This window comes from Pelecanus crispus, chromosome 22 (genome assembly GCF_030463565.1).
Source record: "Pelecanus crispus isolate bPelCri1 chromosome 22, bPelCri1.pri, whole genome shotgun sequence".
Taxonomy (NCBI): domain Eukaryota; kingdom Metazoa; phylum Chordata; class Aves; order Pelecaniformes; family Pelecanidae; genus Pelecanus; species Pelecanus crispus.
Window position 1 is genome coordinate 4,276,925 of NC_134664.1, and position 119,974 is coordinate 4,396,898.

The 119,974-nt window shown below is 51.8% G+C and overlaps 7 protein-coding genes across 7 annotated transcripts; 5 read left to right on the forward strand and 2 right to left on the reverse strand.

Moving 5' to 3' along the window:
* Window positions 1-6,933: 6,933 nt before the first annotated feature.
* Window positions 6,934-7,464, reverse strand: LOC104030497 (uncharacterized). Its single transcript, XM_009482220.2, has one exon. The coding sequence runs from the start codon at window positions 7,462-7,464 to the stop codon at window positions 6,934-6,936; it is 531 nt and encodes a 176-aa protein (XP_009480495.2).
* A 23,719-nt stretch (window positions 7,465-31,183) lies between these two features.
* On the forward strand, window positions 31,184-33,348 carry LOC104030498 (uncharacterized). The gene is made up of 3 exons (XM_009482221.2): window positions 31,184-31,281; window positions 31,819-31,966; window positions 32,320-33,348. The coding sequence occupies exons 2-3, from the start codon at window positions 31,829-31,831 to the stop codon at window positions 33,346-33,348; spliced, it is 1,167 nt and encodes a 388-aa protein (XP_009480496.1). The 5' UTR covers window positions 31,184-31,281; window positions 31,819-31,828.
* A 5,138-nt stretch (window positions 33,349-38,486) lies between these two features.
* Window positions 38,487-49,737, forward strand: TCHH (trichohyalin). Its single transcript, XM_075724620.1, has 7 exons — window positions 38,487-38,624; window positions 39,115-40,058; window positions 40,236-40,288; window positions 41,552-42,330; window positions 44,491-47,510; window positions 47,871-48,474; window positions 48,718-49,737. Exons 1-7 carry the CDS (start codon window positions 38,487-38,489, stop codon window positions 49,735-49,737), a joined length of 6,558 nt encoding a protein of 2,185 aa, XP_075580735.1.
* Window positions 49,738-52,997: 3,260 nt separating this feature from the next.
* On the forward strand, window positions 52,998-54,923 carry S100A11 (S100 calcium binding protein A11). Its single transcript, XM_075724307.1, has 3 exons — window positions 52,998-53,059; window positions 54,195-54,332; window positions 54,619-54,923. Exons 1-3 carry the CDS (start codon window positions 53,057-53,059, stop codon window positions 54,763-54,765), a joined length of 288 nt encoding a protein of 95 aa, XP_075580422.1. The 5' UTR covers window positions 52,998-53,056; the 3' UTR covers window positions 54,766-54,923.
* A 68-nt stretch (window positions 54,924-54,991) lies between these two features.
* On the reverse strand, window positions 54,992-76,287 carry COPA (coat protein complex I subunit alpha). The gene is made up of 33 exons (XM_075724308.1): window positions 76,248-76,287; window positions 75,941-76,054; window positions 75,393-75,466; window positions 75,004-75,084; window positions 74,627-74,703; window positions 74,044-74,153; window positions 69,946-70,055; window positions 69,271-69,370; window positions 68,544-68,679; window positions 68,020-68,102; window positions 67,298-67,448; window positions 66,810-66,876; window positions 66,629-66,704; window positions 64,493-64,575; window positions 63,376-63,515; window positions 62,373-62,458; window positions 61,808-61,946; window positions 61,303-61,465; window positions 61,058-61,204; window positions 60,578-60,767; window positions 60,360-60,455; window positions 59,896-59,984; window positions 59,531-59,654; window positions 59,157-59,246; window positions 58,961-59,070; window positions 58,691-58,768; window positions 58,417-58,485; window positions 58,055-58,191; window positions 57,278-57,464; window positions 57,083-57,193; window positions 56,702-56,863; window positions 56,407-56,601; window positions 54,992-56,080 (listed from the first exon to the last, which is right to left on the reverse strand). Exons 1-33 carry the CDS (start codon window positions 76,285-76,287, stop codon window positions 56,021-56,023), a joined length of 3,675 nt encoding a protein of 1,224 aa, XP_075580423.1. The 3' UTR covers window positions 54,992-56,020.
* A 189-nt stretch (window positions 76,288-76,476) lies between these two features.
* Window positions 76,477-89,747, forward strand: NCSTN (nicastrin). Its single transcript, XM_075724621.1, has 17 exons — window positions 76,477-76,603; window positions 76,862-76,966; window positions 78,441-78,564; window positions 79,093-79,211; window positions 80,277-80,422; window positions 80,611-80,761; window positions 81,241-81,350; window positions 82,174-82,326; window positions 83,733-83,837; window positions 84,011-84,088; window positions 84,234-84,403; window positions 85,630-85,732; window positions 86,009-86,104; window positions 86,623-86,710; window positions 86,848-86,999; window positions 87,332-87,544; window positions 89,074-89,747. Exons 1-17 carry the CDS (start codon window positions 76,477-76,479, stop codon window positions 89,194-89,196), a joined length of 2,163 nt encoding a protein of 720 aa, XP_075580736.1. The 3' UTR covers window positions 89,197-89,747.
* A 15,462-nt stretch (window positions 89,748-105,209) lies between these two features.
* NHLH1 (nescient helix-loop-helix 1) lies at window positions 105,210-105,614 on the forward strand. Its single transcript, XM_009486139.2, has one exon. It carries the CDS (start codon window positions 105,210-105,212, stop codon window positions 105,612-105,614), a length of 405 nt encoding a protein of 134 aa, XP_009484414.2.
* The last annotated feature ends 14,360 nt before the right edge of the window (window positions 105,615-119,974 follow it).

Below are 119,974 nucleotides of genomic sequence, written 5' to 3' on the forward strand. Positions count from 1 at the left end.
TAGTGAGGCTTCAAGCGGTGTTGTAGGCAGGTGCGTTCAGCTTTCCAGTGGCCTGAACTTCTGCCCTCTCCCAATCATCCCCCTGGCTTTTATAGGCCCAGAGAGAGACCAAAGAGCATGATGGCACGCAAGAGTCAGGGTTCATTAAGCTAAATATTCAAACTTAACCCAAATGCAGTTAGGGACCTAGAGCTCATTGTCCAGAGGCGCGCGCTGCCTCCTGGTTTTCATGCCTTCCTCCCCAGCTCCCTGTACTCAAAAGCCATCTCCCACCTTGCATTTAGGGGTTTTGCCTATCAATAATAGGATTTGAGGTTTGTGCAGAACCTGCTGCTAAGGGGCTCTGCTCAATGGCAATAAGACTTTCTGAATCATGACTCCATAGTGCTGAATATCTTATGCAATTTAAAAAATCCATTGGGTTAGAGGAAGTAGAAAAATTTTTGCAAAAGAGCCATCACCTCTCAACTATCTGCTTAGCTGAATTGGTAGTAATCAGTGCTTTCCTCAGAGAGCTCACCTTGGATTTTCTAGGATGTGTAAAAGAACAGCTCAAGCTGAGATTATTTATGGAAAATATATAGATAATTGAATCAAATCCAGACATGTTTTGAAATAGATTAACCTCAGGCGTGGCTTCCATCTGTTAGACAGGATAAAGGAGGAAGCATACACAGTGCTGTCTCAATTACACCCTGGAACATGTTTCACCACACGGTGTTGTTGCGTATGTATTTGGTACTTATCTCTAATTATTTTAGGCTGATAATTGTATCTGGGATTTATTTCACTGTGAAAACCAACAATAAAAATTACTTTGAATACCAAGTTGTGGAGATTTTTAATACCTTCTGCTTAAAAAGATGAAAAGGAGCCTCAGCTTGCAACAGGCAGTCATTTTTTAGGCTCACAGCTGGGCAAATCAGGACCCAGAAACTCGGGGGCTCGCAGGGCACCCTGGCTCCACTGCTCCTCTGCAGGTGCCCAGGCTGGAGAACTGGCAAGAGTCCCCCCGCTGTCAGCCCATGGGCTGGCCAATGGCACTGAAACACCTCTGAGCAAGACACCCCATCCCAGAGCATGGCCCACAGCACGGGCTCACACCGCGCTGTCCCCATTTGAGCACATTCACAGCCACTCTGCGACCTTCGGCAAACACCAGGCATGGGCGCATCTACAAGGCAGGTTGCAAGCACAAGCAAACAAGTTTTTCCCACACTTCAGAGGAGCCAGGAGCGATGTAATCTCACTAGTTTGGCCCTGTACGTGTTAGATACATCCAACCTCATCGTCTGATCACAGAATCACACCGAGACACGCAGCTTCTGGTTTGCAGAGCAAGCTTATGTCTATCTGCCAGGCACCAACACCATATCACTCAACAGTTTCTGTATTTCTAGTTTTCCTCCTCTACTCTGCCATACAGCTGACTGGAAAATCAATTAGCTGAGCCAGGATGTCCTGCTGAGAAACCAAAACATTCTGAATCCTCTTTCTGTTTCTTTTAAAAGAGAAACTGTTTGTTCTGAGCAAGCAAAAGCTTCCTCTCAGTGTTAAAGGCTTCCAAAAACTGTTTTCCTCCTAGCAGTTATAGTACAGTTTAAACTCTAAAACCATGGTTAATTGTTTTGATAGACCCAGAAGAATATACTTCAGAATATTCTATCTTGCAGAAAACTGAGTTTCCGCAGTTTAGGATGAAAACAACTCGTAGGATTGCCCCTGAGAGGGGAAGCACATTGATACTGAGCCAGTTTTGGCACCAAGGCAGCAGCTCTGCCTAAAGGACCCTGAATTTAAATGGTCTTTCAAGAAATTGTGATCCTTCTGTGTCCTGTTTGCTCTGGACATTTCTGGTCTACCTGGTTAATAATAGCTGGAGGTTTCTGGATCTATCTGAAATAAGATACAGACAAATAATTCCTTGGGAAATCCGGAAGGCAAATGTGCGTGGGTCCCTGTGTAAGTGTGCCTTATATACAAGTGTATGTTTAAAAGTAATTCTTTGGCTAATAAAACAAAAACAATAGAATGAATGACACTAGTAAAGTGAAAATAAATATCAGGAGCAAGTAATGAGGTTACTTATAATTTTATTGTAGCATGTTCCAAGTTAAATATCAGAAGAAAATGGCCCCACATTTTTTTAATAGTAGAGGATGAGAAAATCCAAGTTAATGAATTACATCTCTTTGTAAACTAATTTCTGCTTGCAAACAGAAGAGGCACACTGCAAATTTCTAGCTATTCTGGCAGAGCCAGCAGGCAGGAGGAGAGCTTGGAAGTAAGCATTTGCATCTTCCGTCGTAGTTTGTGGCCATTGCTGTTAGTGCTACTTCTGCTTTGGGCACTGCTGCTGCTGTTGTTGCTGCGGGATGCTCTTCACGGGACACTTAGCTTGCCCTTTTGGGGGCTGGCATTGCTCCACACACTTTGGAGGACACTTTTCCTGGCATTTTGAAGGTATTTGCTGCTGCTGTTTCTGCTGGTGGGAAGACATCTGTACTAAGCCTGGAAGAAAACCAAGGTGCCATTTCAGTTATTTTAAGCCCTACACACTTCTCCCTTCTGGATATTGCAGTTTTAGTCAGTTCTTCAGCTTTGACATCAAACCAATAGTGAAGAGACTTTAAAAGTTTATCCTACCAGCAAAAGCACATAAAACAACCTTGGAAATCCCTGAGGATGCTGCTGTTCAGACCAAATTTATGTTGGTGACTCCAGTTTGCTGTAAGTGCCCCATATTGCTTTTCCAGGCTCCCACTACAGTTAGCTGCTATGGAGATCAGCCGTTCTGCTGAGGCCTCAGGGCATGACTGTATATAAGCATAAATGAATACAAGAGGCAAGCACCAGCCTAATAAAGTTGGGATCCAAGAAGGTAAATGGCTACAGAGGTGGAAGGAAGAGAAACAATGAGAGGAGTTTTCCTTCTTTCCCTCTGCTCGCTATTTTCTGAACACTTCAACTTTGACAAGCTAAGAAGCAACACAGATTTTAATGAAAGCATACTTAGTTCAACAAAAACCTCAGAGCAGTATTTAAAACTAGTCAGAGAGAAGCAGAAAGCTGGTGACATTTCAGTATTGCAAATGGTTTTGAAAGAGACAAATCATTTGATATCAATCCTTTCTGGCAACAGCCATGTCTCTGCTTAGTTCATTGAGACCCTCAGAGCAGGAGCCATGTCTCTAGCCATTAAATGCAAATGAACTGTCTTCCTGCTCAGTGAGGATATGATTTTATACAAAAAGAGTGAAACTCAGAGCCCTGGATATCCAGGGGACTGCAGCTACCAGCCCATGGCTGCTTGACAGATGCAAAACGACCTGCCAGCAGATGCCATCCTTTGGTAGCTGATACTCAATACTCAGTGGTTACCCACAAGGATTCTTATCAGTTGGGAAAAAATTATGAGGGTTGACAAGGGTTTGCTGTTCCAAAGACTCAGCAAGCCACTGTCTGCAGCCTCAGAAAGTCTCAACATAATATGGCTTTCACCAGTACAGAGATGAAATTGCCAGGGAGACGAGCCAAAACTGTTACTAGAGAAACAAAATAAAAAAAAAAAAAAAAAAATCACCCTGTCTCCCAAGAACAGAGCACCAGAAACCCCCACATATACAGTTCAATGCACACAGAAGGACTCACCTGGTGTCCTCTGCTGTTGAAGGAATGGAAGAAGAAGCCACTCAGATTAATGGAGCCTCCCAAATGGCAGGCTTTTATACGCTTTCCGAAGTCAGCCCCAGGAGCTGATGACAACAGATTAACTTGATGACCAGAATCTTTCACAACCAGAACTTGCTCCACTGACACCTGGACTTCAGTCAAGGTCTGTGAGAGATGCTTCCTCTTCCAGGTGTGGGGGATTTGTTGTTTTTAATGCAAGGCACACCCAATCTGCTAATAACTGGCTAATTTATTAATAATTCATCTTGTCCCGACCCTGGGCAAAGATCCCACAACTGAACTCAGATTTGAGACATGGCTCAGATCCGCTCCAGAGTTAGCAGAACATGTTTGCATAAAGTCTAGGTGTTTCCTGATAGTTTTGTCTGTGATCACCAGGACAGATCTCCAGCTGGCATAAATCTGAGTGGGGTGGAGGAGCTCTGTGTGCTGCCTCCCAGCTTCTGGGAAGGGCAGCAGCTCTGTGTTTGGCAGTTTGTGTTTTGGGGTTTTGTTTCTATCCTTCTCTATTTTCCATCCCCAAAAGGGGGATGAAACATTTTATATTGCCAAGAAATTAGAAAGCTTTTCCCTTTTTTTTTTTTTTGCACTTTCACATAGCTTTTTGCTGAAGCAACTAAAACTTTTTTTTTTTTTTTTTTTTTTACAAACACTGGGTTTGGCTTGCTGAAGTTGTGGCAGAATTTCTTTTTTCTGGGGATGGATACATGTTTCAGAAAAATGTCAATCCCCTTGAAATGTTTCCAAGGAAGGAACAGAGAGAATGTTTCAAGTGAAATATTGTCTTTAACTCTAGTGGAAAAGGTAGTTCAAGCCTCCCTTGAGCATTCCTCAATGCTATGCCCTGTGGGGTCATGTTCAGCCCTATGAATTACAGTCCAGTCTCCATTACAGATGTGTGATACCTGGAGAGATGATGGACATGGCTTCCACTGGGTGTAGGAGAGCAGAAGGTGCCAATGGAAAAAATATCATCCTACATCTTAACATCCCTCCCTCATGCCTGATTTACCGGGGGTCTTAATGACCCCGAGGCTGACATGGACCAAAGGTCACCAATTTGTTGTAAATATACAGGAAAATCTTAGCGATGCTCAGAACTAACCACGGGTGCATAGGAGAGCAGTGTGTCAGGGCTTTTGCAACACATTTTCCTACAGGCACAGGAAGCATGGTGAGCACAAACCAACAGGTCTCTTCTGCCACTTCCTCTCGGGTTTTCAGAGCTGCGTGCTCCCATCTGTGATTACTGTGCCTGGTGCAATGCTCACAGCAGAAAGGGAGAGAAGAAAAAATTTTAAATTACTAACGCAGCTGATAGAGCTGGATGAAGATGCTTGGAAATCAGTCATAGGTGACTAACCTATGGGATGGATCTCATTAGTAGCTGCATATGACTTCCTGACTAAGATTTTTTCCATGCCTGAAAGCAGGCACGGATGCTACAAATGTGGCAGCGGCAAGCAGTTATTAGCAAGGCAGAGTTCATTGCTGAATCCCCAAGGGTTTGCATTCAACAGCAGGAATTAGAGATGCACGTTCCTAGTCTCCCTCTCCACTTCCGTGCTGTTGAATATCAGGTCCACCTACCCCTGCTTTGTCTACCTGAACTGAAAGGTGTGTTCAGGTGTAGAATTTGTTTGTCTTACTGAGACATGTTTTGCCTATCATTATTCCTGTTTGATGGTGTCACCTTTTGGTGTTGACAGAAAAAACACAAAAAGGAATCTACTGTCAAACTCTCTACACCTGCACACAAGGTTTCATTAAAAGCTGATTTGGTAATAGTGTTTACACACACCTAAATATAACTCTTTTCTTTTCTAGATTAGATGTTCTCCACCCTTGCTGTAATGATATGGTGGGTGGATAGCAATTCTCTACATCCCAGACATGGAAATTGTGTGGCCATGATGGAGACAGAGGTAAGCAAGTCACATGCACAGTATGGAAGACAATGGGAGCATTATCTCTGAAACGCAGCATTTAAATGAGTATAACATCCCCCCAGACAATGGGCCTGCTTCAGTTTCAAAATTATGATTCCAAATAAAGAAGATGCATTTACAAGGGAGTTAAAATGCTATTGTACCTGCCAGATGTTAATGAACCTGAAATGCCAACGGCTCTATCAGTCAGGGATGTGACTTCTCATTGCAGATGGGGAACAGATAGGTAACAAAAGTGAGACCTGCCCAAAACCACACAAAATATCTGCAGCAAACCTGGGAACAAAATTGCAATCTTGCAGGGCTCGGACCTGTTCCTGAACCACAAAAAGATTCATCTCCTGAAGCCAAATCCCCTACTTGCTATATTTAGCCAGTGAGAATCATGGGAAGAATTCATCAAAAATAGCATTTTCATCTCCATCAGAATGTTTTTAAGAAATAATTAAAATCCCAGCAAGAACATTTTAATTCCTTCTTTCTTGGATTTGGGGCTTTCTTCCACTTTAATTAGCCTTTTAACAGTTTCTAAGACTTGCCTCCAAAATCCAGAGACATAAAGATCAAAATTCTATCATTAATAAAGACAAAAATTAAATTTCTATCATTATTTTCAAGTAGGACAAAGTTAATTTTTTTTATATCAGTCAGAAAAGTATTGAGTGGATGATGGTTTTTTTATGGTATTAGAAGACATTGCTCCATGTTATAATGCATGCTCTCTCTGTTTACAGCACTGCATTGCAGCTACAAATCCTCCACAACCATAACAGCTTTCAGAAGGAAAACTAAAGGAAGATGTTCTTGGGTCTGAAGATGTGGAAACGCAGAGATGAAAGAAAAACAAAAGACACATTATGCCATTGATGGTCAGTTTTTATTGCTGCACATAGACATTAAAAGACAAGAGGACATACATTAAAAGACAAAATGAGAATTAAAGAATAGAAAGGGAGACATCTTCCAACATTAACTGCCTACATCCCAGCCATTGCTAAATAACTTCCCAAGATGCCTAGCAGTATAATATTGGCCAACGGCAGTTACCAAGAAAAAGGTGCTGAGATAACAGTAGCAGAAGTATCATAGGAAGCAAAGATACAGGTTGGAAACATTCAGAAAAATATTTTCCAAGACAAAGAGAGCATGGGGTAACCAGGTCAGGAGAGGTCTTGGTACGTCGCAGGTGGGTCTGTAACCTGTTTTTCATTCCGTGGACGCTCATGAGCCGATGGATATTGCAATGCACCAAAGCATCAGGGCTGCATGCAAGGCTCGTGTGCTAAGGCAATCAGCATGGGTGGGAGCAGACCGTGCTGCATGGCTCCAGGCACACCGTCTCGCACGAATCAACGCACTTGGTGGCACACACCTCCACGCATGGGGGTGGGCAGGGCTCCACGCACTTGGTGCAGCACTGAGTGACGCAGGGCTCCGCGCACTGGGTGGTGCACTGGGTTGGGCACTGAGTGGCACATGGCTTTATGCAGACGTCGATGCACTTAGGGGGGCAGACCTCCACGCACTGGGTGCTGCAGGGCTCCACGCACTGGGTGCTGCAGGGCTCCACGCACTGGGTGCTGCAGGACGTGGTGCACTGGGTGGCACAAGGCTCCACGCACTGGGTGGTGCAGGATGTGGTGCACTGGGTGGCACAGGGTGTTGGGCAGACCTCCACGCATGGTGTGGAGCACGGCTTCACACAGACGCTGCCGCAGGGTTCTACACACACCGTCTTGCAGGGCTCCACGCACTTGGTGCATTTCTGCACGCAAATGGGAGGAGGCAGGCAGGGCTGTTTGCACTGCTCGTAGCAAGACATCCTTCCGAGGTGCTGGTAAAGCTAAAGACAAAGAGAAAAAGAGAGATACAAAATCAGGGCACTCGCGCTTTCTTCTCGAGCCACAAATCACAACCTGAGCTCTTGAAACATGTGTAGCAGTTAGCTGTTGGACTGAGAAAAGGACTGTTAGAAAAAATTGCATGTATGAATGATTTCTGGATTCAGAAATATGCAACTAACACTGCCAGATTATTCCTTCCTTTCTTGGGAACGTGCAAGCATCACTGTTAGAAAGACTAGAGCCATAAACCCTGAATTTTATAGAATTGCCTACAGTTAAACTTTGTAGAAGCCATAACATGAAAATACTTCATTTCCTTATTTTCTTAATTAAATCAGCAGACATTCCAGGGCCCATGTTTTGTTTATCGCTTCTTCAGTTCCTCACGTGCACCACAGAGCACATCCCCCTTTGTGTAGATGTTGAGCTGCTAATGTCCAAGGATAAAGCCCAAAGACCACAAATTCAGACGCTATCCCAAATTCTTCAGCTGTATATCACATTACGTCATTGGAGTTGTATCAAAATTAATGGGCTCATCCTTCCATAAGAGAAGGGTTGGCCCAGAGGCTTCAGCTCCTATTTCCAATTCATTTCCTCATCTTGAATTCTCCCAGATGTCTTCTGCATCTTTGCCCTCAGGTATTCTGCAGCTTCCTTCTTCCAGATAATGCTTCTTCCCACCCATCTCTTTTGAAGTCCCAAGACTTACTCTGCAGCATCCACCAATTTATTTAATTTCCAGACTTAATGAGGTATGAAAAAATTAATGAAGATAGACTACATAATGAAGATGACAGACAGTCACCGTTTCTGAAGAGGTGACAGGACATTTGCAAGCTATGTAAGAAAGAGCAAACTAAATAAGAGTCCAACATCCTCTCCCCCATTCCAGGACAAATCCTGGAACAGAAACACCAGAAGCAAAGGTGTCCTGTGATCAGTAATATAGTCTCTTGACCAGAACAACCAAGTAACACAGCCATTGCATTATTCCCTGATAAATCCAAGAAAGACTTACCAGTTCACCAATGCAGCTGAGTGAGGGAGAAGTCAAATGAACTGGTGTGAGCATCAAAGTGCAAACCTTTTTATATGGCTTGCATGGCGTCATCTCCGGAAACAAGGGAGCCCAGGGGTATGGACACCTGACCACTAACTACCTGAACAGGCTCCACCCATACATGCTTTACATATTTGTTTACATCCTAATTTTTTCCAGAAAAATACATGTGATCCTGAGCAAATTCTGCTTCCACCTAATACCCAAGTCATGTGGTTCCCAACGGGAATGACACAGTAATTAAAAAAATCAGGTACTGGATTAATTGCTTTTCAAAAAAGATTTAATGCATTTGGATATGTTCATCTCCTTATTTTCATAAATGTCTGAATGATACCTTAGGTTTTTTTCAATGCAGTAAGAATGGATAGCTATTATTAGGGAAGACGGACAATTGATCTGTTTTACTATGAGAAACATCATGTCCCAATTCTCATGGTAAGAAACAGCTAATCCTACAGTGGGCCATCAGCACTTCCACAACCTGTTGAGGTTATCTGTTTCTCTAATACCTGTTTAACCATTAAAAACACCCAAGCCATTCCTCTCCACCCTCTATCAACAACATTCATGCTTGGCAATGCCAATGGGGACACAACTCCAGTTACCTTGAGGACCTTTTCAAGCCATTCAGGGCAAAGTAAAGGGGCACTCATTTTAAAGGCATTTTTCACTGCCTGAGCAGTGTAAAGAGCTTCAGCTTAAGTGGGATTTTGGCCCAGGACTCCATATTAGCACATTGAAGCCTTTTGCTGATCATACCTCGCTCAGCTCTGCAGCACAGAAAATCTTTATTTCTCTGAGATATTCCAATCATGGAGGTGGAATGTGATCATCAGACTACATCTAAGTGACCAAATTCCCCAGTGAGATCACTTACACAAATGCTGAAGCGGGGAGGGGGGAAACACGGCCCATTCAGCATGAGCACTGCATCCTGTTTACACTGGAAACCAGGAGTCCCGCTGGACAATTGCAGGCATTGGCACTGGTTGTTTTCTAGTGTTTACATGGGGGAAACGGGAATTCCTGTCCTAGGCCCATGTGAGCTAATGGATTTGCACTGCTCTTGACATCCTCCCAGCCATCTCATGGTTCATTCAGTCTTTCCACTTCTCTTCCTTTGCTGGACAGACTCGGTGCATCATGTGTGGTTTCTCCCTCCGAGACTCATAGTGCTGCACTGGTGGCTTTTATAGATGAAAGGACTTGTACAGTGTTGTTTGGTTGTATTAGACATCTGCTTCAGGGTGAGGAGAAACACCCACGACTGCATCAAATAGACCCTGCAAACTGTAAAATGAACAGAGAGCAACTAGCCTAGGTTTAGGTGTCTAATATTTTGACAGCTAAATCTCTCCCCATCCTCTCCTCCGAGAGCTAACGCTGATGGGTGATGCTGAGAAAGCAATTGCCCTCCAGTACTTTTAGGTCCCCTCACAGCAGCAGCCGTCAACATTTATCTTGCTGAGGAGCTTCTCATAGTCTGGTTTGTACAGTTCTTTACGCTTTCCAAGGGCTCCCGGCTCACATCTAAAACCAATGCTGAGGACCGGTCCTACACCTCTCTTTCTGTAGTGGGTTATTGTATACCCTATTGTTATATTTGATTAGCAAGAAATTGTAACTTCTAAGAGAAATAGATATTTTAGGAGATATAAATTGATTTGCATTTGTAATATGTGGGAACATTAGAGGGCTGGATTATTATTCTTAATTGACACTTATTTGTGGATCTCTATTATATTTATGAGCAATTTGGTCATTTGACTAGTCACATTAACATCAGTGAGTCAGGACCCCACAGCAACATCCTTTCGTGGCCATCGTCCTTTGGCAAAAGAGCCGAAAGAAGTGATTTTTCTCCAAATCTGACACTTCTGGGATCTATTTAATTAAATAGCACATGTTAAGGTCTCTTGCAGAACCAGAGGCTGGTGTGATGGGTAGCACTTGTACGAAAAGAGCACGACAGAGCGCAAACCTGAACCAGAAGAGCTTTCTGGAGCCCGGAGGAGACAGACTCCCCAACCCCTACGTTTGCCTGGTGCTGCAGAAGAGGAGCCCCCTGAGTACTGTATTCTGGTGCTCAGGAGTACATTTCTGAAAAAATCAGTAAAGAACATGGTCAACACTTTTGGCTCCTAATAATCCAACACAGACTTCATATTTCACCACCAAGAGCTACCAAAGATGGAGGCACATCAAGATTGGAGCCATTTCCCTGCAGCTATAAAAAATTTGCCTGCAGGCATGAAACACCACATGGTCACGGAGACATGATTGTTAACATAAATACAAAATTTCAGGACATACAGATGTCATGATTTTTGATGGAAACACTTCAAACTGAAATTTTTCCCTGTGCAATTGTTTGGATATGCACCATTTTGGGCTGTTCACTAGATTTCTGCTAGAAAAAAAAAGCTATTTCATAAACTGCTGAACACTTTGCTTTAAAAATATGACACCTCTGGATTTCGTTGCATCCCTTGGTTTACCTAAAAGCTTCCTAAGTAAGCTTTCTTCCTGTGTGGCATCCAGCACTTGTTGGCATCAGGGATTTCATCTTGTTATGTGCAGCATCCCATAGAGTGCACTACCCACATTTCCGTGAGCAAAGCATTTTCATAGAAATCAAAGATTATCCCCATATTCTCAGCATGGCAAGGCCTTCCCAGCCCACTCTCCTGCACTTTGTTGCAATTAAATGTTGAAGTCTGGGGCTTTATTACACCCAACTTTCCCCTCTCATCATTCCCTACCACAACTACCTGGGGAAGATGCGAGGGTGTGATCCAGCACCGAGGGCAGCTTCCAGGTGGGGCTGGTCTCTAGGCTGCTGGGCTATCACTCTGGCTTTGGAAATCGCCTCATAGCTGAGATGCCAGGAGGCTGAGTATAGAATGCAATTAGCCTCACATGAAAACAAGCGGCTTGTCTAGTCCATGCCCTAGGGACTATTTGATCAAGTAATTAGATCATTACTTCTGGGGCTGAGAGGAACCCAAATACGGCACTATCCACCTCTTTTCCTGTTTACTCAGGAAGGTGAGTGCTCTGTGAAGAATGATAAGTAAGCATCTGAATGCAATTAAAGCTGAAAAAGAGGAACTAGCTGTGGTTATGAAAAAAAAAAAAAAACCAACCAACTTCATCTGGTTTATCTTTTGCCTTCTGATTATTGCAGATATTTGCTTTGATTTCCCAATATTTTAGAATGGGAATCCAGCTTTCCTTAGGGTTTTTTGCATTGCTGAATAAAACTGTGTCTTGATCTCTGGGGAATACATTTTAGAGCTCAGACAACATTACCTGACAGAGTAAGAACAGTGGGCCTGCTACATTTGCTTATGCTGAACAGCAATTTTCTCCCAAACTGTTATAACAGTTTCATAGATGTAGTACAAACGTTCAGGGTAGAAGGATGTCTGCTGCTCTTCCTACGGCACAATCTTGTGATGTTCACCTGGAAATGAAGTGTCTGCTCTCTGCTAATGGTCTCAGCCTTTTAAAATCTAAGTTTCTATGTTCATATGAAGGATTAAATATAATGCAAGAATCATGCCATCAGAAGGATGCTACAGAGAAAGTTTAAGGGAAAATCTTATCTGAATGCCATTTTTTCCACCTGCAGTTCCTTATTTCCCAGAAGATTATTCCATTTGATTTGGGAGCAGGAGCAAAGGAAATCGTTGCTTGCGCAGAACCTTTTAATGAATTTTAAAGGAGTTTTGGAGTCAAATCAGACCTCTACAGAGAGGTGATTAGGAAGTCTCAATTGGTTTGGTATTCGTATTGTGTAACATTTGTGTTACACATTAGGTAATGCCTAGACCACTTGCCAAAGTCCAGTGCTGTACAACCAGTGGCAAGAGCCAGGGTCTGCCACAACCTGTTGAGAGAGGAAGATGAAACAGAAGAGCTGTGAGGGTGGAACAATTTGTGCGAGGCCGGATCTCCCCAGCCCGTGTGCAATGCCACATCCATTGGGTATGATTTATCATGTCCCACTATTGGTTGGATTCCTCTACCAGAAAAAGTGAGACAGGGATAATTGCAGGTTAGTCACCAGCCACGTGCCCTGGGGCATCTTTAAAGAAGGAGCCAGTAGGTGCTTGCAGACAGAGCTGCACCCACGTCTGCTGCTTCAGCAACCGGGCTGGCTTCCCCCGCAGTCTGCCTCCCCATCTCTCATCCCTTCAGCAGTTGCTGCTAAGCCCGATCCCACTCTGCACCATCTCTGCTCTGGAAACCTGCAAAGCACTACTACCCTTAGCATGAGTAACAGGGTGACCGAGCCCCTGAGGATGTTGCTCACTCCTGGGCAAGCAATTTGCAAACAAATTTGGTGCTAAGGAGGAAGCACTGGGATCTTGTTAGCAGATATTCATGGAGGGTTACCAAAATTGTCCAAGACACCTTGCTAATACTAATGACATTTCTTGAAAATTCAGTGGTGAGTGAACCTGTGTCGATCTCCCTAAGTGTTGAGGCTTGCCCAATTGCCACCAGAGACAAGGAAATAGAAGTCAATTGCAAAAGGCTGAGATAGGACCTCTTACACACGGGTGACAAAGTCACGAGGCACAGTCTCCCAGACCTGCTCATCTTCCCCTTGTTAGTGGCTTATTTACCCACTGCTGGTAATGGAACATTTCATTTCTGCCTGCAGAATGCAGATACAGCTGGCCCCACTCCAGCTTCGGAGGAACACTTGAGCAAATGATTGGGTTTTCAAAGTCTTTTCAAAACCATGGGAGAGTGGTGCTTCCTCATGATGTACAGCATCCCCTTCCCCAGCAATGATCTGGAATACCCCAGATGAGTCCCAGGGCTCAAACTTATTGCCTTAGACCTTCCCATGCATTCTAGAAGGAGCTGCCACCCTACAGATATCTGGCTTTCAGGAAGAAACTGAAAGGAGAAAGTGTGAGTCTGGGGGAATGCAAAAGTGAAGGAAACACTTGCAGACAGCTGATGCCAAGATCTTTTTTTTTTTTATTGCTTCATACAAGAAAAGGAGAAGATGGCAAGAAAGAACAAACGGGGAAATTCCTCCATCCACATCAGTGCAAAGAAGAATTACAGAATCTCTCTCCCAGGCAATATTCCTGGGGGCACACAATCAATTAGTTACATGTTACAAGGAAAGGCATTGTGCTTGAGTAAATATAGCAGAAATGATGCAGAACATAAGGAAAACCGTTTGAGGATTTATTCTTCCTAGGACAGGAAGGGCACTAGGAAAGCAAAGACGTGAGGAAGACGGCAAGTGCAGGGATCCGCAAACCATTTTCATTCCTTGGCCTTTGGAGACTCCACAGGGCAATGGCACTGCAGAGTGGGGTCCCCTTGTGGCTCCCACCACAGGATCCCCCACATGCAGCCCCTCAAGGAGCCACGCATTTACGACAGCAGACATCAGCACATGTGATGGAGTAGTGCCGGCCACAGCCACAGGTGCATACACCCAGGCACTGGGGCACGGTTTGCGTAACGCAGGTGGTGGGACAGGAATCCACGCACTTTGTAACAGCCTGAACGCCCCCACAGCACGGATCCACACATGTGGTGGTGCACTTGGTCACTTCCTCGCAGCAGGGATCCACGCAAGTGGTGGTGCACTTGGTCACTTCCTCGCAGCATGGGTCCACGCATGTGGTGGTGCACTTGGTCACTTCCTTGCAACATGGGTCCACGCACGTGCTGGTGCACTTGGTCACTTCCTCGCAGCATGGGTCCACGCATGTGCTGGTGCACTTGGTCACTTCCTTGCAGCACGGATCCACACACGTGGTGGTGCATTCACTAACACCTCCACAGCACGGATCCACACATGTGGTGGTGCATTTGGTCACTTCCTTGCAGCAGGGATCCACACATGTGGTGGTGCACTTGGTCACCTCCCTACAGCAGGGATCCACACATCTGGTGGTGCACTTGGTCACTCCACCACAACAGGGATCCACGCATCTGGTGGTGCACCTGGTCACTTGCCCATAGCATGGCTCCACACACTTAGTAGTGCATCTGGTCACATGTCCACAGCAGGGAGCCACACACCGGGTGGCACACTTCTTTCCTCCTCCATAGCAGGGATCCACACGCCTGGTGATGCACTTGGTCACCTCTCTACAGCATGGATCCACACACTTGGTGGTGCACTTGGTCACCTCTCTACAGCATGGATCCACACACTTGGTGGTGCACTTGGTCACTCTGTCACAGCATGGATCCACACACCTGGTGGTGCACTTGGTCACTCTGTCACAGCATGGATCCACACATCTAGTGGTGCATCTGTTGACACCTCCACAGCATGGGTCTACGCACCTGGTGGTGCACTTGGTCACCTCTCTACAGCATGGGTCCACACACTTAGTGGCACACTTGGTCACCTCTCTACAGCATGGGTCCACACACCTGGTGTTGCACCTGGTCACTTCACTACAGCATGGATCTATGCACCTGGTGGTGCACTTGGTCACTCTGTCACAGCAGGGATCCACACATTTAGTGGTGCATCTGGTGACACCTCCACAACATGGATCTATGCACCTGGTGGTGCATTTGGTCACTTCCCCACAACATGGATCAACACATGTGGTGGTGCATTTGGTCACAGGTCCACAGCATGGATCCACACATCTGGTGGTGCACTTGGTCACTTCCTTGCAGCATGGGTCCACGCATGTGGTGGCACATCTGGTCACAGGTCCACAGCAGGGATCCACACACGTGGTAGTGCACTTGGTCACTTCCTTGCAACATGGGTCCACACATGTGGTGGTGCACTTGGTCACTTCCTTGCAACACGGATCCACGCATGTGGTGGTGCACTTGGTCACTTCCTTGCAACACGGATCCACGCATGTGGTGGTGCACTTGGTCACTTCCTTGCAACACGGATCCACGCATGTGGTGGTGCACTTGGTCACTTCCTTGCAGCACGGATCCACACAGGTAGTGGTGCACTTGGACACCTCACTACAGCATGGATCTACACATCTGGTGGTGCACTTGCTCGCTTCCTTGCAACATGGGTCCACGCATGTGGTGGTGCACTTGGTCACTTCCTTGCAGCACGGATCCACACAGGTGGTGGTGCACTTGGACACCTCACTACAGCATGGATCTACACATCTGGTGGTGCACTTGGTCGCTTCCTTGCAACATGAATCTTCACATGTGGTGGTGCACTCGGTCACTTTGCAGCAGCATGGGTCCGCACATGTGGTGGTGCACTTGGTCACTTCCTCACAGCACGGAGGCACACACGTGGTGACTCCGAGGCAGCATGGATCCACACACCTGGCAGTCTGTGTCACACCAAGATTACCCAGGTTCACGTAAGTGGTGGTGCCCTGAGGAATCCCAGCATAGCAGCAGGGATCCGCACATGGAGGCAAACGCTGGATGTTACAGACGGCACCACAGGGATCCACATATTTTTTCACGGGAAAACTCCTCACCAAGATGGTAGGAGGTGCAAGGCAGAGCTGTCTCAGTTGGCAGTCATTTTGGCAACGCATCTTTGAGGGAGGAGTAATGCCTGAAAGCAGGAAAGGAATATACTTTGTGGAAAATAGAAACATTCAGCTTTCACAAGACAATTTTATACACAGAGTTAAACTGTACTTTTTCCAGTGGAATGCTGAACAATATACCGGGAAAACAGCCTGAATTCCATAGCAGGGCATTAACTCCACATGAAAGCATTTTAGACCACTTTGTAGCTACTGGCTGCATGTACATTTCAAACAACTTCTTCTCAAAACATGAAAGAAAAGTGTTGTTATTTGGACTCGGCTAGATTATATTGCAGGATCTGAAGTCATGGCAGCGCCACCTGTCCACAGCCTCTCTTGGTTTGGGATTAACTCTTTGACATTACTTCCCTATTTCCACCCAAAAAGGAGACTACTAGGCTTCTGATAGCGCCCTGTCCACATGCAGGTCTTCAGCTAGAGGACATGAGTGGAGGCTTCATGCCAGAAAATTTCCAGAAGGAAAAGATCTGACAGTCACAGTGCAGCTGCTTTCCTACCTCTCCCACAGAAGTCCTCCTAGGTCTTCCAATCTAGACTTCCTTCCAGGCATTGCTTACCCTTGCAGCCTGCAAGTCTCCACTTCTTATCTTCCCTCCCACTTTTTTCCTTTGAAGTCCTAGCCTTGCCTTTTGATCTCTCCCAAACCCAATAATTTCCTGGTTAAAACAGGGTAGCAGTGTCATTGGGGAAAGAGAGAGGTTAGCCCACTCTCTACTACCCTGAGACGCATCTTGATGGAGAAAACACAGCAATTGCGAAACATACAGCAAATAAAGACTGGTAGAAGATGGAATGAATATTTACCCTTAGCTCAGCTGCTTGATAAGTACCATACACAAGTCTCACTAAGCAGAAGCACTCGTAAGTCTTCTAACTTGCTTCTGCAGATAATATTTAAAAATTAAATAACCCCAACCACTACACTACTTCCCAGTAAGCTGAGAGAGACTTACCCAATTCACCACCAGCAACTAGCAAACGAAACCAAAATGGCTTGAGAAACACTACAATATGAATCCTTTTATATGATTTCAGTGTCCATGTCTCCGGAAGTGAGACACCTCAGGGGTATGGAAATAAAATTTTTTAATAATCCAGACCTGCTCCACCTCCAATCCTCAAATTACTTGCTTACATTATAATTTTTAATGAAACCTAGCTACTGAGGTGGTACATGCGACACTATGACTGCTGCCTGCAAGCCTGAATTCCTGATCCACCTATTTCCTATGGGGGATGGGGAACAAAGAACTGATGATACAGCCTGGAAACAATCCCCCTTGGGATTAAACTTTGTTTGGATAAAAGTTAATTTGGTACATTTTCTTGCCCCTTCCCCCGAGACAGCCATACAGACCAGGATTACAGATGGGATAGGACCCTGTAAGCGGCTTTGTTCTGCTCTACTGTGCAAGTTTGACTGCTCTTACTAGCACACAATATCCCTCCTGAGAATTTTTCTCGATAATCCGGTCAGAATTTCCCCTGTTGCAACTTGCAGTCATTGCCTCTCACCCTGTCTCTGGGCACCTCTGAGAAGAGCCTCTCAATTAGATATCTTTTTAGACAGCTGAAAGGGGCCCCAGGATCTCCCCTAAGTCCTTTCCTTTCCGGGGTGAGCAGGTCCTTCAGCCTCTCCCCATCCATCATCTTCTCAAGGCTCCTGGACCATCTTGGTAGTCTCCACTGGACTCACTCCAGTTTGTTGGAGACTTTCTTGCACCATGGGCCCCAAATTGGACACAGCATCCAGATGTGGTCTCACATGGGCCAGACAGAGGGGACCACTCACCCCCCTGTAACTGCTGGGGTACACTGGAGAGTGCAGCCCAGCACATGGGAGCACCCAAGTTTTCTGGGCAGCTTCATAACATCTCTGCTCCTCAACCAAGTGCAGTATGCCAGCATAACCAAAATTTGTTACGATTTTGGCAATTAGGCAGCCAGGGAAGGCTTCACACTGTGTTAAGATCTTCAATGTCACTTAGGCTCCTTCCAGGACTTCTCCTGCGGTGGCCAATCTCTATGCAGTAATGCTCCAGGGTGATGAACCATCTGTGTTTGGTGCTCCAACCACAGTGTCTGCGGTAGTGGCCCTTTTTGGTTTGCTGTGCACATTTCTATCATATAGCAGGATAAACCGAGACTGACATATGCCATTCACAAAAGATAGTGAACAGTGCATGACTGCCACAGCATGGAGTCGCCACTTTCTGCCTACCACAATTGCGGTCAAGTAAAGATGTTCTTGTCTGAAAATCCCTCGTTAGAAGAGAGAGCCAACAAGTGCATTGCCTGTGAGAGATCAAAGACTGAAACTTCCTTCTCTGCTCGCACCAAACTAGCCTTAAGTCACTTGGTGACACAAGCATCGAACCAGTATTACTTGCAAGCAGAGACGAGGGCATACATCATCCAGAGACAAAGGTGTGTTCTTGTGTCTACACACTATTCTCCCTTTAAACATGCATGTCCATGCTGCTGAGCACAGTGGTGTCCAATGTAGTGGCTTTTGGTTATTTAAGTCGAAATTAATAAATCTGAGATTTGTGACCACTTGGGTTGCCAGTACGCTGCTGACCACAGAAATTTGAATTAACCCTTAACATAATTCAGCTGACTTTGGTAAACCAGTGGGCTGAAGGAAAAAGGGTGGTAGTCACTGCTCCTATCGCCCGTCTGCTCTTCAGGGGTGTACCTGCATAAGGATAAAGGCAACATCATGGCGATGGAGTAGCATTATGTTGAGTCAGGGCTTTAGGAGAAAATGCAAAACATCATGAGACCAGTGATGATATAAGAGTTTCCAGAAGCACGTCAGGATACTACCACCAGCAGCACCACTTCTGAACAGGACGGTGGCAGTCACAGAAAGAGGTCAGATGTGGCTAAAAATAAAAGAATCCCCCAGATCCCACATCCCATCCTGTCTGTAATGGCCCACGTGATGTGTTGGGCTGGAGGATGTTTTACCGCCACAGAAAAACTGACCCATGACTGGCTGACTATTTGAGAGCAAGCTGAGAGTCCATTCATTTCCCAAATTCTTCTCTGACGTCAGCCCCACTGAAAGGACATGTGAATTCACAAGCCATCTTTGCTCACTTGAGCTTATGCTACAGCTGCGGAAATAGCCGGTTTTCATTTAAAATAATTAGTCAAATAATCCATCACAGGGCAGAGGCGGAGCAGGTCCGGGTTAGCAAGGGGTAGCTTGTCGGTGTGCCTGGGGCACCTCATCTCCGGAGGCCAGGCTCTTGAATATACAAGGCAGATCCCAGGTTAAAGTTGCCGTGTCTGCTCGCCGTCTTTATTTGCTGATACTGAGCTGGGTAAGTATCTTTGGGATTGTACAGATCTAAGCCTATTGCTGGTGTTAATTTTCTACTATGTGCTGAAATAGATTACTGCTACCAGCTGCATAAGGGAAATTGTTTATTTGCTCTCACGCGTCCTTGGTGATAAGGGTTTGAAAGAGTAATAATCTTCTTCTTTCACACTTACTTTGCTGTAATTCCCATGGATGCTTTGCAAAATTCTTCCTGTTGTCTCAGCACTGGATTTAGAGGGATAAAACACCATCTTGCTCACTGAACGCCTACACGGCAGGCAGGAGCCAAAACTGCTGTGCATGTAGTTATCGTCTGAGCGGTGAAGTGACTGCAGCATCGCGTACGGCAGCGGCCAAGGTCCCAGGTAAGAGTGCCTAGCCTCACGGTAAACCTGAACAGCTACATCTTTCTTTTACCTGTCTAGCCTGTTGCTGCTTTTAGCGATGGGAAAGGTAGGACAGTGATAGCTGCACCTCTTGCAGCTGCTGCAAGATGGGTATTCTCGTGCAAGGGAGCTTCAGGACAAGGAGAAAATGTCTGGAAAAGAGAGGGGATTGACTTGGAGCTTATAAATCTGCTGAAAATGTTAACCAAATCCACTGCTATCTGCACAAGAAAATGCTGCTAGGGTGAAATTGTTTGGCTGAAAACAGATTTTAATAAGAACAGCTGAGTTTGGAAGTTTGTACAGAAAAACAGAATGACCAAACTTCTTCTCATAAGGAGTGGCTGCAGAATTTGGGGGTGGGGGAACCACAACACAGCAAATTTTCTCTCTATTCCTTATTTCATGACCAAATTGTGGAACAAACAGCAACCACCTTGCTGAAGAATTCACCAGCCAAGAAAAAGAAATGTCTGATGCTTTGGGTTAGGAGACACCAAATTGCTCTTTTTCTTTCAGGCTTGCCTGCAGTGCAGAAAGATGTCTTCCCAGTGCAAGCTGCCCTGCCTGCCCCCTTCTGCCTGCACGGGGGAGGCTGCACACACCAACCCTTGCCCATCGCATTGTGCCACGGTGGACCTGGATGCCTGCCCTGTGCAGGACATGCATCCCTGTCCTGAGCAGACTTTCCAGGTGGACCCCTGCCCGTGTCAGGGTGCAGCCACCTGCCTGGATGCTTGCCCTCAGGTTGGGCCCACCTGCCCACCTCCTGCTGTCCCCATGCCCGGGGACGCCTGCTGCCCCGAGCACACAGCTGCCTGGGACTCCTGCACACCTCTGTGTGTGGGTGCCTGCGTGTGCCCGGCAGCAATCCCCTGTGACCCCCCTCAAAGCAAGGGAGGGACCAGCTTCCCGTTCCAGCCCACAGCCTCACCAGTGGAGCCCTGCACCCCTGAGACTGGGACCTGCGTGGAAACCTTCCCCCTCCAGCATGAAATCTCCCCATTGGATCTCTGCATCCCTGAGACAGCTGGGACCTGCGTGGAGACCTTCCCTGTGCAGCATCCAGCCTCAGCAATGGATTCCTGCACCCTTGAGACAGTTGGGACCTGTGTGAAGACCTTCCCCCTCCAGCATGAAATGTCCCCAGTGGATCCCTGCACCCCTGAGACAGCTGGGACTTGCACGGAGACCTTCCCCCTCCAGCAAGCAGTCTCGCCAGTGGAGCCTTGCGTCCCTGAGACAGTTGGGACCTGCATGGAAAACATCCCCTTGCAGCACCCAATCTCAACAGTGGAGCCCTGCACCCTCGAGGTGCTCGAGACCTGCACAGAGGAGCCCTGTTGTGCTCAGGGTGTGATCATTGGTGATCCCTGCCCTGATCAGTGCTCAGTTACATGCGTGGATCCCTGCACGTCCCAAAGCGCGATTTGTACAGAGCCATGCGTGTCCCAGAGCATCGCAGAACCCACGGGGACATGTACACCCCAGAGCACCGCGGAGCTGTGTGCACCCCAGGGCACCACAGGATCTGCAGACACCAGCTCTACCAAGGGCACGGCCAAGGGTGCCGGTGCCCGCCCGTCCCCACGAGCACCTTTCCGCCTGAACACCCGCACCGCTGCCATCGTGGAGCGGTGCCTTTCCAGGTGTCAAAACTGGCTGCGAGGCAAAAAATAAGAGTGGCATGAGGGGGCACACAGTAAAGAAGAGGCTTCCCTGCATAAATGAGACCTTCTCTGGCGAGTCTCTTGGTTTCTTATATGTAAAAGGAAGAGAGAAAATTGCTTCATGTTGAATAAAAAATACTTTTCAATCACCTGTTAATTATGGCTCTTATTTTTATTGCCTAATGTTAACTGCAATAATAATGGCAAAAGCGCAATGCAAGTATTAATTGCATTCAGAGACCCGTTTCATCATCTTCAACCTTTTTACTTCTCACATACAAATAACTACTTTCATAGTCTGTCTTAAATTCAGTTATGATTTTGCCTTTGGGTTTTCTATCCTCTTTTTTAATGGTCTTTGCGATTGCAATTATTATGAGAATATTGAGAAAAGGAGCTCAAAGGCATCATTTATCATAGCTTGAGAAAGGACTTTTAAGGAGATACAAAATAACAGACAGCATTTAGGGTGAAGAAAGAGCAAGCACTGAATAGAAAGAAGTTGCAGAAAACACCAGGAGAAGAGTAATGCTGAGAAATGGGAGTTTTGTTGCACAATGTCCAGTTGAAGACTTGGTAACACTCTGTATAATTAAGTTTTCATCACGTAACAGCTTTCCCCAGAACTGGAGTTATATCTCTATATATTAGCAGCAACCTGATGAAGTAGATGGATAAAGCTTTTAAAAAGTTATAGAAAGACCAGGGGGAGAAGGGTATGCCAATTATTTCTGCAGTTGCCTGCCATGTAATTGATACTCATCTGACATTTCTTGCCCAGCAGCCCTATCAGACTCGGAGCTAGCATCCAGGGCTCCTGGTGGCACTTGGCCACAAGCTGCTGTTTGCTGATACAGCAGTTTGCTGCTGCTGCAAGAGCTCAATCCAGCTCAGGATAGCCTGGAAAAATGGTGAGAACCAGCCTAAGCATCCATAAATACCCGCTCAATGAAAGCCATTTTTACTGGATTATGGCACTTTGTTTGCTGGGTCTTTAACCTCCTCTGTTAGAAAGGATTTTTCTGCCTCCATACGCACATCAAATAAAATACCTCTATGTGTTAGCGCGCTCTGTGTATTTGCAAAGAGATGAAACAAGTCCTTATAGTGTAGCAATAATCACAGCTTATTGGATTGAGGGAATAAATCTTGATGAATCTGAATAGTTTGTCAGCTGTTTCCATTTTTTTCCCAGTAAATAAATCAACAGATATCATTCTCAAAACACTATGCCAGATTACCATGCCTGAAACTACATATATCATGCATTATGTTGTAATAAGACTCTTCTGTGAGTTAGATTAGATCTGCAGTATTAGACTTTGGAAACACCTATAAATCAAACATTAGTGAGGATAGCCTATAGTAACATAAAAATGACAACTAAAGATGAACCAGCTAAGATGATAAGCAGAGGAATACTGTTTACTGTAGTGCTAAATATGCCCTTGCAAAGTCAGATAAGCTCAGCACATTGCTACAAGACGCTCTTTTGACACCATATTACTGGGCTGTCTTTTACAAATTGTTGTGCTCTCCCATATAATCTCAGTTACAAAAAAACCTTCCCATTACACACTTGCATCGCCCTGGCTGGTGCTTCCCCTCGCAACTGCAACACTTATGGTTAAGCCAACACAGTGTGCTCCATCCCAGCACATCTGACAGCCAGACACCCCTCTACTGATGCTCAGTTTGTTGGCATCATCCTGGGTGCTTCCGAGCGCTTACCAACAACCATAAAACAAAGCCTGGAGACCAAGCCACTTCCTCCAGCACTGCAGCAGCTCAGTAGGTGAGGAAGTGAGTTTCCTTTCCTCAAGTGTCATTAAGCTGGAGGTGTTCATCAAGACCAAGGTGAAGATTTCTTTAGTTCTTTAAAGGACCCCACAGTCCACCCAAGGCCATAAGTATGTCATGGTTTATACGTAAACTAAACCTGGAAAAACTTGTCCTTTTTATTGGGGGCATCGACTGTAGTTTCAGCAAGTGTTTCTTCACTCAAGCAATCTGGGCCAGAGCTGGTCTTTGTGGCTGGGCTGCAGTGCCCTGATCCCAGTCCCAGGCCCGCAGTGCTGGTGGTAAAGCAGCAGAGCAGGAAGAGGACCAGATCCAGCTCGATCTTTTCAATGGTCCGTGTTATTTGGGTAAGTACGGTGTTTGCATCTCAAAACGCATGAACAGCCTGTTCATTGTCTTCCCCCAGCTCTTCATTCCTTTGACGGTTCTCATGTTCCCCTCGCCATGGTCTCCTCCCCTCACTCATCTGTCATTATTCCTGCCTTGTGACACCTCATCATCATCAGGGTGGAGTGTAATTGGTACAGCTGGAAAAGAGGCATCAGGTGTGATTGTGGCATTCCTAACATATCAGCTAGTAATTTATCCCTTTCCTACAGAGAGGAAGGAAAGGACAAAATACCATCCAACCTGCGTTTGGCCAAACTTTGTTTGCAAACAAAAGTCAAGGACCTCATTTCTCAGGCATGGCCAACATGGCTGAGAGCTTGCATACAGACATCTGAGCTGGTCCTGAGATGAAGGACCATAAGCAGTACTCCAAGGCTGGTACTGCTTATTTCATGAAGCCAGGTGAGTCATTTTAGGAAGCTGATCCTTCAGAGCAGGTCAACTGCTGTATGTCTGCACTCGTGAGCGGTGCCAGTCTGGAGTCCACATTCTCCTGGCGTGAGTCACCAGCTCCAGAGGGTCTTTCAGGCACAGAGGAGACCGAGAAGTCCAGTTAAAACTAACATCTCCCACCCTTTACTAAAAGCAGAGAGGTCAGCACCCCTTAGCACATCCAAGTAACTATTCAAAACACACACAACCTAGACTTTAACATTTAACAAAATGTTAACATTTAACAAAAATAATGAGTTCAGCCATTGCCACATTGGCTCTGAATTCCCTATTTCTTCATCCCATTTTTTTCCCCTCTGATTTTCAGGCTCCCATCCAGCATCTTTCTGGGTTCAGGACCAGGTGACTTTTGCCTGTAGGCTGCGGCTGGCTCCGTTCTGAGCAGGGCACAGCTCTAAACTTCAGCACAAACGTACACCCGGGCCAGAAGTTTCTGAGAATGGCTGGGAGCCTGCCAAAGCCCAGCACACCTTCCCCTGTGCTCACCTTTCCAGTGTAAACAAACAGAAATGTTGCTCTGAAACAACACAGGCCACAGGCAGAACTGGTAGAGCCTGGTTTCCACTGTCTGTCCTGCATCCAACAGCCCAATGAAGGGAGAACTGATTAATCCTTTCTACTACAGCAGCATTAACCAAGTCTCTACTGATTTTCATGAAACTAGTAGAGATTTAGCATTTGCTTGAACCATGCCACTGTGACAAATTTGCTTGCAAATAATAGGTTAGGATATTAAAATTGGGAGCATAGAAGCTTTACTTCTTGGGAAAGCCAGGCTAAAGAAAGATGAACCCCTATGAAAAAAATAAAGCAGGTGATTTCCCTGTCTGTACATCTCTGGAAAAAAGGACACGAGTGGGCAGGGCAGGCAGGAGTTGCATTCCTGCAAGCGCACAGGTAGCATAGTGCAGGACAAGGTGCATCAGCCTGCTTGCTGCCTGGCTTTTCCTCCCTGCTGCCACCCCACAAGCCTTGCGCAAGCAGCTTCCAGACCTGCACTGTTCGCCTCGTTGAGTGCTGCCATACCGCCGCCAGATACACATCTCCGCCAGGCAAGCTCCATCTTGCCCTAAAGCACCCACTCCGGTCCTTGGCTGCCAGCCTGACACAAGAGCTTGTTCCTCCCCAGCGGCACCTTGCCCAGCCAGATCCACCACACTGCCAGTCTGGCTTTGGTGGGCTTTCTATCAGGTTGTGTTTCCCAACATGTCCTCTCTGCCCCCTTCCGCCCTCTGCTCTAGACGACACTCCCATTGTTGCAGCACAGCCACCCCTCAGCACTTCTTAGTTGCGTTATCTCCGCCTGCCCTCAATGCTCCTGTGGTCACTCCTTGGTGGCCAGAGCTACTTTTCAGGACAGCAGACAGCAGTTTTCCACCCCAACCAGGGAAGACACTAAACCTGAGACTTTAAACCATTGCCCAAAATTGCAGCTTCCTCCGAAAACAGGCTAGCAAAAGGAACTGAAATTCTCCCAGTGATGTGCTGGGCAGTGAGGAAGCTAACGGGGAAAGGCACCAAAGTCATCCCCACCACGAAGGGGAGCACCCAAAATGAGTGCAGCCCATGACTCACTTCCACCGCAGCCACAAGAGGCAACTCAGGTCTCCACCAAACCCTTGGCTTTCAAGTGGAGCGAGCCAGCAGAGACCACAACTGAGCCAACTACGCTGTCCCATCCCAGCCCATTTCCTCCGCTGACAGCCCTGGGATGAGGCAGCGAGCTCCACCGGCGCACGGGTGACAGGAGCGAACTGCTGCTGCCTCCATCCCCAGCCACGGTCCCCGTACATGGCAGGAGCAATGGCTCCGAGCCCAGAATCATACAGTAGGGGAAGAAAATCAAAGAGGAGCGCTCGCGGCCAGGCTGCTACACCTGCCCAGCCTCTGTGCACTACCACAAAAAGCTGGTTCTTGGTCAGGGCTCTGCCCAGAAGCTGATTTTCCAAAGCTAAGCCCCGTGGCTGGCTCAAGGAACGCATGTGAGCGAGGTATGGGCGCGGGCAGCAGACCTGATGGGAGGGATGGCGTCCCAGCTGCCCACACCAAACGCGCACAGGTGTGTCTGTGCATGCACATGCTTGGCTTGGGCACCCACAGCAAGCATGCACACGTGTGACCGTGCATGCACACACGCAGCGTCCTCTGGTGGTGCACGGCACGGAAAGGCAGGAGCTTGGAGAAGTTGAAAGGCCAGGAACATACAGGCAGTGCCAAAGTTCATTTTCTGTTGATAGATTAAAAAGCAGGACTTGGAGTCTCCTGGGCTGGAGGTAACAAGTAGTAGCTGTGTGATTAATTTTGTCTTGATCATCTGTCAGTTAACAGCATTCCCAAACATCTGGGTTGAAGGACTCACTGGGGGTCCTCCTCCTTGCAGTGAAAAGCAGGTACCTTCAGAGAGAGGTGAAATAATTCTTCATAGCACTAAGTGTGGGATAATCTCATCTCATCTTCCTCCCTGCCCTATTTCCACGTTAGTTTTATTCTTAATCTCTAATTGCTAAAGATTTGCTTAAAATGAGATGCAGAATTTCATATGTGCTCTCTATGCGCTGGCTAGCTACATGCCATCATTTCTGTTCGTTTTCCAGACCTAGAGCTGTTTAAATAAACTTGCAAGTTCCTTTTGCACCTTCAGAAAAAATAATTTACTCAATGATATCTTCTATGTTTTGAATTAAAACAGCTGGCTGGATAAGTTTTGAGGAAATGAAGCACTGAAAAATCCTGCCTTCACAAGGAGGATCAATGGGTGAGAGGAACAAGATAATCTGAGATACCTGTGTCCCTTTGTGAGTTCTGGGGTACAAGTGCAAAGGAAGGGTTTAATTAACTTCTCCATAAGTATAGTTAATGTATGTATTAAAACTATCTCAAAACAAGAAAAGTATCCTCAAAAGCCTTGTTTCAGCTAAGGGATTAATTCCTAATTTTAATTGTGGGATTATTCAAATGCAGAAAGAGTCTTTTAGATATTAAAGGCATTTCTAGCTGGCTTTCAGTGCATTACCACAGGGAGTCTTAGAATCCAATTATCTCTGAAGAAATATGTTAAATATGCTCATTAACATGTAAAAAAGTGGAAACAAGTATTAGAGAAAAGCTGATGTATTACACTTCTTAATGTCACAATGAATTAGCAATAAAGAAGGTTGCAACAGAAATAACTTGCTGAAATGCCTAGGCAGCATAGGAAAATAAAGCATTTTATTCCAATTAGCTTAATTCCCGATAATGACACAGATATAGCGATAAAACTCTCTGTATGATGGGCTCCAGCCCTGGGAAAGTTTAGGAATCTTGCTTCGTGCATGGAACAAGGCAAGAAAAGGGAGTTAAGCCTGAACCTCAGTGTAAACTGCCCTCAGCTCTCAGCAGGCAAAAGAAAGGAGGAAACAAGAGGAGGAAGAGGCAAAAGGAGGCGTGTTAGGAAGGCAATGCCAACAGATAAAACCTCTGGGTCCCACGGCTGCACAGAGTGCGGGCACTAACCAGGAATTTGCTTTTTCTTTTAACCTCCCAAAGCAAGCCCCATCCATTCGAGCCCCAAAGCCTTCCAGCCCTCCAAAACCCATATGTAAATGCTTTCTCACATTAAACCTTCAGTGCAGCACTTTTCCCTCCTTCATCAGTGCTAACCTACACTTCTGCTCTTCCCTGCTGAGCAGGAACAGAGTCATGCAGGAATAAACAGTAATTTTCTGCCTTATTTTTTGTTGAGAAACCTGACCACTCTGACCTAACTCCCACCCCCTTGAGCCCCTGACCTTAAACACCCCCAAGTCCTAACACCAGCTCAACACCAGACCCTGCCATTACTGCCTGACACGCTCACCACTCCCCCCTGCCTGCCAGCAACGCTTTTTCTGTGCCCCCTTCCCTCCCAACGCCTCTTTCATCTGCTTCTTCCTTTCCTCCCCATTAACCAAGTGTTGAGCAATTTTCCAGATCCACAAGGTCTTCAAGCAGAAGAGAAGAAAATAAACCTGGGCTGTCTGAGGAGGCAGCAGTTTTCTAGTTATATTTTAAAAAAAAATAATTTCAGGCGAGATTGGTTTACCTGAAGTTTTACACACTAAAATACAGCAGGAGAAATTTAACCATGACCAAAGTTGTAGATCTTCGGCAATCACCATGGTGGTAATAACAACTACTAAATTATTTTAAAGCTCTTGTGTAACCATACTTAGATTTTCCACACCTTTCTTTCTTTTCTGCACATCTGACATGAAACTTGCTCCAAATGACCATGCCAAAGTCCCAGTGCTGCCATGAGCCAGATGTCACCTCCAGCTTCACCCAGCCCTGGTGCACATCACTCCTGCAAACCCATCGCAGCTGCGCAGCCCGCAGCCGCCCCTCGTGTGAATGCACAGACCAGCGTGCTTAGAATATCCTTTTGCCCAAGAAACAGAAAGAAAGGTGGACTGGACAGATGTGGATAAAATTAAGCAATCAAACTTCTTAAAGGAAGCAACCAGAGAGCATTTTACCAGCAGCCTAAGCTTAAGTACACACTGCCTATCCAGAGAAGCTGGTTTGCCCAGTGCCCCAATGCAGACGTGAGCTCAGAAAACAGAGCTCCTTCAGCAAATACACCTCAAACGTTTGCGAGTATTAGTGGAGTTTGCCAAGTAAACAAAGCGCTGCAGACTTGTTCCCTCCACCACCACACCATGCACCTTACCTCCATGTCTCCATGGTAAATCCACCTTGGAAAGCCAGCCCCAATTAACGTGCATTTTGGCTGCTTTGAACACAGACTCCCAAAGTATTTATTCTTCTCTCAAGTGTGGGTGGCATGACAGGGGAAGGAGTGATCCATCATGCTAAAGTGAGATGCTGCCCCTCCTGCCCCAAAATTTGAGCTGTGGCGCTAACGATGCCTTTCCAGCACCAGCACAGCTTGAAGGGCTTGGGGAGCCCAGGAATCTCTAACCACGTGGGACACAGCCTTAGAGGCTGCTAGCCCCTTTTGATACTGGGTAAAACCAGAGAAATTGGAGCTCAAGCTTTATCTCAGCCAAAGGCATCATGAGCTAATTGTATTAAGCAGTTTGGCTGTACTGGAGGAGCAGGTTTTGGGGTAAAGAGCAGCACAAATGTTGCTTTTCTGTGGTAGAGGAACTCCTAGGAAGATCAGCTTCTTTCCAGACCTTTTCAGAGAGCAACCCCTCCCAGCCCCATCCCAATCCTGTCCAACCCCCCCAGCATCATTACAAACCAGGTGTGAGCCTGTGCAAAGCCTCCCCTCCTGTTTCACAGATCTCAAGGCAGTGCTGCTGAGGTTTCATGTGATTTCGTTAGCACAAGTCTCAGAAGCACCTGCCCTCCACTCCCTGGATTCAACGTGATTTATTGCAAGCTCTGCTAAATGTGATGTTTTTCTCTTTTCTGGTCTGCAGCACTTTTAATTCCTTCACATATCATTTGACCCTCTAACCTTTTCTGCTTCATAAAGCATGTATGAAATCCTGTACAACATAAACCTGGTTGTCTACAAGAGGAGAAACCACCCTGCTCAGGGTCCAGGTGGTTTGACTAGAAATAACTTCAGCAAGAACACCCTAAACACTTCTGCCTCTCCAAGGTGCCCCTAGTGATTGTCCCCTCCCCTCGCTGCAGCTTGATGAGAAGGTTAGCAGCAAACATGCCACGTGTTGGAGGAAAGTGGTGAGTTTCCATGCAGGCATGATAGAAAGGTTGATAGATTGATAGACAGAAACAAAAGGGAGATCATAGCTCCTCTCTGGGCACTGCCTGCTCAGGCTGACAGAAAAGCTGCTTGATGGCACCTGGGATTAAAACTGCAGTGTGGTAGAAACCTCCAGCTTAAAGAAGGGGCATGGTTTCAGACAGAAGCAGCCAGAGAAAAAGCAGCCCTGAGCTCAGGAGGATTCAGCACACAACCAAAGGACAGGACAACCTGCAAAGCCCTCCTGATCCTGCAGCTTCCCATATTTATCCCCTCCCAGCCCTTCCCAGTACACCTGCAAGGATTTCATGGAAATGAAGTAGCATTTTCCTGAAAGTGCTTTTTTTAATACAAAACTGGATGTGTTTTATTTTCTGTGCACAAAGCACCTTGTACTTCAAAAGCTATGTGGATTTCTGATATTTTTTCCCAGCCTTTCTTATTCACCATGTATTGGCCAAGGAAAGGACTTGAAAAAATAGAAAGCTATAATGAGGACACCTAAAAGTCTTACTCAAAGTGCCCAGGAAACAACTTTCACAGCACACTGCATTTGGAGCACCTGGGGGGCAATAAGACAATGTAGGGAGATATAAAATTTATTTTCTTGAGCGAACAGCAATAACCACATTTAGGCCTGTGGGGCTCCCAGTTAACCCACTGGGCACTAATATGGTGGCCTCATCCACAGGACACAGGGTTGCATTGGGGACTGGTGCTGGACACAGCAGCAGGAGTTTAAGTCCCTTCCTTGCTGTGTGCCTCAGTTTCCCCTTCTGGTAAATGGGTGACTGCAGCCCACCGTGCCCACAGTGCCCAGCTGCTCGCTGGCTCTGGGGCGCGCTATGTCACCCCTCTGTCCTACTCCAAGTGCCACTTGGTGGCAGTGTTTGAAAAGATTTCTTTGCTCGATGCCTACCTCCCCATCGGGATCCAGGAGAGGGAGTTTCTGGAAGGAATCACATTAATCTTGGCATCACAATATCTTCATTTTTTTCCTTTGTTTTCTTTTCTCTTTATTCACCATGCAAGCACTCCCAGGCAGTCTCCTTCCCTGCGTGTCAGTCACTGGTGATCTCCTTCTCACAAAACACATTTTCAAACACAAGAGTTGTGTTGCTTGGGCATTACCTTAAACTAAATCCTCCAGTGGTAAAAATAGCCTTTTCTGCTAAATTCCTCTGAAGTGTGTCTGCAGGTGGGGCAAGCTTAAGAAGGATCATGCATTAACTCAGGAGAAAAGCATCAGAGGAGAAGTTAATGACAAAGAGACAAATGAAGACAGGGGCATGACAACGTAATTGGGTGAGAGATGTTTCAGATCACCCTGCTGAAGGGGAGTCTCCTCTGGAAGATGCGGGCTGCGATCCTGAACTCTATATAAGACGGCCGAGAGCTGATCTGCACCAGACTGCGCTCCTGAGGCTCAGCACTCCCGCTTCTCACCCAGGTAAGCCTGGACGGACTTTTCACCCTCTCTGACTTTGCTACCAGCAGGAAAGCATGAGCTTCTGGCCATGAGGATGTCCCTGGAGCTGCCACTACTGAACTCTCCTAAAGGAAAGGAAAAAAAAAAAAGAGAGATCAGGAATTACATTATTCCATGTTTCATTAGAGATGACCTCCATTCACAGCTCTGCTCTGCTCCAGAGAAAGCCAAATGGGATTTTTTTCTCGCCTCTTACTGTGTGCCCCATGCCTTTCAGCTCTCACTGTCCCTCACCTCTCCAGCCGTCACCTGCTGGTCCTCACACCCAGTCATCTCTGCAGCTGAGTTTCATTTTTCAGATTTGTTTTCCTGTGAGATCCTTCTTGCTCCCTCTTTCCCTTCCCTTATACAGTTTCATTTTATCTGTGCCCTTCTCTGGCTCTTCTTTCTCTCTCTGCCTGTCCAGTTGTGTTGTTTAAGAGTAACTTATCTGAAAACCAAGCAAACAAACAAAAAAAGCCCCTTTTTGTCTGTGTTTTTCTCACATGCTGCCTCAGTTTTGCAGGGAGATGGCCCAGCTCCAGGAAAACATCAATGGCATCATTGCTGCTTTCTATATGTGCGCCAGAAGCGACGGCCACTGCAGCCCCCTGAGCGGAGAGGAGCTGAGGCAGCTCATTGAGCAGGAGTTTGCGGATGCAATGGAGGTGAGGATCTGGCCCCACAGCTGGCGCCTGCTGCAGGTGTGCCTTCTGGCTGCAGGGCTGGGATCGGGAGTGCGGCGGGGTCCCTAAAGCCATGCACTCCCGTGCAGGTGTACAGGACACCTGGCTCCCTGGGAATGGCACAGGTGCCTTCAAAGACCAGGATCTGCAGGGCAGAGGAGAGGCTGTTCATTCTCCCAATGCCAGCAGCTTGTACAGTTTGGTGCGGGGAGCAACATGAGCAATGGTAGTGGGGGCCATGGGGCTGGATTTCTGCCCTGAGGCTGCTCAAGTGCTCCTAGAGAGATGGTGCAAATGTTTCATGGGCTTTGCCAACACTATTTGTCTCTTTACAGAACCCCCAGGACCCCAAAACCGTCCAGAAGGTGCTGTGCTTCCTGGATGATGACAGCAACTGCAGAGTTGACTTCAGTGAGTTGCTTAGCCTGGTTTTCCGTGTGGCCAAGGCTTGTTACAAGCCACTCCAGCAGCACCAGGCACCAGAATATGGTCAAGAGCCAACAGTGCAAGAGAAGACAGGTGGGGAGCAGCCACCAGGGCCGCGCACGGTGGAGAGGGTCTCCCATAACCAGCAGGTCCCCGAGCAGGGTGTGAACAATCAGGTCCAGGACACTGAGACACTGGACCCAGACAACCTTCAAATCCAGGAGGGTGAGACACGGGAGCAGGACGAGGACACCCATCAAACCCAGGAGGGTGAGACATCAAAGCAGGACCAGGACACCCATCAAACCCATGAGGGTGAGCCACCAGAGCAGGACCAGAACACCCATCAAACCCAAGAGGGTGAGACATCAAAGCAGGACCAGGACACCCAACAGGATGACGGGACTGAAGCACCAGAAGGGCATCCAGAAAGAGGTGAGATCCTGGACACTGCAACCCCAGAGCAGGACAGAAATACCCATAAGGCTGAAGAGACTGAGATACCAAAACAGGACCCAAAAACCCACCAGGCCCAAGAAACTGAGGGGCAAGGACAGGGTTCAAACCATCATCAGAGCCCAGAGACGGAGTCAGCAGAGCAGGACCTGAATTGTCCCTCTGAGACACGAGGAGGAGACCCAAACAAGACAACCCAGATCTGTGAGGCCCCTCAGCAGGACCCCAACCCCAGCAAGACCCAGAAGCTGCTGCCCCCACAGCAGGATGCAAGCCCCCATTGGGATCCCAAGCCCCAGGGAATGTGCCATGACCCAGCTTGCCATCAGCTCCCTGAATCCAAGGTGCTGGAGCAGGAGCACAGTGTGGCAGAAGTTCCGTCTTGTCCGGCACAACAGCACCAAGATGCTCATCACCAAAGACAACCCACTGTAGAGCAACAGCTCCTGCAGTCTCTGTATCAGTGGCCACTACAGCAGTAAAGGCTGAAGCAAGCCCCTGCCTAAGTGAGGCTGTTGCCCCCTGCGAGGAGGTACCTTTTGTCCAGTCCCACTCTGGTTTTTGCTTTTCTATTTGTCATGTCTTGTCCAATTCCTTATTAACCCTGGGCTTCACACCCCTAGTTTGTACTGAGCTATGCATGACTCGAGACCTTCCCTCTCACTCTGTGTTACACTGCCTCTGCCTGTGTAAGCAAAGCAATAAAACCGAAGGCAAAACAGCACGGTGTCCCAGTGTGTTGCTGCAAGCGTGCCCTCAGCCTGGCTCTGAGCAAACAGCCAGGTTGACATGATGTGGTGCAGAGGACCTGAGCGTCCGTCCCTTGCATGACATATGGCCAGATTGCTCCAGGGTGCAGACGGAGGGATGGCTGCAGAGAGGCAGGTGTGTCTTGGGGGTGGATAGCCTAAAGGAGCTGCTACTCAGCTGCCTTTGCAATTTAGCCGAGGTGAATCGATTGCTCCCCACGGGCAGGGATGTGACATCCCTGCAAGAGATATCTTCAGAGGGGGTAGAAGTCTGGATTAATACAACAGCATGACCAACCTGAACAGATTCCTCACAGCATCCATCTGCTCCGGGCATTTTTCATGTCTGCTGTGAAAAGAATAAACAGCTGCTTAACACTGAATGGGAGGGATTTGTCCTATTTAACCTCACTTATTAATAATCTCAGAAGCAAGGGGAATGTGGAGCATGCTATGAAGATCAAAAATCCCTATTAGCTATGGAAGTCTCCAAAGGAAGAAATGGAGATGTATTAAACACAGGAAAAATGATGATTCGGGTACATCCAGTCCCAGCAACAACTGGGAGGCCAGAGATAAAAAGCTGACATGCGAACCATGCACAAACACAGCCAATCTCAAACAGATTCGGTTCAGGCAGTTTGGGGTACCAGGTCCTTGGGCACTTGTCCAGACATGCACATAGGAATGTGGATAACTCTGAGGGCATGAGCAGTCCGGTGAAGTCAGTGGGATTTATTAGGGGGTTCAGACGTGCTGGACCACCAGGCAGGCCCAGGACTCGGCATCCCGCAGGCAGGGTGATGCTCAGCCTGTTTTTCACCATGCTATCTTTCACTTGCAACCTATCAGCAAAATCAGCACATGATAAATGCACCCGCACCTCCTGCTCTGTGGCCGGTGACAAGCAGCACGCAGAGACCTCACTGGAAAATAAAACGTCATTCCTCTGGGACACCCCAGAATTTCACAATTTGCTAAGCGCTGAATCAGAAAAACCAGCATTTCAAAACTATCCCCAGAATGTACATCACAAAAATTATTTGGTTTAAATGTGCTGATGTCAAAATTAAATGTATTAGACGCAAAGCACACCAGTCAGCTCTGCTACTGATAAAACATGTTAGCAAAAATAAGTTCTGACCTACCTCAATGGCAGCTGTGGACATGCAGTGGGACAGTCAAGACTTAAATCTCATCGCCTATCTGTCAAAACCCCATTCCCTCTGACATATTCCTCAAAACATTTCATTTTCCAGATAACTCCATTTTTCTTGTAAAATAGGTCTCAGTTAGAGGTTTGTCCAATAGCTCTTTGCTTCTTATTAGCTCTGCCTTAGGGTCTAAAGTCACCAGACCCAACCACCCCCTGTAGTCTGTCTGTCCATCAGCTGCCACCTTTTGCAGCATCAATAAAAAAAAATTACCTCCCACTTCAGGCAGGCACCAAGCCCTGTTAGGGACATGTTAATTATATGCTCTATTCTGAATAACACTACTTTTGCCATCAGGGGTGCCGTATTTGACATTAAGAGGGGTTTTTTGGTTCATTTTAAGGAAAACATGAAAATAATCCCACCGACACAAATATCTGCTTAAGAGTCCTGCAAGCCTGGGAGGTGTTGGAAGAGAAAAGGTCTTTTGTACACCACACAAGGAGCCCAGTTCCTCTGAGATTAAATGCAATAGAAGTTTGGTCACCCTATATAAACGGTGACAGGGATGGGCACAGAATTGTTTAAGAAGCAGTAGGATGGAGCCCACCCTCTTGGTGGCTTTTAAAAACCTACCCAAGTCCTGTCTTACGAAAGCATCTTTGGGGAAAACATAGACCTTGGAGAAAAGGGGGTTTCAGCGCTGCCAAGAATGTAGTTTGAAACTCATTGCTTTGTCCTGGGAATGGCAGCAAAACACGGGAAAGCAGGCGAGCGGACCCGTGTGCACATGGCCGGAACGCGACGTACCTTTTCCTGCATCAATACCTGAACTCTGCACGGTGGCTCATGCAGCACCCAACCATCCGCAGTGTCCCAGCCCCTGCGGGGGGATTACAGACTGTTACAGGACACCAAGCCGCACTGTAATAGTCTAATTTTAATAATAACTCCAATCTACCATAAAATTACAGTTTCCCAAGGGTATTATTATCCCACAGGTGGGGTATAATTTGCACAAGTATAATTTAATCTTGAAAAAAAGCTAAAAAATGAAGTATGGTTAGTAACAATCCTTTGTACGCACTTGTATGAGTATCCCCAAGGTGTTACCAGCACTAATTAATTAGGCTCCTACACCCAGTATGATCTTACCTTACAGATGGGCCAGATGAGCCACTCACCCAAGGCTGCGTGACAAGTTCATGCTCTGAAGGCTCTCTGCAATGTCTCCGTCATGCCTGTCAAGGCAGCATCCCACCTCCAAAACCGAAAGCAGGGGCCCAGGTGGCACGGCTGGTATCTTCCTTATTTGCTCTGTGTACTGGGAGAGTTTGGGGTGAATAAGGGAATCAGTTGGTCTTTAATTAATTTACTGATAAAAGATTAAAAAAAAAAGAAGATTGTAGAGGTAATTACAGCAAAAACTGCCTAGGGCAACTAGATGAAGATTCAACACGAATCGACCTCTCAGCAGAGAGGTTTCTGCTTTTATTTTTAATTAAAGATCAAGCAAAATTGAAATGAAAGTCATTCATGGAAGACAGTTAATATGAAAAATGTTTTATCGTGACTTCTCTCAGTGAAAAGTCATTGGTTATTGAACAGACATTTTCTTGTACAAAAATTTATTTTGCAAACTTTACCATTTAAAAACGTTGTTTGTGGTTGGGTTTTTTTCCCCAACAAAAACCTGGATAATATAAGAGAAAGACTCCTTAATAAGTTGTTACCAAAAATAAAACACATTTTGCAGCACTCTACAAGGACACTACACGGGCAAGATCTGGAGGATTTGGGGATCTCACTGCTGTGCACCTGCATTTCACCATTTTCATAGCTCTTAGCTCTTCTTCTGTCCTTCTGTGAGCGAAAGCCAGACCCAAACGCCATTGACCTCAGGCCCAAGGTGCCAAAGGAACTGCACAAAAAGCAAACAAAAATAATCGCTGGTATTGTGGTACCAAGATCATGGGCCATACAGATCTCACCCGTCCCCGGTCTGCTCATAGTGAGCTCTGCTACCATCAGCACTTCTGTCCCCATCCACAAAATTTTCATTCTGGTACTATTTTTATGTGTGCGTGTGTGTATTATACATATGTAAATTCATACCTATGTAGACGCACATTTATATAAAAATACACCCCCCCTTAATGCATGTATATGCTTTATAGCTACTCTAGATTTTTTAAAATTTGAAATACAATCAGCCTGTAAAATAACTTTACAGTCTGGATTAGGTGGAACCAGCCAGTGCCTGAATTGCCACATGGCAACTGCTATTTCTGGGTTAAAATGATAGGTAAGGGGATGATAAGTTAAATAACCCGTTTGAGGACGTGAAGGTGCAGCTGGGCTTGGCCAAAGATGAATCAGGACAACGTCCACAAAGGGTGTCTCCTTTCTGTAGCTCCGTCAAGGACCCTATAAAAGCACTCGGGTCCTCCGATCACTCTGCACTGCTTCACAGGAATCCCACTTGATCCCATTGGTGATTTGGGTAAGTCACTCCTTCTGAAATGTGCCCTTTGCTGGGCAAGGACATGTTATTTCTATAGGATTCATGTTCGGTGGCAGCGTCATTCCTGCTGCAGTATTTTTGGAGAGTCTTTAGCATTTATATCCAGTGAAGTGTTGTTTTGGGGTTTTTTTGACACCTGCGTGCTGTCGTCGTGTGTCCATGTGTAGAGGAAGCTTTTCTCAAACAGAAAACGAGAGAGGGAGCCAGGTTTTGTGCCTTACTTTGGTCTGGAGACAGCTCCCAGCCAGAATGAACAGATTGGAGAAATTTGCTGTTTTCTACAGAAATACCAAAAAACAGGATTTTGTATGCAGAAGTGTGCACACGTGTTCATGCATATGTGCACGTTATAGAGGCAGCAAGGCAGACACAGCATAGCTTCCCCGGCTTCAAGCTGAGATCTTAGCACTGATGTACCCGATAACAGGCTTGGGATCCTGGGAGGAGGACGGAAGGAGGTGGCTTTTGAGGTTTCCAGACACAAAGCTCCAACAGGAGCACTGCTTTCTGCCAAGCAGATCTCAGTAAAATTAAATAAGTAGCTCTGGCTAGGTGATCTGACAGTTCCCCTCTGGCCAAAATCTATTTGCCCATGAACTGATGCTGTAAGGAAGGCTTTATCAATTGTTTTGCATTACTACTGGTCACAGGAGCGTCAGCCACAGGGCTTGTTTTAACTCCCTGTAAGCACTCTACCTGTCCGACCCAGGTAGATCTTGTCTCAGGCCATGCCAGAGCTGCATTAGACATCCTCTAAGCTGCTCCAGAGAAGCTGGTGTATCTCAGTGCCAGGCAGAGATAGCAGCATGGGTCCTGGAAACGTAAGTACCAGGTATAGCCCAATGGGGATGGGTTCTTGGGGCATCTCTTGAGTCACCATCCCCAGTCCCCTCCCTGCAATCCATAAATGCAGGCATCCTGCCATCTCCTATCAAATGTCATTCAAATACGTCAGTAGACAAGTTGGAGGACACTCCCCATCCCACTAAAACCCCTAAGCATTTGAATTTCTTCCCAGTGCTCTGGTGAAACAGAGCTCGCCATGGCACAGGAGCGGACACACAGCACATGGCACCCAGCATCCTGTTAACGCATGCAGCCTGACCCCAGCAATTCTCCCTCCTCTCTTCATGCTCATCTCTCATCCTTAGGTCTGCTCCTTTTCTTGCAGGCTTGCTTGAATCTGCAGGAAGATGTCTCGCTTCTTAGACAGCATTTCTACCATCATCACCGTCTTCCACAAACATGCAAAGGAAGATGGAGACTGCTCCAACCTCAGCAGAAGGAAGATGAAAGACTTCATCCAGAGGGAGTTTGCAGATGTCATAGCTGTGAGTGCTGCTGTGAGGGGGAGGGCTCGAGGCCAAGACGGGAGTGCAGGGACTACAAAATCTCCTTCTGGAGAGGGGATGATTCTTACGACAGTGGGATGGGGAGGCTTTCACCAAAGGAGAGCAACAGTTGTGTTCCTTTGCACCAACTGCTTTGACAACTCTTCCAACCCATTTTGTCATGAGCAAATGGGAAAAAGCTGGAGAATGAACCATGGGGAGGTATGGTTTTCTTTCATAGGTAGGAAGGAAATGCATCCAGTAGAGGGATACAGCATATCCAGAGAAGACGACAGCTGGTTAGCTGCAGCAGGGAACGACCAGGAAAACGGAGAACAAAGACATGGAGTTGCTGCTGAGCTATAAAAGTGAAGGTGTGAGACATGGAAGGAGAAAAGATTGCAATTGTCTCTGTCTTTGCATTTCTCTGACAAGGAGCAGGAAAGCTAAAATCCCTTTTTATCTTCTCCTGTGTGTGTTTTCCCTGCAGAAGCCGCATGACCCTCAGACGATTGACAAGATTCTGCAGTTTCTGGAGTGGGATGGTGATGGGGAAATAGATTTCAATGAGTTCCTGCTTTTGGTGTTCAGAGTGGCTAAGGCCTGCTACTGGTACCTGCCGAAGGGACCATGCCTTCTGCAAAGAACAAAGCTGACAACCAGTGGCAAGTCACTCCGAGAGCCTGAAATTAAGAACAGAGAGAGCCAGCTCCAGGAGGAGGAACGACAAACAGACTGTGAACCTGAGCTGCAACGAGACACCAGGGTAAACGAGCTTGAAAGACTGGAGGATACTGGGAGTCATCACCAGCAACGCAACACACAAAGCAGAAATGATGCAAAAAGAAGCAGAGAGCCAGGGGAGCAAATCCCTCAGGTGTATGAAGAACGAAGCCAAGAGCCATGTGACCAACGGAACAGCCAGAGAAGACGTCAGCCACTGGAGCCAGACAGAAGAGATGTACGACTCTGCAAGCGCAGCAGCTTGCAAGCACATGAGCCCAGATCACAGGCAGATGAGAGGAAAAATCAAGAGGGGCCTCAGCCAGAACAACTGGCAGATGTGAGAAGTGGCAGACAGACCTGTGAACCTCAACCACTGCCAAACCGGTGGAACGGCCATAAGCCACATGAGCCAGCACTACCACAATACGATCAAAAAAACCAGCGGCCACAAAAAGCAGACAGAGCAAGTCACAATAAGCCACATAAACCTGAATTACTCATAAAAGAGAGAAGCAGCCACCACCTACGTGAGCTGGAACAAAAAGCAGTGGAACACAGCGGCCACCAGCCATGTGAGCCGGAATACCTGGACTCAAGACACCTACATCAGTCATACATACAGGAACCGCTAGAAATTGACCTCAGCTACTATGAGACCTGTGACCTAAAAAGAGGAATCTATGAACAAGGGAAGAACCAGAAACAGGAGCAAGAATGCATAGAAAATGACACACACACACACCAGGCACAGCGGTTGGAAAAACGGGATGATGAAAGGAGGGAAAAAAACATGCGGGAGAGGAAGATTGATTGCCAAAGGGAGCTGGAGCGCCACAGTCGCCAGGCACGGGACAGGGAAGACCGAGGTGCCACAACCATCCAGAGAGAGGCACGTGAGAGACGTGAGCGTCAGACACGCGAGCCTGAAGACGACGGAAGCAGACAACGTGAGTCCGTGAGGTACGAAAGGACACGAGAGATTGCAGAAGTGGCAGCCGAAGCCGACGTGAAGATCCAGCGCATCTCCCGGGAACCGGAGCCACGTCAGGACGTGGACAGGAGGCACCGTCCCCGTGAGTGTGAAGAACCAGAGGATGAGAGGAGCGTTTGCAAAAGAAGAGAGAGGGAAGAGCCCGTGCGCGAGAGGAAGATTGATCGCCAACGGGAGCTGGAGCTGGATCTGGAGGTCTATGAGCGCCGCAGTTGCCAGGCGCGGGACAGGGAAGACCGAGGTGCCACAACCATCCAGAGAGAGGCACGTGAGAGACGTGAGTGTCGGATACGCGAGCCCGAAGATGACGGAAGCAGACAACGTGAGTCCGTGAGGTACGAAAGGACACGAGAGATTGCAGAAGTGGCAGCCGAAGCCGACGTGAAGATCCAGCGCATCTCCCGGGAACCGGAGCCACGTCAGGACGTGGACAGGAGGGACCGTCCCCGTGAGTGTGAAGAACCAGAGGATGAGAGGAGCGTTTGCAAAAGAAGAGAGAGGGAAGAGCCCGTGCGTGAGAGGAAGACTGATCGCCAACGGGAGCTGGAGCTGGAGGTCTATGAACGCCGCAGTCGCCAGGCGCGGGACAGGGAAGACCGAGGTGCCACAACCATCCAGAGAGAGGCACGTGAGAGACGTGAGCGTCAGACACGCGAGCCCGAAGACGACGGAAGCAGACAACGTGAGTCCGTGAGGTACGAAAGGACACGAGAGATTGCAGAAGTGGCAGCCGAAGCCGACGTAAAGATCCAGCGCATCTCCCGGGAACCGGAGCCACGTCAGGACGTGGACAGGAGGCACCGTCCCCGTGAGTGTGAAGAACCAGAGGATGAGAGGAGCGTTTGCAAAAGAAGAGAGAGGGAAGAGCCCGTGCGCGAGAGGAAGATTGATCGCCAACGGGAGCTGGAGGTCTATGAGCGCCGCAGTCGCCAGGCGCGGGACAGGGAAGACCGAGGTGCCACAACCATCCAGAGAGAGGCACGTGAGAGACGTGAGCGTCAGACACGCGAGCCCGAAGACGACGGAAGCAGACAACGTGAGTCCGTGAGGTACGAAAGGACACGAGAGATTGCAGAAGTGGCAGCCGAAGCCGACGTGAAGATCCAGCGCATCTCCCGGGAACCGGAGCCACGTCAGGACGTGGACAGGAGGCACCGTCCCCGTGAGTGTGAAGAACCAGAGGATGAGAGGAGCGTTTGCAAAAGAAGAGAGAGGGAAGAGCCCGTGCGCGAGAGGAAGACTGATCGCCAACGGGAGCTGGAGCTGGAGGTCTATGAGCGCCGCAGTCGCCAGGCGCGGGACAGGGAAGACCGAGGTGCCACAACCATCCAGAGAGAGGCACGTGAGAGACGTGAGCTTCAGACACGCGAGCCCGAAGACGACGGAAGCAGACAACGTGAGTCCGTGAGGTACGAAAGGACACGAGAGATTGCAGAAGTGGCAGCCGAAGCCGACGTGAAGATCCAGCGCATCTCCCGGGAACCGGAGCCACGTCAGGATGTGCACAGGAGGGACCGTCCCCGTGAGTGTGAAGAACCAGAGGATGAGAGGAGCGTTTGCAAAAGAAGAGAGAGGGAAGAGCCAGTGCGCGAGAGGAAGATTGATCGCCAACGGGAGCTGGAGCTGGAGGTCTATGAGCGCCGCAGTCGCCAGGCGCGGGACAGGGAAGACCGAGGTGCCACAACCATCCAGAGAGAGGCACGTGAGAGACGTGAGCGTCAGACACGCGAGCCCGAAGACGACGGAAGCAGACAACGTGAGTCCGTGAGGTACGAAAGGACGCGAGAGATTGCAGAAGTGGCAGCCGAAGCCGACGTGAAGATCCAGCGCATCTCCCGGGAACGGGAGCCATGTCAGGACGTGGACAGGAGGGACCGTCCCCGTGAGTGTGAAGAACCAGAGGATGAGAGGAGCGTTTGCAAAAGAAGAGAGAGGGAAGAGCCCGTGCGCGAGAGGAAGATTGATCGCCAACGGGAGCTGGAGCTGGAGGTCTATGAGCACCGCAGTCGCCAGGCGCGGGACAGGGAAGACCGAGGTGCCACAACCATCCAGAGAGAGGCACGTGAGAGACGTGAGCGTCAGACACGCGAGCCCGAAGACGACGGAAGCAGACAACGTGAGTCCGTGAGGTACGAAAGGACACGAGAGATTGCAGAAGTGGCAGCCGAAGCCGACGTGAAGATCCAGCGCATCTCCCGGGAACCGGAGCCACGTCAGGATGTGCACAGGAGGGACCGTCCCCGTGAGTGTGAAGAACCAGAGGATGAGAGGAGCGTTTGCAAAAGAAGAGAGAGGGAAGAGCCCGTGCGCGAGAGGAAGATTGATCGCCAACGGGAGCTGGAAGAGGAGGTCTATGAGCGCCGCAGTCACCAGGCGCAGGACAGGGAAGACCGAGGTGCCACAACCATCCAGAGAGAGGCACGTGAGAGACGTGAGCGTCAGACACGCGAGCCCGAAGACGACGGAAGCAGACAACGTGAGTCCGTGAGGTACGAAAGGACACGAGAGATTGCAGAAGTGGCAGCCGAAGCCGACGTGAAGATCCAGCGCATCTCCCGGGAACCGGAGCCACGTCAGGACGTGGACAGGAGGCACCGTCCCCGTGAGTGTGAAGAACCAGAGGATGAGTGGAGCGTTTTCAAAAGAAGAGAGAGGGAAGAGCCCGTGCGCGAGAGGAAGATTGATCGCCAACGGGAGCTGGAGCTGGAGGTCTATGAGCGCCGCAGTCGCCAGGCGCGGGACAGGGAAGACCGAGGTGCCACAACCATCCAGAGAGAGGCACGTGAGAGACGTGAGCGTCAGACACGCGAGCCCGAAGACGACGGAAGCAGACAATGTGAGTCCGTGAGGTACGAAAGGACACAAGAGATTGCAGAAGTGGCAGCCGAAGCCGACGTGAAGATCCAGCACATCTCCCGGGAACCGGAGCCACGTCAGGACGTGGACAGGAGGCACCGTCCCCGTGAGTGTGAAGAACCAGAGGATGAGAGGAGCGTTTGCAAAAGAAGAGAGAGGGAAGAGCCCGTGCGCGAGAGGAAGATTGATCGCCAACGGGAGCTGGAGCTGGAGGTCTATGAGCGCCGCAGTCGCCAGGCGCGGGACAGGGAAGACCGAGGTGCCACAACCATCCAGAGAGAGGCACGTGAGAGACGTGAGCGTCAGACACGCGAGCCCGAAGACGACGGAAGCAGACAACGTGAGTCCGTGAGGTATGAAAGGACACAAGAGATTGCAGAAGTGGCAGCCGAAGCCGACGTGAAGATCCAGCGCATCTCCCGGGAACCGGAGCCACGTCAGGACGTGGACAGGAGGGACCGTCCCCGTGAGTGTGAAGAACCAGAGGATGAGAGGAGCGTTTGCAAAAGAAGAGAGAGGGAAGAGCCCGTGCGCGAGAGGAAGATTGATCACCAACGGGAGCTGGAAGAGGAGGTCTATGAGCGCCGCAGTCGCCAGGCGCAGGACAGGGAAGACCGAGGTGCCACAACCATCCAGAGAGGGGCACGTGAGATACGTGAGCGTCAGACACGCGAGCCCGAAGACGACGGAAGCAGACAACGTGAGTCCGTGAGGTACGAAAGGACACGAGAGATTGCAGAAGTGGCAGCCGAAGCCGACGTGAAGATCCAGCGCATCTCCCGGGAACCGGAGCCACGTCAGGATGTGGACAGGAGGCACCGTCCCCGTGAGTGTGAAGAACCAGAGGATGAGAGGAGCGTTTGCAAAAGAAGAGAGAGGGAAGAGCCCGTGCACGAGAGGAAGATTGATCGCCAACGGGAGCTGGAGCTGGAGATCTATGAGCGCCGCAGTCGCCAGGCGCAGGACAGGGAAGACCGAGGTGCCACAACCATCCAGAGAGAGGCACGTGAGAGACGTGAGTGTCAGATACGCGAGCCCGAAGACGACAGAAGCAGACAACGTGAGTCCGTGAGGTACGAAAGGACACGAGAGATTGCAGAAGTGGCAGCCGAAGCCGACGTGAAGATCCAGCGCATCTCCCGGGAACGGGAGCCATGTCAGGACGTGGGCAGGAGGGACCGTCCCCGTGAGTGTGAAGAACCAGAGGATGAGAGGAGCGTTTGCAAAAGAAGAGAGAGGGAAGAGCCAGTGCGCGAGAGGAAGATTGATCGCCAACGGGAGCTGGAGCTGGAGGTCTATGAGCGCCGCAGTCACCAGGCGCGGGACAGGGAAGACCGAGGTGCCACAACCATCCAGAGAGAGGCACGTGAGAGACGTGAGCGTCAGACACGCGAGCCCGAAGACGACGGAAGCAGACAACGTGAGTCCGTGAGGTACGAAAGGACACGAGAGATTGCAGAAGTGGCAGCCGAAGCCGACGTGAAGATCCAGCGCATCTCCCGGGAACCGGAGCCACGTCAGGACGTGGACAGGAGGCACCGTCCCCGTGAGTGTGAAGAACCAGAGGATGAGAGGAGCGTTTGCAAAAGAAGAGAGAGGGAAGAGCCCGTGCGCGAGAGGAAGATTGATCGCCAACGGGAGCTGGAAGAGGAGGTCTATGAGCGCCGCAGTCACCAGGCGCGGGACAGGGAAGACCGAGGTGCCACAACCATCCAGAGAGAGGCACGTGAGAGACGTGAGCGTCAGACACGCGAGCCCGAAGACGACGGAAGCAGACAACGTGAGTCCGTGAGGTACGAAAGGACACGAGAGATTGCAGAAGTGGCAGCCGAAGCCGACGTGAAGATCCAGCGCATCTCCCGGGAACCGGAGCCACGTCAGGACGTGGACAGGAGGCACCGTCCCCGTGAGTGTGAAGAACCAGAGGATGAGAGGAGCGTTTGCAAAAGAAGAGAGAGGGAAGAGCCCGTGCGCGAGAGGAAGATTGATCGCCAACGGGAGCTGGAGCTGGAGATCTATGAGCGCCGCAGTCGCCAGGCGCGGGACAGGGAAGACCGAGGTGCCACAACCATCCAGAGAGAGGCACGTGAGAGACGTGAGCGTCAGACACGCGAGCCCGAAGACGACGGAAGCAGACAATGTGAGTCCGTGAGGTACGAAAGGACACAAGAGATTGCAGAAGTGGCAGCCGAAGCCGACGTGAAGATCCAGCGCATCTCCCGGGAACGGGAGCCACGTCAGGACGTGCACAGGAGGGACCGTCCCCGTGAGTGTGAAGAACCAGAGGATGAGAGGAGCGTTTGCAAAAGAAGAGAGAGGGAAGAGCCCGTGCGCGAGAGGAAGATTGATCGCCAACGGGAGCTGGAGCTGGAGGTCTATGAGCGCCGCAGTCACCAGGCGCGGGACAGGGAAGACCGAGGTGCCACAACCATCCAGAGAGAGGCACGTGAGAGACGTGAGCGTCAGACACGCGAGCCCGAAGACGACGGAAGCAGACAACGTGAGTCCGTGAGGTACGAAAGGACACAAGAGATTGCAGAAGTGGCAGCCGAAGCCGACGTGAAGATCCAGCGCATCTCCCGGGAACCGGAGCCACGTCAGGACGTGGACAGGAGGGACCGTCCCCGTGAGTGTGAAGAACCAGAGGATGAGAGGAGCGTTTGCAAAAGAAGAGAGAGGGAAGAGCCCGTGCGCGAGAGGAAGATTGATCGCCAACGGGAGCTGGAAGAGGAGGTCTATGAGCGCCGCAGTCGCCAGGCGCAGGACAGGGAAGACCGAGGTGCCACAACCATCCAGAGAGGGGCACGTGAGATACGTGAGCGTCAGACACGCGAGCCCGAAGACGACGGAAGCAGACAACGTGAGTCCGTGAGGTACGAAAGGACACGAGAGATTGCAGAAGTGGCAGCCGAAGCCGACGTGAAGATCCAGCGCATCTCCCGGGAACCGGAGCCACGTCAGGATGTGGACAGGAGGCACCGTCCCCGTGAGTGTGAAGAACCAGAGGATGAGAGGAGCATTTGCAAAAGAAGAGAGAGGGAAGAGCCCGTGCGCGAGAGGAAGATTGATCGCCAACGGGAGCTGGAGCTGGAGATCTATGAGCGCCGCAGTCGCCAGGCGCAGGACAGGGAAGACCGAGGTGCCACAACCATCCAGAGCGAGGCACGTGAGAGACGTGAGTGTCAGACACGCGAGCCCGAAGACGACGGAAGCAGACAATGTGAGTCCGTGAGGTACGAAAGGACACGAGAGATTGCAGAAGTGGCAGCCGAAGCTGACGTGAAGATCCAGCGCATCTCCCGGGAACAGGAGCCACGTCAGGACGTGGACAGGAGGGACCGTCCCCGTGAGTGTGAAGAACCAGAGGATGAGAGGAGCGTTTGCAAAAGAAGAGAGAGGGAAGAGCCCGTGCGCGAGAGGAAGATTGATCGCCAACGGGAGCTGGAAGAGGAGGTCTATGAGCGCCGCAGTCGCCAGGCGCAGGACAGGGAAGACCGAGGTGCCACAACCATCCAGAGAGAGGCACGTGAGAGACGTGAGCGTCAGACACGCGAGCCCGAAGATGACGGAAGCAGACAACGTGAGTCCGTGAGGTACGAAAGGACACGAGAGATTGCAGAAGTGGCAGCCGAAGCCGACGTGAAGATCCAGCGCATCTCCCGGGAACCGGAGCCACGTCAGGATGTGGACAGGAGGCACCGTCCCCGTGAGTGTGAAGAACCAGAGGATGAGAGGAGCGTTTGCAAAAGAAGAGAGAGGGAAGAGCCAGTGCGCGAGAGGAAGATTTATCGCCAACGGGAGCTGGAGCTGGAGGTCTATGAGCGCCGCAGTCACCAGGCACTGGACAGGGAAGACCGAGGTGCCACAACCATCCAGAGAGAGGCACGTGAGAGACGTGAGCGTCAGACACGCGAGCCCGAAGACGACGGAAGCAGACAACGTGAGTCCGTGAGGTACGAAAGGACACGAGAGATTGCAGAAGTGGCAGCCGAAGCCGACGTGAAGATCCAGCGCATCTCCCGGGAACCGGAGCCACGTCAGGACGTGGACAGGAGGGACCGTCCCCGTGAGTGTGAAGAACCAGAGGATGAGAGGAGCGTTTGCAAAAGAAGAGAGAGGGAAGAGCCCGTGCGCGAGAGGAAGATTGATCGCCAACGGGAGCTGGAGCTGGAGGTCTATGAGCGCCGCAGTTGCCAGGCGCGGGACAGGGAAGACCGAGGTGCCACAACCATCCAGAGAGAGGCACGTGAGAGACGTGAGCGTCAGACACGCGAGCCCGAAGACGACGGAAGCAGACAACGTGAGTCCGTGAGGTACGAAAGGACACGAGAGATTGCAGAAGTGGCAGCCGAAGCCGACGTGAAGATCCAGCGCATCTCCCGGGAACCGGAGCCACGTCAGGACGTGGACAGGAGGCACCGTCCCCGTGAGTGTGAAGAACCAGAGGATGAGAGGAGCGTTTGCAAAAGAAGAGAGAGGGAAGAGCCCGTGCGCGAGAGGAAGATTGATCGCCAACGGGAGCTGGAAGAGGAGGTCTATGAGCGCCGCAGTCACCAGGCGCAGGACAGGGAAGACCGAGGTGCCACAACCATCCAGAGAGGGGCACGTGAGATACGTGAGCGTCAGACACGCGAGCCCGAAGACGACGGAAGCAGACAACGTGAGTCCGTGAGGTACGAAAGGACACGAGAGATTGCAGAAGTGGCAGCCGAAGCCGACGTGAAGATCCAGCGCATCTCCCGGGAACCGGAGCCACGTCAGGACGTGGACAGGAGGCACCGTCCCCGTGAGTGTGAAGAACCAGAGGATGAGAGGAGCGTTTGCAAAAGAAGAGAGAGGGAAGAGCCCGTGCGCGAGAGGAAGATTGATCACCAACGGGAGCTGGAGCTGGAGGTCTATGAGCGCCGCAGTCGCCAGGCGCGGGACAGGGAAGACCGAGGTGCCACAACCATCCAGAGAGAGGCACGTGAGAGACGTGAGCGTCAGACACGCGAGCCCGAAGTCGACGGAAGCAGACAACGTGAGTCCGTGAGGTACGAAAGGACACGAGAGATTGCAGAAGTGGCAGCCGAAGCCGACGTGAAGATCCAGCGCATCTCCTGGGAACCGGAGCCACGTCAGGACGTGGACAGGAGGGACCGTCCCCGTGAGTGTGAAGAACCAGAGGATGAGAGGAGCGTTTGCAAAAGAAGAGAGAGGGAAGAGCCCGTGCGCGAGAGGAAGATTGATCGCCAACGGGAGCTGGAGCTGGAGATCTATGAGCGCCGCAGTCGCCAGGTGCAGAACAGGGAAGACCGAGGTGACATTAGGTCCCACAGGGAGACACGTGAGGGATGCAGTCTTCAGATACTTGAAGAAGAACAGGAAAGAGATATTCTGCACCGCCGTCAGGGAAATGAATTAAAGCATGAGCCGTATGAAAGCACCCCCTGTGAGCCCTCAGAATACCAAGAACAGAGGAACCACAGACTTTTACATGAAGATGAAGGGCGTGAACCAAACATGTGCCGGACACATGAGGATGAAGGACCAAAGCATGAGAGGAGCCTCTACCAAATCGTGGAGGTGGATAACCGAGACCTCTGCCCCCCTGGAGAGCAGGCATCTGTCACTGACATGAGGGTACGTTACATCCCTGGTGAGCCCGATGTACAGCCAGAGGTGCAGGTCCTCCCTCAGTCCTGCGATCCTCAGACCATTGCGTACTTGATCCACGTGATCCAGAATTTGAACGATCCTGAAGCTACCACGTACGAGATTGTCTGCCAGCAGCCTCACAACGTGGGGCAGCCTATTTACGTGAAAAAGTGCTACGTGTCACCCCAGCCACCAGCAGTCCCATGTGACAGGAGCAGCCACCCAGAGCCACGACCACAAAGGGATGAGCGAGAAAAAGGGGAGCCCGAACCGCCACGGCAGGAGGGCACACCAGCTTCCAGCTCCCAGGATCTCGAGCCACAGGAGAGGTCTGAAACAGGGGTGAAGGAAGGAGTTCACCAGGCTTCTGCCTCTGAGCTGGATGGTGTTAGGGGTGACCCTTGTCAGGCAAAGACCAAGGAGGACGGGAGGCACAGCCAGCACCCCAAGATTCCCGACGCAGAAGAGAAGGAGCATCAGCCCCAGGGAGATGGATCAAAAGCTGCCAGGAAGCAGGTCCCATGGGAAACCAAATCCAGCTGCCAGGTGAGGGAGCATGAGGACAGGGAGGCCAAGAGCTGCCCACCTCTGCCCCAGGCTCCGGAGCCACGGGAAGCTTGCAAGACAGGCCAGCGAGCCGCTGAAGAGAGCCATCCCCAGCCACCCCAGAGAGATGAAGCGAGCCGCTGCCATGAGGATGCAGAGCTTCCCCCGCCAGAGAAGAGCTGCCAGCCACAGCAGGAGGAGAACAGCAAGAGCAGCTCCCGGCAAGTGAGCGATGCCCAGCCTCAACGGGAGGAGGAACCACGCCTTTGCACTAAGCAGAGCCAGGGTCCCCCTGGCCCCCCGGTCTCACAGGAGGCACCGAGCCATGCTGCTGGGGATAAAGCCAAGGCATCTTGAGGGCAAGTGCCTCCCCAGAGCTGGTGGGGCTTCTCTGAGTCTCTTTAAGGATCACTTCTGCTCTCTGCTTTCAGCTTAGGATGTTACCGTATGGTGGCACAGAAGTGTTCGACACAAAAGGGTTAATGGGGTGCTCTGTGAGGGTGTCAAGTGGGTTTGGGGTTTTTCCATCTAACAAATCCTCAGCAGCTAGGTAAGCAGAGAGTTACCCCAGGATCTGCAGCTTATACCTTCCTGCATTATGTCTATCCCCCTTAATGCAGCATTTAGTCACTTTTCTGCTCTAATTGGATTCCTTGGGTCTCTCTGTCCTTCATGTCCCTGTCATCTCTTCTACCCTGTGGCATGACTGTTCTGCAGCTCACTGCACTCACGTCTCCCTAGTCCCGTGACTGGCTCTCCTGTTAGTTTCTGCTGTGCAATGCAAAAATTACATAAAAATCCCAGTAGCTCAATCATACTCATTCGGGAGCCTGAAAATCCTCGAGGCTGGGAAAAAAAAAACCCACTTTTGTAGACTCAATGCTTTTCATTACACCTTTCTGCTCCCCTAACAGCTGAGCAGAATCCCACCTTCAGCCTCACAGAAGCTTTGAAGCAGCCGAGTTATGCTGTGGTTACTGCAGGGTAATGGTGGTGGGTGGGGGGGTCTCTTTCTTCTTCACACTCATGTATTGCATGAAAAATCAGAATAAATAGCTGATGACTGCACAGACTGCTGCCATCCTTCATCCTTGCACCTAATTTCTACAAGGGCCTCAGCCTGGTAGGAGGGTGTCCCAGTTCAGATTGCACATTCCACCTAATCCCAGGCACTTAATCCAGACAGGGGCTGCTGAAAACCCCACCAAATCCCCCCTACTACATGTCTAAAACCTCTAAAACCCTGGCCCTCACTACAGGTCTGCATGATTTCAGGGGTACCCACCGCAGCCTGCACGTGCTGTGATCTGACACCCACATGGGGACATGCGGATGTGCCTGTGTGCTACAGGGAGAGCCAACCAGCAGTGGCTTTGCTTGCTAAGAGCCATCCAGACGCACATTTTCCCTGCCACATGCATCCATCTGCCTTTTTCCCTGGGCTGTCCCATACCTGGGACCGCTCCTGGATCCTAGGGCAGGAGAGAGGCGGCAGCATGGAAAACGCACCAGGTCTCACACATGGTGCATGAGGCTGGAGATGGAGACATCCGTGACCCTCCCTGAGGAAAACCAGATTTTATTCACTTTTCTTTCCCTTGAGCAATAGAGAACAAATTCCCTCAGCAGCAGATGGTGCTGCAACGTTGCAGGAAGACAGAGAAGCGAGGACAACCCCAGCACCATCTGTGTCTTGCTCTTAAATGCAACCAGAGCCCGCTGGCTGGTAACTGGGCTGGCCAGGAGGAACAAGGGCGTCTCAGGTCCACACAGCCTGATGCAGCCTCAGGGGCAGCGCCCAGGGCTCCTCGCTCACGCAGCCACGGCCACCACCCTGTGATGGTTTGAACCCGGTGCCAGAGGCACTCAGGAGCGTCTGTCCCAGCCCGGGGCAGGTGGATGCACAGGGCGATGCTCTCAGCGATGCCCCCTTCGTGCGCGTGACAGTCGCACATCGTGGTGACAAACATATGGCGGCACAGATGGTCTGTCTGCAAACAGGGCCAAAGCCTTGACTGCAAACACACACAGCAGCAGCAAGGAACGGAAACCTCCTGAAATCCCCCACTGCAGCCAGGACGGGGCTGGGCCACAACCCCTTCTGGGATTTGCTCTTGCAACGGGGGAAATACCGCTTGCCCCTCTGACCAGCTCGTATTTTATTGCTGAGGGGGCACAAAAAGGAGTTTGCAAAATGCAGGTGGAAGCGCAAAATCCAAGGAGAAGAGCAGCACATTTCCTGCCCTCAGCTCCCAGGTTTGGAAAATCCTTTTGATTTACTTGGACTGAACTGTTTGCAGTTTGGGAGGGGTTGAATGGGGGTGGGGGAGGAAGTACTTTTTCCCCAGTGCATGGGAAAAAAAAGAGAGTTTAGGGGCAGGAAATTGGGGCAAGAAAGGAAAATATATTGGGGACAGTAGTCCCCCCGATTTGCTCCTTCCCTTTCTCCTGCTCTATGCTGAGGCACAGTCTCCAGCAGGATTTCCTAAAGAGCCCCGTCCCTGGAAGCTGTCCCAGATCCTGGAGCACATCCTGGCTCCCACGCACCGTGGGGACAGCCCCCCTTACCCCAACCTCTCTGCTCCAGGCTCCCCCTGAAGCTTTTGGGGAAACACGGCAGCGCCCAGGGCTGGGAGTCAAAGGGAAATCCGGCCCTGGGTGGGCGATTCTGCGTCAGCGCCGGTCGCAAAGGCGTGGAGACGGGTGCCGTAACCATGGGACGACTGCAAAACATGGGTAAACACCGCGCGTCCAAGCAGCTTCCCTCGCTCCCGGTGGATGGGGAGCGGCCGGGCAGCGCAGCCCCCTGTGCTGGTTTCTGAGCAGCACAAGCCCCGCAGCCCCCGCCCTCCCTGCCCTGAGCTATTCGAGCTCACCACTTGCCTTTCTGGTGCCTTTTGGGTGCCTCCTCTCCCTCCTCCACCTCCACGTCTCCCTGTTTTCAGCCCCCCGGGGCCTCTCGCTCCGCAGCGGCGAGAGGATGGCCAGCCCTGGCGAGGAACTCAGACCGGCACCGCTGGGGCCAGATTCTGGCTCGTGCCAGCTCCCGGCACAGCACCCCAACCCTACAGGGCTGCCTTCCCCCCCTCTGCACCGCGAGAAGGTTACAAGGTGCGCTCAGCGAAGCTCAGCGGGTGGGATCAGTCGGCTGGAGGGCACAGCAGCCCCAGCTGCGTGGGCAGGGGAACGCTGCCTGCCCACCTGCGCCTGATCTGCCTTTGCCGGCATCGCTAGAAAAGCTGGGGAAGCCCAAATCTCACCCTAGCAAGAGAACGCTGAGGATGCTGCAGGTAGCAGTGAGGCAGCCCTGGGGCAGCGGGGCTTAGCCCTGACCCTGGGGAAGAAACGAAGGGAGCCATAAAGGGACGAGTGGCAAAGGACCGAGGGGCAAAAATGGGTAAGAAGGAGAAAATGTGAGCGTAAATAACTGTAAAGACTCGAGCTGAGGAAGGAAAGGGACAGAGCGTAGAGGAGGGGCCCAGCGTGTTCCCGGGGACCGCAGGCATGTCCAGATCTGCCGTTAGAGCTGACGATTGCCCAAGGGGGCTGAGTCAGGGCCGGCTGCGCCGGGAAGGGCGGTGGCTGCGGGGCGAGGCTCATAACCACCCCGGCTCCTGCTTCGCCACATCGCACCGCAGCCGTGCCGAGGACAGAGCCCCCTCCTCGCACCCCAGCCATGGTGAGCGAGCCGGGACCCCGGGACGGGGAGGGAGAGGACGGAGGGGGCAGGAGGGCGACGGCAGAAGCGCGTTTCCCGCAAGCGGCCCCAGAGCTGAAGGCGAGACGCGCTTTGGCACGGGAAAGCGCAGGCAGGGCCAAGGGCTGAGCTAAATCTCTGCAGCGGATGGGGCCTGGGCACGGGAGGAGGGCGCAGAGCTAGCGAGGGAGGGCAGAGGGCCCCTGCGGGTGTGGGGGACCAGGGGGTGGCATTTGGGTTGTGTGTGTCCCCCCCCCTTCCCTCCTCTCCCCTTTTTTCCCACTGATGCTTCAGACTCAGGGCTGCAGCTCTGCCTCCTCCGTCCCGTCCCCGCCGGCGCTAGGGTCGTGGGTGCAGAGGAGCCCAGAGCCGAGGACCTGTGGCTGAAGGCGGAAGCAACTCCACTCCTCTCGCGTTAACCAAAAAAGGCTGAAGCGAGCAGGGCAGGATGTGGCAGGGAACCCCCAGGCTGCTGAGCTTAGGCAGGGAGGGGCGAACCCCTCCCAGCTCTCCCCACGCTGCCCTTCCCCAAAGCCTGGAGCCACGGGGAGGGGAAGGAGCCCCACGTCCCTCACCTTGCCCCGTCCATCCCCACCGGAGAAGCTGACAGGCCAGCGCTCCGTGCCTGGCCGGAGGCAGTAGTTTGGGGAGCCAATTCCGCTTGCATTTTTCTCTCATGACTCAAGAGTTTCTCCTCTGTCCAGACAGGGCAAGGGGAGGGAAAGGGAGAGGCAGCCTCATCTTGCCAGATAAGCAGCCCCAGCCAAACCGTGCTGGAGACCATGGAAAAAAAATACCCAGCACATTGCTGTGGTTGCAGCGCAAGCTTTTCCCAGTCCAGGACACTCTGCTGGGAGCTGACATCTCCCCAGGGGATTTTCCATGAACCACTCCCCAATCCTTTGGGTCCCTCCCACACCACAGTGCTGTGCCAAGGCATCAGAGAAATTACTACCAAAGAAAAATGCAGCCGGACTGGTTGGGCATAGGCGACTCCTTGAGGAAAGCAGTTGCAGGAGGCCCCCCTCAGCCCAGCCTTCCTCCAGAAAGAGTCTTGCTCTTCTGCAAGCCCAGAGCTCCCTGCAATGCTCGCCTGAACTTGCTCTTGCTCCTGCAGCCCACGGAGACTGAACGCTGCATCGAGTCCCTGCTGGCCGTCTTCCAGCGGTACGCGGGGCGCGAAGGGGACAACCGCACACTCTCCAAGAAGGAGTTCCTGGCCTTCATGAACACCGAGCTGGCCGCCTTCACGAAGGTGAGCAAAATCCAGGCTAAAAAGAGCCTCCTGTAGCGTGCGCTTCAGCCCCCGGGGACAGCAGTTAAAGCCTCTGCCCCCACAAGCGCGGTGGGGTGGGCAATGGGAAGAGCTCGTCGGAGCGCGGCCTGACGAGACTTGGCCTGAGTGAATTCTGCCTCCCCCTGCCAATCCCTCTCCACTGGCGACGAACTCGGCAGCTGCGGTTCCATACCTGGGGCGGTTCAGCGAGGGGCACCTTTGCCTCGAGGCAGACATCGATTCCCATCTCTTTGGTCTTTTGCAGAACCAGAAGGACCCAGCTGTGGTGGACAGGATGATGAAGAAACTGGATTTGAATAGTGACGGGAAGCTAGACTTCGCGGAGTTCCTGAACCTCATCGGGGGCATTGCGGTGGCCTGCCACGATACCCTGGTTGTTAACGCCCCGTGACCCTAGCCCTGGCTGCTGTGTCTCCCCCACCACTGTGAACATTCCTCGAACAAGACATACAAAGCTGGAAGCAGTGCCCTTAACAGGGTGACATCCCCATTCCTCATTTTCATGTGTAAAATAAAAGGTTTAAAATCCTAACATAAGGCATGGTTTTATTTCAGCATCATAAGTGAGGAGAAAGTGCTAGAAAAGTAGTCCAGCCACAGGGGGAAGCAGAATCTCTAAGTCCTACCCTCCGCTTCTCCACTGATGCAAGAACACGCGTGTTTTCATCCTTGTTGCTACCCGAAACTATGATCTGCCTGGCTTTGGAGATCCTCCAGCCTGTTAAGTACCACGGGGAAAGGTACAGTAATACTAAAGGGTACAACTACAAAAGGTAAAGGCAAAGACAGGAACATTACCAGTAAGGATAATTTGAGTAGTGGCAACAGCAATAGCACGCTAATAATTAGCAGAAACAGCCCCTGCTGGCATGATACATTATTTCAGGACTACAGCCTCCATTTTCCAAAAACTTCAAAACCCTCAAAGTCTGGTAGTTTAAGAGTGCAAAAGTGGGGCTTGTGGAGGTGAAAAGAGGAAATGAAATCTAATCTCTCTTCCATCTCAGTAAGACCAACTAAGCTACAAAACAGGAAGACAGTCAATTTACTTTATTAATGAGAGAAGCTGATTATTTTGTGAAACGTTGCTAGGACAACAAAACAAAAACTCATCACTAGCACTTGGATAGTGAGCTGCTCTCTTGCCACTTCCGAGGGGAGCAGCGCAGCCCCCGAGCAGGGCAGGCTCTCCGCTGGCCCCGGTTCCAGACAGTGACACCTCCCTGCGAGAGCCAGGCTCGGCTCTTCCTGCTGTCCAGGCTGCAGCAGGGTCTTCGAGCTCTTCTTTCAGCAGCCCAACATTAAAGGATATAAGGGGCAGTTTCTACGGAGCACACTGTGTGGTAACCAGGGCTCAGCAAGAGCCGCCCTTTACCCTCTGGAAAAGATTTGCCTTGAGGCAACGGTACGTAGAAACTTCACATCAGCTGGATCTGGGGACAGGAGCGCAAGTCGCTACTACTCGGAAGCAGCAGAGAGTCTCACTACAGCATTCCTGGGGGGGAAGAGCAGGTAAGACACGGCACAGGCACGGCTACGGTAGGGAGACTAGACTAGAAGCTGGAATGGTGGGAGGTGAAAGTTTCCACACTGTGCTGTGAAATGGGACCATTTCCCTCCCATCTCACACCTCCCCAGGACAGTTCCTAGCGGAACTGGAGCGGGCTGATCCGCAGCCCGATGACATCTTTGCCGATCTCCGTCACCTGAGGAGTAAAAGGGAGATGATTAATGCTTAAAAGCAACTCAACAGCCCAACCCCACATGCAGCATTCAGAACCTAGACGGTTCTCGAGAACGCACGCTGCCGATGACTGCAATGTCAGTCCCTGAAGGCAGCATTTAAACTACACAGTATTTCACAATTCCCAAACTGTTCCACCTCACATGCCAAGTCCTCTGACATTCAACCTGACCCACAACCCATGCCAAGTCAGTTTAAGGGGAGCATGGGGGAAGCTGCTGAAGGGGATTCTCAAGAGAAACCTCAGGGGCTAGGAGCAGGTGGCAACAGACGTTGAGACTCCCTTACTGTAGTGACGCGGCAGATCTGCCCATGGAACTCGGGGCAGTAGCAGGCTCCACTGAGCGGACACTTCTCCACAGGTTTGCCACGATAGATGGGTCGGTAAGAGGCGGCACAGATGTCAAAGGGGTTGTGCATGTCATAGTTGAGCTGGTAGGTGTCAGTGGGATTCTTCTCACACGCTGACAAGATCTTGCGAGTCTGCAAAAAGCAACCACATCGACCAGAGGGGCAGCTAGGAACCATTCCAAACAGGGTCTGCCACAGCAGACGTTTCTGCCCGTGCACCTCACAGACGTACCTGCTGGGCCACCTCAGGCTTTGGACCCAGCTCCAGGAGGCGACGGGCAAAAGTAGCAGCTGTCTTGAAGTTTTTGAGTTTAAAAAAGAGGTTGAGAGCAGTACGCAGCACCAAGATCATGTGGACGGGCTGCAGGTTGGAGTGGGTGAAATAGGCCGCCATCTGCATTAGGGAGAATGAGGGAAAGCAGGCATACAATCACTACCAAACACGTGAATAACCGGATGCCCTGAAAATGCTGCAAGAAACCCCTCCCAGGTAATCACTGCCACATCTGCTTTAAAGGAGGAAATGGCAGAATTCAGGGTTCCCAATGCCTTTTAAACCCAAAGGCTGCTCCCCCCTCATCTCCCTCATAGTGAAGAAATTCAGTTTCTGTACCTCGCAGATTCGCTTCTGCTGCTCCAGGGTCTCCTTGGGCAGCTTCTTCCGCTCAATTTCCATCGAGAGTCCTACAATATACTCCCGGCAAATGGCTATCAGCTGCTGGGCCTTTCAGAGAGGGAGACAGAGTCAGGCATTCAGCCTCCTGCCCCACAGGCATGCAGACAACGCGCAGAAGAGTCTGCCTCTCACCTCAGCAATCTCCTGCTTGTTGTCCACCACCAGCAAGGGCACACTGAGCAAGATGGAGCGGAACTTCTCCACGGCCTCTTCAAACTTGCCGGCTGTAGTGAGCTGGTAGCACAGCTGCAGGCGCTGGATCAGGTCGTTGAGTTTCAGTCCAACGGCAGGGAGGGCGTTCTTCAAGCCAGCTTCTTTCCTGGGGGCACCAAAAAGGGGTCAGGGGTACAAATGAGACCACTGCAGAGGCCAGCAGAAACACACACACTATCAGCTCAACTCCAACTTGTCAGAAATGTTTTGACCTAGGGCCATGCTGGTTGTCTTTGCCATTAGCTTAGCACAAAAGACATCTGTGCTTCCATAATTCTGCCACCCACAATGCCCAGCTCCCTCTGCAGTAGCGCAGGCTGGGAAGTCTGGCTCATTTTTCTACAGTGGCTTCCAGACACCACTGCAAAAACACACCTGTGGTTCACTAGATGCCTCAGACCAGCTTTGTCAGAGGCAGAGCATTAGTGCTAGAAAACACAGGATCCCAACTGCCTCATCCTGGTTTCAGTCCCTAAAAAAAAAATGCAAGCAGCTCTTTAACATCTTTACACCTAACAGCAGGCAGCAGAAAAATCCTACTAAAGACAGAGTGTTCCCTGTTTATATCCAGCAAATAGGAAGGCTCCTGCCTTCGCAACAGAGGGAGGAGACTTTGTAGCTACAACTGTCTAGGAGTCTGGGAGGCATATGGCACAAGGAAAAGAGCACAGAAAAGGAGCTAACCCAGTTGCTTACCAGTTGCGATGTGGGTATCCATACATGGCAGGGAGACATGGCAGGGCTTGGTACGTCGTACGGCCACGGGCATAGGTCTGCAGGAACAGCTGCTTGTAGGGTCCGAAGTTTGTTACTCCTACCTGGTCATGGAGGAGCTGAAAGAGACACATCGATCTGCTGAGTAAAAGTCATCCAGGGCTGTACAAAGGCCGCACAGACATCACTCAGGCTCACAGCACCTCTTATTTTATACACAGAGAAAACAATGCACAAAATTATTCACAAAATGACACAAAACAAAGCTTCAGACTGGATCAGACAAAAATACATGGGGACAAGGGCACAGTCTTTTTTCCCTAGAAACTCCAGGGGAAACTTACCCTCATTGCTGTCTCAAAGGAGCCTGCCAGGATGTGGTCAACAGGAAGCTGAGAATTGTTACACCACACCTACAAGGACAAAAGGGAAACATATACAAGAGGAACTGTGTATATGCACGCATTTGTCTTCCCTACCCTCATCACCCCTACCTCCCCCTTAATAAAGTTCCTATGCTGTGCTCACAGGTGAGTTTTAACAAGGACTGAACCCGAAAAGAGAAGCACCAAAGTACAAAAGTTTCTGAGAAAGACAATCCAAGACTTGTGCCACTACCTGAGCTGGGCTGGTGCCCTTGGTGGGTGGCACAAAGAATCCATCCTCGGCTGCTCCTGCCGGACCAGCAGGAACATCCTGGGGGAACACACAGAGCAGTGATTAGTGTGGAAGTTTCCAGTACGCAGATGAAATCAGAGCTGGCCATAGCTGTGGTGACCGAGTCTCTGAAGAAGCCCAGAACACATCTCTCCCACCACCGCAACCTGTCATTGCCTTCCCAAGTAACTACAACTGGGCTACTTAAGAAGCCTCCCAGAAGCCTCCTACCAGTTCAGGGGGAAGATCCAAATCTTCTTCGACTTCCCATCCACCTCCTTCTTCCTGTCCTTTACCTAGACCTTCCTCTCCAAAGCCCTCTCCAGCATCCACAAAGCCATCTGCATGGAGGGGGTAGGGGGGAAACAGTCAGAGCTCTTACACAGGCACACACGCTTCTCCAAGAAAAACTCTTGGATTCACCCACCTTCATCCAGCTGCAGTTCTGCATCTTCTCCCCAGCCTTCGGTGCCAACAGTGTCGATATCAATATCAGCAGCCAAGGCACCCCCTTTGCCTACAAAAAGGGTAGGATCCTTCATTTACTCATCTCTGAGTGGGTCAGGTGTTAAGCAAAGAATTATGTTAGGCCAGCGCCCTCCCCTCCAATTGCCAAGTCCCATCTTGTGCTAAAAGGCCAAAGATTTGAGAGATTTGCCAAAGATGGCGTAAATGCCAAGCTGGATTCCAACCTCTGCTAGTAGCACACAACAAATCTGAGGTTAACAGCAACAGTTCAGGAGCGACGGAGACAAGTATCTCCATTCTGCATATCCCAGCTTAATGCAATTTTCCAAATACCTTTGCTAGCAATTGTTCCTTCGAAGAACCCCTTGGAGACAGTCAGCAATGGCCAGTTGGTGTCCAGAGGCATGACAGGAGCAGGAGGCTGCAGCAGCTTTGCATTGTGATCAATGTCTGGAATCTGAGCAGAGAGGAGCAGAAAACAGTTAAAGGCTACATAAGGAAAATCCCATTCTTTGACCTACCCACCTCCAAGCAGCACAGTCTCAAGCCTGACAAGCAGTGACTGGAATGGAGATGGTTCCTCCCTCCCAGAAAGGAGCTGCCTAGCTAGTCACACTAACACCAGATCCCATTGTCATCTTCTTCCCAAACTCTAGAACTCTTGTAATGAAGTAGGAAGCATTAGTCAGTTTGCTAACCGTTTCCTTTTCAGGATCAAATGTTTCCTTCAGGCTTTCAGCTTCCTCATCCAAACCATGAGTTGCAGCCGTGAGATAGGCCAGGGACTCTGAAACGAGATAAAACTAACATGAGTGCATGTCCTTCACTGCCTAGAGAAAGAAAACTTCTCACACCAGCACACATGGCCCCACTGTCACAAAGAAAAGATTAGCAGCATACCAAGGTGTAGAATCACACCTTTAGGGGCGTCACTGGATGTAGGACTAGAATGTGCAGGCAATGACTGACCATTTGAATATGCTCTACAGTTGATTCAGGTCTCCTGGATGATATTCTAGCTCTTGGGTTACTTTCTGCTCATCTGATTCAGTTTCTCAGGCAAGAGATTATGCTGATCTGCCTGCAAAAACTACTACTCATCCCAACAACCTCTCCAGCTTCTCCCCAGCCCACAGGGACATGTTAGTCTGATACTACTCACTTTGCCCACAGTTCTTCAGGATCCTCACTCTCTCTGCCACGTCTCCTAGATACAAGGCATTCTGGTAGTGGCCACTCATATCTTTACGGATCTCAGCTAAACCAAAAGAAAAAAAAAGTCACAATAGCTTTGCTGTTCTTGGCCTCCACTGTGATGCCGCTCATTTCCTCTGGGAACGACACTCAGATCCTCTTATCTCATTCTTCTTTGCCACTCACCTATCTTCATCATCTTCCGAAGCTTCTCCAGATTGCCAGTGATGAGATAGAGGAAGGAGAGCCTATCGAAGTTCTTGGTGCGCTGGTAGCACATCTCCACAATCTGGTGATTTCCCTGCAGCAACGCCACTTCTCCCAGCTTCTCCCAGCAATTCTTGTCATCCAGAGCTTTCGCTGCTTCCAGAGCAATCTAACAAGAGAATTGATGTGGTTACAAAGGCTTTGCAGAAAGCAGTTTCCTCTGCAGGCTTCTGTTGATAATACCCGTGATGGAAAGCACAGGATTACAAGGATCACTGCACTAAATCACGCCCCCAGCTGAAGGCCTGCACCTTAGTAATGCTGCTATCATCCTCAACCCTATCACTCTCAACTAATACTTCTTCTTCCCAATACTCCTCCTCCTTGCAGCAAAAAGTCAGGTTTGCAAGCGATGCCCCAAAGGACACGCCTTTCTCACAGCACCGCCTGCCACCTCACCTCAATGTTGCCACACTCCAGTGCCAGGCTGAAACGGGTCTTCTCGTCCTTGACAAAGTGCAGGGCCACCTCTGGGTAGCCCTTTTTCTGCAGGTAGGCAATGATGGACTGGCCCACAAGCTTAGCATTCCTCACCATATGCAGCACCTGCAAAGAAAAGGCCCAGGCACTGAAGCTGTCAACAAATTCTCTTTACCCTCAGGTATAGGCCAAGGCAGAGCGCAGGGTTTCTCATGTCTCCTCACCTCATCATACTTCCTGTTGATCAACGCCAGCTTGAATTTGAATTCTGTGGGATCGATGGTGAGGACCCTGGGGCGGCACTCTCTGTCCAGGCAGTACACGTTGTTCCCCTTCACGCGGGTAACGTAGATAGGCAGGTCCAGGGTGCGGATAATTCCATGATCCCTATGCCAACAGACGCGTGACATGCGTGCCAACACACATCCGTATGACTACATTCCCTACCTCAAAGGAGGCTGAACACTCTGTATGTTATTTTAGCCTCCATTATAAAAGCAAGCCCCAGTCAGATGAACAGTGCAGCCATCCAGCCCAGCGATAAAATACCAGTGCACAGGGTAAGCAACCAAACATGAGTATTTAGCTATAGCTGTCTTTGGGTGTGTCCATGCTGCAATAAAAGTGCTGTTTCACAAGCACCAGCTTTGGTGTCTGCCAAAAAAACCCCACAGTAGTCTGCTCAAGGCCTGCCAGTTCAAGGACTCAGTGCACGACTCCCAGACTCACCCTGTAGTGACAGCATATTTGATGTGATTGCTGGTGGTATAGATGAAAACACCACTTTCATCCCAGGCACCGCTCTTGACACGGATGTTTTCATGGATGTTACACAGTGACTCCAGCTTTCTGTTGCAGATCATGATGGCTGGAGAGGAAAGCCAAAAAAAGTAAGGCTAGGGAACCCTTTACTGTTAAACACCTGCCTCTGAATTACGGCTTCTCTCTCCATAGTCCCAGCAACAGGAACTATATTCAGTGTCAGACACTAAGGAGATGATGGCAACCACAACTAAATTGTCACAATCTGCCTTTGTTTTATGAAAGCGATTAGCTGGATCATTTTGAGGAGTGCAAGAAGCCCTCTGTTTTACAAGCCTACAGAAAGATTTTGCTGAAGAGACAAAGTGGCAGGGCCCACACCGTGAATGTCTTCAGCTGCACCTTCACTGCTAGCCATGGCACTGAATGGTTTCTCTAGCAGGCCATGCTAGCAGGGACTCTGCTCCCAGCCAAGGAAGGAGCTCACGTGCACGAGGATCCAGGTGAGACACTGTGCCCCCGCACCACTTACCGTGCTTAGCCAGCAGAGCTACATGGGACATGTCAGCCGACCAGATGACATATTTCACCTTGGAGATCTTCACTGAGGCCAGAGTTCTGGGAAAGGACAGCACTGACATCAGAGTGCAGAGCTGAACAATACCCCTCCACAGCAAGCTCTGCGATCAAGCTCTCTATGATAACTAGCAGTGCCCTATAGCCTGGACCCAGTCTGCAGATGCTCTGAAGCTCCTTTTTGCCATTCTGGAGCTCTAAAATCATGAAACAGAACTGAGTGTCTCTGCAGTCCAGTACAGCAAAACAAACCTCTCTCCATACTGTGCAATAACAAATACATTCGAGTCACAACTGACTTCAAAACCTAGATTTCCAAGGGGCTTTTAGGGATAGATTTAACAGAACGAGGGAAATAAGGTATTTCCAAGCAGCATTTGCATTGTTTAATTTACTTGTAACTTTCCCAACAATACTAGAAAGACAAAGGCATACAAGTAAGGAAATGAGGCAAGTTCTGGGACATAAGCAATCAACATACACTGTATCTATCTGCAGATAATCCAGAACCTTCTCAAGCCTACAAAGATGGCCAACTCCTTGCCTGTTTCTTTGTGGCTAGCAGCACGTATACCAGCACAAACATGCTGCCAAAAGAGCATTTTGAGCCGATATAAAACCTAAGGGACAAGACATCAGGCAAGCTTAGCTTGATTGAGTTTGGGTTTTTTGATTTCTCTCCACTTTTATAGCACCCGATTCTGTAGTCACAGGATTTACAAGGGTATGGCACACATCTCCCTGTGATCAATGGCATGATGCCTGCAGCATAAATCGCACCTTGGCTATGTTTACACTCTGCTCTTCCTAACAGTTGTTAGCCGTGGTTTGGATCAGTCTGATGCAGCCTGCAGCTGATGCTAAATTCTGGAGTGCATTAATAGCTATTACTTGTCCCCAGAGGGCATACGCCAGCAGGATTACAATATTAAAACTTCTCCCGGCAGACTGGATCTTACCGCTTCTGCTGCACGTCAAAGAGGGTGATGGAGTCTGCATCTCTCAGTAACAGGTTCCCTGTGCCAGCATAGAAAATCTCATCACAGTTCGGCACCTGCACCTTCTTCGTGATCTCGTTCTTCAGGTTTTTGATTAGGATCTGCCATTTGATGAGAGGAAATGTTACAGCACAGAACAGTTAGGTAGATTCTACAAAGAAATTTAGGATTGTTTTAACTCAGAATTTTTGTATAGCTGAACCACAGTAACAAGAGGCAAAAATAAGAGCTGCAGCCTTTCTCAAAGCAGGATCAGACTTTATCCTGCTAGAAAACCCAACCACAAGTTTGCCAGGGTGCAGACACAGTATATCCTTTCTTTTCAGCCCCTCTGCTGTCATTACTAGCCGGCTGATACAGTTTGCAAGCCCTCTCTACAATGAGCGTATGAACAAAGTAAATATTAGGGAAAAGTGAGAGAGGACACAGTATAGACAGAAAAAGGAAATAAGGCAGTTGAGAGGGGAGAATGGCAAGTGGAGAAGGGGAAGGCAGGGAGGAGTAACAGAATAGGCATGAAATAAACTTGAATTTACTAAGCCAGAAAACACCTTGAATTAAAAGAAGAAAAAATACAGTATGCTGCATGGGGCAAAGAGCAAGACTTTTCTTCCCCTTCACATCAAGTAAATTCAGGCAGGGGAAAGCTTCCATGACTGTCTTTCCCCCTTCTTCCTCCTACTGCACTCCACAAGTGAGAACAAAGAGCTTTATTAAAAATCTAACCTGTATTTTCACCATTTCCCCATTACTTTCATGCTACGAAAGTGGCCTGGGTGGCTTCACAGTACTGTTCTGCTCAGCTTTCATTCCTGAACTCACCTGCTGTAGTGGGCTTCCAGCAACTGAGCTAAGATTTACTGTCAAAGAAGTTAAATAATATTTAAACTCATTACATTTTCACTGTATTATATTTCTTCGTGTATGCCTGCAGCCCACTCTCTACTGACAATGCTTTGCCAGTCTATTTGGATCTCCAATAATTCTGTTAACCCAACCTCCCCGCTTTCCATCTGCATGCTTCCAAATGACAACACACCCCGTTAAAAAGATGACCCTATTAAGCTTGTCCCCTTACCGAATGCATGCGATCCAGGACTGCAAAGCGGTTACGAGCTACCCACACAGCTGTTAGCCCGGAGGAACGTTTCCCTTCAGGGGCTAGGGAGAGCAAAATGCAGGCAGTGAATAAAACCTCTGGCAGGCTCTTACAGCAACACATTAGTCAGTCTTGTTTGATCCCATCTTGGCTGTTGTAGCTGCTTCCTACTAATTCATGTTTAACCTGAGGCTATTCAGAAGACTCATTTCCTCCCCTGATGTCCTTTCAGATCTCAGTGTGGCCAGCGCCAGCCCTTCTCTCCAGCCAAGGCACAAGACAAGTGGCTGTCTGCACCGCCAACGCCACTGCTTGGCGCCGACGCGGGCCATCCTGGGCGACAGCACCGTCTGTCAAGCTAACGAGCAGAGCCTTGCTGGCCAAACGAACTGAGCAGCGAGGGTCCCGGCTTCCATGTAAGCCCCCCTCTCTCTCCCCACTGCAAACTGATATGACGAGCTGGAGGAGAAAGGCTGCACTCTCCCCAGCGCGCAGCTGTTCTCCCAGTTTTAAAATGCTAATACAAACACAGCACTCTGCACGTCAGACAGCACAGAAAGAACAGTACTGCAGGACGCACTTCTGATGCGGAGAAGGCTTTCCGCAGCAGCAGAAGGGAACAGAGAAGTGAAGTGAGAGAGCTGCTGCTGTTTTGGTAGAATACAATTTTCTTTAGTTCTCAGCCCCTTTTCTCACCAGTCCTGCTGCTCGACACGAGCGTTTTTGGAGACTCACACACTAGACCAAGTGTTATTTCACCAAGCATAGTGCCATTTGTGGCAGATCTACATCCTAACAAATGATCATTTAAACCTGACTGCCTCAGCCCTCATTTACTAGCCAACACAAGAAAGATTTGTCTGAATTCAATTCCCAGCTCTGCTTGGGGTTTTCTGACAGCAACTTCACCTGTTTTTCCAAATCTCTGCAACTCAGCATTTTTACTGGCTTTGTCTTTAACACTGACTGTACATCAGGCAGAAAATGATTGAAATATATTACCCAGAAGACTGTTAAAGAGTGACAAGAAAGCATAGCTTCCCTTGTAGGTCAGGTAAATAAGCTGAAGGACATGAGGATGATAACTCCAAGGCACATGTTAAATACCTACAGTCCTGGGAGATCATCAGAAGGCTGCATATACAGCAGCAGAGAAAAGAATCACCAGGAGGATTTTATGCTATTCTTGAAAATGCATTAAAAGTGCATGGTTTTCATGAGGCCTAGATGTTTCTTCCTCTAGAAGAAGAAGAAGGCCTTTCCTCGTTTAAATGTCACAAGCTAGGTGTCCCCAGACAAGTCAGCTTTGAACGTGTCAGACTGAATATCTGAAATATATTCAGCAACATTTAATCTCTATAAAGTTACTAAAAAGCTCCCTTTCTCTTTCTCTCTCCAAATACACCTGCTGACTGTACTCAGCAAAGAAATCTTCCCTTCGTTAGACCCACAGAAATCAATAAATCTACGAACAAGTGAGCTGGATTCCAGTCTAACTCATTCATCACTCCCACTCATTTCAAAATCTTTACTGCCGTGACGACAGAGGCAGGAGGAACCAGCTGGAGTTTCAAATCCCAAATGGAACTCATAGTTAGGAGAAAGAATTATTTTCTTTTCTCCTATATCATGTTTTGACTTGTAAATTGCACAAAACTGATCTGGAATTTGCCGAGAGGAAGAATGACTACTGGCACCCTGGCACTGTCACTTTTACAGCCACTTTTCAGAGTATAAAATCTCTTAGAACAAAACATATCTGGTTAAAATCCATCTCTGTTGACAAGCCAGGAAGGCTGCCTGCTGTGTTGAAAGGGAAAACGGAAAGTTCCTAATAACAAAATTATAAAATATATATTTGTAGCAGTAAAAGTTTGGGATGAACATGAATTTTTCAAGTCAGTGTAGTGTGATATAGTGAGCAGGAAGCCTGCCAAATGATGTGTGCTGCAGGGGCATTGGGAAACACGGAGAGAGAGTCCAACAAGAGAGGCTTAGAGAAATGAAGCTTTTTTATATATAATACACATACACACACAGTTGGAGAGCGGAGGAGGGGACAGTTACACAGTAATAAACACTCACAAGGATTAATGTGAAATAAGAAATGCCTACCATCCGGATTCTGGGAGTCTGCATCCTTGGGAATGGTGTATAAGTCATAAGTGCTGTTCTCTAAGTTGCTGGCTCTCTGCAGAGAGGGGGAAAAACCCACTTTGAGATAGGATTTCACAGAACCAACATTCACAGCCTCGTGGAAAGTTCTTTAGCACATTATGCAGCAACACTGACTTACTGTGCAGAGAAGGACAGCATTCTCAGCTGGGTTGTATGACATGTTGAACACAGGGAACTTGGAACCACTAAAGAGTCACGAAGGGAAGAGAAAGTTAGAGAGGACCAAGATTATTTCTACGAAAGTCACCTTCTGATAAACGCTCTTCATTTTCTGAAATATACCAAGTACCAGAAAAGCTCGGTTTTGATTAATTTCCTGAATTAAAACCACTTGGAAACACTGCAAGAACATCAGCATTTCATAAATGAAAGAGCTGGCATTTCAGTTTGAAACTTAAAACTAGTTAAAAAAAAATTCTATCTACGCACAGATAAAAATTGACCTAAAAACCTTCTTGTAGGCTTTGTGAGTTCATCTGACAGAACAGTCAGTTGAAACTGAGGTATGTGAATACAATAATACGACCTCCCTCTAAGTGAGAAACCAACAAGGGATTCAGGATACTGGCAACACCTCTCGTAACACGTTAAGCACCCATCTCCTACCTGCGCAGCTGCATGACAGCAACGTCTTTTGAACTGTTGAAATCAAGCTGGCGGAGGAAACGGTCCTTCACGTAATACAACATGTTCCCATGCACAGCATAAGCAGGCCTCTCACGCTCCAGTTTGAACACAATCATGCCACCATCATGGCCTGAGAAAAGGCATGCGAGAATTCAAACATGTGAATTAAACCCTGTGTTTTTTCTCATTATGAGGATGACACTATCAAGCCCTTCAAACCAAGAAAGAGCCAACAAAAGTCATAACCAATGACTGCCAGCCACGTCTGCTACTCCTCAGCCTGACGGAAATAAGTGATTCCAGTTCTTTCCTAAGGGCCCACCCCCTTCAGGTTTCCTCATAAATCTTAAGATCTGACACTCTTCTGGAAACACTTTGCCTCGCTGTCACGCATTTCTTTAAGCGTTAACAGTCCAGCGTGGGTTCCCCTAGGATCTGTCCCATCCCTTCTTAGCCTTAGAGCATTTAGCCAGTTAATGCAGAGGCGATCCTTGTTCTAGCTTTGAACTACAGCTGATACAATGGATTGTGTTCCACTAAATAACGATCTTTTCCCTATGATACATTTAATAAAAGCATCTGCAAGTCAGTGTGTTCTGCAAAGCGTGCTAAAGAAAAGCAAATCCTATATGGATTTCCTGTATGGAATACATTTTCTCTTCACAGCAACCTGTCAGACACCGTGCAGGAGCTTTTCTTACCTGCAGCAAAGAGGTTGAGGTTGGGATGAGCAGCCAATACCCAAAAGCGATCATGATCACGCCGAAAGGTCTGGACACCCGTGCTAAATGTGCAACAGAAGGAATAAGGAATATAAGCAAAATGGAAACTTTGGTGTAAACTTCAGTTCCCAAAATGAAGATCCTAAGCTTTGCCATACAGACCATCTCTAGCATTCAGCACAAGGAGTCCACTAAGAGTTCAAAATACTGTATTCAAAGCCTTCTGTCAAATAATATAGTCTAATTTAACATATTTTCTGCAGCAAGTCAGACAAGTCAGCCCTCCTCCACTTGCTTTCAGACAATTACAAGCCTTGCTCTTAACATGTGTCTCAGAGGGACAGGAAATGTGAAAAACATATGACTTCTCACTCGTGAATTATCACTAGCACTGACGTTTTAAGAACTGCTAGTGTTCAGTTTCTCCAAGAATAACTGTATGTCTTTCACATGTGTAAATACTTTCACAGTAAGATTGAGTCAGATGCTTGACAAGCACTAACCGTTTAGACATATCCCAGACACGGATGCTCTTGTCTTCCGAATTGCTGAGGATGAGCTCCTGCCGCGGGTGAAAGACGGCGCACGAGACGTTGTTGTAATGCCCCCGGCAAGTGTCAACCTCCCAGGCCTTCGATTCTAACCAGAAGCGGAAAAGAATGAGGAAAATAATGCTTAAACAGGTTAAGCTCTGCCATAGCAGAAGCGCAGCAAGCACTGTATTATAAAGCGAACTACATTGGCCTCCAGTTACTATACTGTTCTCTGCAATTTACATTTATGATCTCTCTCTAACCACTAGCACAGCTCACCGAAGAGAAACAGATAAGCCAGATTACTAAAGAGGTGCTAAGAATTGCGTATAGTATAGCTGGACTGAGCTGACAGAAGCACAACCATTCCTGACAGAGGGCTTCTGGCTCTCGAATCATCTCCCTTTCTTATTCCGTTGGTGCATAGTCAAAAAACTTCAGAGTCAAGTTCTTCTACTCCTACAAGCTTCTGCTCAGCAGTGTGTGCAAATCAAAAGAAGCTAGAAGTGTTTGCTAGGGAACTTAGCTCTCCTCAAAGTGTAAAAGCCAATGCTGCTTGGGATCATTTACCACTCTACCATACAGACACGTCTGCAAAGCATAAATTACCTCCACGTTCAGCCTACAGATGTTCAAACATAAATTTCAACTCTTAACCCGCTCTTCCCTGTGTGCTCCCCCTGGAGAATCCTCTTACCATTCATCCGCCAGATCTTCACTTGCCGATCATCAGCTCCCGACACAATAAGTGGCATTGTGGGGTGGAAGGCAGCCCAGTTTACCCCACGATCATGGCCCTACATGCAAAGAGAAAACAAGTCACTTGAAGCAATGTGGCGACTGAATGAAATAAGCAAGGGACGAAGCAACGAAGACTGCAGACAGGGTTGCCAAGCCACAGTTTTCACTATTTTTATACACCATGTTGCTCACACCGAATGCTTAGATAGTAAAATGATAGATGCCCGCAACAATAAGCTTTGCAGATACCGTTCTTTGCCAGTAGAGCAAAGCTGAAGCTCGGCAGCAGAGCTGCACCACTTCCTAGCTTTAACAAGCCATTACAGAAGGCTGTCTCTACCATAATCTCCTCTGTTGCTTCCAGTAACACAAGGTAATAACATCCGCTATTTAACTGAGCTTCTGGCTGTACAGAGAAAACTGTACCTGTTTGGTTACAGTGCAAACTTCTCCTGATTTCAGATTTTAAACTCAGAAAAAGTAAAGCTATAATCTACAAGAGCATATAACTCTATAGAGCCGAGTCATGTGTTTTAACTCTTTTTCCCTCTGCTATTTTTCTGAGCTTTTAGAGGATCATTTGTGTATAAATCTGAAAAGACTGTACTGCACACACATATTGACACTGTACCTCAAGAACGTGCTTCACAACCGCATCTGTTGTCCCAAACAAATCCACCCCTGTTATTCCCCTGACATCCGATTCCACAGCTCCAGGGGACAGGTTCTTCTTCCTTAGGCCTTGTGGAACAAAGAGCATGGAGAAGCAGGGGTGGAGGAAGCAAAAATTACATTATCAGAACAATGTTTCTAATTCAACAAGAAGTTGAGCACTCTCCTGTGCTGTTTACACACATCTTCAGGTGGAAACTGGGAACTTGGCAGAGTGGAAGAGGGTGAGAAACATCCAGGACTCCCTTCTACTTCCTCCAAAAGCACAAGCTCAGATTAGACATACCAGCAGGAAAGTCTGCAATGCAGCAAATCGTACAAAGGACCACCTCAGCTCACTGGGACGCAGACAGCGGCACCTCAGCAAAGAACCGACAAATTCCAATTTCTCTCCCTCTCACCCCTTTGCTAATCTGAGCTTGCACCTTTCAGGGGACCCTCACCCATGCCACTTCAATGACCTCTCGGTTATGGATTTGGACAATCTGCCTGGACAAAAAATATTTTCAGGAGCTAAAGCTATATGAAACAAAGCCTGTTCCCGCTTCTGAAGAACACTAAGTCCTCCAAGTTAAAACAGATCTATATCTCCTACCTGTCCTCAAAATGCAGTGGAACACAGTAGGGAAAGCATGAATCGGAAAAAGCCTCTCCTCTGACAGTGCACAGGGAAAAGACTGTAGATACAACACTAAAACACAACTCAGAAAATACGCTTTTCCATTTAAAAATACTTGGCCCAAGGATGCTATCATGAAACTTATCAAGGATAAGAAAAAACTGTCTAGGATAAAAGTAGAATTGCACCAGTATGGATGCCACCAGAGAGGGAAGTGTAAGGATGAAACAAACAATACTGAAAAAAAAAATTATTATTTTCTTGTTGCAATTCTGATTCCCAAACTCCTCGTGGATTAACAGCTCAACATTTCAACAACCTCTCTGGTGAAGTTAGTCTAATGAAACCAACATGTTAAGCAGCGTCTCACATCAAAAAGCACAAATGCTCAGCACACTGAGTGAGGTGCACATACAGATGGTCCGGGTAACAGTGAAGGACTTGAATGGCTGAGTAGATACTTCTACAAAGCTGACACAAATTACCCCAGAAAGGAGGAATAAAACATACGTAATCCAAGACAGATGAGTGAATAAACACAAGGCTTTCAGAAGAGAAAATACTTGAGCCTTTGGCAAGCCAGTGGAACAGCACTGGGACACAAGTGGAAAATTTCTGGCGTAACTGCACAAATCGAGAGGAAAGGCAGGACACTCACAGAACACACCAGCCTCCTGTGTTGCTCTGGGGAGGGGGCAGGGACAGAAAAGGGGCTTGTCGCAGAAAGGCAGGTATTAGGCATTCTGAGGACAGCTGTTAAAAGAAAAAAAAACTGAAAAGGAGACTCAGCTCAACATGCACACGAGCACTCAGGAGAACAGGTATTAAAATAACCAGAGTAAAGGGGGAACATGCTAACTGTGAATGACAAGTTGCAAGAGAGAAGGAAGACAGACAGTCCTTTGCAAATTCTTTTGCTTTATTCTCTTCTTCAATGGAAAGTAAAGAGGGCTCTTGGGTACAGACTCTTTTGTTGCTGGGCTCAGATTCCTTCCTGTCCCTGTAATCCATTCGCATTCAGTGGGCGGTTAGAAAAGCGCAGCAGAGGCTGAAGTTGTACTGAAGGTTTTGCCAGCCATCTACATACACCTGGTGAGGGTGCTCAAGGAGAAGCAGGTCTACAGATGCTACTGGGGACTCAGCTCAGGTCCTCCCAGTCCCAGGGCTTCTCAACATTGCCAGCCCAAACCCTCAGGTGATCCTCATTTAAGCTGGTCATCCAGATGGACTAAAACAGAGCCCTGACAGAAAAAGGAAGTTTCCTGCCAAGCATCAGACATCGACATTTGCCAACCATGAGTAAGGTTAAACAAGAGTTGGTGTGTGATGTTACAGCACACACAAAAGCACTCTGATCAGGGTAAGATGACTAACACCCTCCTCGGGAGTTAATACTTATAAAGAGACAGAGAAAAAGAGAAGATTATTTTGTAGTTTCTGCAGGTTAATGTCAGCGTCATGAGCAAAGACTTCATTCCACAGCACAGGTGAATAATACAACACAAATGTTCATGCATTTTAATATATATAAACAAGCTTATTCTGACTGCATTCACACAGTCTCTCTCAGGAGATTAGCAGGAAACAGACCCTTTAACCTTGAGCACACTTCTTTTACATTGAAGATCCTTTAACAGGAGGTTTCAAACCAAGGAGCACTACCTATATAGGAATTCAAAACAACAGGGCCATCCTCACATTCCAGTGCCCAGTCTGGGTCACGGTCCTCATCCCTCACACTCTCTGCTGAGGCTGCCAACAGAGCTGACAGTTTTGGAAGGAGGATTTTCAAATGCGACCTTTAAACTCATTTAACTGAGGGCATCAAAGAACCAGTGCTCATAATCCCAAAACCTGCTGAAAAAAAATTCCCACTGATGTCAGCAGAAGCTGCAAGTTAACAGCAGCACTCAGAAATGGGAGTTAAAGCTCAACACCAAATGATGCTCTTTATGACTAGGATTATATGCATAACAGACATCAGACAAAATGGGGAAATAACCCTTCCCAGGAGACTGCTAGAGCCAGAACAGAATCCTGCTAAGGACATAAGTCGTTTCGGGGAAAAATTGGGGAGTGGAATTGTATTTTGAATCCATTTCTCATCTCTCTGTAGGTTTTTCCACACACCAGTATTCTCACAGTGTCGTGTCTAACTGGAGCGACAGCTGAGTCAATAATTCAGCATGTCTCTAAAACCCCTCATCACATATCAGCTGAGGAAAAAAGGTCTGTACCATCTCCAAACCAATTTGGCAGCTGGAACTCTGCTGAGAGAGAGTGTTTGTGGGAGAATGCAGCAGCAAAGCTTACTGGCAGAATAGCTGTTAAATTCCCCATGCTGGCAGTACAGAGGCAGGGACAGATTTTAAATAACCGGGATATCCTGTCCCCAGCCCCTACTGTTGACACAGCTGGCCATGTCTGAGCGTGTACTACAAATAACGCAGCGTGCCCAACCAAAACTGCAATGGCGAGAGCGGCAGGTCAGATGAAGTCTGCCTCTAGACTAGTTTATGTTTTAACACCACCAGTACTGCCCCCGCCTGCCTCCCACCAATCCATCATCCCCATCTAATATTTTCTTTATTTCTAGCTTTTCATTTAGGGATCACATCTCATTCCATTAAGTCACCTTGTGGCCTAGGTATAACTAAGAAATAGCTAAGATGTCAGCAAAGTACTTCGGAGTTTTGACTTGCAACTCCTGCTCTGATCTTTAGGCCACACGTCATTTTATGAAATGGTCAAGCAGACTAAAAAAGTTGAAAGAATTCCTAATAATATTATCTTCCTGTCACCCCACAACTAGGCTACAAAAAAAAAAAAAAAAAAAAAAACCAAAAAAAAAAAAACCACCCACCAAACCCACACAAAAAACCAAAACACTGCCCTTTTTGCAATCCAGGCACAGGCCTTTTTATCTTTCTCTCAGAACAAATGACTTATTCTTGCCTCCAAGAGTTTTTCAAAAGGATAAAGGTGATCCAGAAATTTCTAAAATCCTCCTGCAAGTCTGGCACGTGCAAAACTGATCAGTTGACAACACTATGTCCCTTCTGACAGCAATATTCATTGCCTATATTGGCTATAAAATCAGACTGGGAGATTAGCTTACAGGATCTCTGTCTTTAGAGGATTTTTTGGCTGCACAAAGCTACAGCTCACCTCATCTACTGTTGCAGAAGTCTTGCTTTAAGCAAAAGGGTGGACTCGATGACGCCCAGAGGTCCCTTCCAGCTAACATCCTGTGACTTTGTGGAAACTGAGGGGACGAGGTCCCCGTCAGTAATTTCCTGCCTGAGGCTCCTGCAGTCTACAGGCTGCTCCTCCTGCTCTCAGATCCGAACCACTCTTTCCTGCCTCACTTGGCTTTCAGCAATTGCAGTTTTGAAGTGGGCTTTGCCACTGGGTACCCCCTTGATCTGGGCAGCTCACCAGAAATATCCCAAACGCGCACAGTCTGATCCAAGCTGGCTGACACTACCAGGTCCTCAGAGGGGTGAAACTGGGCACACATCACATAGTGGTTGTGTCCTGTCAGCACACTACAACAAAAAGGACAGAAAATACCATTTAAACATAAGAGATATTAATACACATTCCAATTTGCACCAACAGCAATAAGCTCAGTCTCAGGAAGGATGATGAGGAATATAGGATTGCTAAACACCACTCTTCAAGAGTCAGCATGACTGAACACTGAGCGCATCTGTTGCTACAGAGAGCATTCAAGGGCCGACTTTCTGAGATCAACAACTTCACAGGCTTCGGCACTGACACATATTATTTTAAGCTCAAAAAATTTTCAACCAAACAAGATGTGAATTTATGAATACAAGTCTAGCGGCATCAGAATAAACGAGCAAAAGACAACACTGATGGAAACACTCCTAACTGATCAATTCTCTTTGTCAGCTCTATTCCTTCAACTAAGCACGGCTTCCACTTGAAAACAACAGGTGAAGACAGCTCGCCCCCAAACCATGCAGTTATTTTTTAAAGCAACCATTGATTTTACCAAACACAAGTTCTGGACTGCCAGTTCCAAACCCGAATGGTCTGGTCATCAGAAGCACTCAAGATCCAGGGATATTCCTAAAAAGACAAAGTATTCTGTATACGAAGTAATACACACTGCAGACATTCCCTCCCCACATGGTATTTTCCAGCTGTCCCCAGGAATGACCCTTTTTAAATCTCATTTAAGATCTTGGAAGCAGAATTTATGCCTCCTACACCTCTACAGAAGGCCACCATATCTGGAGCAGCCTCATACCAGCAAGTCCAGCACAATTACTTCAGCAAAGATTCCCATCCAGGGAAAAGCAAGAGATTTCCTTTCACACACAAAGGGAGCAGGCACCCATCACCGGAGTAAGTACTAGAGGAGCTTACGTGGTGGAAGAAGGTAGTGCGAATATAATCCAAGTGCCCAAGCAGAGTGAAGAGACAACGGCGCAATTTGTAATTCCAGACCTGCACAACACAGAAGCAGAACAATGATGGTACGTGGCACCGCCTCCTAGATTTTTTTGTGTGCATTCTCACATTTCCATTGACCTACAAGCCTCTTCCATTTTAAAATGTCTTTCTAATGCAAGCTACAAAGAGACTTTACCTGGCTGCAGTTAACTGTAATGTCTCTGCAACAGGAGACTCGCAATTCCCAAACACTGTTTCCCACCCACCCACACTCTTTCTCATCTTTTAACTGGTTTCTCTGCACATTCCCTTCCCTGGATGATGCCTTTTAGAGAACAAGAGCTAAAGGGGAAAAATTTTACCTTTATTTTGTAATCATCACCTCCAGAAACAAACAGGGGCTGCTGTTTGTGGAAGTCAATACCTCGAACGGGTCCTACAAATAGGAAGAGCAGGTTGGACACAGCAAGATGGCTGACAGCTGGAGCAGTCCCTTATACCACTTAGAGACTACAATTTGCATACCTCCTCACTCCTGTCACTATCGATAAACTAAGAGCTTCAAAGCAACCACAAAAAGTCACGTAACAGTCTGAAATCCCATTCCCAAACCTGTTCCTTTCCATCAAGATGCCTGCAGCAACCCATCACAAAACACCCAGGCCCTTCAGATCTGTATTTACAGGTTCATTTTCATACCAGAAACAAAACTACTACCCCACCTTATGCATGTGCGAGCAATGTTCAGAGCCAGCAAACTGGCCACAAAGAAACACAGGCTAAAGCAGAGAGGATCTGAAGTCAAACAGGCAGAAGCCTCAGCAACACTTCAGCAGAACCTCCCTTCCTCCCCTCGCACCCTAGTCTTCCTCCACAAGCAGGTCCCAACACCTCCCCCCAGCACACCGACCGTCGTGCTCGTCGAATTTGTCGATGAGGGTGCACATCCGGTAATCCCACAGCTGGATGACGCCATTGTGCAGGCTGGTGAGGATCCATGGCCGCTTGGGGTGAAAGCTCAGCCCTGCCGAGGCACAGAGAGACGTGACAGCGAGGCCTCCGCGCACCCGGGAGCCCAGAGGCCCGGAGCAGCCCTGGGGGAGCCGCCCACCCCCCCGCTCAGGGACCCCAGGGCCGGGCGGGAGCTCCCGGCTCGGCCTCCCCGGGTCCCCAGGGGCTCCCGGCCCGGCCCGCCCCGAGCCCGCACCCGCCGCTACCTTTCACCCGGGCCGACTTCGTCTCGAACTTGGTCAGCATGACCCCCCGCCCCAGCCCTCGGCACCGCCGCCGCCCCGGCCCTCCACGTCGGCGCCCCGGAAGTGCCCTCAGCTGACTTCCGCTTCCGCCACCCCCCCGACCATCGAGTGCCGGTCCTCCGCCGGCGCAGAGCGGCTTCCGGTGGCGCCGGTGCGTGGCCGCGCCGGAGGAAGCGGAAGGGCTGGGGAGATGGCGGCAGCGGCCGGGAGAGCCTGGGGCGGCCGGGGGATGGAGGCCGCTGCGGGGAGCTGCCGGGCCCCGCTCCCGGCCTGGTGGGGGCTGCTCCGGGGGCTGCTTCTCGCCGTGCTGGCAGCGGGTGAGGCTGGCTGGGAGAGGGCAGGGCAGGGCAGGGCAGGCCCCCCCCCCCCCGGTTTGGGGCTGCTCCGCGACTGAAGCGGAGCTAGGGAGGGCCTCGCCTGGCCCCCGTTGAGATGGCGGCACTGGGAGCCCTCGCCTGTCCCCCTCTTAATTGGGGAGGGACTCGTCTTTCCCTCCTGAGTTGGGGAGAGCCTTTTGAGATGCGGGGAGCCCCTGGTTTGTACCCCTCTGAGGCGGGGCTGTGTCTCCTCTCCAGGCTCCTGCCAGGGGAACTCTGTTGAGAGGAAGATCTACATCCCCCTGAACAAAACGGCACCGTGCGTTCGCCTCCTGAATGCCACCCACCAGATCGGCTGCCAGTGTGAGTACGGCTGCAGGGCCCCAGAGCTGCTCCCGGGGATGGTCGTGCCGTGGGTGATGGGGTGTAGTGTAGCTCTCCTGCTGGGCTTGCCTAGATCAGTATGGCCCTTGTTCGCAGCGCTGTTTGCCCTCTTTTCCAATCCTGCTTCAGTAATGCTGAATATGTGGCTTGTTCCTGCTAAATTGAGGGATGGAGACCTTAGAGACACTGCCTTCCTACAGATCTCAAAAGTCCCTGCCACAGCAGAGAGCAGTGTTTTGAGCTCATGCAGTCGGTGCGCGCACAGGACGAAACCAAGCCACAGCTTCTAGGGGTACGAGGCAAACCTGTGAGCGCTGCGGAATGCGCTGGGGTTGACAAGGTACAAGAGAAAGGGAGCAGGGAGTGAAAAAGTGAGAAGGTGACGTCTGAAGGGAGCGGAGGGTTTGGCTGAGCTGCTTGTGCAGTGATTGTTAACTTTGTAAGGTTCTTTTGTCATATTGGAATGGGGAAGGCAGGACTGCGTGACTGTTGAAAGATAGATAAGGGAGCCCCATTCAAGCAGTATTCCTCGCTGAAGTTAGTGTGAGTCAGTGTTTTGCTCATTTCCAATTCAGTTTTGCTTCCCCAGTGAGCCACTCCCCGCAGCGGAGGCTGTCAGCTGCCACTGCAGGGCAGCACAGCTGCGCTGGGTCTGTCAGATAACCCAGGGTACAAGGTTCTCTTGACTCTGCTTCCACCCTCTGTGTGAGCCTAGTGCAAGGGCAGACAGCCGCACGCAGGCCATTTCCGACAATTACAGCAGTTACTAAGTGGGGGGGGAGGGTTGACAAAGTGCTTGTTATTGTCAGTAGCTTCTTGTGAAAGTGCTTTGTCTGTTGTCCGTTTTCTTTGGGATGGGGTGAAATGGCAAGAGGTGGGCCTGCTTTGTGGCTAGTCCCCTTTGCTGTCACGATCTTTTGCACTTCGTGCTCCTCCAGGCCTCGTGCTGAGCTGTCTTTGAGCTCTGAGTTTCTGAATTTGCAATCTTTACTCTTTGCTGAGGGGCAACACGAAACTGCTGCTGTGACTGTGGTCCTTGAGGCAGGTCCTGTCTCCTCCAAGTGCCTTTCTGTCTCAGGGCCTGTTTCCTGCTATCCTTCCTTGTTCTCTCCAGTCACAGGAGACAGTGCTTAGTTAGCTGAAGGTCCTTAACCTCTTTGATATGCTTAAACGAAAGATGCTTTCAAAGCATGAGTGCTTATTTCTTAATCTATGCTGTTCAGCTTTTTTCTTCCCCTACAGAAAGCCACTATTCCTTTTTCTGTCTTGCTTTGGCTAAATGGTGCCACTTCACCAAATTGCTTCCTCCATGCCTTTAATCCCATGAGCTGTTCTTCCCTAAAGCCCTTAGTACCTTACTGCCCTGCTATTCTGGGGTGGTTTGGGGGTGTGAAGGGGGTGTGGGGGTGTGAAGATCACTGTGAAACGTGAAGGGCACGCTCTCTTTCCACAGCCTCCATCAGCGGAGACACAGGGGTGATCCATGTGGTCGAGAAGGAGGAGGACCTGAACTGGGTGCTGGCTGATGGCCCACACCCACCCTACATGATACTGCTAGACGGGAACCTCTTCAACAGGTCAGTCACCATCAGTTTCTGTCTTCCCGGCGTGACTGGAGCCCAGAAGAGCAATACAGGTCCCTAATCCTGTGATAAAAATGTCATTTTTCAAGTGACAGATGGCAGAATCAGCCCTGACTGCACTGAATTGTAGTGAGGTTGAAACATTTGTGGGCTTACTGTGTTCAGTACCTGAATTTATTTCTTCTTAAATGGGCTGTTTTGCTGTTAGAAGAGCTCTGCTCTGTGTAAATTCTCGTGCCACGTTCATCACTGCAGCAGTTAACTGAAGTGCATTGAACAACATGATTAAGATTGGTCACATCTCTTCCTGAGGAGAGCAGGAAAGAAGTGGCTGAAATTTTTTGTTTGTTGCTGTATGTGTAGCCTTGTGCAGTTCTGAGAAGATAAAGAAAAAGGGACGTGTTGGTTATTTTGATCAAAAGCATCATCATGTGCTCGACTGTAATACGTCAGCATTAGCATGTCTTGGATTGTAACTCTTCATTAATGAATTCAAAATTTCACTCATATTTTCTCTTCCAGGAGGGTAATGCTGCAGCTGAAGGGAACCTCACGAGTGTCAGGCCTTGCTGTGGCCATTGCCAAACCTAGCCCTCCTCAGGGATTCTCTCCTGGTTTGAAGTGCCCCAATGATGGGTTTGGTAAGGAAACATTAAGTCTTTATCCTCGTTAGGAGGAAGAGAAATGGTGTCTTTACATTGTACAGTCAAAGCAAGAAGTGCAAAGGGTAGCTGAAATTGCAGCTACACTTTAATGTCAAAATGGCGTTTAAGGTAACAGGCTCCGTATGTTCTGTCGAAGTAGTTGGTCTGAGCTGGAGTCTCATTTCTCAAGAAGGGCTGGGACAGGTCTTTAGGGGAAGACTGTTAGATAGGCTGTCTAAAACAGCATTAGGTCACTAAAGTGTTAAACCTGACCAAGGGTTGTTGTAACTTCTTTTTCTTTAACATGTGAAACTTGAACTTTGTCCACACATGATCATTAAAGCGTCTTGTGTTTGCACAGATTGAGCGGAGTGTGTGTGTTAACCTTTCTGTCTGGGCCAGTTGCTACTTTTAAAATGATATTCTGCTTCCCTGAATTACCCCTGTGGTTTCAGTTAGGTTTTCATTTCACTGTTTTTTTCATGCAGCAAATATACCGTATTGCACTTTGAGGGGAGAAATGGCTACACCTTCTGTAGTCTGCACAAAGCTTTCTACTGTGAAGGATGCCATGTACGCTCCTGAGATGAGTTTGGTCTGCTGGTATTTGTCATGTCTCTGCCTTCATGCTGTTTGCACAGTACTTAGGTGTTAAAATGGTTGGCACATTATGGATGCCTTAGGGGTACTTCCAGCACACGATGAGCTCAGAAAATGTGGGTTTGTATGTTGCTCCTTTTGAAGTATAATGTTTCTCTGTGTGCCTCCTCCACTCTCTCAGCGTGTGATAAATGCTCACTGAGTGCTCATGCCAGCCTCCTGGCATGTGAGGGCTTTGAGCATGCATGTTTCTCATTCTCTCTGCGTGGCACAGCGCTCTGTCTCTGCCACTGTGCTGCATGCAGTGACCAACTCCATCTCTCCAAGCTTTTGTCAGCTGGTTCCTCAGCCCATAATGGTGCTCATTCTGTATTTGCTGCTGTTTTCTCAGCAGGCCCTACCTCTCCTGCAGTCTGTTATTCTCCTGCAGGCTCAGATTTGCCCATTTCTTTCTGTTTCCAGGTGTGTATTCCAAAGATTATGGCCCTCAGTTTGCACACTGCAATAAGACTGTGTGGAATCCTGTGGGGAGTGGGCTTTCGTACGAGGATTTCGCCTTCCCTATTTTTCTCCTTGAAGATGCCAATGAAACGCAAGTTATTAAGCAGGTACTGCACTTCCTCGAGGAGGAGGAGAGGGGAACTGCTGCACGGTTCAGGAAAGGGCAAGGAAGTTTTGTTTTCTCTCAGCTTAGATGTTGAAATCTACAGTAAAAATGTATGGTCCAATTTTATATGCAGTACACAATGCTGTTACAGAAAGGCTAAGTTTTGTGATGATTTTTATTTCCATCCAGTGTTATCAAGACCATAATGTCCCTCGTGATGGATCTGGCCCCGAGTACCCTCTCTGTGCCATGCAGCTTTTTTCCCACATGCATGCTGTCACCAGCACGGTTACCTGCATGAGACGCAGCTCCCTCCAAAGCACCTTCAGCATTAATCCAGGTGAGCAGATTCCTCTTTTCTTGTCATGATGAGAGATAAGACTGGTGGTAAAAATCCCAGTGGAATACCATTGTGCAAAAGAGAAAGTTCTAGAGTTTCCCTAAAGGCTTGCTTGCCAGCTGAGCCTTTTCAAAATAAACTCTTCAAGTGGTAAGGAATTTTGGGCTATGTTTGTCATCAGTTCAGAAAATAATATGTAGAAGAGATGCTGGCTGAGAAAGGTGCCTAATACCTGCTACGTAGATCATCAAGAATGGCTCTGAGATTATTGCTCCATTAGACTGCGTGTACATGAATTGAAATCCTGGTCCTGGTCAATGTTTTGCCAGCGACTTCCCTGGGGCCAGGACTTCACGCCTGCTGAGCTGAAGTTTGCTCCTGTGATAGAACCGCTGGTGAGCTGCAGCTGACCAGAAAGCTCATTTCTCACTTGTCACTGCTGTAGTCTCAACTCAGGCAATGTTGTTTCTGCTTCCTAGAGGTTGTATGTGATCCTCTTCTTGATTACAATGTGTGGAGCACCTTGCAACCTATCAATTCCTCTGGAAAAGTTGATCCTGAGAAGGAAGTTATTATTGTCGCTACCCGAGTAGGTACTTCTTAATGTTGGCTTGTAGAGCATGGACCGGAGGGGTTCTGGGAAGATGTGGGCTTAGTCTCATGGGAATGTACTCCTCATATTTTCATTTATTCCCATGTTCCAAACCTTCTTTTAGATCTGACTGGCTATTGTGTTTTTGCAAGTATGAGACTTTTAGTTGGTGGGTTTACCTATTGTTTCAATATAAGGACATCTGCATTTTGTTTCTTTCTGTCTTGTTAATGTGGGACTCCCTTCAGCATTTTCTTCACTGACAGAACCAGATCAGTGGAAATAGTTAGTGTGTCTGTTGTGCTTTCCTAAGATATTTCACATCCTTAAAATGTGTCGCAGAGGGAGACAGGATGGTTGGCTCATCTGTATTTGTTGGGGGGAGGCTGAATCACATGGAGATTTTGTTGTGTGTCAACCAGTGAGTCAGTGTCAGAGCCGAGAAAGAAGTTCACTTCCCCGTCTAGCAGTCTGGTTTACAGCCACTTCATGCCCTCCAGAGAAGCAAGTTCAAAACTCCATTTTGTCACTATATCAGAGGCCCATGCTGAACAGTGGTGCTAGCATTAAAATTATGGCACACTTGATAATCTCAGTTTTCAGGTCAGGGCTGAGGACTGGTGGTGGTGGCAGGGCTCTGAGGCCTCAGGACTGCCACAGCAATGCAATTGGTATTTCAAGTTTCGTTAGACAGGGTGCTTTGGTTCTTCCTTTATCAATAGGATGAGTGGGGTAGGAGAGAGGTGAGAGATTTGCTGTCCCAATACAGTATTCCTCTGTCTGTGTGCGCATTTCTTACACCTCCTGTTCATGCTTACAGATTGACAGCCATTCCTTCTTCTGGAACATTGCACCTGGGGCAGAGAGTGCTGTTTCTTCTTTTGTGACCCACTTGGCCACTGCTGAAGCCCTTCATAAAGTGTCAGATGTTCATTTGCTGCAGAGGAATATAATGTTCACCTTCTTCCAAGGGGTAAGAGCAGCAGCGTCGCTCCATCGTTTGGCTTGTTCTAAGGTAGCAAATCAGTCCTTGGCTCCCTGCAAATGAACTTTTTTCCTACTCTTTGTGCGGAGTCATTTATCTGCATCCCCACACGTGGTTATCTCTGCTCCCCCAGTGAGAAGAGGATCTTAATTGCACTGGGATAACAACAGCAGATGGAGTTTCCACTGGGGCAGCTCATATTCTGCCCCACAGTTCATTCTGGATGAATGACTCGAACTTTGCTTTCCCTCCTGTCTCCTCCCAGTGTGCCTGTCTGTGTGTCTGTTCTCCGCGTCACCCCTGTTCAGGATGAACTGCAATGGCCAAGCTTTAAATTCTGAAATGAAGCCCAGAAAAGGCTAGATTAAAAATATATGTGTTGACAGCAGCGAAATGTAGCTCATTTCTGAGAGCCCAGCACTGGAGTTGGCAGCTGTGGAAAAGCAGAACAAGCTTATGGAGGAGGGACTGATGGCCAACAGCTGATGTTCCCCTCAAGGCATCTACACTGATGGCTTCTTTGTGCAGCTTTGTGAAACTGGCTCCCACAGCCCCATGCTGTGGCCATGTGATTCCCTTCATTCACCCTCCTCAGCAAATATATCCCTAGTCAGAATTTCCCTGGGGGAGACAGGCATACAGCGCTATGGAGCGGACATCCTCTGTCGTGCTCCCAGGACGTAGGAGGAATGATAAGACTTGGCTGTAAATTAGTCAAGGGGGAAGTCTGGTGGCTGGCTGGCTCCACTGCCCTTCTTTGTCGTGGGGATTCTCTTCTTAGGGGCACCTATTCTTCCCCAGGCAATACTCAGCTTCTTGCAGCTCCCTTGACAAACTCATTTCTGCCATCTAGCCTTCCCTCCCTTTTTTCCAGGGAAACAGGCATCCCTCCTTTCAGGAAAGCTCCACATGTTTAATTCCCGAAATAGGGAATTGCCCTTTTCCGTGACTTGCTGTCCTCCTTACCAAAAGACAAAGAGGATGACTTATGCCAGAGTGAAGGCTGTATTAATGCCTCTCTGCTGTTACTCACAGTAACCATATCTTGCTAGGTATCGGTGCTCACTTAAGTCTGACCTTGCCTCTGTGCCTTTCTTGCTTGTGGAATTCAATAGCTGTCCCCTGGTTTTTTGCTCTTTCCCTTCATATCTGTCCTTTGCTCCATTCTTTCCTACAGTGCCTTTGTCTTTGGAGCCAGGCACAATGTAATACTTCCTTTGGTCTTTTGGGGTGTGCCAGGCTATGCAAGCCTTCAGAAATACTTGGTGCAGTAGTTGGCGCTTGAACTCTTGGTTTTGGTCCCCCTCAGCCTCTCAAATATTGCTGCTAGTTGTGCCAGGCAGCTATCCGTATGCGATTCATGTATGATTTTTTTTTTTTTTCTTCTGTTGCAGGAGACCTTTGATTACATTGGCAGCTCACGAATGGTATATGATATGGAAAAAGACAAGTTTCCCCTCCGCTTGGACAACATTCATTCATTTGTGGAGTTGAATCAGGTGTGGGATAAGTTAGGGGACCTTTTTATTCCCTGTTTCTCTGTGATAATTTAGCTGTGGTTTTCCCAGCTAGCCTTTCACTGTTTTTCATTTTTCCCTGGACTTCCCTGCTCTGCAAGACTCAGTGATGTCCAATCATTTGCTTATGGTGGGTTTTGTTTTTTTTCTTGAAGGTGGCTCTAAGGAATGACTCAATTTTATGGATGCATACAGACCCCGTCTCTCGGATGAATGAATCTGTTGAAGTGCAGGTAACAGAAATCAGTCTGTAGTTGTTCATCTAACCAAAATACTGTGGGATCTTTAGCACACTGCAGATGATCGAGATGTTAAGGTTTCCAGAGAAATTACATATCCAGAAGAATAGCTGAACATTGCTGTTTTCTCTTCTTTCAGGTTAGAAACTTGCTAGATATTCTGAGTAATAGCAGCGTGGGAGCAAACGTGACTTTGCAGGAAGCTGGATTTTCGCAGCCTCTTCCCCCATCTTCCTTCCAGCGCTTCCTTCGGGCCCGGCACATCCCCGGAGTGGTCCTAACTGACCACAAGACTGCCTTTCGGAACAGGTACTTCTCCGGGCTCGACGGGCACAGGCTGGCCCACAGCCGAAGGGACCGGAGCCGGCAGAGGGCATCTGAGCTCCTGCAACACCTCTGCCAGGGGTGTGCTAACATACGTGTAGAGCGGCGGTCCGGGGGGAGCAGAGGAGCAAACATGTGCCATGTAATTGAACAAGCGCAACATAATTATTCTGACAACCGAAAGAAATCCAGTTTTGTACAGAAAACGTTCCCCACAGCTGGCTAGAAGCCAGAGGTGAGCAAATGGCAACCGAGCGTGCCTAAGCCTCATCTGTTCTTCCAGAAGCTAGCTGCCTTTTTTTTTTCTTTTTTTTTAATATAGCTTTCTATTTGTGATGGCAGAAAGCCTCAGGCATTGGAAAGAGCACTTCTGTTCACCCCATATGACCCTACTACAGCATGTTCCTTGGGGATCCCCTGCTCCTCTTCAATACTGGAAGTGGAAATGTGGGGTAGAGGACAGACATATGCCTCTCCCCTCTTTCCTAAACTCTTCAAATTGTCTCTTTCCCTTCATCTTCTTTATCTTTCCCTTCATATCCTTCTGTGCTCTTCCTGAGAATCTTTGTAGCCATCAAGGGGAAGTAGCTTCCCTTTCACCTCTGAATCTGCACTGCCTTAAAGGGGTAAGAAGAGCTGGGGTGGAGGAGAGCACAGCTCACTGCCATGTCACCCCTCTAGGCTGGGGGGATCAGTCCCAGGCTGGCTGGGAATGTCAGGTGCATAGACCGTGCAGTGGGCTTTCAGCCCTGTTCCCACTTCAGCTGCGTGTGCTGCAGATGCCTTGGTGTAAACCTCTCATAGAGTTCACTTGGAGTTCCTCGCTGCCTTCAAGATAAGGCATTAATAAAATCCACTGGCATGACTTGCATCAAAAGCCCTCTTCCCAGGAGACCTTCTGCATGGGTTGTCCTTGCCTCAGTTTCTCTACCCACTTAATGGATTGGGCTGTCGCCCACCTGAAAGCTAATCACAGCTTGTAAATTGCGTGGAGATCCTCAGATGGGAGAAGCTGTGGAAGGGCCAAGTTAATTATAAAGCCTCATTAAATGGTTTAAGGAGCGTGTGGCAGGGCAGTGCTTTGGCAGGGCTGTATCTCTGCTCTCCGGAGACTGCTCCCACTGTTTGCTTTAGGCACACTCTGAATTGAATTCCATGCCCTGTGGTTTCTTTCTGCCCCTCCCCAACCTCTGTTTGCCTTCTTCTTTCAGATACTACCAGAGCATGTATGACACTCCAGAGAACATCCGGATGCAATACCCTGAGGGGCTTAGCCCTGAGGAGACCTTGGAGTATGTCACAGACACGGCCAAGGTTCCTACTTTGCATTTTCTTTAGCTGCTCTGTCTGGGGTGGGTGGGGCTTTGGGTAGGGACAGATAGAAGCAGTGTCATGGGGAGAGGGGGAAAGCTGTTCCCAAAAAGGGCAGAAAGAAGGTGGGAGTGCTTTGTACGGTGACAAAGGCAATAGGCACTCAAATGCTAGCACGATGTAAGCGTTTTGATGGATGTGTAGATTCTGGCTTGCTCTCCGGGCTTGTTTTGCTGGATCTGCCTATCTTGATTAACACAGAGCACTCTTCCTTTGCAGTCCCTGGCAGAAGTTGCCACAGTGGTCGCCCGTGCTCTCTACCGGCTTGCGGGGGGAGCCAACAACACCTCTGCTATTCAGGCAGATCCAAAAACGGTACGAGCAGATGGAATTGAGTCCCTGGCATCTCTGATGAGCCCTCACGTATTTCCCTTCTGTCTCTGTTTATATGTGTTTACACAGCATGCTGTCCTGTCTGTCTCCATGAGGGCTTTGCCTCCCCCCTTCTCTCTTTGCCCACCACAGCTGAATGAAAAACCTTTCACCCTTCTCTAGTTCCTTGCCTCTCGATCTGAGGGCAGACATTAAGCTTCACAAGCCCTCTGCAAAACGGAGCTCCTTTATCCTTGTTCCACAAAGCAGAAGTGGAAGCTGAGGTGAAATGGTGATGTGTGCCACAGGGATCAGCTAAGGAGTCAGTGGAGCTGGAATCAATCCCAATTTTCACAGCTCGGTCCTGAATTATATACAGTTGTGACATATAGTCTGTCCTTTGCTGTGCTCTTGGCCCTTGTAGTGGGAAACATCTGTCAGCCAAATAATCTTGAGAGGTATAGCTGTTAAGATGCTATTTTCTCTCCTCTTTGTATAAACCAATTTCCATCTCTTCCCAGGTCTCTCGAATGCTGTATGGGTTTCTGATTAAAATGAACAATTCCTGGTTTCAGTCCATCATTAAACCAGACATAAAAGGAATTCTGGGTAAGAGCAACATAGGGAAGAAGAACACAGGAATGGGTTTGACCCCATATGTTACCTGGCAGCTTTCTAAAGCGCCATGCTAACATTGTCTGCTTCTGGCCCTCTCCCCGCCAATCCCATTTCTCTGACTGTTCCAGGTGATGTTCCCCAACATTATGTCGCTGTTTCCAGCCCTGTGAACACTACCTACCTTGTACAGTATGTCCTGGCCAACCTCACGGGCACTGTTGTTAACCTCACCAGGGAAGAGTGCCAGAACCCTGAAAAAACACCCAGCAGTGAGAAAGAAGTAAGTATGCATTGGAGTGGGGTGATAGGTAAGGACAGATCTGCTGTCCAATGTGCTGGTTTCCGCTTTTGAGGAAGGCTGGTTAGGAATGCTTTCTATTGCTTGTAATAACACATGGGAGAACTGGGAAACTGCTCCAACAAGGAGGCATCTTAACGCCCAAGGGCAGGGGAGGAGTGGGCAAAAGGATCCCCTCACAGTGAGAACACTCAGTAAAGCCCCCTTCTCTCCCTCTCCCCCCAGAGACACAGGTAAGGTTCCAGAACAAGGGGATAGTCTGGTTATTTGCTAGTGGCTGTTTGCTGTCTCTTACTCTCCTCTTTTCTTTGCAGATGTATGAATACGCCTGGGTGCAGGGTTCCCTGGACCCTAACTCAACATCACGAGCGCCCTACTGCGTTCGGTCAACTGTTCACCTAAGCAAAGCACTCTCTCCTGCCTTTGAGCTGAGGCAATGGGGATCTACAGAGTACTCCACGTGGACAGAGAGTCGGTGGAAAGAGATCCGTGCCCGAATATTTCTAGTAGCCAGCAAGGAGCTAGAGGTGAGTGTGTGCGTATCTGAAAAAGAAAGTAGAGAAAAAAATGTGGCTACCTTTGAATAACATCCCCTGACAGCTGGAGAAACAGTTCAGAGTTTGCTACAAGATCTTGTGCCATCATCTTGTGTGGGCTCCCCAGTTAAGAACAGACAGGCTTTGATCCTTGAAAATGAGGTAACCAAGAATGCATCACTGGTGATAACCCTACCACCTCCAGCCGTTTGTGGGTTAATAACCTAGTCGCTGAGGCTGAGACAGTGCAGAATAATCAGGAGTCCCATGAGCAGGCTGAGCTCTGTGAATAAAAGAAGTGACAGGAGTCTTAACCCCTTCCCCAAGCACAGGAAGCCAAGCCAGTGAATCTGGCTGTTCTGCCTGATGTGCGACCCAGCTCTTCCTTCCTGCAGTTTGAATCCCTCTCGACAGCGCAGAAGTAACTTTTGTGCAAACCTCCGCAAACAAAAGCTGCTGGTGGTTCAGTGCCTCAGATTCTAAGCAGCCTTTAGCTGGGCGTGATGCGGCTTAAGTGCCAGCAGAAGAAGGGTTAAGCGTACAGTCACTTTGGGACTCTGTGCCTGTCTTGATGCCCTCTGGTTGGCTGCTAATGATGTCATACCCTGTCAGGACAGACTCGGAGCGCGCAGCGCAGTCTCGTCATGCCCTAGCAGTGAGCCACCCAAAGGCCATGCAAGCCCAGGCAATTGTTGCATCTCTCGGGTGGTTATTTGAAATCTGAGCAATTAATTTGTGTGGCACTGGGCCTTTTTAACACTGTCAGGCAAGCACAATGCCCTGCCTGTGCGTCTCAGCCTGTTACAGCCCAGTAGATACTGGTGCCCTGGAGATGCAGTTTGAGCCCAGCCATCCCTGAAGTGTTGACCTGATAGAAAAAGTACTGAGAGAGTTGTAGCGGTGCGTGAGCGGCCACTGCATGGGGACTGTTCTGAGATATCCAGGGGAGACCGGGAGCGGCAGTCGTACTGTGCAAGGAGAAGGGTTGATAGGAAGGAATCTAACGAGGCATTAGACTGGTCTGGCACTTAGGCTTCAGGAAAGGTGCTGAGCAGGAGGTAATCTCAGTCATGCAAAGGCTGTTGACAGATGTTGATTCTGCCAGCCACTGTGCTTGTCGAGGACATTTACAGTTCCTTGCGGGAGGAGATGGCAGTTCCTGCAGGAGTAGCCAAAGGGTCACATTAAATGCTTGCTAAAAATCTTTGTGAACTGCGTCGACTACTCTGAAACGCGATACGTTCTTTATCCGTGATACAACTTTCTTACCTTTTCTCTTAAGCATCTGTGTGCACTGTTGATAACTACAGTGAAAGCTGACCTGATCCTGTCTGGCAGTTGCTTTTGTCTGAGTCTGTAAGGTCCTCAGAGTATCTTTTTATTTCAGAATACGTAGTGCCTCAGTAGTGAGCTGGTCTCTGTAGCTTTCTGACAGAGATCCCTGTTCGATGCAAATTCTGTGAGGTGCTGCAGGTCTGTGTTTGTAACAACAATGCTAAGTGTTTCTCATCCCTTCCTAGATAATCACTTTGGTTGTGGGCATTGCCATTCTGATCTTCTCTCTCCTCGCCACGTACTTTATCAACGCCAAAGCAGATGTACTTTTTAGCATCCCACGGGACCCTGGGGCTGTGGCTTACTGAAGATGCTCTTGGGGCTTGAGAAGTCTTAGCCCTTGGATTACAATTGTCACAGATAAAACTACACTGGAATGCCCCTCTCTCTGGATAGGGACGCAGATGGTTCTCTCCAGAGCTTCCGTGCTCGGGTTCTGGGGACTGAGCCCTAAAACGTAAGAGACTTTCCCAGAAAACCGTGCCGACCAAGCCCTAAAGAAATTGTGACCGAGAAGTTCCCAAAACCTTTCTTTTAAATTTGTCCTTACTTCTGAGCAACTTGAGAGGATTGGTCCTGAATGCCACTGAGACGACAATGTGATGGATGTGTTCCCTAAATGAAGGCAAGGGTGCAAAGGGTAAAGGTATTTTCTCTGGGATGTATGTGGACCACATTTCCATGGTGTCTGACAGCAGAGGTTGCCTGTTAATGTCCAACAGTCGCTGTGAATTTGTGTATACTACAATGCAGGGAGGGCAAGGTGTGTTTAACAGATGATTAGATGTAAAATGTCCTTTTTTTAATGGTGCAATATTTTCTGGGTTTTGTATATATATAAATAGTTCCATTTAATTAAAAAAATCTCGACTTACAAAATAACCCATTGCCTGTTTTGTCTTAGTTGCTGCCAAAAGGACCAAAAACACTGGGTGTTGATCTCGGGAGAAACAGAGTTTGTCTGATTTGGTTTTTGACTCACATTGAAACTTTGAATTCTTTCTACAGCTGGACAAAAGAAAGGCGTTGTGCCCTCAGACAGGACAGGGAATTAACTCGCTGTTGTTTAGACTGTAAGCTCTCCAAGGCAGGGATGGCTGATCGCTCCAAACAGTGCTCTGTACGATGGTGCCTTCCTTCATCTTGGTCGATCCCTAGGCACTGGTATAATAAACATGTTTTGTAATGATCATGCTCACACACTTTGTTTCCTTCGATGCTGTTGCTTAGTGCCCAGGAAGACTGGGCTCTCAGGGCTAGCAGTTGTGGCTGACCAGGCACTTGGATATTCCTGGCTGTTTCTTTGGTATGAAAATTCACTTGTTCTTCAGCAATCACGATTTAAAGGTGCGATAGTGCTGTTGTCCAAAGTGAGGAGCTCAAAAATAGGTAGAGAGGATTAATTCCAGAAATCAGAGCTGATGAGCACTAAAGCAGACATCTCTTTCCCTTCCCTAGAGGACAGTGCGGGCTTATTGTGTTTAAGTCTTTTCTCAACTAGGCATACACTCTGGAGTTTTAAAGTAATTCAGACCTTGTACTTTCAGTGCTACCCTGAGGGGAGACTTTTTCCACTTGCTAATGCATCCTCCTATCAGGAAACTGCTCCTGATACTTGGTGGAATGTTTCTGTGCCTGATTTCTTTTCATTTCTCCTAGCAATGCTGAAGAAACTCATATCTCAATTTACATGGAGATATCTTGTCTTTACAATAAGGATTTTCATAGCCTCTAACTCCGTTGGATTCATTCCAACTTTGTCAGAACAAAATCAGTTCCTCAAAATTATCCAAGTAGACTATTTCTGTGCATGAAAGTATTTTGGGTGAGACAGAGGACCTCAAGACAGCATGTGGTCTGGCAGAGAATTTTGTAAAATGTTTTTCCTTCCCTAAGGTAAGTTTATTATATTTTTTTTTTCCTTACATATCAAAACGCAAATGTTTAATTCATGGTGGAGCAGTGCTGTGTGGAGAGATGGTGGGATCGGTGATGGCTAATCAGCAAATTGGGTCAATATACACAGGGTTCTTGATAATTTTAAAATTAAAAACACATCCTTCTCGTACTCCTCTCTCTCCCATCTTTCAAATCTAGATTCTGTGCTTGGGTTTGGGCTTTGCTCCCCGCCCCCCCCCCAGAAGGCTTCTGGCTGGTATTTTTTTCCCACCTCCTTGTTTTCCCCATACAAACAGAAATAAACCCTTTTACCACTCCCAGCCCCATTTTCCACTCCCAGCTTTTTGTTCAGAGCTGCTCTCTGGCGAGGCGAACAAACAGCTGCCTCCGTTGTCTGTGGCTGCGCCGCTCCTTGGATGGCCAACAGGTCTCCCCTGTGGACAGCGCGACGAGCAACCCTCCTATCAGTGGCTGACAAAAGGAAGGGAGAAGCGAGGGGGCTAGGCTGGCAGGCACTGCAGCAGAGACACATTTTCCCTCCTGCTGCCAATGCTGGAGAGCACCGCAAGTCTTCGCTTGACTGTCAGCCCAAATTTTACCCTGAGCTGGGGGTTTGCGTGTCCCTCAAACTCTCTTGGTGCCAGCAGTGTCGCTGCACAGAGGGGTAAAAGGAAAGGCAGTAGCCATCGGTGTTTCCAGCCCTCCTCATTGTGTTTTGCCATGGTCAGTAAATTCATTTTGCTCAGCTGGCTTTTGATGATGAAGCTTGCGCCGAGCAGATCTGAGCCTCTGGGGGATTGGGCCTGAGTGTTGGATGAAAGGGGGTGGGGAGGAAATAGTCAGGATTGCAGGATTCATCTGGGAAGTAAATGAGCTACGAGAGTGAGTCCTAGTCCCTAGGTTTCTCTTCCCTGTCCTTCCCCAGGCTGGCTGCGGACGCTTCCCTTCCCCTCGCCATGCCCTTCTCTCACCGGTGACACGGACCCTGCTACTGCCCTGATTCACAGGGGCGAGGGGATGCTTTTGAGACCTTGGGGTGAACGGTACTTGAAATACAAAGGTGTTTTGTTAAAGTAAAGCTAATGTTGGTGAAAGGAGTTGCTTTGTGTGTCGTGGAGAATGAAATCCCATTTTATTCGGAAACAAGACCATGCGAAAAGGTCTTATGTTCACCTGCATCCCTCTCCAGATCATAAATGGGGCAAGTTGGGAGGAATCGGTATCTCTGTGACCTATTCAGTCTTTTAGTTTCACTCCTGATCTTCAAACAAAGAGTTGACAGTGGATTTGGGAGTGCTCATTCCCCTCTGCTGGGACCAGGAAAGCCTTTGCTGCTTTGTGTACGGCTACTAAATTGCTGCCCCTTAGGGAGTTGCTGTCTGCTGCTTTAAGCCCAGACTTAGTGTCTTAGCCCTGGAAAGGCTCACTCTTAAGCTGTCCTTTCCATGCCTTCAGTCTGAGTACAGTTATCTGCAGTAGATACATGTCCCCAGCTTAAAAATGAAACAGGCTCGACCCCTTGTGTATCTTCCTTTGTAGTGTACAGGAGCTGCCTTCGGTGTGGGGCTGAGTTGTATCTCCAGTTCCTCCTGCCCATCCTGGTGTAACAGCAGCTGTCCTCAGCTGCGCAAACCTTAAAGTTGATAACTCCCCTGACACACTTTTCTCCATCACTCCTGAGATTATGTGCATTAATTAGAGCATCCCTAATGCTAATAAGCAATGGGGAATAAGTGCCTTCTCAGTAAATTAATGTGGAAAGTAGTTTGAGTATTGGTATATGTGTAGATTTATTTTTGTCTTTGCGATAGAAACAAAATTGCTGAGTTCTGAGGAGCAACTGTGTATTTTGATGTGTGCTGGCTAAATAAGGGAGAGTCGTAAGTTGTGCTGGGTGACAGTGCAAAGCCAGTGGTATGGCTTGCTTTGAGGTAGGCTGGTGTGAATGAGATAATTCCCCCATCCAAAGCCCATTTGCTTTGATAATTACAAAAGTTTGCATGGGAAATTATGCAAAATGTATGGAAAGCAAACAACTTTCCTGCTCCAGTGTCTGGTTGTCTTTGAAGCAGCAGCTCACAGCAGAGTACCCCCGGCTGCCTCTTGGTCTAGGGAAGGGAGGCAGCAAGCACCGCCTGCGTCTGTCGTAGCTGGTCCAGGAGCTAGGAAACAATTCACGGGAACGCTCTAGAGCTACCTAGCTGTTTTCTGGCTTCAACAGACTTCTCCTGGCAAATCTTGCTGCAGTGATTTAAGATATTCTCCCAGCTGACAAAGGTTACCATCTCTCTAGCACAGTCAGCAGAGGAGACAAAAGCTCACTTCATTTCAGTTCATCATCACAATCAAGTTCAGGTACTGGGAAAATGGTCTCTTCTGACTCTTAAGACTTTGGCTTGTTGCTCCAAAGCACGAGTACTTGAATTTCTTCCAGAACTACTACATTTTGAGGTTGTTCTACATCATTCCTGGTCTAACCAGTTCTTCCTGACATTTGTAGGTGCTGGGCAGCTTTGAGTTCTGTCCAAGCACTTGGCATCTTTGGCATCTTTTAGGCACTGAGTTCAGCAGGTCAGTTATTCTGCTGGTTTAGTGGGACAGGGGTTGTGCAAGCTCTCTCCCCTGCTCAGTGCTTGACCAAAGAAACAGGGAAGAAAGGAGAAGGCAGCTGAGGAGCCAAGGGTAAATTCACCCTCAAGAGATGGAGCCTGGAAGAAGCAAGTTCTGCAGCCCTCTGCCAGGGGAAAAAGAAGTGATGCAACTTCTAGCAAGTCTTGCTGAACTGCTCCTCAAAATAAACAGGCCGTTGACGCCAGCGAAGGCTGGGGCAGCTGCTCCCAGGGGCAGTTGCCTGTCTGCACCTTGTGCTGTTTTACTCTTGAAGGTACAGGCTGCAGCTCTGCGCCTGTTCCCATTTCCTCCCCGCACCCAGCTCCAGTGAGTCTGGTGCTGGCAGGACAGCCCTGGAGAGGGTCGACCAGACACTGGAACCACCTTTCCCGTTGTGCTTGGAGAGAAGTAATTCACTACCTGCTGCCGGCTCTTTTGGCTACAATGTGCCGAGCCAGGAGTAGAAACCCAGGGATCTCTGCCTCACTTTTCTCACGACTGTCCTCCAAAATCAGACTCATCCCTGTACCTTGCCTGGCAAAGATCCACGAGAAGTCCTGTCCTTACTGATAACCCCACAGACTCCATGGAACTCCCACCCGTGCCTCTGGTACTCAGATCGTGCTTGCATTACCCTGAACCACCTCCAGCTACGTCAAAGCCCAGACTAGGTTTTTTGGGCAGCCTCTTGCTGCGGAGGGCAGCTGGCACATGCTGTCTCCGCCGTAGAGCCCCCAGGCATCTTGCGGAGACATACACTCCCCCCTTCATGCGCACACATAATTTGCAAGCATCAATTTCCTCTCCTCTCTCCCCACGCAACTCTACCAGGGATTTCTGCACAAAAAGAAGATGCCACCGACTCTCTTGACCTCTGAACTCGCTGCCTCCCGGGAGGCAGAGGGCTGGGGCTGAGCCCAGAGAGGAGGGTTTGCAGCTGCCCTTGTGCCCGGAGGGGGGAGACATATGGGGGTGACAGTCAATGAGACAAGGAGAAAGGAGAGGAAATGTGTGTTTTCTTAGCGCCCGGCCTCCCAGCTCCTGGGAACTTTATGGCTCTGGAATATTAAGAGGCAGGAAAGTTAATTAATACCCAGAACAAAGCCAGGGCTGTTTGGCTTCTGGGAGAAGGAAGCAGTGGAGACAGGAAGAAAAAATTGGTGTCGTCTTAAACAATTTGTTTTCTACGTTTTATCAGCAGTTAAAATAGAGATGAAGCCCGCTGCAGGGCTGAAGGGATCGATTTTTGGAGACCAGAGAAAGAGGCTTTCTGACAAAGGGCAGGAGAGTTTGCTGGGTGAGCTATAGGAACAGCTACCATTGCCTTATTCAAGCTGGGGACTGAGCTTGGGACGTCGCAGAGCAGCATTCGTAGTACCCTGCTCTCTGCCGCTTCTCTAAGAAGTCGCTGTTTCTCTTACTTGAGATGATGCTTCTGCTCCCCACGTAGCATCCTTCCTCTCCAGTCTGCCCAGCTTCTGCTGCCTCTCCTGCTCCCAGCACTGGAGCCCAGCGCCTGCGCTTTGGGCAGCGGTGGCTGCAGCTGGCCGGAGTCGAGCTGTCCAACAGATGGCCTTGCTAGGGCCGTCGTTCACCCCCTTCGCTTCTCCCTGATGGTCCGCATTGCAGTGTGCCTGGGTTCGGCTCCCACCTGGGCTATTGCCTGCTTGATATCTCGCTCAGGATTTAGAGATTGAGGTGTTGCTCTACATACCGCTTTAAGGCATATTCAGACAACCAGACCCTGTTTTCACAAGTGACAATTGCTTAGGCATGGATTATTCAAGGGAGACTATTTAGCTTTAACTCCCAAATAAATACGTGGAGAAAACCTGCCACAAGAGCTGCTCTTCTGCACGCCTTTGAAACTGCTCTAGGTCTGTCTGTGCTGAATACTTTAAAGACCTCTGAGCTTTGTGTGCCCTGTGCCTCGAGTCTCTGTGAAGTGGGCCTGAGCCCATCCTTTGCCTGCGTAGACTGGCAGGTCTTTGGTCCGTGGGTACAGACGCAATGGAGCCTTGGTGTGATGTTGCTGTCTAAAGGATACATCGAGTCCTGTGTTCCGGGCTGGTGCTCTGTCCAGTAGCCTGTGGTCATGTCCAGTAGTCCTGCTGCCATGATCATTGACAACTGCTTTCTGTGTCCTACCCGTGGGCAGCAATGAGGTCCTGCTGAAGAAACGAAGGCAGCTCAGCTCCGGATAACTACCGCAGCGAGCAAGGGCCATTGGCTGGCACCCAGCAGGCATCTGAGTCCAGCATGTGTTTAAAATCAGGGTCTGACTGCTACAAACAGGAGCGTAGGAATTGCCAGACTGGATCGTGCCCAGGGTCCATCACTGCCGCTGCCCTTGTCTCCGACAGACACCAGCACCCACTGCTGCTGGGAGAGGCACAGAAGACCCTGGAGTGACCCCGCGCCCCAAACCCGCAGCACCCTGGTGGTAACTGGGCACCTCGTTCCCACACTGGGGACCACTGCAGCCGTCTGCCCCAGCTCTGCTCTACCTTCTCCTCTCTCTGTGTGCAGCAAGAACATCCAGTCGGATCTCACCACCACCACGTCTGTCCATCCGTCTGTCCATTGGCCAGCCAGTCATGTGCATTCCTGGAGAAAAATACCAGGGCTAGAGAAAAAGGAAGGTAGTTCAGGGAGACACTGATTCAAGCTTTCTCTTCCCCGGCCTGCCTCGTGCAGCCCTGCGCTCCTGGGACCCTGCCCTTTTATCCCCAGCCTCTTTCACCTGCGTGTCCAGCCTGAGCGCTTGTGTGTGACGCGATTGCTCGGAGGAGGTGGGTGGTGAGGCAGGGATGGAGGATGCTGCTTAGGACCTACAGCTCTCTGCTACCCAGGTGATCTTTCCCCAGTGCCAGCACAGCTTTAACAGTGAGGTTTCTGGGGCTAATCAAGATCGACGTACAAACAAAACAGCATCTCTGCTTCTCGCAGCCAGCAGAAAGGGAGAAGCAGATGGGCTAGAGGAGGCAGGGAGCTGCTGCTAAATGGATTGATGGAGAGGCCTTTAAGAGAGATGGATTGGAGAGGGAGCCACTGGAGGAAAGGGCCGGGGCGGCCACGCTGCGAATGGGGCAGGGGCCCAGGGAGATGATGGGAAGGGAGAAAGGCCTGCAGATAACAGATGGATGGACACAAAGACTGGAAGGGAAGAGAGGGACAGATGGACAGGCAATAGAGAGTCAGGAGAAGAGAGGGATCTGAACGTAATTAGATTGGATCCGATTATGACAGACTCGATTAGAGCAATATTATGATCAGGAGCTTCTGTCGCTATTTGGCTTTTAGGGGGGAACAAAGCCAGAGAGCACGTGTGGAAGGGGGACAAGCAGAGGCGAAGGGAACTGGGAAGGATGAAAGGAAAGGGGCTCCTTGTGAAAGCTGTCAGTGGTGGTGGTGACAGATTGTCTAGTTATCGAGCACTGGGGCCGTCTGTCACCGACCGCTCACAAAACCTGCACTCAATAAAAGCCAGGGAGACAAAGGCGAGGAGAGGAGAGGGGCTATCAGAGCCGAGAGCTTCTGTCACTAGCCAGGCAAGCGTGGCCAGGGCGTGGAGAGAGCTGTGCAGATCAGGGGCCTTCTGTTATTAGCTAGGCACATGCACAAGTAAACATGGGTGTGCGCGCAAACACACGTGCTGAGGGGTGCTGGACCTTGCTCAGCCACCTGCCCACACGCATGTGTACTCTGCAGCCCAAGTTTGCACGTGCACGCGCACTTGTGCACACGCAGCTTGCACAGCCAGCCTGCACGTGCACACGCATTTGCGTGCTCTAACATACTTGCCCCAAAAGGCCTTGAGCCCTGGCTCCGCAGGGCATCATCACCCTGAGCGAAGATTAACAGGCTGTCCAGGTGCTTCTCCGGCCTCGAACCAGATAGCTCTGCTTCCCACTCACTGTCTGCGAAGAGTCTGGTAGCTGCAGCATCACCTGGCTGAGCTTCGCAGCATGGTCGGCGAGGCCTCGCGCCGTCTGTGCAGAGCGTCTGAACTTCGCAGCCAGCCCAGGCTGCAGCTGCTGGTTGCAAGGGTGTGCTGCAAAGCAGCCGTGATGGGGCTGGCAGCTGCCCCCTCCGCAAACTGCACTTGTGCATGTCTGGACAAAGTATAATGGCACCAAATGTGACACTGCGGATGCTATGGGATCTCTGATGGCTTGGCTGCAGGGAATGGTCCAAAAAGGCAGGTCTGCCAGAGAAAACTTTGCCATGAATGAGCAGCTGGGCGGTCACAGGAACACAGCGGAGCCCAGCGCCTTTTGTTCTGCAGAGGGTCCTTGCTGGAGAGATGGGGTGCGGTCCCAGCATGTGCATGAAGGTACCAGTTGATGGGCAGGAGTAGTAATACCCCCCCCCAGGGACTCTGTCGTTCCAGCGCCTATGAGTTGTGGCAGGGATCTCCTTCCAGGTCTCCCACCCATTGTTTGGACATGCAGCCCCTCGCTCTATAAAAGTTACAAAACTCTCTCTGGATCTGCTCCAGCAGCACAAGGGTTAAAGCTGCTTGTTTTCCCTGACAAGCCCAGGCCAGTGTGGTCCCCAGTGGTTTTGTACAATATGTCGCCTCATCTCCTGCCAAATGCTGCCTCTTCTAGTCTCTTTTCATACCTCGCCGTGCCCTCCCTGCACGCACGCAGGAGGCCTGGAGCAGCGAGCCCGGCTCAGGTCCCCGCAGCCCCGTGCCACGGCTCCTCTGTCTGCAGCTGATCCCTGAACCTTGGGGGCTGAGGTGGGCAAGTCCTGGAGGGCTTCATCCCCTTGGATGGAAACACCACAACGGACCCACCTGGGTCCATCAACCTCACAGGTCAAGCCGAAGGTATCGAGAGATTTTTCAAAGTTGGCTGTGCTCCCACTGGTGTTCGCCAGCCTCTTTCTTCTTGAACGCTGTGTTGAAAAGGAGGCCCAGGAATTCAGAGGAGATGAGGGTTTTCTGCAGGCTCCAGCTTGTGGGCTCCTGCAATTAAGAAACCTGGTTGGTTTTGACAAGGAATACTACTTTCTGCCAGGCACAAGTTGGGAAACTCAGAAGTGAAGAACAAAGCCAGAGGGTCTCTTGTTCTCCCTCCCCCACATCTCATCAGTTTTTGGCCAGCTTTAGCATATTTGAAGCTCAGAAGTTCTTGCTGAGGAGGTAGAGAACGAGGCAGCAGCCAAAATCTCAGGGATCGTGGCAGCTCCCGTGGGCTGCAGGCTCTGAGCAGGGACCAGGGAAGATTGCAGCCATGGGGGGAATATTGGCTTGGATTGCAGGAGAAAGGTCTTGAGTTTCTCACTCTGCCGTCACCCTCCCGTGAGACCTGTGGCTGTGCCTTCGTCTTCCCCCGCTCCCTGGCACAGCCCTGCCGGTGTTCATCTCACCCTCCACGATCCGGTCGGCTCTGCAAGGCTTTGCGGGCTGCGTGCGCGCCGTGCGGCACTCAGCACCAGGGCTGCGTCCTGCGCGTTGACACTTCTCAGGTACAAAGAGCAACCATTTTCCAAGCTGAGGGACCTCCCCAGATGAAATCCTCCCTCCTGGCAGTGCAAAATTTGGATGCTGACAGATGAAGGGGCCTTTGCAATCTCAGCTCTCACCTGCAAGAGGAGGAAGGCTGAGAGTCTGCATCATCCCAGGGCAGAGTTAAGGTGACTGCGTTATGGGAAGGGGGCCTCGGCTGCTGGGAGCAGGCTCTGTGTTTGTGTCACTGCAGCCGAGCAGAGAGGGCTGTCCCCGGTTAGTGCAGCCTGCCTCGGGGGCGAGCCAGGCAGTCCATGTCCCCACCGAGCACTGTGCATCGCTCCCCGGGAGAGCCGCGAGGATCCAGGGTGGGAGCGATGGATCTGCCAGTGCCTTGACTTGAGAGAAGAACTTGAGCGGGAGCCTGCTGAAAGGAGCCGAAACCTGCCCGCTCGCCTGGATGCTGCACGCTGCGATGGCCATGAGGCCGGCACAGATCGGGCCTGGCGTCCCCAGTGGGGAGGCTCCGGCAGCCAGTTCCGCTCCTTCCCTCCCCTCCTCGCCGAGCCCAGCCCGGCAGGATGCCCGGAGCAGCCCAGCATCAGCTGCAGAGAGAGGTGGGGCCCTGCTGGCGTCCTGGCAGGGGGAGAGGAGCTGGCCCTGGGGGTGGCAGGCGAGACGGGAACGGAGGAGGGACAGGGAGCACAGAGCAAGAAATAAATACAAACAGCCCATCAGGCTCTCGGGGGAGATGGAGGGCCCAGGCAGAGCACTGCAGCGAGGGAGGAGGGGGACGTGTGTGCACGGGCAGGGGGGTATGGGGTGTGCAACGGGGCTGGAAGGGGTTGGTGAAGGGTGTGCGCACCCATCTGGACGTGCATGTGCTGCTCGTGTGTCCGCACGTGAGAGATGAGTGATTTGTGAGAAGTGTGCGCGGGGTGTGCGTGTGATAGATGCATGACGTGCGTTGCATCCAGTGCATTATCCAGGCATGCTGTGCATCGCGCGCGTGTTAGTCTCGGGGCGGATGTGGCTATTGCCACGAGCTCATTAGGCGAATATTGTTTTATAATCGGTGCCATAGCAATGGTGAGGCAGGCTTCTCGCTGCCACCTGATCCCTCTGCCTCGTCCGCCGCTCGCCCTGCAAACTCCGAGACCATCTGCTGATCCGTGCCACAGGCTGGAGTCCGCCCAGGTGCGAATGCCCATCACCTGGGCTTCGCCTGCCGTGCAGGGGAGGGGGAACCAGCCCCCAGGGCCTGGGAGGGGGACGAGGGGGGGCACAACCTCCAGCACTCAGAGGAGGGAGAGGACGAAGGTGGGAGACTCCAGCAAGCAAACTGCAGGAAGGTCTGGGAGGACGCACGCAGATACGTTGCGTGGGGTGGGGGATGCAGGGATTTCAGAGCAGGGAGTTTACTGATAATGAGGACGAACTAGAGGAGATTTTCTCAAGACAGAGTTTAACAGGAGAATTCAAAATCGGAGAAGGGTGAGAAGCAGAGATCAAGTCTAACCCACAAAAAGAGATCATTGTTTCATGGTTAGAGGATCGGTGTTTCAAATCAATACCTGTGTATTCTGGGTACCTCTTTCTTTCACTTTCTTTCTCTTTCCTCACCAAACTTTACTACAGGTGAATTTTACCGCAGCTCCCAGGCAGGACCTATGGGACAGTTGTTGCTGCTGGTAGAGCCTGTCTGGGAGAGGCTGCCCGTGGTCCGGGCACCCGCCCGTGGTCCGGGCACCCACCAGCGCTCGCCCGCCCCACACACGCACCCGCAGACCCATGCGTCACGCGGCTGCGTGCACATGGACACGTGTGCATGCCGGCACAGCACGGACACACGGCCCAGCTAACACGCGCACCCACGCTGCGGCTGCGGGGGCTGCACGCCAGTGGGAGCCACCGGGAAGGCTGTGCCATCGGTCCCGCTTCTTCTGCAGACGCTGCTCCTCGTCCCGCCCTGGCGCAGGGACTTGCCTGCCTGTCTCTCCCTCTCCCCTTTCCACACTCGCTCCCATCTATTTCTCCTTTATGAAATATGCATGGAGAACAGATGTCGCCTTCTCCCCAAGCACCCCCACCCTCCTCCCTCCCTTCCTCCCTCCCTCCCAGCCCACCACCTCCATCCACCCTCCAGGACCACATCCAACCTCCACCTCCCTCCTCTCCTGGGGGCTCCAACCTCCCGCACAGCCAATGGCATCCCCTCTCTTGACTTTAATATTTATGAGGGGGGGAGCACAGGAGCAGCCAATGAGGCAGCCGGTGTCAGACCCGGCGTGCGAGGCTGGGGTGTATATATAGCGTGTGGGGCACATGCCTCCTTGGGGTGTCCATCTCAACGTGCAGTGGCCCGCTCGCACTCCTGCCCAAGGAGTAGCATGCCTGGGCCCCAAGGCTGCCGGGGTTCCCCCTGACCCCCCAGGTCCATCCCGCAGAGCAGGGCGACCGTGTGCACCCGGGGAAACTTTCTGCCTCCTCAATGGACGGATGAGCCAAGCGGTTCCTCCCTCCCTGGATTACTTTGAGCTTCATCCTGCTGGAAGAGAAAAGCTGGAGCCCGGGAATGGTCATCGGCGTGGGGGTAAGGTGGCTGTCCTGGGGACGGGTGAGCAGTGCTCCTGGATGTTGCTGCGAGGTTTGATGCTGCTGAAATGGTAGCGTGGCAGGTGGGGAGAGGGACGGTGAGATAAGCAGCGTGGTCTGTGCGGGAAGGTAGCCCTCCGCACAGAGCCGCAGGCTCTCTCGGGAAGGGGGCTTGACCCCCGTCGAGGTTAAACGCACAAACCCGCGTGCGCGCCCTTCACTTCGGGCTTGGCGGTGGCATGGGGGATTTCTGATCAGGAAAAAGAAAAGGAACCTCCGTTCAGATGGCCTGAAAGTGGGTCCCAGACACACTTTGCGTGGCCAGGGAGTCTTCAAAAATTGTTACACTGCTGGTCTGGAGTGCAAGGAAAAGGGCAAGCGAGGAGGTGGGAAGCATTGCTTCCCATCGGGGTTTAAGCACTACTGGGGTTTTGCTGAAGGCAGGAGTGGAGCAAGTGTAGGTTTAAATGAGGTTCTTGCAGTAGATGAGTTTAGGAAGATGGCAGTTTACGGTTCATCTGAAGGAAAGAGTGAAAAGAACCCCTCAGAGCACAAGTCACCCATGTGAAGGAAAAGCTTTTTGAGGACTGGACTAACCCAGCAGAGGAGGAGTGGGATAAGGAGTTTATTTGGGTCGAGTACTGAAACTTGTCTTCATACACATGGTCTGGCGTCTCCTGCGGACATCCTTCTGCGACTGAGAACAGACACCCCTGGGCAGGACTGCTGCCTCCCGTGTTTAATACACCTTAAATTCACTGGCAAGGACGCTGAGACAGCGACAGCAATGTGTCCCACAGCCTGTGCCCTCTGCAGACGGCAGCAGACCAGTGAGTGGTCCCCAGGCTGTTCCTGGGCCAGGTCGCCATCCCCGTCTGCCCAAGGAGAAGGAGTTTTTGGAGCCTCCCCTACTCCGGGATGAAGTGACACGCTCGTGCCTTGGTGCCGGTGTCCTAGGAGGAGACAGGAGGCAGTTGTTTGTCTCCTTCCCCGCCGTGTGCTGAAGCGATGGGGCCAGGAGGCAGTGGAGCTGCTCTGCAGTTTCTTACCAGGGCAGGTCGCCCGCCTGTGAACTGCACCTCCAGCATGGCCCCGGTCGGGTGAGGCAGCACCTGAGTTTGCAGAGCAAGAGGGGAACAGGCCCGTTGTTTTCAGAGCAGCAGCGCCGGGATAAGAGGGAGACAGAAGAGCGGTGAAGCTAGCACAGGAGATCAAATGCAGTTCCCCTTCCCCAAGAGCAGGGGGGAGAGCATTTAAAGAGAAGCTGCGCACACAGGTGCGGAGCTGCACACGTGAGTGTGATCCTGGACGTCCGCGCACCGACTCCTTGCCGTGGCCCGGGAGCTGAAAGTGCAGAGCTGCCATGGCACGTGTCCAACCCCAGAGCCAGCCTTCCCTCCTCCCGGCCTGGCTGCAGCCTCTCCGGAGCTTGTGCTCGTGCAGCCCTGCCCTGCTGCCGGGAGCCGGCGCGGCTGGGAGCGATGCTCCAGGGACGGCTATTGTGACCGGGAGCGGGGCGGCACCGCCGGCACGCAGGGAAGCACGGCCGTGGCAACAAGCCCGTGCTGGCCATGAAGGGCTGCTGCTGCTGCTCGCCGGCCAGGCACAGGTTTACTTTGGGTGGTGTTCACCCACGGACACGCCGCTGCCGAGGGCAGAGCAGCCAGCAGGACAGGACTGCTCCCTCCACCGCCGAGCACCAGAAAGGAGGTCCCGGGTGTGCAGGAAGGGGACAAGAGTGGAAGGAGAAAAGAAATTAAAGTGGGAGGGTGATGGAGAAGGTTAAACAAGGTGCAGCAGTCATGGCTATAATGTACGGCTACAGCAGATGTGGCTAATTCAGGAACTTGAGATACACGCTCCTGCGCTGGTCCTGGTTCTTGGTCCCTGGCTGGTTTGTCTCTGAAGCTGACTGCAGGGAGAGCAAGTTAAACACAAAACCAAACTCAGCCGTGTTCTAAGGACAGTGCAGTTAATTGCAAGCTGAAAGCCTTGAGAGGGCATCTCCATGAGTCCCAAAAGCCACGTTTCCATCAGCCCTTCCATCATCTCCAGGCTAAGGGCTTCACAAGAGTAACTTTTTGTTTAGGATTTGGATGGTTTACTTGCACTCTCACGCATAGCTGAAAGGTTTTGCGTTATAGCAAAAAAAGTCCAGGTTAATTTTTTAGTGAAATCTGAGTATCACAGTGCAAGAGTAAGTGTGTGTGTGTGCACACAGAGATGCCTGACTTGGGGTAGATTTACGAGCGTGGGTGTAAATTACTGTGCATAAATGGATGTGGGATTCTCACAGAGGAGTTTTTGACTGGCAACATTTGCACTTATGCGCTGGGAAACGTGTCTGTGTGTGTATGTGTGTGTACATGTGTGTTTGTGTAAGCATGCAAAGAAACAGCGACATACATTTGGGGGGGCTCAGAGGGGCTCTGCAGACATTTCTATACATGCTTACGGGGTTCCTTGTGTTTCTCCGGCAGTGCTTCTGCAAGCGCGCATCAAGGGCTCTGCCCTCTGCCAGTCTTTTGAAATGGGATGTGGACTATTTCTTCCCAGTCATCGTCTGTCCATATTCGTTTAGTTTCCATTTCTCAGTCATATGGCTCATTACAAGCTTGTCAGGCCTGAGAGAGGTAATATGTTGTACATCTCTGCCTGGCTGGCTTCCCAGCCAGGCTGCCGGCTCTTCTAGCAGCAGCATTTCCCCATCTGAAGTTTGTTCCCCTTCCCCTGCTCCACCCCAGCCCTTCCCCTGCCCAGGGGGAAGATGCGCCTGCAGCAAGACCTGCCTTTCCCAGACCTGCTCCCGGGGTGCCGGAGGCATCCGTGCGGGCCTGGGGCCCCCGTGCCGGAGCCACGCAGGGAAGGCAGTCAGGGGGAGGAGAAGGGAGAGGAGAGGCAGCTTTCCTGGACAGCGGCGCAGCGTCCCGGAGGGAGCAGGGAGCCAGCGTCTATTTGGACACATCAAGCAAAGCAGCTGTGTTGGGTTCCATATGTCAGGGGTGCCAGGATCCATGACATACGGGCTCATTTAGTATACAATAAGCCCCCCTTCCTCTCGCCCCCGCAGTCTGTTTTTCCCCTTCGCTCATCCACCACCTGTCATCTCTCCGGAGAGCCAGGAGAAATGGCTTCCACCTTCTCCCAGAGCCACCCCACCGGCTCCCTCTCCGCTGCCCGTGACCGGGAACCCGGAGCCCCATCCCAGCGCGGCAGGGACGGGCTGTCCCCTGCTCCGGCTGGGGCCGACACCGCAGGGCAGGCGGAGCAAACAGCCGTGCTCGCTAGCTGCGTCTCTCGTGTCCGCCGGGAGCCGGGCGGTACTGAGAGCCCCTGTGCTTCTGTTTTCTAGAACACGTGGAAGGAGTTCGGCTCTGACACCTGACAGCTCCAAAACTGGGTCCTGCCACGGCTGCACGGAAGAGCCCGTGGTCTCTGTGCACACGCGCGCACAGAGGATATTTATTTATTTATTTTATTTATATGCATCCTGCCATCTTTCTTACATTATTTATTGTGAAAGCTGTCACCCGCCCAACGAGTTCTCCAGGGAAAAGGGAAAATTTTGAAATTCCCTTGCGGAGACCGTGTGTGATGAGGAGGAAGAGGAGGAGAATAACCAGGGTCTTGCTGTGATCCAGAGACCTTCTCTTGAAAGTAGAGCGGTTTTGCTTCGACATCGTGCCTGGGTCAGTCTGTCCTCCTGACGTACCACGTCTCTGAAGCATCCGTGTCTCTGTCCACCCCTCTTCCACAAAGATGATGCTCAATTCGGACCAGACAGAGATTGATCTGCCTCCAACACACTCCGAGTCCGAGTCCATCTTCAGTGACTGCGGCGGCGGCCGCGCCGGCAGCGCGGAGGATGCCAGTGGTGTTGGCTTGTGCACTCAGTCCCGGATAGCCGAGCCGGGCGAGGCCGTGAAGAAAGACCTGCAGCACCTGAGTCGGGAGGAGCGTCGTCGCCGGCGGCGCGCCACGGCCAAATACCGGACAGCCCACGCCACGCGGGAGCGCATCCGCGTCGAAGCCTTCAACATGGCCTTTGCCGAGCTGCGGAAGCTGCTGCCCACACTGCCGCCGGACAAGAAGCTCTCCAAGATTGAGATCCTCCGCCTGGCCATCTGCTACATCTCCTACCTGAACCATGTGCTGGACGTCTGAGCCGCCCAGCCTGCGTCCGTCTGTCTGTCTGCCACATCTCCTACCTGAACATGTGCTGGGCGTCTGAGCCAAGAGCTCAAGTCCGTCTGTCCATCTACGACCTGAACCACATGTTGGGCATCCAAAATGCTGTGCCTGTGTTCATCCGTCTCTTCAAAAGGACCAAGTCCCCAGCTGTCTGCTCTACCCCCTATCTGAACTACGTTCTGTATTTCCCCACCAGCAAGCCCACATCCGTCTGTCTTTCCATCCAGCCTAACTCAGGCTGGATGTTCAGTCCATCAGCCATCTGTCTGTCCTGCTGGATCTGCTGCCTGAAGCCTGTGCTGGCCGTGTGTGCTCCCAACTTCTGTCCGTCCTTCTGCTGCGCATCCCTCTGATATTGCCTACGGGATCCTGAGCCCACATCTGTCAGTCTGTCCGCCACGTCTGCTCCCTGACCCACAGCGGAAGCCACTCAGCCCAAGTCTGTCTGTGTGTCACCTCTTTTGTACGAGCCACAAAAAAATGGACCTGTGAAACACTGCAGCACCAAGCAGCCCCCGGGGTCTTGTCCATCTGTCTGTCTGCACCTTCTGCCACCAGCCACCCCACCAGCACGGCCAGTCTGGGCATTTTGTCTGTTTGCTGCTGCTCTGCCCCTGGCTTTGTGCTGGGCACTTAGAGGCCCACATCAGGACCATCCTCTGTGCAGAGGGAGCACAGCCCAGGAGCATCCTTGGGCACAGAGCAGCTCCTCTCTGCTGGCCCTGGCTTCTCACACCCCAAAAGGAAGCACGAAGTGTGGTGCAGGCCTGGCAGGACCTGGCCACGCTTTCCACGGACGACAGCGGCAGGTTCCCCTCGAGACGGAGCCGCCAGGCGTGCTCGCTCGCTGCGCTGCCTGCAAGGTGCCCGGAGCAGCGCTGGCCCCGCTCCCATGCCAGGCTGGAGCCGCACCCGGGGTCTCTCCAAGCCCCTTCCTTTGCACATCTGGTCTCCCTGAAGCTCAGCACTCTGCTCCCCAGACCCGTGCATCCCAGGCTTTGCTGCTCGACCCTCCTTTGCACTAGTGCACAACGAGTGTGAAGCCTCCCAGGCCTGGCCCATTGCACCGACAGGCGCGACCACCCCGGGGCACCAGACCTCCCCGTGCAGCACTTCATCCCTCCCCGCTCTCCTCTGCCTCCCCTTTGGTGCTCCTGGTGAAAAAGGCCTGAGTGGGGTCACAGCGTGGCACCTGCCCCAGCGCAGGGGGACATCGGCGCTCAGCTCCCCCAGCACCGAGTCCCTCCTCTGCAGCGCAGCTGGAGCTGCCGGGGCAAGCGAATGTTTTGCCTCGTTTTATGGGTGTTTCTTTGTTTTAAGAGTTGATTTTGCACTGGCAGTGGCAGTGGGGGGACCAGGACAGCGCAAAAACCGCTGGCTACACCTAGAGCCAACGCTCCGGGCCAGGAGCAGAGCCACAGCCTGGCCCGCGGGGAACGGGTTGGGGCTGCTCCTCGTTGAGCCTTGCTGCGACACAGGCAGTGGTCCAGCCCGCAGGGTCGGTGCTCGGGGAGGACTTTGGTGTGCCAGAGACGAAACGTTCGTGATGAGAGGGTCAGCGCCACGTCCTGCGAACACCAGCAAACCCCCAGAGCTGGAGCAGGGGGTCCCAGCAGCACCTGCCCTGCTCTGCCCTCCGGGGTCCCACCCTCCGCTTTTCGCCCTCCCGAGGCGTTGGCAGCTGCCGGCGCCAGGTGTCCGAGCCCCGCGAGCCCCAGCTGGGCTTCCCGGGACCTCGCAGACCTGGCTCCATCCCACCCCTGTCTCTGCCACCAGCTCCCAGTGACGCCTCGCTCCGTACCTCATTTTCCCCCTCCCCGTAAAAGCAGGGAGAACGATCGCTACCTCTGTCTCGCAAGGACTCGCCAGCGAATGTGGGATCCCCGAGGGCCAGAGCAGCGGACCCCGCAGCCGGCTCCCCCGTCACCGCACCGCTCAGCGGGGCAGTGGCCGCGCAGAACAGAGCAGGGCAGCCCACCCTTCCCCTCCACTCACCAGCCGCGTCTCTGTGCCACGAGGATATTTATTGAATTAATTTATTGATAAATGTTATTATTTATTTGCTGTGTTGTGCACTTTTGGGAAAGGAAAACTAGAAAACAAACAAACAAAAAAATAATGACCATAGCAGAAAACCAACCAACCCACCCTTGTACGCAGTGTGCCCCAGCGTGTGTTTGTCTTGGCTATTCAGACTGTGCAAGGATTTATTATTTATGAGTTCACAAGGAAGTCGGGGAGGGGGAAATGAATTAAACTGCAGCAAAAGAGAGATCTTGAACTTGGAGTGGCCAGCTTCCCTTTTTTTCTTTCTTTTTTTTTAATCTCGTTTTTCACCGTCTCTTCCTCGTGCTGTTCGGTGGTGGTGGCAGATTCCCTGGCACAGGAGTTGCTGGCTGTGGCCGTGCCTGTGAAAGGAGGCAGTGGGAGGGAGGCCATCGGCACCGCTCCGGCCAAGGGACCGGGATGCGTCCTCTTGGCACTCGAGAAGTCCTGCCAGCACCAGCTGGGCTCGGGCTCGCTCGGAGCCGGGGCGGACGCCGTGTCTTTGGCTTTCCCCGGGTCTGCAGTCGCCGTTTGAGCCCAGCTCGGGTTTGCTGGGACAAGCAGACCCCGAACGGCCCCGTCCCTCTGGTGACAGCAGAGGGGTGAGGACATCTGGTCCAGACATCAGCATCTCCAAACACACCCAGTAACCCACCTTCTCTCTCCTGCGTGCCCTGGGAAATCGGCGCGGCCCCAGCTCCAAAGTCACCCATCACTTGACCGTGCACCTCAGCCTAGCAGAGCCCCAGTGGTCCCCTTCCCCATGCCCCCCAGCCCTCTCCCCTGTCCCACTCGCCCCTGCGAGCCCCCAGCGCTGTCCCTGCTTCCTCGGCCCACCCCGAGCTACCCAAGGAAGCAAGTTTGCGGCTCATCTCCTTTGTCTGCGCCGATCCCGCGCGTCCCTGGGGGCAGGTTGCAGCTGTTCGCCGACTTGCTCCAAATTTCTTCATATAATCAATTGGCCTCGGCTGCAGCTCGGCTCAGCAGAGATGCGTCAAAGGGGAAATAATAAACATGGGGGAGGGAGCAGGGGAAGGAAGCCTGGAGACTTCGCACCGGGCTGCAGCATCGGGCTGCAGGGGCTGCGGCGGCTGGCGGGGCACGGGAGGGGACCTTGGGGGACCTCGGCGCTCCCAGGGCCCCTTTTTGTTCCAGCTCAGGGATTTCTCCCTGGCGTTCACCCCTGGGGAGGCACCGTGTCTCCACCGCCTGCATCCAGACCCAGCTCTGCTCCCAACCCCTCCAGCGCCAGCCTCCGCGCACGGGGGTTTGCGCGGGACGGCCGTCTCCATCCCAGCGCCGCCGCGCGCGCCGGGAGGTGGTGATGGGGTTAGGGCAGCGCGAGCTCCGCGGCGGCGGCTCCCAAACCTCTGCGGGGCCCGTTGTTCCCGGCTGCCAGCCCCGGCCCTGACATATGGTCCTCATTGTGCCTCGCACAATGGAAACACTTCATGCTAATTTAGATGCTGGTTCTGGCCTTGCTGTCATCTCCGACAGATTGGGTCCCTTGCCTGCTCTTTGTGCTTGCGGGCAGGCAGGGTAACAGGCAGCTCGGCTTCTCCTCTACCTCCCTGAGCATTTTCCTAGACACTTCCCAACTCTGTCTCTATTCCCACAGCTATTTCCTTCTCTCTTCTTCCCCATACACATCTCCATCTCTCCGTCCCTTCCCCGGCCTCTGGAGGACGCCGGTCCTGGTGCACAGGTAGGTGTGCGCGCGAGGAATGTTTCACAATGGCTTTTCATTTGAAAAACACCCACGGAAAACAGTCCTGAAGGTGCAGATAAAGACACGCATGAAACTGCTCAGCCGCTTCAGCCCGACGACATTTCTGTGTCCCTGCCCCGGGGACGGCAAGGTGGGGATGGCTGCTGGCCCCATTCCATGTCCCTTCCTTCCCAAAGAGGAGTAGCCGGGGCAGGACGGGACACCCCGGGCTGGGAGGAGGGAAGGCCACCCCTTGTTTCAGCCGGCTGCCCCAGGGCCAGGCTGCCTGCGTGTGCCCTGGTCCCCCGGGGGACGTCTGGGTGGGCAGCAGCGGTGTCCCCAGCTCGGCTGCGCGAAGCGGCAGTGCCATCTGCTGGGTCCCCAGGCCGGGGCCCTGCACGCTCACACCAGACCCCCGTCACCCCCCGGGCCAGGGACCCCCGTCCCTGCCAGCTGGGCCCTGGAGCATCCCCGTCCCCTGCAAAAGGGACCCGCTCAAACCCCGCTGCAGCTCTCAGGCAGCGCTGGGACCGGGACCGGCGCAAGGGACAAAGGCAAACGGCACCCATGCGCGCATGTGGGACCTTCCCAAAAGCATCCTCCGTGACCTCGCATTTTAAATGCTCAGTTCATGCTTGGTTCAGAGCACAAGGGTCCCCTGAGGGCACGATGCTGATCAGAGATGGGTGGCTGGGAGAGACAGGCCCTGGCCCAAAAGTGCCGACAGTCTCACTCGATAAACCCGTATCTGATCCCATCCTTCGAGACACAGAGCAGAAGCTAGCGAGCCTTCGGATGCCTTGCGCCGGCGATCGCATGGCGGAGATAAAGAGCCCGTCTGGACGGAGACCGGAGACAGCAGCGTGGCAAGACCCAGGCGCGAGGCCGTGCGGCGGGGCAGCGGGGCAGTTGGGGACCCACGTGTGCCCCCAGGCAGGGTCCGCAGCGCCTGGCGCTGGGGGACGAGGGCCAGCAGCCGAGGAGGGTCTGGCGCGATGGCTGGCAGCCTGCGGCCCCAGGGCTCGCAGACGTCTGTGGGGATGGGTTAGATGCTGCTCGTCCTGCCCGGGGCAGGGAGAGGCTAGCCACCCCGCGCGCTGCTTTCCAGGACTCCTAATCTCCGGAGTCATCTGCCCGGAGCCTCTGCCCCCCTCCCTGCGGAGCGGGAAGCCCGGCCGCGACGCCTGGGGGCTGACGGCGTTGGGCCTGTCTGGGCTCCGGTGTCCGTGGGTAGGGTGGTGGGCAGCTCTGGGCGAGGAGGGGGGCCTGGCGAGCGGGAGGGGACACAGCTGCCCCCCACTCTGCTCAGGGAGGCGTACGAGGACATTGCAAGGGCCCTGGGTCTTCCCTGCTCTGCAGAAGGTAATTTCCAAGAACAAGGTAAGACAGAGCTGGTTCTGGGGACTCCTTCATCCCCAGGAGACGGATGGGAAGCACCCAGCACCCCGCCGATCCCAGGTGCTCCACATGGGACAGGGCTGGGCACCTTGCAGAGCCAGGCAGGCTCTTGGGTCCCGAGAGCAGGGTGCGGAGGGAGGGGACGGTCCCTGTAAATCACAAGGTGGAACAATGCAGCCCTTCCCAGATGGCAGGGAGGCTCCAGCAACCCCAGCTGGCCAGGAATGAGCTCCAAGGGCCCATTAATCACTCCCGGAGCCGGAGCGAGAGGACAGCCCGGGGCAGCTGGCTGCAGGGGGAAGGGAGAGCAGAGGGGGCCCACCCCCGGCAGCGATCCCCAAGCTCTGCGGGGTCGCCAGGACCCAAACTCGGCCGCAGCTCCTGCACCCCCAGGGTTACGCCTCGAGGCTGCTCCCGTGACTCACACGGCCCATTGAGGCATGTGAAAGCGGGGGGCACTGACCCCCCGCTCTGTGCCGGGAGCCAGGGGACCAGCACAGGCTGGGATCCACCTCCCTCAAGTGTCCATGGCCAGTGCAGGACGCCGCATGGCATCTCCCTGCCATTTCGTAGGCGGAGAGGGACCCGGAGCAGCCCCAAGGCTGCTCGAGCCACCCCAGGGCTGGAGCTGGGCTCCCCCCGGACAACAGCAGCGCGGAGCCCAGCTGGGAGGTAGGAGAATACACAGTGGGTGTCACGGCCTGAGCTGCACCGGCACCCCAGGGCAGGAGCCACAACGATGGCTCCCGGTCAGGCTCCGCCACGAGAGCCAAGACCCTCGCTAAAAGGAGGGACAAGCTGGCCAGAGACAGGGGGTCGCTCCCGAAGTGCCCTGAGCTCCGTCCCCCCGCCCTGGCTGCCCTCACCCTCCCTTCCCTCTGAGCCAGCAGCCCCAGCGAGCTCAGCCGGGGCCCTGCGTTTCTGGGTGCTGCGGAGGGGACGCAGCCAGCCAGCACCCGCCTGGTGCCCTGTGGGGCACCCAGGACACAGGGGGATGGGATGGGATGGGATGGGATGGGATGGGATGGGATGGGATGGGATGGGATGGGATGGGATGGGATGGGATGGGATGGGATGGGATGGGATAAGCCAAGCCTAAACCTGCCCCATCGCTCCCTGCCATCCTCAACCCTCCTCCCCACGAAGGGAAAAACAAGGCATTTAAATCCGGCCAATGGCGTGCGCCGGGAGGAGAGCGCCGCACGCCATTGGGCAGCACGAGGGGGCGGGCCCGGCCCGTTCCCAGCCTCGCTCATTGATGAAAGCGCCCGGCGGCCCGGCCGGCTGTTCCGGGCAGGTGCCGCGCCCCCGCCGCGGGGTCCCCCACGCGTGGAGCCCCCACGCCGCCCGGCCTCGCCCCGCGGAGGGGTCGGGCGCTCCCTGGGGGTCCCTGGAGGGCAGGGGTGAGCGGCTCCCTGCCTCTGAGGCAGGTGGGGGTGCCGGCCCCCCCTCTGTGGGCGGTGTCCCCCCCACGGCGCCCCTGCATGGGCTCCTTCCCACGGGCCCCGCTGGGTGGGGGGCGGTGCCGCCCCGAAGCACCGGGTCCTGGGACCCCCCCAAGCGACCCCTACGCCTGGCGCGGGGGCTCGCCCGGGCCGTGGCCCACCCTCTCCAGCCCCCCGGCTCCCCCTCCCCGCGGGGGGTGCTCTGCAGGTGTGCGCTGACCCCCGGCCCCCGTGTCGTCCCCCCCGGGCGCCCCGCGGAGCTGGGCGGGGGGCTCCCAGGCGCTCCCAGCCAGCCCAGAGCAGCAGCGGGGAGCAGAGGGTCGGGGGTCCCACGCACCGCGTGACGGCCCCAGCTTTCGCGGGTGGGGACATCCAAGGGCCGCGGGGACCCGCGCGTTCGCGGGCGCCTCCTCGCCCCCAGCCCAAAGCAGCGCGGGGGGGCCCGACGGGCTGTCACCCCCCCAGGGGCAGCGCTGCCGTGCCCGGGTGCGGGGGGGGCACTCGAGGGCCCCCCCCGACCCCACCGACTGCCGAAGCCGGGGGGAGACTCCAGTGGGGCCCCACCGTGCCGCCCCCCAAGCAGCGGGGACCCCCCTGGGCCACCCCCGCCACCCTCATCCCGAAAAGCCGCGGCTGCAGGGTGAGGACCGGGGCAGCGGGGGTGGGGGAACCCCCCTGGGGCGGGACGCCCCCTCCCCACCGGCAGGTACCGGGGGGGGTGCCGGGGGTCGCCGCCCCCCCCAGACAATGGCCCCGGAGCGGCGCGGGGCGGAGACAATGGGCGCGCGGGGGGAGCGGCCGGGAACAGCGGCGGGGCTGGGGGGGGCGGGGGGGTTTGGGGGGCGGCGGGGTCGGGGGGGGGAGCGGGGTCTGGGGGGCGGCGGGGCTGGGGGGGCGGCGGGGTTTGGGGCGCGCCGGGCGCACGGCGGAGCGGAGCGGCGGGGCTGGGGGGGGGGGGGCCGCTCCGCTGGGATTCGGGGTTTCCTCCGCCTCCTCCTCCTCCTCTTCCTCCTCCTCCTCCGCCGCCGCCGCCGCCGCCGCCGCCGCAGCAGCCCCGGGATTTCGGTGCGGGGGGGACGCGCACAAAGGTGCGGCGGCGATGGTGAGTGCGGGGGCAGCGGGGGCAGCGGGGGGAGCGCGGTGCGGAGCAGCCCCGCCGCGGCGCGGGGGCAGCGGGGCCGGCGCCGGGCTCGGCGCGTCCCGGCAGGAAGGGCCTGGGAAGCCGGGGATTTTCCTGGGCCGACGGCCAGGCGGGGAGCGGGCTGCTCGGCGAGCCCCGCTCCCGGGGGCGCCTCGCCTGGCAGGGGGAGATGCGGGGCTGCCAGGCTCCCCCCTGAAGCGGGGGCCGGGGCGGGGGGCGCCGGGGCGGCGGGTGCTGAGGATGCACCCGGGGATGGGCCCCGCTCCCAGGGTGCTGGTCGCTCCCTTTCCGCAGGGCTCCGCCGGCCCTGGGGAGCCTCCCCGGTGGGCGATGCAGCGGGGCCGGGTGCCCCCCGGTTGCGTGCAGCCTGGCACCGGTGCCCCTGGCTTTCCCACCCCGCGGCGGGCTTGCTTATACTGGAGTTTACTGGGCAAGCAGCGCTGCTGCGGTCAACCGCCCCTTGGCCTCTGAGCCCTTTGTGCCCAGCGTGGGTGCAAGCACAGGGCTCCCTCCCTGCCTGCAACCCCTGCGAGCCACGGAGCGACCGCAGCAGCGGCTGGGGGACGACGGCAGGCACCGACGGGGCGTCCGCCCCGCTACCTGCCCCGCGCCAGGGCTGGGTGGCCGCTCCGAGGACGGGGAAGCGAAAACGGCCGATGCTCCTGCCAGATCTGGGGGACCCGCGAGGCAGGGTCTGCCCGCTGCGCCCGTCCCTGCCAGCACGCTCACCTGCGTCTGGGAGAGACCCGGCCGGATTCTGATCCGGTTTATCTTGGTCCCATCCTGGCACAGCGCCCTGAGCCAACAGGGAGTTCCCTCCACTCTGCACCGGGCGCGAGCTCAGACATCGGCCCAGCTGCTCTGGCTGGGGTGAGAGGCTTTATTTCCCTGGGAAAGGGCATAGAGTCTGTTCCCCCCCCCGCCAGGCCTTGATATAATAACCGAGGCGGAGGTATTAAAAAAAAAAAAAAAAAAAAAAAAAAAGAATTAAATATTATCTTCACGGAGCCTCTGGGGATGGCTGTTGCTTAATCACAGCAATTCGGGATTGTGTTAGGACCGAGCTGGGCTCCGAGGCAGCCTGAGTCAGATGCGATCTCTGCAGCCGGGCTTCTCCCGTGTATTTACGCTGTCTTTGTGCTGGGGGGGGAGCTTGGGATGAGACCGGCTGATTTAATTAGCGGACGACTTCATTGGAGCCGGCGATGGCTCCTGGCCTGGCTGTTGGACCGTGGGTGCTTGTTCGAGGGTTGCGGGTCGCCGGGTCCCGTGGGCAGCCCCCGTCCTGGAGGCACGACCCCGAGGACGGGCACGGGGCTGGGGGCACCGGCTGCCCGTCCCCGGGCTCCTTCTGGGCTCCCTTCAGCCATTTCAATGATCAAATGCGGTTTCTTGTTTTCATCAGCTCGCAGACAATGGGGCCGGAGGGGGCTGGGGGGAAGGCAGGGAGCCCATCGCCCCGGCGTCAGGCAGGGCTGAATCAGCCCCAGGTCTTTGGTCCGAGTTAATTTTAGATTTTTGGTTCTGTTTTCTGAGGGCCAGCGCAGCTGGCAGATGCTTTATGGCTTTATTGTCCAGCCAGGATGCTTGGGAGGGGGCCTCGGAGAAAACCGCGGGCCATCGCTGGCTGCCCCTGCGCGAGTGCCAGCGGCGAAGCAGCAAGCGCTCGCACCCGCGGGCGTCGTGGCACCGGGGCTGCCGGGGCGGCAGGACCAGCCGCCAACGCCGGACCCCACGTGAGGGATTTCTTTCCCTTGTGCCCCCCAAAGGCGTTTGCCTCCTCGGGCTGAGTGCGGCCCCACCTCGAGCACGGCGGTCAGTGGGTGAACGTGGTCACCTTGCTCCTTGCCTGGACCCAGGCGGATCCCGTCTCTACGCTGCTTTTCCAGGCTCCGAGACGCAGGTAATGCTGTCTGCCCGCCACAGCCTGGCGGGATTTAGTGGGGTTAAATGTTAGGCACCCGGAGCTGATGGAGCAGAGCTATAATCGATCTTAAAGCACGGTCCTTTATGCTGCGCGTGTCCCTTTGGGGTAGGAACTGGCCTTTTGGGGTGTTGCTGCAGCACCCTGGGGACAGAGCTTCCGACGATGCTCTTGGAGAACGCGCTGAAACCACAGTGACGGCCTGAACCGTGAGCGCGCGCCCCTGCACCTCCTCAGCTCGCCCTGTCCAAGCATCCCGCGGCACCGCTTGGATGCTCGTGCTCACCGGAGAAGCAGCCTGGGACTCCGGCGTTTGCATCCTCCTGCGCACCAGGGTGACCATAGGTTGGTCACTTCAGGCCGGCATGCCACCCGGAGGTGCCAGCGGTGCGGCTGGAGGGGCGGTGGCAGCAGGAGGGGACAGGGAGATGTGATTTGGGCAGCGGCAGGGAGATCTGGCAGCTGCAGCACCTCGCTGCGGGGCTGGCGATGTGCTGGGCATCACGGTGCCATCCCGCCTCCGCCTGGACCCGGCACCAGAAACCGCGAGGGCAAAGCTGCCGCTCGTCTTCCCGGGGAGCCCCGAGCTCTCCCCGCGGGGTGGACGGGGGCCGCGAGGATGCGGGGCGCAGGCTGAGCCCCTCTGCCGGGCGCCGAGCCCTGGGAGGGGAGATGGAGCCGGTGGGCGGCCGGGAGCGCAGCTGGCTGCAGGGCTGCGGTTAGGATCCCTCGGTGCTGGCACGTTTTGCAATGCAAATCGCTTTCTCTTTGCATCGAGCCCTGTTCTCATGCAAATCCCTGGTTTTTGTACATTTTTCTCCCTCTGGTTCTAGATCTGGGTGCAGTCATTTTTACCTGCGCGGAGGCAGCTAGCGCATCCCTGCCGCCTGACGCGGCTGTGACCTCCATCGCTCCCGGACACGCAGCGGGATCGAAATGCCGGGTGAAGGGCTGGGCTTTGTCCCGTAGTCGTGCAGTGGGACTTCCCCGCCGGAGGAAACTTGGTGGGGACCGAGCGCTCGAGGGGCTGGACGTTCCTGTGGATATTGTAACAATCCCGAGTGATCGTAATTAAAGCTGGCAGTTTGGAAGGGATATTAAACCTTCTGCATCCAAGCTGACGCTGAGCAATTTGAGAGCAGAATGAGACCCCATGGGGGAGTTGGATTAAGCCACTCGGGCTTCCCATGGGCCTTTCCCGCGTCCCTCTGAAGCACCCGCTCATGCCAACGGACCAAAGAGCTGGAAGTTTGCAGATTCCTCCCAGCGGCAGCATCTCCGCCTGGGAAAGGTGGCCGCTTTCCCAGCCCGGCACGGGGGGACTCGGCCGCGGAAAGGAGCGGAGCCGCCTCTGGGTTGAGGGACGTGCCCTGAGCTCGCTGTGAAGCCTCAGCTCCGCCGGCCAAGAGGAGGTGCGGGGCTGGATGCGGCCCTGGGAGAAGGGAAGGAAAATTGTCGGTGTTGGTGCTGCTGGAGGGGGCGTGCAGACGGGGCGGGCAGCGAATTGCCTTGGTGGCCTCTCCCCAGCTCCTCGGTGGATGATGCACGGCTGGCGCTTGGGGCTTGAATAGATGTTGGGGGGGGTCTGCTTTGACCCCCAGCTCCTGCCTGGGGAGCCCATCTCCCCCCCGATCCAAGCAGGGGCACCCATGGGGTTTTTCCCAGCCGTGCACCCACTTTCTGTTTTTTGCGGGTCACCCGTGGGCACCCAGCGCCCGGTGCCGGCAGCCTCCTCCGTCTCCCCAGCGTCTGGTGCGTATGTGAACGACGGTCACGGCTCCGTGTCCCCCTCGCCCCGCCGCCTCCCCGGCAGCGCGGGGCTCGGGGGGCCGGTGGCCGGCGGGGGAGCGCGGTGGTGGCGGGCCGGGGAAGGTGCCTATTGTGCGGAGGCAGCAAGGCGTGTTTGTGTAGCCAAGCAAGCAAATGCGCCGGGCGCTCGGCTCGGCAGATCCGTGTGCCGGGGCCGGGAGGTGCCTCCCGTTCCCAGGCCGGTTTCGGAGGCGTGCCAGCAGCATCCCCACCGTGGGCAGCACTGCTCGGGGGTCGCCGGGCCAAGCTCCCCAGTGTTGGCGCGGTGAGGGAGGACGGCCCATAAATGACAGCGTGAGGCAGGGCTGAGGCTCGCGTTCGGTTTCCTGCCTGTCCATAAACAGCCCGTGCAGCTACGGACTCCGGCTTGCGGTGTGCCTCAGTTTCCCCGTCTCTGTCATCGGCAGAGCCGTGCTTCCAGCCCTCCCGGGCTTATTAGGAGGATAAACAGCAGTGGAGTCATGTACCAGGAATCCAGGACCCCGGGATGCTCCTGGCACACTCCGTGACTCAGTTTCTCAGTCGCCATGGCGCTTGTCGGGTCTGGTGGGAGAACACCTGCCCAGATGTGGCTGACGTTTCCTTCTGCTCCTGCTTGGCCCCAGCAGTGGGAAGCCAGCTGTCGCCAGTGTGCGAAGGGCTGCGTTCACACCCCTCTCATAACCACATTAGAGCATCCTGACTTAATGCTGGGATTTATTTAATTGATCTGGACTTGCAGATGCTGAAAAAAGAGCACCGGTGGCGTAAATCGCGGAGCTCTGGCATAGGGGCGGGTGGCCGCTCACCGATCCGCTCCAGCGCGAAGGCAGCCGGTTCGGTCCCAACCCTCTTGGCTGGCACAGAAGTTGTTCGGCCACCGATTTCTCCCTCTGCCCTTTGCTCAGAGTGGGTTTTTGTCCAGCAACTGTCGGGCCCGGCTCTCGTGAGGTCTTGGCGCTGAATAAAGCGGGGAGAGAGCCACGCGGCGTGGGTTTGTGCCGCCTGGTCCGAGGGACGCTGCCTCGCCGGGGACGGGAGGAGAGGATTTCCCTCTTGGGATTTGCCCCGGAGCTGCTTGAAATAAGAAAGCTTTCTCATCTAGAAACGCTTGGATCTATTTTTTTGAGCATTTGAATGGAAAAGGTAGTTCGTGTTTGAGGTTCGCGGACTCAAAGGCAGGAGAGACGGCGGCAGCGGCTTTTCTGACCGCCCTGAAGCCCCAGCCGAGCTCGCTCGGCTTTGAACCCTGTGATGTGCTCCAGCATCACCCCAAGAAGCCATCCAGTCTGGACTTGAAGATGTCAAGAGATGGCAAATCCTCTCCTCCCCTGGGGAGTTTGTTCTGATGGTTAATCACCTCGCTATTAAAAATGTGAGTTTTCCTTCTCGTTTGCATGTGTCTGGCTCTCGCTCCCAGCCCTCGGCGGTTGCTCGGCGTCTCCACGGGCTCGGTAAGGCGAAGCGGCTTCTCCTGGAGACGAGGCATCCATTTCCAGCCTCTCCACCCGAGCACCCTGTGCTGCCGAACCGGCTTTCCCCACTCTGCCAGGCAAACCTTCCAAAAAAAAATCCTTTCTTCCCCAGCAGAACGGCCAAGTTGCTCCACCGGCACCGGAGCGGCCGCGGGACGGGAGGACGAGGAGCTCCCAGCTCCAGCGACCTGGGGCTGGCTGCTTGATTTACAAATTAACCTCGCAGAACTGCTGGGCTGGGGGTCTTCCCCCCACCAGCCTTTGCTGGGGAGAAAGTTTGGCCGTTTTGGTGCGGGCAAGACGGAGGGTCCTCGTTGGCCGGAGCCGAGCCCTGGTCCGGATGCGGAGAATACCCATGGTTCATCCGTGGATCATGCCGGGGCAAACCATCCCGGCGCCGCTGCTCTGCCCTGGGAAGGGCCCCAAAGCCTCTGTCCGTAACGCCTGCCCCGACGCCAGCTTGTGATTGAAGGGCCGGGCTCGCCGCAGCCCTCTGCAGCCGTTCCCATGGCTCGTTGCTTGCTCCCCTTGGAAATGCGTGCCTTGTTCTCCCTCCAAACGGATCGACCTTCATCTCCCAGCTTTGCCTTTGGGAGCTGGCTGGCCCCGGGGTCCCCACACCGCTGGTGCAGCCGTGGGGACCCCTAACTCGGGGGTGGACTTGAAGTGTGGCTGCTGGCCACGGGATTGCGGTGGCCGAGGAGCAATAAGTCCACGGGCTGGTGGCTTGAATCGCTGGGATGTGTTGGAAAACCCCATCTTAATTCCAGCTGATAAATTGGCTTCGCCTTTCCAGGAGCGCCTGGCTCCGGCTGGAGCGGGGAGGTGCGGGAGCGGAGCCTGGGCTGGCTCCGGACGCCTTGGGGAGGGTCGCATCCAGTGGCCGGCGGCCGCGCAGTGCCGGGCTACGGGCAGGGTGCTGATGCGGCGTGGAGGTGATGCCAGGGCAGGTTTGGGGCTGCGGTGGTGTCCGGGGGGGTGTCCAGCCCACCCTCATCTTCCTCCCCTGCCCGGCTCTCCTCGGGTGCTCGCCAGGGGCCGAGGCCAAGTGAGGAGCTCTCATGGGGTGGGTGCCCCCAGAGAGAGCCAGGGTGGGTGACCTGCAGGACGAGGACTTTGGCTGGCGGTGCCGGCTGTGACGCGCTGCGGCTCTCCCCCCAAACACGTGGCTGGGTGGTCCCCGTCCCCGGGGAGGGGATGCCGCGAAGCATCCGTGTGCGACAGGGATGCCTGGCTCCTGATTTCCTTCTCTCTTGCTTCCCCCAGCTCGACCGCGGACCCCCGGCACGGCCGCCCGTCTCGTGAGCGGCCCCCCATGCGCAGCCCCCCTCCGGCGCCCGCCAGCTGGATGCCGTCCCCGCCGGAGGCTCAGGATGCCCCAAGTGCCTCGGTGACCACCGGGACGGGG

Bases quoted from the DNA above. Each gene is read 5' to 3' on its own strand.
- LOC104030498 (XM_009482221.2), top strand. From the start codon at position 31,829: ATGGCCCAGCTCCAGGAAAACATCAATGGCATCATTGCTGCTTTCTAT. The intron at 31,967-32,319 runs GTGAGGATCTGG...GTCTCTTTACAG, and splicing joins AGTTTGCGGATGCAATGGAG to AACCCCCAGGACCCCAAAAC.
- TCHH (XM_075724620.1), top strand. From the start codon at position 38,487: ATGTCTCGCTTCTTAGACAGCATTTCTACCATCATCACCGTCTTCCAC. The intron at 38,625-39,114 runs GTGAGTGCTGCT...TTTTCCCTGCAG, and splicing joins AGTTTGCAGATGTCATAGCT to AAGCCGCATGACCCTCAGAC. The intron at 40,289-41,551 runs GCAGACAACGTG...GCAAAAGAAGAG, and splicing joins CGAGCCTGAAGACGACGGAA to AGAGGGAAGAGCCCGTGCGC.
- NHLH1 (XM_009486139.2), top strand. From the start codon at position 105,210: ATGATGCTCAATTCGGACCAGACAGAGATTGATCTGCCTCCAACACAC.
- S100A11 (XM_075724307.1), top strand. The intron at 54,333-54,618 runs GTGAGCAAAATC...GGTCTTTTGCAG, and splicing joins AGCTGGCCGCCTTCACGAAG to AACCAGAAGGACCCAGCTGT.
- COPA (XM_075724308.1), bottom strand. From the start codon at position 76,287: ATGCTGACCAAGTTCGAGACGAAGTCGGCCCGGGTGAAAG. The intron at 69,371-69,945 runs GTACAGTGTCAA...CTTTGCATGTAG, and splicing joins TTGTGAAGCACGTTCTTGAG to GGCCATGATCGTGGGGTAAA. The intron at 58,769-58,960 runs GTAGGAGGCTTC...GTGTTCCCCCAG, and splicing joins TGGATCTTCCCCCTGAACTG to GATGTTCCTGCTGGTCCGGC.
- LOC104030497 (XM_009482220.2), bottom strand. From the start codon at position 7,464: ATGTCTTGCTACGAGCAGTGCAAACAGCCCTGCCTGCCTCCTCCCATT.
- NCSTN (XM_075724621.1), top strand. From the start codon at position 76,477: ATGGCGGCAGCGGCCGGGAGAGCCTGGGGCGGCCGGGGGATGGAGGCC. The intron at 76,967-78,440 runs GTGAGTACGGCT...CTCTTTCCACAG, and splicing joins CCACCAGATCGGCTGCCAGT to CCTCCATCAGCGGAGACACA. The intron at 87,545-89,073 runs GTGAGTGTGTGC...ATCCCTTCCTAG, and splicing joins TAGCCAGCAAGGAGCTAGAG to ATAATCACTTTGGTTGTGGG.